This window comes from Urocitellus parryii, chromosome 6 (genome assembly GCF_045843805.1).
Source record: "Urocitellus parryii isolate mUroPar1 chromosome 6, mUroPar1.hap1, whole genome shotgun sequence".
NCBI classification, from domain to species: domain Eukaryota; kingdom Metazoa; phylum Chordata; class Mammalia; order Rodentia; family Sciuridae; genus Urocitellus; species Urocitellus parryii.
The window spans coordinates 95,788,702-95,932,880 of record NC_135536.1 but is presented as its reverse complement, the minus strand read 5'-3'; the positions used below and the strand labels follow the sequence as shown (position 1 = coordinate 95,932,880).

The window sequence follows — 144,179 nt, the reverse complement described above, 5'->3', positions numbered from 1 at the left end:
GAGAGGGGAGTTTTTAATGAAACATTAAAATCTAGGTTATACAGTACTCACTGAATCTCATGTGGTTTTAAATACACATCTTCACTTAATACATATGTACTAGTGTTACACATATGGCTTTTCTCTAAGAAGTATGATGTGGCAAGAGGTCAGGTTTGATAGGTTATTTTTAAATTATTCACCCTAACTTTCTCCTTTGAGGCAGAAAGATAGCCATTCTGAGTCCTGGAAAGAATGCCTTCAGTCAAGGAATAACAGAGCCAGTTTTAAAAATACTTGGCCCTTTTCTTGTTCTTATATTCTTATTGTTTCTTCATAATATGTGGAAGTATTCCTTTGAGAAGCATTAGATTTGTATATACTCTTTATAATTAATATTATTCTGATTATATTTTATAGGAACATCTACAGGAGTCTGCATGGAGAATCATGAACATAATACTTAACACATACAGGTACAGTGTAAGAATAATGTGGAGTAAACCACAATTCACTTATTTTATAAAAGGAGTTAAGAAACTCTTAACCTACTACCCAAAAGTAAGATCAATTACTAATTAAATATTAGTTGATCATTGGTCAAATCTGACTTAACCAGCTCATCTTAATCTCATAGAGTTTTGACTTTGACTGTAACATATGAAATAAATTCCTGCATGTGTTTACCATGTATTACACATATTGTCTGCTTTTTTGTCTCCAAAATGTACAATAGTAGACTATGAGACTCCTTATAGAAACATAGGTAAAACTTTATCCGTGTTTTAGTGACAAATCTGTGACAAGCCCTGAACTTAGTACTTATGGAGTCCATGGAGATTCTAGTGTGATAGAGAAGATAATACAGAGAGATATTTGCAGTACAATGTGCTATTAGGATGATGTGCCAAGTGCTAGGAGAGCATAGTGAAGGGAATATCTAACTCTGGGTTAGGTGAGAGGATTAGTCTAGTGGATCAAGAAAGGCTTGAATTTGTTATTGGAAACTGAATAGAGCAAGTTGTGCAGTGTTATGGTTTAGATATGAGCTCATGCGTGAGATAATGTAAGAAAGTTTAGAGGTGAAATGATTGGGTTATGAGAGTCTTAACCTAATCAGTACATGAATACCCTGATAGGGATTAACTGGGTGCTAACTATTATAAGGTAGAGTATGACTAGAGGAGGTAGGCCATGATATTCTGCCAACCTTGGCCATAATGTTCTGCCACACCTTGGGCACACAGCAATGAAGTTGGCTGTCTACAGACCGAGACCTCCGAAATTGTGATACCCAAATAAACTTTTATCCTCTAAAATTGTTCTTGTCAGGTCTTTTGATCTCAGCAGCAAAAAAGCTGACTAAAACAGGTAGGCAGATAATGCCAGAGTATCTTTTAGGAAAATGGAAAAACTTGGTCAAATCAGGTCATGGGTTATCTGAGGAGGAATAAGTGATGAAGTAGAGTTGGGACTTTACCCTATAAGCCATTAAAGAAGACTCATTGAAGGGTACCATTCTGTATGTAGTATGAAGGACAGAATGTGAAGAATAAGAATGAAGACAGAGGATAAGATATAAGCCTATTAGACAAAGACCCCAAGATATTGATGAGGCTATCAGGATGACACATATTTAAATTTATTTAATAAATATGTACATAGTCCTTATGTGTCAAGCCATGGTCTATGCACTTTTAAAATATTAACTCATCCTCTATAAATTTTAATATTTGTTTGAGGCAAGTAGTATTATCTTCCCTGCTTTATGGATAAGGAAACAATCACTGAGAAGCTAAGAATTTTGCTTAATGTCAAAGAGAAAATAAATGATAAAGACAGTATTTGAACTCAGAAAGTTTGGCTCTAGTGTTCTTCCTCTTAACCACTATACCACTTTGACCTTTTGTATTCTAGAGTATGAGCTCATTCTATGACATGGTAACTAGATGGATGATGTTATCATTTATAGAGACTGGAAATATGGAGGCACTTCTTTTGGATGAGTGTGGAGCTGATGAACTCAGTTTTGAGTTTGAGAATCTTTTCCCCCATCTTTTACTTAGACGTGAATCAAAACAGATGATTACTCACAATGCCTGGTTATTCTTAGAGCCCTAGAAACTGGAGTAAGTGTTGATATCAATGTTGGCCTAAAGCTTTTTGGGAATGTGATGTAAGCTGAAAGCAATAATATATCATAGAAGTTACTGGGATATGTGTACTTGCCTTCCCATTTGCTATTAGCTAATACCCCCTAAATCAAATCCCAAAATAGAACAAATCACTGGCAGCTATACTTCTGTATATTTTTGGAGGAAAGTTCAGTAATAGGCAGTTCTTTTCTTTTCCCTCAAATCTTTTCCACTGAAAAAAAATCTAAAAGATCACTTTGCATTTTATTGAGCATGTCTTGGGCAACAGTTACAGTCCAGAGGTCACTGAGTTAGGGTCACTGTGACAAAAACGTCAAATGACTAAACATCTAGAAGACTTCATTTTAATTGTTAGGACAAGGCAATGAAAATAATATCTGTTTAAGAGAACTAAACTCAGCCAAAATTCTGCCCAAACCCTCAGATTCCATTGCTGTCAGCTAGAATTAGCTGGAAATATTTAAAAGAGCAAACTCAGGTTTATGATGAATTATTGTGCCAGCTTTTTTGTCTGTTGCTTCTTGTGAGCCCCTCCATACCCCATTTGCCAAGGTTTAAAATTGAGTACAAGATCAAGTGAATTTTTGAAGCAGGTTTCAAATCTTTGTTGGTAGATGAATCTGATTCCTTACTATCCTTGCTCAGGAGAGGAGTGAAATAAAACATTTCTCAACAAATAAGGAAGACTTTACATTTTATCCTGTCATGCAACTATAGGGTGGCATAGGGAATGGCAAGTTGTTTTAATTTGAATAAGTGCTATTTCATATGTAAAGGTCCTCTGGAAATTTCTCTGAATTCATTTTCTGATTCCTAACTCTTCAAGATGTGTACAGATTTTCCTAGTTTCCATGATGTAAAGGCTCATTCAGTCATTTGCTCATTGTCCTAGAGTGTAGTCAGTTCTCCCTTAATTTCTCCCAGAAGTTCACAAATGAGGAAGTTGGAAAACCACTGCAGACAAACACTCCTAAATTTTTGGCTGAGTTTGTAAATTATATTAGGGGTATCTCTCTCCAAGAACTGGCTGTACCCATAACAGAATGATGGGCATGCCAAGCTCCTCCAAATAGTCCTTCCAATACCAACGCATGAATTTGTATTAAAATACTATATTATTATCTTTGGAGAGAGTTATGTGAATTTTTCTTTATTGTTTTACTATGAAAGTTATGAATAGAATAAAATTTGTAAGGTTGAAAACATAACTGTAAATTTAAGTTCATCTTTTCCTGCAGACTCATGGCTGACATGCACCCAAGGCATCTTCACCAGAATATCACAGATATTTCAAGCACAACATACCTAACCTCATCTCTGCAAGAAAACACTATAGCATCATCATATACACAAACCAGAAACTCCATTTAAAGAACAGAACTAGCCTTGAGGCAATCCTCCTGTGATTTCTGAGGTTCAAGTCACACAGGAAACACTGTTATTAAGATATTTTTCTACAAAGGCATGCTGTCTATGAATCATGGATCTAAGATCATTAGTTTATCACAAATGTGAGAACACTTCACCAAATGGGGACAACTCCTAAGATCATTGAACAACTTCACTTTCAGCAGCCCAGTGTATGAATAAATACTTCATTTACTGATGATATTATGCAAAGATAATCTGTCTTCATAAGTGTCAGTATTCTTTATCTGTTTTAGTACTTTTTATCTCCTTCATTTCTCTGATTCTCTTCATCAATCACTATGATTTTGCATATGGTCTTTTAAATATCAGATATATTTCTCTCTTTCCCATCACTGTTATCATAACCATTGCTCTATTTGAAGCCCAAATTATCTCTTCTCTGGACAATTACAATTGTCTTAAAATTAATCTCAACTATTCCCAGTCTCTTCACCTATTCTACCTATTCTCCCACCACAAAGCCACCGAATTCAAATTTCTAAATCACAATCTTATCATTCCCCTTCTTAACTACCCTCTTCCAAGTGGCTTCAAACTTCTTATATATGAAAGGCAAAGCACCTCAGTATGGCATCTAAGACCCTTTAGGTCTAGTCCTTCTTTCTAAATCATGTTCTTACCTTTTTTTTTTTAACTTCTAGCAATGAATCGCCAGTTCCGTTCCTTCAACAGCTACTATTTGGTAATACCCCAAATATCATACTTGGAAGGTTTCTTCAGTAGGTACTATTTGGGTAAACATCTTTATAGATGACCCCCAAAACATCTAAAAACTCCCGCAGTTATTCAGCTCAGTGTATTATCCAGGATTGCCTTTTATTCAGGCTTCATGATTTTCATCATGTTGTACCAACAGTTTCCCTTTCTGTCAAACCCCTTTGATCTCCACTACAGGTCTATGATCTACTTAGCTTTTTACCCAATTTCTCCTTAAAATTTTCTTCTTGTTTACTTATATCTGGTTCCAAGCATGAAAGCCTTCAGAAAAGTAATGTACCATCTTTATATCCTCTAACTGGATCCCAATATGGCTCCAGGGTTGGATGAGTCTTTGCTTTTGTATAACAATGCCCTCTCCCTTTTCTACTGATTACATATGTCTTTCAAAAGCCTCCTCAAATGTTTTCAACTCTGAGAAGCTTTTCTTGCTCTATTTGGATTAATATATCAATTTTTTTCTTATTTGCATTATACATTTTGTACACATTTCTGTATGATTGAGCACTCTTCATTGTGTAATCTTGTGTAGGACCTCTGTTTGTTGTGCCTGATCTATAAAAATGAGACAAAACAACTTCAGAGTTGCCATCATAGTAGATACTCAGTATTTACTAAAAGATAATTAAAAAGATGCCTCTAACTAGAAATAGGAAGTCATATAGAGGTTCAGGATACATTCAAATCATGGCTATTTTAGGGATCAAGAACACCATTTCTATAAGCCAGTCCCCAAAAAAGCAAAGTCCAAATGTTTTCTCTGATAAGTTGATGCTGATCTATAATGGGGTGGGGAGAGAGGCAAGGGAAGGAGGGAGGAACTTTGGATTGGGCAGAACATAGTGAGGGAAGGGGAAGAGGGTATAGGGGTGAGAAAAGATGGTGGAATGAGATGGCCATTATTACCCTATGTACATGTATGATTGCATGAAAGGTGTGGCTCTGCTTGGTGTATAACCAGAGAAATGAAAGTTGTGCTCCATTTGTGTACAAAGAGTCAAACTGCATACTGCTGTCATGTATAACTAATTGAAACAACAACCACAAAAAAGAATAGCATTTCTATAATAATAAGTTCCAGTTATTCCCATTAAAAAATCTGTGGCCCCACATATTATCATGTCTTTGATTTCATAACATTCATAGAACTAAAACAAAGAATACTGACACTTATGAAGACAGATTATCTTTGCATAATATCATCAGTAAATGAAGTATTTATTCATACACTGGGCTGCTGAAAGTGAAGTTGTTCAATGATCTTAGGAGTTGTCCCCATTTGGTGAAGTGTTCTCACATTTGTGATAAACTAATGATCTTAGATCCACGATTCATAGACAGCATGCCTTTGTAGAAAAATATCTTAATAACAGTGTTTCCTGTGTGACTTGAACCTCAGAAATCACAGGAGGATTGCCTCAAGGCTAGTTCTGTTCTTTAAACGGAAAATATTAGAAAATGTGTCTTCTACACATGAGTGAGTGTGGTCACTAATCATGGTGCACTCATCTTTTTCTGTGTTTGTGATTTTTGCCCTCTTTACACTATTCGGCATTCTTGAAACCAATCTTATTCTTCAAAATATCTTCTTCTTGGTTTGCACAATGCTCAGCTATCCTTATCTGTTTCAAACCATGCCTCTTCTTTTTTTTGTCTTTTATTTTTTAAAGGTTATATAAATCTCTATTATTTCTTTTTAAATTTTGTTCTTTTTAGTTATATGTGATAGAATATTTTGACATATTTATACCTTTTGTTTGCTTCTTTCTTCAGCATATAAATGTGGGTTTACTGCTTGCTTTGTTCCTTGAGATTCTGCATCTCCTTTTTTTTATCCTCTCTGTTTCCTTGCATGGGTAGATAATACCAAATCAGCATCTTCAGTCCTGTATCTATCCCAACTGTTTAGAATTTCTTTCTATCTTCTGTTTATTTCTACAAAGATATGTCAATCTGTGTCCAAAGCCAATAATGCAATCCTCTTAAGAATCAGCAATTCTATCTCCACTGATAATGACCCATGTTTCAGTGTTTGATTAATGAACAAAAGTTAAGAAACCATCTTCAATATTTTTGCTCTAGTCACTTAGAAGTCATAAAAGGATACAGTCAGAACTTTTTCATAGTTCTTACTTTTTTAAATTTCCATCTAGAAGAATATTCAACCTAATAGGTAATTGTAAAAACAATTTTAAAAAAATTCCTAACTTTTTTTTGTTTTAAGGGGAAAATGGGAAATTAGAAGAATAAGGCCCCTAAATTTTGTGTTCTCAGATTTATACTGTTTATACTTTTATGTTAATACACAGGAAATTTTCATTATCAATTAGGCATTCTTGGTTTTCTTGAAGTCTAATTTTTGAAAATTAGCTTCTTGAGTTTCAAGACTTTTAACCAATTCTGATTTGTAGAAGAAAGATTTCTTTTATAAAGATCTTGATAGTTCTGTTTTACAAAATTTAAAATAACAATTTCCCTTGGATCTGTCCTCACTGAAACTCTTTCATTTATTTCTCCATGGCATCTAATAATACCATATAAAGCTAGTGTAAGGAGAGAAAACTTTATTGTCCCTCCTGGTAGAGGTGAGTGTTCAGTTTTCCACTGCTCCTTAGGCCCATGGAAGTTATATGTGTAAATAAAACTTAAAATTGGCCGAGCCTTCTCATCTCATTGTTTAAGCCTCACCCATGAGATGATTCAGATTGTGTTTACTCAACTGCAAACTATTTTCTGAACTCAACTTAGAAAATCTATCAAGCCAGTTGTTGGTGCTATAAGAAAATAAGAAAATTCAGAAAGTCCATAGATAGGAAGAAGCATGTTCTCTCCAGGGTTCCAAAGACATTTGTCTTTAATTCAATGGAATAAGTCTTCAAATTATGCAAATTGATAGTTTTAGTGTTACAAATACTCAAGTTCTTAGAATGCTAAGCAAAGATGTCAGGATAACTATAGAAGGTAATTATGAGCCTGATACAATACTCTATTACCCACCCCCTTTTTTAAAAGTATTTTTCCTCCTGCTTTTCAAAATCATGCCAAAGAGTGATGAACTGAAGGTAACAATGCCATTTAGAGATCATTTAAATGTTCGTTTGGTCTTTCTGCTTTAATAATATTCAGACGCTCAACTACATTTTCTTTCTTTCTTTTTCTTTTTTTTTTTCTTTTATGTTTTAAAAATACAGCAGTAAAAGATGTGAGAAGCCACTGGGACATCTAATAGTTAGAACTTAAGACAGCTACATTTGTTTCCTCCTCTTCACTCCCTTTTATTTGGTCCCAGAATTCTTTTGATATTTGCATAAAAACAAATATTTTACAGTTCAGAGAAATTTTTACTACAGTTTTCCTGTGTAAATTGCCAGAAAACTTTGGCTAAGCAAACTGCTTAACCAAAAGTAGCACTATAGAGTGCTTTAGACTGTCAGCTACCATGAGAAAAAATCATCTATGTTAAGTCTTTGATTTCAAATCCTGGCTGATATGGAATTAGAGTTTAATTGTTTGCTTATTTACTTGTTTTTACAATTCTTAATCCATATTTTATTTTTAGTCTAGGAGAGCATTCAAAGTTGGGGATTTTCCCGCTTCTATTCAAATTACACCTCTGGCTATTTTGCCACAAACCTTTAATTTGGACCATATGAAGCAAATCTATCAACAGTCAATAACTATTTCAAGTTCAAATGTATTTCTGATAAAGATTCCCTCTACTTCATTCTGCTTCTTATTAGAACCAAATCAGGAGTATCACAGAATTACAGATTCAAGAAGCAAAATTACCTGTTTGGACACAGGTTTAGTCACAAAATTTCTAAGTCACTAGATTATTTTTTCAAACCATGAGAGAGAGAGAGAGAGAGAGAGAGAGAGAGAGAGAGAGAGAATTTTTAATATTTATTTTTTAGTTTTTAGCGGACACAACATCTTTGTTTGTATGTGGTGCTGAGGATCGAACCCGGGCCGCACGCATGCCAGGGGAGTGCGCTACCACTTGAGCCACATCCTCAGCCCAAGAGATTATTTACTTTTAATACATCAGGCTACACATTCATTGATTATTTTGTGGATCACCCCCCACATGTCTTCACCAAGCATTTGAAATTGATTAATCCTCAGGTATTTTTGGTTTCTAGGATAAAAAGTGACTAAAAGAGGCACTATGTGGAAATGTCCTTTATCCAGATAAATATCAGCTGATAGAACTGGCTTAGTAAACCATATCCAGAACTAATCAATATTTGTTATAGTCTTCAAGTATGTCTTCATTCTAATATACTAAATTGAAGAACAAAATTGCTAACTAAATCACTAAAATAAAACTACTGCTTTGTGAATTTGTTCATTTAGTGGGTAAAAATGCTTTGTACCATCAGTGCATAATTGTTAAGAATGTACAGTATATGAGAATGGCAGCTTCCAAGGTCAAGGAGTTTTTGTGACCTGGGTCCTCTGCTTGTTTGCTTTAAATTTTTTTTTGTTGTATATGTTGTTATAACTTTTTGTTCATATATAACCTCCCTCTAAATAGGATTGTCAATGAGTTTGGCAAGGCAAGAAGGGGGAGATAAATAGAGATAGTGACCTCACTTGAACTTGAAAATTTCAGAGTTTGGAGAAATGGTTAAGGGTGTTTACCATGCACTCACCCAGCAACTCTAGAAATTCTCCACATCACCACACACACACACACACACACACTCACACTCTCTCTCTCTCTCTCTCTCTCTCTCTCTCTCTCTCTCTCTGGCATTGTAGGGACTTCCAGAATTATAGAATGTACCTTAAATTTGAATTTTAAATAAATAATGAATATTTTTAACATAAGTTTACCCTCTGAAATATGTAGAACCTACTCATACCCCAAAAATGATTTGTTACTTATCTGAAATTCAGATACAATAGGGCATCATATATTTTATCTGGAATCTTAAGAAGTGGCAGGTAGAATACATAACAAAAGGCAAAGAGGTGATTGTGTGAGGGGTGACTACTGGAAAGCAGCCACATACCATGCTAAGCATCTCAGACCTCGAGTGAATGACTTCTTATCTATGTTGAGGGCGCACACACACACACACACACACACACGTCTCCTATTACTTATCATTGTATTTAATCTCATTTTGAAAAATATAAATGAAGACTAAAGACATAAGCACTACTCTAAAATAAAGTAAATCATTCTCTCTAGGGGAAAAACAGTTGAACTTATGGTACTATACCCTCTAAGCACATACTAGACTACTTTAAAAACATTATTATTATTATTACATTATAGTTACACATAGAAGTTGGGTTATCCTGACAAATTCATACACACATAGAAATTGATTTCAGTTCATGATACCTCCTTTCCCTCGTTCTCCTCCCATCCTCCTTCCCCTCTCTCATTCTCTTTGCTTTACTCACTAAACTTATTTTTGCTTGTCTGTTAATTTGTATTTGATTGATTCTTTATGAAAAAGACTTATTTTAATTGAAATATTTATTTTATATAGTTTGAGAAATCAAACAGCAGTACAATGATTCAAGGGATGAGTTGATCCCTGCCCTGCGATCCCAGCATGGAATCCCACATTCCAAAGACAACTTTCAATATGCTCTATTGTTTCTCCTGGTGTTTACTTCCTCATTTCTAAGTTGCCTGCATTAATTGCTATTACAATTTTAGATAATATCTCTTGGTTTTTGTCTATAAAATGTTAGAATGTAGCTTTATTACACAGTCCAATCTCCTTCCCCCATACACACATCCTTTCCTTTTCTGATTTTGCACCCATTTTCTCAATATTATAAAGTCTCTGGTTAAGTAAATTGTATCATTTCTAAGATATAAATATGGTTTATAGCATACTTACATAGCATGTATTATATTTTCCTCCTTGTACAACTTCTGTTTTCCCTGAAATTAATAATAGCTTCATTTTTCAATGCTTACTCTTCTAGGTAGTCTCATTTATTCCCAAATTTTTCTGAAGAATTAAAAAACCCTTTTCAATATGTAAACTACAACAAATTACAATTTCAATTTTCTTAAAGGTAGTCTTTCTGAAGGTTGTTGTCATCTTGTTTTGATCTAGACCAGTTAATATATGGGGCCGACTACCTAGAATTGTTAAAGGATTTTTGTTCACTGTCATCTTGTGACTTTCCTCATATTTCCTCTTTTGACTCACCAGTATCCTAGGTACTATATATTCCTCTTTATTTAACACCTTCTGTTGATAGAATACATTTTTTACTATTTTTGGGAAAAGGATGCATAGGTGGTACATGTAGACTCCTGAGTACCACTGAGTCATGCCATATGTCAAAAATTCTGTATCAGTTGTGATATTTTTAGAACTGGAAGAAACTTTTTAATCTACCCTTCATTTTACAAATGAGAAAACTGAGATTGAAGAATTTTAGTTATTAATTAAACCTAGTTTGCAGCTAGCAGCTATGAGCAGCTTAGAGTGCTAGGAAAACCTATACTTCTACAGGCCTGACAGGAACACCTGCAGGATGGAATGCTCTGCTCTTAGTGAGCCATCAGTGAAAACACATCCTCAGTGCTTGAGGTCAGCATTGCCAAGCTACAAAGCCAGGAAATCGAGAGTTAGATGTTTCAGGGCATGAAATCCCCCGACTCATAAAGCCCCCTCCTCTATGGACAACGATCCTTCCAGTCTGCCTTCCACCGCATAGCAATATTTAGAGCTTCCTCATAGTGCCACTACATTAGACATAAGATAATTGGTTTCTAGATGTTGTATAACCTGCTTGCTTATGTATGATTGGAAGATGCATTCTATATCAATTGTAATCACTTCCGCATTAAACAAGCTTGCCTGGAGTTCGACTGGGGTTGTCACCTGCCAGTGCTCTCACCAGCTCCCAGTTTCTGTGTGTTGACTCCAAGTCTCTATCCAACGTGGCTGAGGTAGTAGAGTGACCAGTTGACCACACCAGTGGACTGACCACTCACAGAAAAATGTAATCTTCACTAAAGTTACACATTTATAAAATGTATGAGACTATTCTTAAAAAGAATATAGAGAATTTCTTCTTTGTTTAACTTTAATAGGAAGCTTTTGATTCCCTAAACCATAAGATTAAACATGAGCAACTCCTCCTTACCCCTACTGGTACAGGGTATTGTCTTATTAATAATGATCCTGAAATGAATGTATTTACTATTTATTGCTATAATTCAGTGACCTCAACTAGGTTTAATTAATAATTAAAGATGGAAAGTAGAATTTAAGATTTCTAGTGGCTCCATCAATCTTTTAAGTCCATTAGAAAAGATTAAAAAAATTAAAATACCTTATTCTTTTGAGGATTCGCATCTCAATATTAAAACAAAACTTAAATTGTTCTCCTTTTCTAACCCCTTAACCAGCCTGATAAAAGTACAACCTTGGAATTCTAGAATTTTTCCCAACATCAGGAACATTTTAGAAAAACTGGGTCCCCGTCATTTCTGAGGATCCCTCCATGTTTAAGAAGGAATGGCCTACTCTCCATAGCAGTAAAAATGGTCTCCATCAAAATTAGGAGCATAGAATAAGATTGGTTCAGTCGAGTCTAATGGAAATAATGTTGAACAGGGCAGTGGCTTTCTAATCCTTCAAAGTATACCATTGACTTGAGGGAGGGCAATAAGATATTTCACTATTAATCAATAACACCAACTTACATAACAAATAATTCTCAAAGTTGTCTAGTTCAAAATCAACAACTGATGTGGAGGATTATGCTATGGTTTGCATGTGGATAATTAAAGCAGAACCTGCTTTAGTAATGTTAATTTTGGCACATACTGTTGTGAAATCTTTTCATCAATTCTCAAAATGTTCCTGTATCTATGGAATTTTCTCAGCTTCTGAAATCATGTGTTAAACTATTTGTAGTCTGTTGAAAACTATTTGTGACCTTTCTTTAAGCCTAAAATGAAATAACTCAATCCGTTGGCTTCATCCAAGGAATTCTGGACAAGGAGAAAGCTCAGAAGTAGAGAAGAAAGGCAGTTTTTTCTCCTGACCTTTGAAATTGTAATGTCATATTAATTGAATCTGAGTATCTTGTTAACAGCTATTTCATCAAAATGTTTCTGGGAACTCTATTAAATCAAATGTTTATAGGAAAGCAGGTGTTTCCTCTCACGTTTGTGTTTTTTCATATTTTCTAAACATCTCTTTTCCTTTATTTTCTCTGAGTAATTCATTCCCACAATGTGTTCTTGACTTTTTACATTGTAAATTTTCTTTAGTGAGAAGTTCCTTGTTTAATGAACATTTGCTGAAGAAATACGTGATAAATAGGTGAAAATGAAAACCCCCCTCCCCGCAAACACTATTTGTGGCTTTATCAGTAATCATTTGAATCACAGGATAAATAAAGCTTCTTCTCCATTTTCTCCATTTTCTAGAACAGTTTGTATAGAATTAGTATGACTTCTTTCTTAAATATTTGGTAATAACACCAGTGAAGCTATCTGGGTCTGTTATTTTATTTGTGGGAAGGTTTTTAGCTTCAAGTTCAATTTAAAAAAATAGATACAGGGTTATGAAGCATATTTATTTCTTTTTACTTAACTTTTCATTTTGAAATAATTATAGACTCAAAGAAAGTTGAAAAACTAAAATACAGATGTTCTCTAAGCCTTCACTCAATTTTCCATAATGGGTATTTTACATAACATAATTCAATATTTTTAGTACAATATTGAAATCAGAAAGGACATTGGTACAGTGTTTGTATAGTTCTATGCCATTTTATCACACATGTAGATAATAGTAACCACCTTTAAAATCATAGTGCAGAACTATTTTATTGCCACAGTTCTCTCTTATGCTACCCTTTAGAAACTGATCACCTCCCTTTGGAAACATACCTCTGTATGCCCCACTGTCTCTAATTCTTGACAATCCATTAGTTTTTCATGTTTATAATTCTGTAATTTTGAAAGTATTTTGTAAACTGGTATGTGACCTTTTGAAGTTTGTTCTTTTCACTCAGTATTATGTCCTTCAAATACATGTAAAATTTTGCAGAAAAAAGAAAGATCTCATATAAACATGGTCTTTGTATTTACATTTTATTTCATTTTAAAGACTTTTAAGTTAAACGAGGCCTATGCCTATATTTTTAAAAACTAAGAAAAATTCATTTTATGCTTATTGTTATTTTAACCATTTCTTGGGACCTTCATTTCTATGTATACTATAGAAAGAAGGTGAGAGAGAGAGAGAGAGAGAGAGAGAGAGAGAGAGAGAGAGAGAAGGGAAGGAGGAGATGTAGTAGAAGTAACAGGAGAAGGAGAAGTAGAAAAAGGAGAGGAGAGGGAGGAGCAGGGACAGAAAAGACTGTCAAGTGGTCTGTGACAGTTCTGGGACTTTTCAGCTGTCCTTGATTGTCTACTGGTGGATATTCTAAACTCCTTTATGAGGTTTTAACTTTTGTCTTCTATGAAAGAGCATTGATAATCAGATCCAATGAGTTAGTAGACCTGTCTGGGAATGAAGTAGAGTGGGATTGTGAAAGAGAATAACAATACTGTGAAGCTTTTCAGAAAGACTGATCTTGTTCTGGATCCATCAGAGAAGTTCACTATGCACAAGAGCTGGCTGGACGCCTTTAACAGTCAAAGCAGCTGATCACTCTAAAAGACAAGATGCTTAAGTTTTGGAAATCAAAACAATAGCATGTGAGCAAGGATCTAAAGTTAAATGGTAAATTGGGTATACTATTTTGAAACATAAAGAATAAGTGGAACCAACCTTCAACATCACTGAAGACTGATTGCCAGAAGTAAATCCTGTTAAATTATTCTGGGGGGAGTGCAATAGGGACCCAGACATGAAATGCTCTTCTGGAACATGTTTGGTCTGATTAATTGGGGTACTAAAGTAAAATCCAAATTCAAGCTCTTCTATAGGTTTTCCTTCTTATACTAAGCCTTTCCTGGATCTTCTTAGTCTAAAGAAGTTCAAGTAGAATCCCTTTATTTTTTTCAGAAGCCATTCCTTAAGAATTCACTGATTTTTCATGTGATTGTCTATAACACTGAGCAGTCACTGAAATCCCAAGGAAATTTGTTTTATCCCCATTATCTATACTTCAGTGATTCTCAGTGTCCACAATAACTCTTCCACTCTCCTTATTTTTATTTCCACAGACTCAATGAGGCATTAAAAATAATTATGTATACTTTAAAAGACTGCTGATGCATTGATTCTGGAATATTTTTGTAGACATAATTTTCTTAGACTGCTATGTCCTCCTGCAAAACAAATAAGATGTGATTTTTACAAAAAGATGGAATTTTTACAAAACTGAGTGTTAGACATACTGTTGTTCCATTCTGTATGATTCTAGCCTGCATTTCTTTTTTTTTTCTTTAATTTGTTATATACGACAACAGAATGCATTCAATTACACATATAGAGCACAATTTTTCATATCTCTGGTTTTACACAAAATAGAGTAACACCATTCATGTCTTCATACATGTACTTAGGGTAATGATGTCCATCTCATTCCACCGTCTTTCCTAACCCCATGCCCGCTCCTTCCCCTACCTCTCTTTGCCTTATCTAGAGTTCATCTAATCCTCCCATGCCCTGCCAACCACATTATGAATCAGCCTCCTTGTATCAGAGAAAACATTTGCCATTTGGTTTTTTGGGATTGGCTGACTTTACTTTACATTATATTCTCCAATGCCATCCATTTACCTGCAAATGCCATGATTTTATTCTCTTTTAATGCTGAGTAATATTTCATTGTATATATATACCAAAGTTTCTCTATCCATTCATCTACTGAAGGGCATCTAGTTTGCTTCCACAGTTTAGCTATTGTGAAGTGTGCTGCTATAAATAATGATATAACTGTGTCCCTGTAGTATGCTGTTTTTAGGTGCTTTGGAGTGGGATAGCTGGGTCAAATGATGGTTTCATTCCCAGTTTTCTAAGGATTCTCCATACTGCTTTCTACATTGGCTGCACCAATTTGCAGTCCCACCAGCAATGTATGAGTGTGCCTTTTTCCCCACATCCTTACCAACACTTATTTTTGTTTGTATTCTTAATAGCTGCCATTCTGACTGGAGTGAGATGAAATTATAGAGTAGCTTTGATTTGCATTTCTCTAATTACTAGAGGTGTTGAACATTTTTTCATGTATTTGTTGATTGATTGTATATCTTCTTGTATATATGTCTGTTCAGTTCCGTGGTCCATTTATTGATTGGGTTCTTTGGGGTTTTTTTTTTTGTGTGTGTGTGTGTTAAGATTTTTGAGTTCTTTATATATACTAGAAATTAGTGCTCTATCTGATATGTATGTAGTAAAAATTTGCTCCTGTTCTGTTGGCTCTCTATTCACCTCCCTGGGGTTGTTTCTTTTCCTGAGAAGCTTTTTAGTTTGAATCCATCCCATTTATTGATTCTTGATTTTAATTCTTGCCTTATAGGGGTCTTATTAAGGAAGTCGGGGGCTAATCCAACATGATGGAGATTTTGGCCTACTTTCTCTTCTAATAGGCACAGTGTCTCTGGTTTAATTCCTAGGTCCTCGATCCACTTTTTTTTTTTAAAGGAATTAAAAGATTTAATTTGTTGTTTAAAAGGAAAGTGAAAAAAAGAAAAACAAAAAGAATAAACATTAGAAGTTGGAATGGAATCAAACTCAGTTCTGATAAATGGGAATTCTCTGCAGACTGAACAGTATAATCAAGAGTTATTGTTCTTCAAGATGTTTAGATGCATCCCAATCGATAAATGCCCTTTCTCTAGGGTGTGATTTCTAATTTTTAAATTAATTAATTTTATTGGTACATTATAAATATAAATACATAGTAGTGGGATTCATTGTTACATATTTATACATGCACATAAAGTAATTTGATCAATTTATAGGGCAGGAATTTTTGTTATTCTTTTTAGATATACATGATAGTAGAGTGTGTTTTGACATATTATACATACATGGAATGTACCTTTTCCAATTAGGCTCTCATTCTTGTGGTTGTACATAATGTAGAGTTTCATAGGTTATATATTCATATATGAACATAGGAAGGTTCTTCCAGTTTCCCTACTGTCTTTCCTATTCACATTCCCCCTTCCCTTCACTCCCCTTTGTCTAATCCAATGAACTTCTATCCTTCCCTCTTTCTCCCTTATTGTGGGTCAGCACCCACATACCAGAGAAAACATTCAGTGTTTGTTTTGGGGGGATTGGCTTATTTCACTTAGTATGATAATATCCAGTTCTACCCATTTACCAGCAAATGCCATAATTTCATTCTTCTTTATGGCTGAATAATATTCCATTGTGTATATATACCACCTTTTTCTGAATCCATTTATCTGTTGAAGGGCACATAAGTTAGCTCCATGGCTTAGCTATTGTAAATTGAGTTGCTATAAACATTGATGTGGCTGTGTCACTATAGTATGCTGATTTTAAGTTCTTTGGGTTTTTACTGAGGAGTGGGATAACTGGTTCAAATTTTGGTTCCATTCCAAGTTGTCTGAGGAATCTTCATACTGCTTTCCAAAGTGGTTGCACCAATTTGCATTCCCACCAGCAATGTATGAGTGAACATTTCCCGAACATCCCTGCCAACATTTATTGTTAGTTGTATTCTTGATAATTGTAGTTCTTATTGGAGTGAGATGAAGTCTCAATGTAGTTTAATTTTGCATTTCTCTAACTTCTAAAGATGTTGAACACTTTTTCATATATTTGTTGACCATTCATATTTCTTCTGTGAAGTGCCTGTTCAGTTCTTCTGCCTATTAATTGATTGGTTTATTTCTCTTTTTTGGTGTTAAATTTTTTGAGTTCTTTTTATATACTGGAGATTAATGCTCTATCTGAGGTACAGGTGACAAAGATTTTCCCCAATTCTGTAGGCTCTCTCTTCACATTCTTGATTGTTGTCTTTGCTGTGAAGAAGCTTTTTATTTTGGTACTATCCCAATTATTGGTTCTTGATTTTACTTCTTGCATTTTAGAAATCTTATTGAGGCATTCTGTTCCCAAGCTGACATGATGGAGAGTTGGGCTTATTTTCTTCTAGTAAGTACAGGGTTGTCAGAGGACATCTTATAGCAGTATCATAGTGGAGAGTAAGAACATTAAGTCCTCTCTACTGCCCCCCCCCCAAAAAAAAGTGAGTTTACTTCTAAATGTTCTTTTTTGACCTTTCTTCAATACATATTCCAGCATGCTAAATGCCTCAAATTCTCTAGTAAATTGTAGTGAGTATGTTTGGGGACATGTATGAATTCAAAGAGACAATACCATATCTTAAGTTCCCTTGAAGCAGCACCTGAAACATAGATTCCTGATGGAGTAATTTCTTATAAGAGGGGAGTGAGAGAAGCTAGATAGTAAAGGGGAACTAAGTGACACAAGAATGAGTTCCTGGGTGAGATGGCTCTTTTTGGAGAGCAATTCTCTAGAAAAAGAAGTAGCAGTGGAGTTGAGTTATTAGCCTACAGTGGATGGCCACCATGGTTGATGAACAGCATCTAGAAGTGTACCAGCAGCATCCATTCCATTATATTGGTTTTTTATTGGTTCTTTTTAGTTATACATGACAGTATAATCCATTTTGGCATAATTATAAAAGCAAAAATATATTTTGTTCTAATTCAGTTCCCAGTACCTCTCCTTCCACTTCCCTCTCCCCACCACTTACTCCCTTTCCTATTTTGATCTTTCTGCTATTTACCCATAGTTTTTTTTTTTTTAATTAGTTTCCTGCCATTATACTCTTGGGTAAGAGAAAACTCATTTCAGGGAGCAAATGTCTTTAAAATCTGGTAGAAGTTAACAAATTGTGGTTCAAATATACAGTAAATATCCTAGAAGAATAACTGTTCAAAATTTTGTTTAAAACTTAATTAATTGGCATTGTATATCTTCAAAAGTCTGATATGGTCTATAGGTTTTACTCAATTAACAGTCAGCTTACCTAAATTATGTATATGTAATTACATATGTACAAATAGAATGTCATGCTTTACAGAGGAAGAGCGTGGAGCCCTCTTGGAATTTATTCATCAACATAATACACATAATATAGCAACATAATTATTGAGATTGAGGCTCAATTATGATAATGATCTAAAATGCTTTATAAATAGTATATTGCTTTAAAACATAATGCAGTATTATGGTGATACTGGCAGTTAATGGATGCATGGATAGATAACAAGTTACAAGGAGAAAAATGACACAGAAATGTTTCTATGTTTATATTTATATTTGTGTTGCTTAAATTTTGTATTATCTTACAAGCATTTCATTTCAATGGTTTGTACTCTGTTTTGATTTTTGGCTAAACATAGTTAAGGTAATCAGCTTCAGGCTTGTAAAAAATTATATAATTTAGGAAAAGACTTCAGCATCACTGAGGTGCCAGTATCTTAAGCCAAAAACCTTGACATCATCCTGATTGCTCTCATTTTCTTACATTCCAAATTCAATTTGTCAGAAAATTCTGTCAGCTCAACCTGTAAAATACATATTAACTCCAGCCTCTTCTACAAGTCACCTAACTTTTAACACCCAGTTCCAAGACAGTGTCATCTCTCACCCAGATTTTTGCAATAGCTTCCTTCCCTGCTTCTACTTTTGTGAACTACAGTGTGTTCTCAACAGAGTAATTCTTTTAAAACTTATCAGGCCCTGCAATTTTTCTGTTGAGAACATCCTAATAGCTGTTCATACACCTGAATATAAGGCAGCTTCCTCACAATGACTTTCAACATCTTCAGCTTCCTCCACTCTATGATAGGCATGGCATCATGACTACAATGGAAAGTCATATTTGCAATTATTACAGGTACACATATGCATATATTTATTTAAATTGGCAATGAAATGTCTTAAAAAGGGAAGAATATTTGAACAAACAATAAAGTTGATTCCATTTTAGAGTTTTGCAAATTATTTCTTTAGCCTTAGAGTCTCCCCCATTATATATCTGGGAAACTCCTTCACCTCCTTATGTCTTACTTCAAATGCCATCTTCCGAAGGCCCATCCTGGACTCCTCATTTGTTAATGCAAACTGTACTTCCTAAAACACACATACTCATTCCTAAAACTCTATAGCCTGATCTTTTCCCCCACAGCATTTATTCCCTTCTAATATACATACTTTTTACTTACTATGTTCAGTGTTCTCTCTCCACCTACTAAAACACAAGCTCCATAAGGGAAAGGATTTTAGTCTATTTTATTCGTAAATATATTCTAAGTACCTAGAATAGTGCTTGACATATAGTAATTTTTGTTTAATAAAAGAATGCATAATGACTAAGGCATTATTTTTCATAACTCTGGATCTCTCCTCATCTCTTAGGGTTAAAGTGGGATTTGGTGCTATTTGGTGTTACTTCTTAGGCAGATAGACAAAGCTCTTCTGGTGTTCTTTATTTCTTTCAGTATATATTCTCTCAGTGGTGAAAACCAGTGATGGCATCTAGAAAGAAAAGTGTCCAGAGCTTGTGTATGTCACATACCCAACTCAAGATCAATCATTGCATCCAGGAGAATTGGCCAATCTGGGTAGCTACTTACCAGTGATGTGAGAGAGGCAGGGCTATGTGATTTAACCCCTTACCAATGAGAGGAATACCTATTCCAAAAGTAAAAGATGCTAGCTAGACAAGCAAAACATTTAACAAATTATCCAAGCACTCAATGCTTGGATATGTGGACTATGTGGCACTCAATAAATGAACCTGTTTACTATGATCACTTTTTCTTGGTCATGCCTGTCTGTGGTCCATTGCTCTTTTCATGGAACTATTTCTAATTTATTAATCAACTTTCAACACTTTTTCTATTTCATTAATTTCTAATATTATCTTTATAATTCCTTCCTTCTCTCTTCTTTTGGTTTATTTTGTTATTTCTTTTTAAATTTTTCATTTGAATTCTTATTTATTTCTAACCTACTCTTTCAAAATAAATATATGTACAGCATAATATATGTTTTTAAGTATTAATTATATATTGTTTATAAAGAGACTTATAAACAATTTGGTTTGCTCTTTATCTCAAGGAAATTTATTGTTTTTGTTTTTATTTAATTTTTATTTGTTCTAATTGGTCAAACATAACACTGGGATGCATTTTGACATATTATACATAAATAGAGTATACCTTCTCATTTTTATGGTTGTACATGATGTAGAATTACAATGGTTGTATAATCAATATGTACATAGGGTAATAATGTCCAATTCATTCTACTATCTTTCCTAACCCCATACTCCTCCCCTTCCTTCACATCAATGTTTATAGCAGCTCAACTCACAACAGCTAAAGTATGAAACCAACCTAGGTATCCTTCAACAGATGAATGGGTAAAGAAAATGTGGTATATATACACAATGGACTATTACTCAGCCTTAAAGAAGAATGAAATCATGGCATTTGCCAGTAAATGGATGGAGATGAAGAATATCATGCTAAGTGAAACAAGCTAATCCCCCAAAACCAAAGTCCAAACGTTTTCTCTGATATGTGGATGCTAAGTCACAATGTGGGGGGTGGAGGAAGAGGTAGCTAGGGAAGAATAGAGGTACTTTAAAATTTGTTGTTTTTAATTTAAATTTCTAAGATAATAAATATTCTGAACTATCTTTTTATAGTAATTTCCCATTTCATTACATGTTGGTCAAAGAATGTGGTTTCTTGAGATTTCTTCTTTGAATAATTTATTATGATTTATCTCATGGCCTAACCAATCACATTTTTAAAGTGTCAAGAGAATTTGAACAGTCTATTTCGCTGTTGTATGTATATACCTACCACTGCATTTTAAAATTCATATCCTTAATAATCCTACATTTTTTGGTTCATCAATTTCTAAAACATATGTTAAAGGCTACTCTAAGCATCTGATGTTTGAATTTCTATAAACTTCTAATGTCTCTTGTAATACATATTCTATTTGTAATACATACTTGTATATTTAATGCCTAAGCATTTTTTATTTCATATTTGTCATATTTAATAGTCTTTTAAAATTCTACCTTAATGTTATCATTTTTACTTTGAGTTATCTTTTGCTAAATTCAACTCAGTCCATCTCCTATTTTCCAAAATTTTAGGCAACACTTGGGGAGTCAGTTACTAATAATAAATTTAGCATGGGGTACAAATTTGAATAGCAAAACCTCAGTACAGATACCCAGAGTCTTACTGGGAGGAGATACAATTGCTAAGCCTGGTTTCCCAACACTCTCTTCTCCTTTCTTGGCCACTGACTAGCCATAGTGATAGACTACTCTTTTTATTCCTTTGTTCTAGGACCTTACTAACTAAATTTTTTTCAATGAAATGGTAGAAAGTAGGAGGGGAGAGAGAGCTGTCTTAACCTGGTTAGATTAAAAAATAATAATAAAAGATGACTTGTGTGAGGAGAAAACGCAAAGTTATTCAACTGACTTGGGGGGCAGGCAGTAGTGGACTTGGGAGATGAGTTAAGAAGAGTACAACCTCCACAAATTCCTCTGAACCCAACCCTGCACCTAAAAGCTTTGTGTTCTTAATCAAATGCTCAAGGACCCTGGGTTCTAGTTCTGTGATGAGATGCTACAGAAAAGTTAATGAGGAAGTTACAGATGTAAAACCAGTCAGAGCATCTATAGCTACATCATCTTCCACAGACAACTGCCTTAACCCACTGGTTGTAGATACGGACAGGCCATGTCCCTCAGTGCATTGTCAATATGACATATTTGACAACTACAAGTGCTAACATTTTAAGTCAAAGTATAGGGGCTAGGGTTGTAGCTCAGTGGTAGAATGCTCACCTAGCACGTGCCAGGTCCTGAGTTCAATCCCCAGCACCACATAAAAATAAATAAGTAAAATAAAGGTATTGTGTTCAACTACAACTAAAAAATAAATACTAAAAATTAAAAAAAGTACTGCAAAGAGGTGGTGCTCAGGGGAAGTATCAGTTGCATTCCTCCTTGTTGCTCTCTGATCTGGTGAATGTTTCACCAACTTTTGGTGGTTTTATTATTATTTTAAAATTATCTATAAAAAATAATGTACTCTCTACTTGCCTGTACCCAAAGCAGATTATTCCCACATCCTCCACCATTACCACTCCTTGGGAAGCCACTACTGAGTTCTAACACAGATATCAAAAAATTCACAGAGGCAGTATCCCAGAAAACTTCCTCATCCTCTTTCATCAGAATTCTCTCACGGACCTCCCAATTTTATCTGCAATTGGAGGAAACAGGAGAAATGTCATGCTTTCTTGACTGCAAGAGACTACAAGAAAGGTATGGGTTTTATTTCCTAGGTTAGAAGGATAGGCAGGATTAGTTAGGAAGAGCTTTACCAAGAAGGCTTTGGTCAAGGTTTATTGTCAAAAAGGAATTGGACACAATGATTTTTGACTCGGATGCATCACATAGATTTGTTTGAAGTGGAAATTCTATATTGGAAACCACTAGACCTGGATCCAGGCCTTAGCATCACCACTAACTTTGAACAGACTCGGTCTCTTTGTTTTTTAGGTGGGTTAATCATATCTTCTGTCTTTCCGAAATGGTTGTTCTGTAAAAGTATGATGATTAAAATGGTTGGGCAATGTCGCAATAAGAGTTGAACAGAACCTTCCCTGCCTTACTACTCACTGAAAAACAGGCCTCTTCAGTTGGCTTCTGGGTCTCCTATTTCCAAAGTAAATAAGTGAGCTCTTATTAAAAGGCATATTCCACAATGCTTCTACTGGGTATAATCATTGATTTTGTAGTACAGACATAGAGTTACTGGTTTTTATATTCTTTGTGTGACTTGAAGATATAAAGCAGTGTTTTGAATCAACATACCTTTGACACCTTGATTTTTACAATCATTATAGTTATTATTTATTTTCATTGAGTTAAAATACACATAGAAAAAAGCAGATAAATTATAAGGATATAGCTCAACTATTTGTTATAAATTGAACACATCCATGTACTGAGATCAATAAATAGAACATGAGCAGTATCCTAGAAATCTCTTTTTGTGCCTAGCTGCCTTCTTCCTTCCCTTCTTCCCAAAGGTATCACCTATCTGATACACTACTTATATTAATTTTCTTGGTGTTACGGTTCGGATATGAGGTGTCCCCTGAAAGTTCATGTGTGAGAAAATGCAGGACTGTTCAGAAGCAAAATGAGTAGATTATGAAAGCTACAACCTAATCAGTGGATTAATCCATTTGATAGATTAATAATTTGAAAGGATTACTGTACTAGATGATAACTATAGGAAGGAAGCATGTGGCTGAAGGAAGTACATCACTAGGTGTGTGCCCCTAGTTTTGTCCCTGTTTACTTTCTCTCTCTCTCTGCTTCCTGGCTGTCATGAGCTGAGGAGCTTTCCTCTACCACCCGTTCTGTTATAATGTGCTGCCTTACCTCAGCCCAGCGTACTAGAGTTGGCTAACCATGGACTGAGACCTCTGTAATCAAGAGCCCAAATAAGCTATTTCTCCTCTAAGTTGTTCTTGTCAGTTATTTTGGTCACAGAAACAAAAAAGAGACTAACACACCTGGTAGCTCTTTAACAGGAGAGATATGCTGCTTTCATACAATTGCCACTACCTCTCAAACTTACAGATTAAGAAGCAAATATGGATTTTGGCTATTTAATAAAAGATAGAGAGAGAGGTCGAGTACAAGAGCAGACACAAAAGATCAGACTGGAAATTATCTTTTCTATAAAATATTGTCAGTTAAGACCATTGTGTCATTTTCAGCAGGCATATGATCTTCTAGAATTTTTGGAAAAGGAAAGTTTAATTAAGTTGGAACATTTGTGTTTCTTTTGTCTCTGATATATTACAAAATACCATTTATAGAAATTTTTATTTTTCAAAAATGAAAAGCATTTCTTTGTGGCTTAACTTGGTACTTGTCCATATTTGGTGAAAGTTGGAGATTTTCAATATAATGTTAACATCTTTGATTTTTTTAAGGTCATTTATGACAGTATTTCTAAGAGTACAAACAGAATCCAAATGCCAGATCTTGCCCAAATCACCAATGTATTTCTGAGGTAATGATGAGAGTTTGGGAAAAGGGAAAGTGACAAGAGAAGGGACCAGGGTCTATGAACCAACTGCCTCAGGGCAGGAAACTTGGTTTCCTTGACTTTCACCCATATTGAATCCTTAACTGCATTCCATTTTCTGCTGGGCCGCCACAGCTGTGGCTGTTTCCAAAATGAAGATGGAATTTAGCCACACTTGGATTTAGTATTTTCTGGAAATGTTGTTCCTTTGGGCATTATTTTCCAAAGTATCACATTGCATATGGGCTTGATTTTTCTAACTAGCTTGTGAAAAGGTTTGCAAATCCTCTTTTCCCAAGATATAAAAAATTCATGTAAAAGTCTTCTCTTCATTACATTTTCCCTTGGGATATCCTTATCTAAATGGAAAAGAGTGTGATTGCTTGGACCCAGCTATCTGCCTAAAAATAATTCTCCATACGCAAGATAAATCATATATCATAATAGCTACAATACAACAGGGTATCTGACATAAGAGTTTATGAAGTGAAAGACTCCACAGACTCTTCTTCTATTAGCTGTTCAATTTAGATCAATCAACATTTTCTAAGAGCCTATATTGTACTAGGTAGTGTTGGATACAGGTGACAAAATGACAAGACATTGTCCCTGCCACAAGGAGTGCATAGACTATTATGGGCTGATTTGAAAATTAGCCCTGACTTACCCCCTTTTGTTCAGATACCTCATCCTGTGTGAAATTGGCCCCCCTTCCACATGAGCCCACTCACAAAGAAGCTAATACCTCCAACCTCACCCACTTGTTTTTGCTCTTTCTGTTTTTGGGGGGAGGTACTGGGGATTGAACTCAGGGGCACACCCTGCCCGAAAAGACTCTGTACAAAAGCACAGAATTATATTAGTCTTGACCTTGAGCTCAGACACCAGCTCCCAGGAAAGAGAATTCTGAGCATGACAAGACAACCACAATGATTTTTCAGTGCTGCAACCACCAAAACTGCCTTCTTTGTAGAAACCTTGGATAATGGGCTTCCTGTGTGCCAGAGGACGCTCCTAGCACTGCAATAATAGAATACCTACAGAATGTTGCTAATCCTGTAACTTTCTTTTTTTTTTTATTGGTTGTTCACAACATTACAAAGCTCTTGACATATCATATTTCATACATTAGAATCAAGTGGGTTATGAACTCCCATTTTTACCCCAAATACAGATTGCAGAATCACATCGGATACACATCCACGTTTTTACATGATGACATATTAGTGACTGTTGCATTCTGCTACCTTTCCTATCCTCTACTATCCCCCCTCCCCTCCCCTCCCATCTTCTCTCTCTACCCCATCTACTGTAATTCATTTCCCTCCATGTTTGTTATCCCATTCCCCTCACAACCTCTTATATGTAATTTTGACATGAGGTGGGAGGGAAAGGGAGAAAAAAAGGGAAATTGCATGGAAATGGAGGGAGACCCTCATTGTTATACATAATCCTGTAACTTTCTAGTGCACAAAGAACAAGGCCTCTACAGTTTTTAACTTCCTGATTATGAAACCCTATATAATAAACATGCTATGGCAGCCCTGAGTCACTGCTTCTCCATCAGACACCAATGCCCATTTGATTCCAGCTTTCTCTCTAAATATTTTTGTGTTTTTCTTAATACCCCATCGCCCCTCAACGGCGTCTAGGGTTCGGCCATGCAGGTCATGGCACATTCCACCTTAGTCCTTCCCTCTATGAAGTATTCAGTTGACTTCAGAAATATTCTGTAAAAGTGATGGTTGGAAGGTAATGCCTTTGAAAACTGCATACACTAGGAAATATATTTAAAACCTATTTACAAAGAATTTGTCCATTTCCTGAGTAAGTTTTGACTTTTTTACTCTTTAAGCAAAAAATAAAACACACTTCATAAACTCAGGATTAAGTATTATGTTGCAAAAAAAATGTTTTCAGAGCTTTTAGAATTTTTTAATGCTTCATCGTGGCATAATGGAAAGAATATCAATTTTGCAGTCAGAAAAATTGGTTCAACTACAACTCAAACTTCCATTGCCAGCCAAGACAGAGTAAGCTCACTACAACCTATTTCCCCCACTGATGATGGAACACTTGAACAACACAATCAATCAACATGACCTAATTGACACTTAAAGGAAATTCTAAATAATAATATGATATGCATTTGTTCTAGTGCCCATGTCAATTCATGAAGATAGATCACAGCTTGGAACATAATGTAAATTAAAAATAACTGAAATCACACAAAGTATATTCCCTCAAAGAAGAATTAAATTAGGAATCAATAACAAAACTCTCCAGAAAAATCACCAAATATGTAGAAATTAAATGGAACACTTCTAAGTAACCCATGGGTCAAAGAGGAAGTTTTCAAGGAAATTGGAAATTATTTTGAACTGACTGACATGAAAATACAACATGCCAGAATTTGTGGGATTCAGCAACAGCAATTGGGTATATATCCAAAGGAAGTGAAATCAGTAACAATAGCAAAAATATGAAATCAACCTGAGTTTCCATCACTTAAGATGAAAAAAATTGAGGATGCATATATAATGGAATATTATTCAGCCTTAAAAAAAGTAAATCTTGTCATTTGTGACAAGATGGATGAATCTGGAGGACATTGTACTAAATGAAGTAAGCCAGTCATGGAAAGGCAAATGCCATAGGATATCACTGACATATAGAATCTAAAATAGTTGGAATCATAAAAGTAGAAAGTAGAATGGTGGTTATTAGAGGCCAGGGACTAGGGAGTTGGGGAAATGTTAGCCAAAGAATACAAATTTTCAGTTACATAGGAGAAATAAATTTAATTTATTGAACAATATGATGACTATAGTTAGTAACAATATACTATATTAAGGAAAATTGATAACAAGAGTAGATTTTAAGTGTCCTTACTACAAAAATAAGTATCTAAAGTGATATATATGTTTATTAGCTCAAATTAGTATTCTATAATGTATGCATACTTTAAAATAGTTGTACACCATAAGTATATACAATTTTATATGCCAGTTTAAAAAAATTAATAAGTGATAGGTGAACAATGTTTATCAACCCAAAGAGGACATTTACTTTCACTTTTTAAAATTTTTTTTGAGAGAGAGAGAATTTTTTTTAATATTTATTTTTTAGTTTTACATTCAGAAGACCTCTGTAAAATAAATATTTATACATTAAGAAGACCTCTTTAAAAATGAAAGAGATAAATAAATATTTATTTTTTAGTTTTCGGTGACACAACATCTTTATGTTATTTTTATGTGGTGCTGAGGATCGAACCCAGCACCTAGAACATGCCAGGCGAGCGCACTACCACTTGAACCACATCCCCAGCCCAACTTTATTTTTTACTTTACTGGAAACAAAAATATGGATCTTATTTACAAAAACAAACAAATAGACAAAAACTAGTAATAAATGGTAAGCACAGCCTGGTAGAGGATGGTGAAATAATAGATGCATTAAGCAGGGTAAATGTTCTTTGAAACAATCAAGTTTTTGATAAAAGGTGGAAAAGATGCTTGTGTAAAGAACATGCTAGTATTTAAACTCAGAATGACAAGGGCATGGATGAAGACCTAGAAAAAGATTTTTTTTTAATAACAACATAGTTTTGTTGCTTTCACAATGTTGAGTGAAAACCACCACATGTATAATAATTATATTCTATATTAGATGAAGTTGGAAAGTATATAAAACTAATCAGTGATTAGAAAGGTTACAAGGCCATTCACCCCTGGGAAGGTTCAGACTGAGAGGAAAAAGAGGTATTGTGCTGGCAACTGTCTATATCTTTCTTTTCTTTTTTTCTCTCTTTCTTTCTTCTTTCTCTCTTTCATTTTTAAAGAGGTCTTCTTAATGTATAAAGGTAGAAAAAGGGCAGATTTTTATCTGCATTCATCTGCCCATAAAGGACTCTGAATATCATAACTATAGTTATTCATCAACCTATAATTAAAACCTTATACACAGAATGTTATATACATTATGCCATACTTTTTAAGGAACTAAAATTTAAAATATCAAATGTTTATGATTATTACTAATGTATGACTATAAAAGGTAATTTGTAGCAGTTTGCAAACCCACTTCCAGAAGCAATATGCTACCCATTATTTTTAATATGTACATTAAATTTGAAGAACTGATGTCAGCTATATTGTGGTGGTGGTGACAAATGGCAAATCTGTATATTTCTTCTATAAAATAAATGCTGTCAAGTAAGGCTACTTTCATATAACAACAGAATTACTAATTATATAATGAAAAATTTCAACCAACCACCTGGTTGCTTGAAAACAGAGTTTATATGGTATCCAGTGTAGCTATTTTCAATAGTTGTTTCAAGTGATGATGCTAACGAGGGTTACTCTTGTGATTGCATCTACCTATTGACAAAGCAGATCTAGAGGGTTCAAGAATACTCTCTTGCTTGTCTGAAGCCTTGGTGCTAACAACTGGAATACTTCAGTTATTTCTATACAAACTGTCTTTCCTTGTAGTGACTCCAGGGTCTTGCCACCTGGTCCTTCTCTCTAGCAGGACAGCCTGGATTTCTGAGGATTCCATGTCCAGCTTTAAATACCTCTGTACATTGATTTCATTTGAGAAGTAAAATCAATTTACTTTTGGAATAGCTTCTTAACTTCCATTGTTAAAATAAATTGAGATGTCCAGACTTAAATTTGGAAAACATTTTTAACTTTACAAAACATTTTCCAAAAGTAACAAAGACTTCTATTTTTCAAATTTGAACAACATGTGTTCAGGGAAATGTGTCTTAGGGAAGAAAAAAGGAATTTGTTCCTCTAAGATTATAAAACATTAGGACACTTGGTTCTGAAATGTCCTTCCTTCCTTTCCTCCTCCCTTCCATCTTTTCTTTCCTTTGGACAAAGTGTTATGAAATTAGAACCAATTGTGCATTAAAGTGTTACATTTTTTTCTAGAGTTTCCTAAAATATTTGTAAGATATTTGCTTGAGAAACTGAAGGGAAAAATGTTATATAAAGAAAACATTTAATAATATGAAAGAGAAGAAAATATACATCACTATGAAAATCTTCTATAATAAATGATTTTTAAAAGATTAGGGAATTTTCTCTGAGAATAGAAGAAACCTAAAATCATTTTTATTTTTGTTTTAGAATCCATCACATTTAGACTTTTAAAGCCCTGAAGGTGACAAAACAATTTATCAGATTCAGGGTAATTATAAAATTCTGACATATGATCATTTAAAGAAGAAAAGGCACTCATTGAAAATTAGGAAATTTGATTTAATAGTTTAGATTCTATATGCATCATTGCCAAAGATATATACTTGTTTAAAAAAACCCAGTGATTTGATAATAATAAGATTGAAAACATTAAGTTATTGGTGCTCAAGAGTAAATAAATATTATTTCATAAGTATATGAATTTTTATTTAATTCTTAGCAGAGAACCAGATGGAATCAACATGTTCATATAGCACAAACATGAAGTATTTCTTGAACTTATAAATAGTTAACCTTCACTTTAAAAGGTAGTCAGACTTCTACTTATGTTTCTTTCTGCTTCAAAAATTAAGTTATTTGGTAAATATTCATGCTATAATTATACTATATTTGATTAAATAAATGTCTCTCATACATTTAATCACAAATCAGTTATTATCTCTAAATTACATTCATATTAGATTTTATTATAATTTTATTAATAATTTAATTAATATTATTTTATTAATTTCCAGAGCTTTTCATGATGGGTTTAGATATAAAGGTAAAATATGTAGACATCATATCTTTCTATAAACTTTTAGCACATTTAGAGAAGTCTTTGAAGTATTCCCTACTGTTTTCTATTCCCAACTTTACCAGCCAGCAAAATATTCCACTCATCATAAATGGTCTCAGGGCAAAGATAAAAGCTTAAGGAACTAACAGTCCCAGAGTTAAGATAAATCAAAGGCTGCACAATCTTTGCAAAGACTTTACAATCAGTTCAAGCAATGCTTCATTAGGCCCTGTAGAACAGAGAATCTATGGGCATTTTCTAAGCACCTGATTCTCAGCCCAAGCCAAGGGACTTATTTCAAGATTTACAGAAGTAGCTTTTTGTCCAATAGACTGGACTAATTTAATACAAAAGCTCAAAAGCTGTTTAAGAAAATGGTACCGATGAAGACACTACCAGACAGTTAAAAAATAGGTATCTACCTCCTCTCCCACCTACTACAGATCTTGTCTCCCCCCGCACTCTTAACCTACCTTCCACAAAACAAAAAGACTGCTATATAAGTTATCAATTTCTATGAGATGAACCACCCCAAAACCTATCAAATGATTTTTAAATTTTTCATAGTTCTGTGACTTAACTAGTGATTCTTTAGCTTTAAATGATGCCACTTGAGGTGCCCCATAGAGCTGTATCCAGGTGCTGGCTGAGTTAGAGGGTTCAAGACCTCTCATACTTTGCATAGTAATCTGATGGTTTCTACAGACTGAATATTTGTTTCCTCCCCAAATTCACATGTTGACATCCTAATGCTCACTGTTACAGTGTTTGGAAGTAAGGCTTTAGGAAAGATCAGGTTTTGAGAGGTCATAATGATTGAGCCCCATGATGAGACTGGTGCCCTTAATGAGATTAAAAAAGAACACTGTCCACATGTGGGGATACAGTAAGAAGATGGCTGTCTGGAAACTAGGAAGAGAGCTCTTACCAACCCCCTAAACGTGCTGGAAACCCAATCTACGACTTCCAGACTCCCAGCTCCAGAAATGTGAGAAATGAACTTCTGTTATTTAAGCCTCCCAATCTAATATTTTTGTTACAGTAAGCCAAACTGACTAAGAGTGTTGATATCCAGTCCTTCCCTATGTGGCTTTCCCTTGTATGTGGTGTCTCTGTACTCTCCACATGGCCTTCTTTCCAGCAGGATAACTTGGATTTTAATATGGTCACTCTGGAGAGTGAAAGTAAAACTATCAAAACTTACTTTCATCATATTAGCCAATTAATTTAGGAGGCCATGCCAGATTGAAGGGAAAAGGAAATGAACTTCACCCCCAGAATAGAGGGTATGTGTATCAGAGGAATGTGTATCGGAGGGTGTTTGAGAATAAAATTTGAAGACTATCACAAGTCCACCTTCTGGCCATAGTTCTCAGCCCACTCACATGCAAAAATATATTCATTCTGTATCCTAAAATTCTTACCCCCTTACAGCATAAGTTTAAGTTCAGTATCTTATTATCTAACTCAGGTACAGAAATGAATAAAATCCCTATTATTGTTCCTCAAGTGCAGATGCTGGGAGTGGCTTTTCTCAGCCAAGGTTTTCTAGGAAAGGAACACAACAGAAAAGGGGGTCAAGGAAACAGAAGGCACAAAACTAAAATTATTGTCAGTGTCCTCTACATTAAAGGCAGGGGATATTCTGCCAATCCTGGGAATAGTTTCCTTTCCATTGCTCTTCTTGCTTCTTGGCTCCTCCCTCTGGAATTTTGACTACAACCCCCAGTCATCATTTTTCCACCCCCCCCCCAAAAAAAATCACAACTAATGGGTTGGAAATATTTCCTCTAAATTCTGCTTTCAAATTGAACAATTTCTTCTTCAGTTCATTTGTATCTTCCTATACATCACCATAAGTTAATTGGTACCTTTGATATTCACTTGGAAATTTCCTGAGGAGATCTATAAGCTCATAAGGTTTATTTTCTATATTTTATGTTAAGACAAGTATTCTGTCACTGAAAAAATTATTACTCCAACATATAATAATTGCTCTGCTTTCCATCTCCTAGTGTTTGCTCATTATTCCTCAAAACTTGGTTAATAGCTCATTACTATTTTTCTCTTGCTTCTGTAACAAATTACCACAAATTTAATATGTGTAAGCAACACAATTTATTATTATATAGTTCTGTAGGTTAGAAGTCCAACACAGATCTCACTGGACTAAAATCAAAATGTTGGCTAAACTAATTCCTTTCTGGAGGCTCTAGGGAGAATCTGTTTCCCTGCTTTATCTAGCTTCTTAGAGACTGCGTGCATTCCTTGGCTTATGGTTCTTTGTCCATTTGCAAAGCCAGCAATGGTGAGTTAAAAGCTCCTTTTTCATCACTCTGACTTCCTCTTGTGTTATCTTTCTTCTAGTGTGTGTATTAGGCATAACTAAGTAATCCAGGATAATCTCTCCATTTCAAAATCCTTAACTAAATCACATCAACAAGAAGTTCCTTTACCATGTAAAATAGTATAATATTCAAGGTTCTGGGGATTTGAATGTGGACACTTGAAAGTAGTAATTATTGTGCCTACTATACTGTCTTTCCAGCATCCACTAACAGTTTGTCACTTAGCCCTTTCAACAGTCACTAAGGAAGCCCTTTGTTTTTCAGAGTGCAGAAGTGGGCCAAGGATTCTAGGCATATGGCTAATTGACCTAAAGCAGAGCAATCACATAAGTCTGCTGGTAATCTGTCACTGCATAAGGTTATAACTAAGGCAAAATGAGTGGTCAAGGGCTCAAGATATAGTGAGGCTGAAAACCTTTTCAGGTGCTTGAGATGTCCACTGATACACTATCCAATGATGAGATATTTATATATATCTACAATAATGCTGTATAATCAACAACTAAACCTCAGTGGCATAACAATAGGCATAACTTGCTCACATATCTAAAATCAGGTAGGGGTTAATTAGCTGACACTGCTGATCTTGGCAGGGAATCATTCGTATATCTGGGGGTTGGTTGGCAATCAGCCAATCTCAATAGGATTTAGCTAGGGTGATGGGGCAAGCTGGCTCTTCTATGGGACCTTATCCTCCAGTAGGCTAACAGCCATGCATGTTTATGACAACACCAGAAGTACAAGAGTAAGTAAAAATACAATAAATTTTTGGAAACACATATGGCCCAGATTCAGAGTCAAAGGGTACTTCAAAGGAACCTGAAAAAGCACCATGAATGGGAAAGAACAAAGAAGTACAGCAATTTTTTGCTGTCTATCACACCAAAGAAAAAAAAACAAAACAAGTACAGTCAATTCTTTGTTCTAACAGGTATTATCATCTTTTTTTTTGGAAAGAACTTGAGATTTTATTTGGCTTTAGTTGTGAATTAGCCTCTTTTGAAGTCTGTGGGTCATCTTTCTTATGCCAGCTGTGAGATGGGGGCAAATAAATGATAGGAATATTCTCTCTATTCTTTTCCTTCTCCCTTTCAAGTGTTATGTTTAGTTGGTTTTTAAATGGCAATAGACTTTTGGCTCAGGGAAGTCCAAACTTAGCTCAAAGAAATCCAAGTTTGGCCCTGCTTAAATCAATTGAAACATTCTTCTATTTCCAGGGCCAAGTTTTAAATGTGAAGAAATCTCTTTTAATTCCATTCTTGTAAAATAACTGCTAATAAGTAAGCCAGTTAGTTTATCCTGCTAAGATTATGGAGCTAGTAATGTTCAAATCTCATATAATCCACTGTTATGGTTTAGATGTCAGACAAAGCAAGATTCAGAGGAGAAATGATTGGGGTACAGCCTTAACCTTATCAGTGAATTAATCCCTGACAGGATTAACTGAGTGGTGACTGGAGGCAAGTGAAGTATGGCTGAAGGAAGTAGTTCACTGTGTGCATGGATATATATATATATATATATATATATATATATATATATATATATTGTATCTGGAGAGTCTGTCTCTCTACTTCCTCAACATCATGTGTGCCATGTCACTCTGCCATACATGTGTCCCTCTGCCACACTTTTCCACCATGATATTCTCCCTTAACTGGAGCCCCGAGGAATGGAGCTGGCCTTCTACAGACTAAGACCTCTAAAACCATGAGTCCTCAAATAAACTTTTCCTTCTTTACAATTATTCTGGTTCAGTCTTTTAGTCGCAGCAGTGAAAAAGCTGACTATAACATCCACATTCCTTTTTATGAATAGCAAAATATAATGGTGATCTCACTAAACAAAACCAAGTCAGAAGTCCCAGACTATCTAGACCAAGTTTTGCCACTAACTGTATGACCTATTGATAATTTCCTTATCTCTTTAGTTCTCTGTTGCTCAGGAGCTGCTCTAAACCACAATATCCTAAATATTATATTTCCATAGATGTTAAATAGGCATTATGTATTCAAGAAAGCTTAAGATATATTAAATGAAGTAAAAGTACAGAATGCTTATTTCAGGACTTTTCAGAATCTTTAATATGCTGTGACTTTTGAATTTTCAAGAAATATAAAGTGCAGCAAACTAATTTTGCCAAGAACTGTTTTATTTTTATGAATTTTGCTTTTTTATAAAACATATTATATGTCCCAATGCATAAGCTTTGAGATATGTACTATTATTCCTAGTGTCTAATGCATATTAGTCAGAGCCCCAGAAAGAAACAGAAACTTCAAGTGAACAAAAGCATCTTCAAATGAAGTCACTTTATTGGAGCATAATAAAATGAGTATTTATAAAAGTATGAGTAGGGATGAGGGAAAATAACAAAGGATAATGATCTACCCTGAGACTTAGCAACAAGTGGAACCCGTTACTACCTTTAAATGAAAATGTGCAGAGGGAAGGAGCATGGATCTGAATTTAGAGAGGAAACTGGGATAATTGCTTGGGAAGGGAAAGGATATCTGATAAAATGGCATTCTGTAAAAGGACACAATCAACCCATGAGGACCTGACAAGAAAAGGGCAGGGAAATAAATGATTTTCCCTTCAACCTCTAATTTCCTGCTGATGCATATCATTTGTTGAATCAAACCAAAAGTCAGAGAACAAGGGAACATATTTCACAGGCAGGGAGCAGAATTGAAAAGAGTTAAGGGTAGATATAGAAGGGCAAACAAAAGCTATAGAGCATGGTAGGGTTCCATTCAAAAGCACCTACATCTGTGCTTAAGTCATCAAAACTCAGTCTCTCTTTATCTCTCCACCCTGTTTTCTTCTTCTGCCTTCATTCTAACACTGGATCTTTTCACCTGGTAGCATAAGTAGTCACTAGAAGCCCTAGCTTTAAATCATTCTTAGTTCACAATGCCAAATAAATAATAAGGGCTGGGAATATGGCACTTAATATTCTAGGTGCTGCTGAAAGCCCTTAATATACATTCATTCAGTTAATCCTCATAGTAATTCTATAAGATTGCCACAGATGAAAAAATTGACATATGGCTGTTACATAAAAAAGCAAAGTTGAAATTTAGATTCAGTTGTCTAGTTCTAGAATATGTGCATTTAGCCTTTTGAAAAGTAAATCCCCCCCCATCTATCTCTCAGTATCTTACTATTAAGGATTGAATCAACCCTTTTTGTTTGTTTGTCTGTTTTGACAGTGACTCACTAAGTTGCCCAGGCTGGCTTCAAACCTGGATCATCCAGCCTCAGACTCCACAGTAACTGGGATGATAGTCCTGCACCAATGTGCCTAGTTTAAACCCCACCTTCTACAGCATCCACAGGACTCATCAAAAAGGACTCCTTTACTATTGGGTCATGTGCTCAGCCCTGGATCAATCACTGCATTTTGGATGTGCTACAACACTCATCTTCCTAGGCCACATATCCCATCTCAATGGAGGACCATATGATTATTAACAATCTTCCCTTCAAAGAGATAACAGGCAGATGCAAGAGGCAGTAAATGTTCATCACAGACAGTGAAGACTTAGAGAAATAGCACTAGAAACAAACTAGAGCTCTAATTCTAGTTGTGTCTACATTTGTCACTAACCTCAAACAAATCAGTATCAATTTTTTTTCAGCATAAACATTCTGACCTCATCTAAATCCAAAGGTAAAAAAGTATAGGTGAAAAAGAAACAAAGACCTCTAATCAAATATTTAATTATAATTACATAGATAAAACATTTTATTAAAATATAGCAATAAAACTGAGATATGCCAAAATTGAGCAAAGAACTTTCAAAATAAGGTTTTTAAATCAACTTTATCTCTGAAAAATTGCTTCAGATACAATTTTGTTTTAAAAAATATGGGTGAAAATGGAATTTTTTTCAAGTGATATTGCAGCTATTATACACAATTATTTCCCAAGAATAAACAAAGCACAACTATAAGTTTATTAATTTTAGCAAAATAAAATGATAGGTGGCTTGTTATCAACTACTGGGTATGTTTTGCTGTTTCCTTATCTCCAGAGCACTTGGCATTCTTTATCAAGTGGTACATAAAAGAGTAGAAAAATAAAAGATTGTCATATTGTCCTTTGTATTTTTCTTTTAATACATCAGTATGGTAGTCTACTAGAAAGTAGTAAATGGCTTCAATTGTGGAAAGGAAAGTATTTGGCTTTCCTTTTTGATGGCGCCAAAAGCAAGTTTTTCTTGTTTTCAATTCAACTTGTAACAACCCTGCCATAAAAAAAGAAAAAAAAGGAGAAGAAAAAAAAAGAAAAAATATAAATACTTTTAAACCAAGGGTGTGATACAATAATAATGAATTCTTTAATTATTTTAAGGACTTTAAAGAAATACATAGGTAAGTTGCTTCAATCCAAGTAAGATTATGATTTTAAATATACTGAGGTATATATAGAAGCAATATAAGACACAGAATAAAATCTTACCCATGAGTCATCCACCTTGTAGCAATGGAGGAAAAGTAGGTAACTTTTAATATACAAGTACTAGTCTTTTAAAACTTCAACCCACGACAAGACTAAATTTACCAGTGTTCAAAAGGGTTTCATTTCTCTGAAAAACTAAATTTAAAATGTCATTCTTGAAACTTAATGGTTCTTAATACTGATAAAAGTTTACTTTTAGATTGTCACTTTTAGGCTACATCTTCATGATCAGACTACATAGAGCTATTTCTTTAGATCCATCACATCCATGCTGCTTAGCCTCAATTACAGCCAGCTAGAATGACTTGGTCTTATACATTTAACGAGGCAATGATTAATGATGCAGAACTCTTTATCTTTTACAACTCAGATGTCAGCATGCAAACCCAAAATGCTTTCAGCTCATCAGATCAGTACTTAGGTTTGTGTTATATTCATTAGCCATATTTTTAGCATATTGTATTTCAAAGGGAAAAATAAAAGGGAGAAGGTAGCATCAAAATCAGTTAGTCCACTAACCAATTAGGAACCTCTGAGTCATAAATGATTTCCTACTGTCAGATTTCACTTTTACATCAAAGCTACCTCAGAAATATAAAAAATGAACAAGAAATAAATAAGAAATTTTAAGGTATTAAGAGATATGGAGGATCAAATGTCTAATAGGAGTTCAAGAAGGAAAAAGCAAATAGAGATAGCATTTAAAGAGATGATGCCTATGACTTTTTCAGGAATTATTTTTAAAAATGCAAAGCTACATATACATGAACCATAATGTATCCGAAGCAGAATAAACTCAATCTGTCTAGGACCAATACATAGTAATGTAACTGTGAAACATCAAGGAGAAGATTTTAAAAGAAGTTATTTAAAAGGGACAGATCACATGCAAAGGAATGATAAGTGACAAGAAACTTTATTCACAACAAAAGAATGTTGAAGACATTGAAATAATATTGTCAATATGTCAAAAAAGAAAAGAAAAAAAAACCTGGCAACAAATTATGTACGTAGCAGAATAATGCATCAAGGAAAAGCACAAAAACATTAAAAACATTAATAAACAAAAACTGAACCATGCCAACAAGAAACCTATTTAAAAGAGTTCCTAAAGAATATATTTCAGCAAAGTATTATATTATAAGAATGCTGAGCAAATAAAATGGTAAACATCTATGCAAATCCAAATAAAGGTTGCATGTATAAAACAAAAATGATAATATCTAATTTGTGGGCTCAAAATAAAGGACAGAACAAAAATAATGAATAGTCATAATAAGACTGTGAACCAGGAGAAGGCTGAATGAAGCATAAGTATACCAAGTCCTTACATTGTCTAAAAGGACAGGTTAAAATATTGTTTGGTTTTAAACATTTTAAAGTGACATATCCACAATCCTCTGAAAGAATTCAGAAAGGAATTTTTTAAAAATTTCATTCAATCAAAGAAAAGCCAGGAAAACATATTTTAAAATATTCAAATAGAAATAAAAATTAAGACAGTAAAAACAGATCCAAATATATCAATATTCACAGCAATTATAAATCTGCTATTTAAAAGATAGATTATCAGCCTAAAACATGAGAAATACAACCTCTACAGAGTTTTCATTCAAATTGCATGAGGTCTTAGTTAACATAGCAAAAAGAAAAATAAAATTAGTTAATGAATTGATCACATGAGAACTGGAAGGAATACAAGTGATATTACTTGCACAGAAAATGCAAAAATCCATAAAAATTTAAAATATACTAACTTAAGTTAAAGAAAGATTTAAAATAAACAAGAGACTAAAAGGTATAAACAAAGATTTATAAATTCCACACTAAAAAATTTTCCTCAAAATCTACCAAAAAGAAATTACAAAGATGAACCAGACTGCAAAGATATTTCAATACACTAGAGGATAAATAAAACACTAGAAATTTCACAGAATAGCATGTGTATAAGGCAAAATAAACAAAATGCTGCTCAATACAATGAGTAACTAGATAAATGCAAATTAATACCATAACAAGACAGCATTTATACACAACAGACTTGGAAAAAGCAGACACGTGACATACCAACATAGGAGGGATTATGAATCAATGGAAACTTTTATATATTAATGATTTGAGTATGAATTTATAAACCCACTTTGAAAAGAATCTGGCATCGTTGTACAAAGCTGAACATTTTCATATTCAACAACCAACCAAACAATTCAACTGCTAGGTATGTTTCCTAGAGGAGTTTGCATATGTACAATAATGTTTAGAGAAGCACTATTTATAATAGCAAAACCTAGAAATAACCCAAGTGCTTCATCAATAGGAGATGACACTATATGAGTATATTTATGTAGTCAGACATCAAATAAGACAACACATAACTTATGAAAACACATGCATATAACATTACAATAAAAAAAAAACCAAAAGAATGAAAAACACAGAATTCAGGAAAATAATTTACTGAGGGAAAGGGGAATGATATGGGATAGAAAAACCAATGGAAATTATTGATGTTATTCTGGTGCTGGGGCTCTTCACTGTTCATTATATCACTCTGCTCTATAACTTAATATTACATATTTTAAAAATAAACATAATAACTTACTTTAAAATGTAATATAACATCCCCACTCTCCCACATCCCCCAAAATCCCAACTCTTTGCCAATATACATAGTGATAGAACTGGGTCTGGAAGTCAACTCCCAGCTCAGTTCTTTCCATTACACTTAGAATAGAAACTAGTCACACCCCCATGGATCAAAGACCAAATTCCCAGGCATGATATTTAAGGGCATTCACAATTTGAATTTCTCTATAGTTTTTTCTGCCATTTGCATATGTATGTATTGTAGACCATATTAAATCAGTTTTTTAAGTGCTAAATTATTTTTAATATCTTTATGCATATGTCATTCTTTTGTTCTGGAATGTTCCCCCTCACCAATTTATTCCATATTTCAACAGATAGCAACTCTAAGAATCTTTCAGAGATTCCAGGCAGTCTCCTAAATAATGCTACTGCACTTCACACCCAGTGAATTTTCTTATCTGTTTACCTGTTTATCTGTTTCCTAAAATCGATTATTTAGCAGAAAATGCCTAATACTGCTCGACATCTACTCTTTTTTTCTCATGTTAACCAACTTTCAATTCTTTTCAGTGTGGAATGTGTCCAGCTAAAAAACAATTATTCAGCCTTCCTTATAGCCAAGATAATCATGTGAACCAGTTCTGGCCAAAGACAAAAAACTAACATCTATAAGGAGAACCTTCAGGAATGTAATTGTTTTCTATTTGTTTGACTTTTGTATTAATAAACACATACACACACACACACACACACACACACACACACACACACACACACATATCTTTTGCCCCTTGTCTTGCCTGGAAAAAATGTCCTACCTACATGACAAGCTACATGAGGATGGAAGAAATAGTGAATGAGGAAAAGAGAAGTATGAGCTCTTAATAACATTGTGAAGTCCCTATACCAACCCTAGGCTATATACCTCTGGACTTTTTTGTGTGACAAGTAAACCTGATACTTGTTTAAAAGGTTCTAACTAGGCTTCTGTTCCATGCAGCTGAACACAACTATAATTGATAGCTACTGTAATCACTGAGAGGGCACAGTTTGCCTGATTCTCCTTTGCTTCCCTCAAATCTAGGACACTGCCTATCCAGTAATAGGTATTCAACAAATATATGGCACAATATTCAATAAATAATGGAATAAATGGAAAAATTTTAAAAATCTGCATTTAAAGTATTCTGTTTAGGTAGTTTAAAAACATTTCAATTTAAACAATTCTGATTCAAAGACAAACAATAGTTATACCAACCAAAACTAAGACTAAGTCCTTTTAAAACATTTGTATCAATGTTAATTACCATCAAGAGGTAAACGCAGACATTTGAAAATGTTCTAAGTTCTTAACTATCCTTAAACTCTTGTTTCTCTAATATTTCTAATATATTCTAAAATATGTTAAATATAAAAATAAATGTTTAGTAGTTATCACCACTAATCCAATATGTTTTAAAAATATGCTTTAAAATATGTAGGAATCTTTAAAAATATGTTGAATTACATAAAAATTAACATTTAAAAAATTCAACATATATACTTTAAAAATTTCCTTTCTAGTATATCTAGCAATTAATAACTTTTAAAGGAGAGAATTACAAATAGTTTTTCTCTCCAAAATTGTTCCTGAATTTCTCCAACTGCAGAATGAGAAATTCTTAACCTATCTGTGGTTGTTTTAAGAAATGAACAGGGTAATTCGTACAAATAGTCTTTAACTCAGAATAGTTTGACTTATGACTTTTTTTGTTTATAATGGTACAAAAGCAATATGCTTTTTTATAGAAATTATTCTTCCAATTTTCACCTTTTCCCAGGCTAATGATATGTAATATGATATACTAGTGAGATACTGGGCAGCAGCAGCAGAGAGGTGCAGTTTCTAGTCAGCCATGTGATCTGGAGGGCAAACAACTGTTTTTTATAGTCTACAGTGTTGCTAAGCTATGATGTTTGGTAGGTTAATTATTTAATTAAATTTCAACTTAATGATATTTACAATTTATGCTAGGTTTATCAGAATGCAACCTACTATAAGTCAGTGAGCATCTCTATACAATACAACACTTATTAACACAGTGAGTATAATGTAGGCAATGCTTATAAAAAGTACCACTTTAAAGATTTTGTCAGTACAATCAGAAAGAAGGCTAATTTTCACAAGAAATTACAGTATACATAATTTTTAATAATTTGGACCACCTACTACAAAACGAAACCAATTGTCTTCCTTATTTCCCCAAAGCTTCTATGGTCAGTCTTCAAAAATGTTATGTCATCCTATTCTTGTAGTAGGTTAACCTTTTGTGATTAAATTAGGCACTCCAACTTCCTGTATGTAATGATTTAGATCTTAGCTGTCCCCCCAAAGCTCATGTTTAAAACAACTCATAGAAATTTATAAGTGAAATTATTGGGTTAGAAGAGTCTTAACCTATATCAATGAATTAACACTTGAATGGATTAATTGGGTGGTAATTATAGGCAGGTAGGTGTGGCTGGAAGAGGTGGGTCACTAGAGGCATGCTTCTGGGTTTTATATTCTGTCCTTGGTGAGCCACAGCTCTTTATGCCTACTGATTGCCATGTCCTGAACTGCCTTCCTCCACCATGCCCTTCTGTCCTGACGTTCTGCCTTACCTTGAGCCCAGAGCAACGGAGATGATCATCTACGTACTGAGATCTCTGAAACCCTGAGCCCCAAATAAATGTTTCTCCTCTAAAATTATTCTTGTCGGGTCTTTTGGTCATCAGTGGTGAAAAAACTAACAACACACTGTTGTGTTTTGACACACAGAGAAAATTACCCCCAGAAATTTATTTCATGATGTTGAAGGGATTTAGAAACCTCTTTTAAAACTTATGATCTAGGGGCTGAGGTTGTGGTTCAGTGGTAGAGTGTTTGCCTTGCATGTGTGAAGCACTAGGTTCAGCACCACATAAAAAATAAATAAATAAAGGTATTGTGTCATGTACAACTAAAAAAAAGTTTTTAAAAAATTATGATCTAGAGGGGCGGGCGGGCAGGCAGGAAAAAAATTTTTGATCTAGCACAGAATTGAAACATACACTTTCTATGTGAATTGGGAAGAAGTAACAGAAATCCTTTGTACAAATCTATTTTGGGCAAATCTAAAGTACAAGAGACTTTGAATAATCTCTTTCTTAAATAGTTTTTCCAAGGATTTTGACTTATCTTCTTTCATTTGCTCCTTGTAATTACCATGTTAAGGTAATAATTGGCAAAGCCCCAATTATTCCTTGCTCCTACTGGCTCCTTATTGTACCATGGGGAATAGTTGGGGCTTTCCAAATACAACCTCTATACATGTGAAATACCAATTTCTGGAGAAGCCAAGTTACTTCCACAAGAAACAATCCATTTTTGTTATAAATCATTGGTTTTTCATTTTAAAACATTTTATTATTTGATAGGATTAAGCTGAACAAACTAACTCTAAACCTCAGTTTAATGTATTAGAAATTATGTTTCATTATCTTATTATGAATTCTGAAATTAAGAATGCACTTAAAAATGTGAAAATATACCTTTTGCCAGACTTTACAGAGAAAATAATTCCAAATGTTTTACCAGTGTAAAGTGTTGAGAAGCCTGCAACTTAACTTTCAAATGGTTAAACACTATTACACACACACATACACACACACACACACATCTAATATAGGAAGAGAAATAAGGCAAATGTATACATATTAAATATAATTTTCCTTTTTACTATAAATCTGAAGTTTTTTGAGAATAAACATTGATTAGAGGAAGAGCAATCTAAATAAATAAATAAATAAATAAAACCAAACAGACCTTTTTTTGTCCTTACCTTGAAGTCGCTCATCAGAGAATATTTTGTTTGTTTGGTTCCAGGTGCTATCTATAAAGATAATTTTTTTCAGTATTGTGTTTTTGCACATACTATCATTCAAATCATAGTCCTCCTGATCTTCAATTTTTTTTCGTTTAAAAGATGGCTTGTCAAGGTCATCATTTTGGCCTCTACTTTTATTTTGACTCCTTTTTTGCAAGTGAAAAGAAATATCTTTTATTGAGATAGACTGAGGTCCAGGAAAAACAAGTACAACCTAAAACAAACAAACAAACAAACTGAGGTTAGTTGTATGCTATGATCAAAATAAGTTCAAAAGTGACCTAAAACTTTAGGGAGAAAATATGTTGAATATGTGAGAAACAAGTATTAGGTTAGTCCTACTGTACATGTTTCTTCAATATTCATGATAAAGTTTTTGGCTCTTCCCTAATAATCTAAAATCATAATAACCATCTTAAAGTATTACTTCAAAATAATTTATTCACTGATTGAGAGGGCAAAGTTAAATGTATCTTGAATTAAAAATCAAAAGTACACTTCAAAGATAAAAAGGCAAAGTGCATGATACTTTATAAAAGAACCACTGACTACTGCTCAATGATTAAATACTATTTTCACCTACATGATAAGCAAAGATACATATATAGTGAATGCTGGCAAGGAATTGATGTAATGGGTCTTTATAGCCATTATTAATGGCAGGGTTCAATAGTATAATGCAATGTGTTCCATTTAATCAACATAAGTGTATCTAGCTGACCAGAGAAGTAAAAAAAATATATTCCTAGATCTAAAACTCAGATATTATTTACAAACACAACTTAGTAAATAAATTCAATCAAACATATATAAATTGATAAGAAAACCAAGTTCTTTCTGAAACAAATGAATATATAAATTTTTTATTTTGTTTCTAGGTTAGCCACACTCACAATGGCCCCCAGGAAACCTAAAGAGTTTAATGCTTCTTTCAAAAGTACCCGAGGCCTAATTTCTGAGACCTATTTATTATAAGACCAGTAATATCCCACTGGTATAATAATATAAACTATGTGAAAACCAACTGAGAATCTAGACATGAACAAGGAAAACATCTGAGCAGTCAAGACACATTATAAAAGCTACGTACTAAGCTTTTATTTTAGAAAAAATTCATGAAAAACCTTCTATCTGTTTCTTTTCTTCTTACAGAGATACTCCAACAACATTTCTAATTTGGTATCCCAGTCTGCCTCAAATTAGACCAGCTACATGCTGTATTAGAGATGGGAAAATGATGAGAGAAGAAAGAAAAAGCAGGCATTGTAATACTGGCAAAGAGTAAAACCCTAAAGAAATAAGATAGAAAAACTATGAAAATTTAGCAGAAGATTCCAAAAAGCATAATAGTTTAGGATCACTTGACCTGTGAAGACACCAATGAAGTAAACTACATGTTGTTTAATGTTATATGAGCATAACACTAGATTATTAAGAAAAATATTAAATTGTGTCTAAGTTAGTTCAGAAAAGCAACTGGTGTTTAAAATTAATTTTTATATTTAATATGAAGAGTTATAAAAAATAAGCTTCCTACTTCATGGTCTTTTTCCTCATACTCTGGAATACAAGGGTATGTGTAAATGTTCACAAATTCAGGTGCTAAGAGTTTTGCATGTATAGCAGTACTTTTGCCATCTGTTTCATTTGGATGTTTAATGATGTCGATCTTCAATGGAAGCTAAAGTGAAGGGAAAAAAAGACAAATGAACAAAACAAATATAAAAATTATAATTTTTATGTTAATAAAAGTCTATAAAACATCAAGTTCACACTAAGTTTCTATAATCATATTTTTCTAAATCAGAATATTAAGAATGGTGAAAGTCAAAACAAAACAAACCCAAATTTCTTCCTCAATATTTTCAATCATATTATAGATAAAATATTTTCAACTCATTTAACATACAATCTGCTCCTAAAGCAAAGATCTAGTGTTATTTTACTTAATTTATATGGGTAATGAGTCCAATTCCTCACATTTCAGTATTTTTGCCAAGAATATTTTTTATAATTCCTATAAACTCTAGGTTTGTTTATTTTATGCTATTTTTAAAGGAAATGCAATGTTGAACAATACTTAAGATTTAAAAATCAAGCTGAAATTCTGTTCCTTACAGATCCTCTCAAGCCAAAGGTATCCTCTGTTTTGAATGTTGTGATTTTCAGCAGTACATTTCAACAGCATAAATAACTATCAATTAGAAAAAGAGTAATAGGTCTAAGAGATGTAATCTTTCTATCACAAATAACTTTCTTCAAAATCACCTTGCCCACCTTCCCCTACTATTCATTTTGTTATGGATTGCACCTGTCTTTAGACAAAAATATACTCTCTCGGATTTCTTGAGTTAGAGATTTTCATTATTTTACTTTGATTTATTTGGTTTAGCTCTCTTTATAATGCCTATACACATCATGTATTCAGCCATAACCATGAAAATGTAAGCTACATCTTCCCCATTATGTATATAAGAACCCCTCCTGAGAAGGGTTCTTTACTTCAGAATTAAATGACGTTTTAAAATGCTATTTAAAAACATATTTCCTACCATCTTCAAGTGCCCATTCCAAACTAAACAGGCAATATTCTAGGAATTTGCTCTGAAATCAAAACTATTTTTCTTGTATTTTAAACTACACATTTTAAACAAAGTTACAATTCTAATAATTTTAATGTATATTATACCCGTGAAGCAATTGCCACAATCAAGATAATGATTTGCCACTACCAAAAGTCTTCTGTTTCTCCTCCTCTTCCTCAACTACTACACTCCCAATCCTCAGGTAATCTAGATGTCACTTTAGATTGGTTTACTTTTCTATAATTTTGAAATAAATTAAATCATACAGTAAGCATTCCTCATCTTCCCTCTTTAACTGAGAATAATTATTTTGAGATTCATCCATATTGTTGTATCGTTATTTCCAAAGCTTTTTAAAAGGAGCAGTTGCTGTACACTACAAGGTAGGCCCAATTTCATACATAACTTTTTTTTCTGGACAATTATGTAAATAACATACACCAAAAAGATCTTAGCCCATAAATAAGTACTTTAAATAGTTTTCAGTTAGGGTTTCAAACACCATTATCTGCTACCCTTCCCACTTAGGCCCAGGGATCAATTATACATTAGAGTCAAATGCTTCAATCATCAAACCAACTTCTATTTATAGAAAATTTACCATTTAAGTAGGCAGTTCACAAATGATTTTACATCAGTCTACTTCTGGCTGAGCTCTAAATCAGACTTTCCTCATGAAGCTCAGTCTCAGCTGACACTATATTCCCTCTCCCCAGGATCTCTGAGTACCAGGTCAGCATTGCCTTAACCCAGGTAAAGTAGGAAGAGAATAGAAAGGAAAAAAATAGAAAGCAGATCATAACAAAGTATTTTTAATTCTATTATTAATAAAACTGACTTCATTATATGATTGATGAGTTGAATATTCCAAAAGCTATCACCAATATTTTTAACCACCTGGCTATCTTGAAGGATATAATTTATAGCAAGGATACATGACTCTCATTAATGAATTTTGAAAATCTTGTGCCTAACCTAATTTATAAATTACACAATAAAAAGGGAAAGTCTTTGGACTAAATTATCTAAATATCAGATAATATGCAAAATTTGTGACCCCAGAACCCAATCCAGGTACTGTTAGTTCTCAATGAATAAGTCTAAGATTTCTGATGCTATGAACAGCACAAAAACAGATCAAATTATAGAAATAGATGTTTTAATTCTATATTCACATATTTTATAGGATGATATGTCTTAAATAATTGAGGGGACAGTGTTAACAATAACTGTGTTTACCAGAGGGCAGTTTGAATTTTCATTAAAAAAATTTGTTTTCATAATGACATTATTTATCCAGCTTATCAATTACATTAGAACCAGCACATATGAAACATCTTTTGAAAATCTATTTTTCTACTTTCAAACAATTAAATATCTTACCAACCTTCACAAGTGGAATCTGTTCAATAGGTACATTTTCAACTGGGACATAACATGTATAGCAGTAAAACATCCTTGAACCACCACATTTGAGACACTTTGATCTCCCACTTTGCTGAGCTTTTTGAAGAACTTCTTGAGATGCTAAGCATAAGTTTTGAAGGGGATTTTCTGAAGCTATGGAAGTAGTTTTGTTTGTTTCCACAAATTTTGAATTATTTTCTTCGATTTCTTTAAGAAATACAGATGGATTGAGCGACATTCTTCCTTCAAACTGAAGTTTAACATCTACTTTTAAAACACATTATAGGTGCACTGTGAATAAAAAAGTTGAAAGGTACAAGTTAAAGCAGGAAACATTTTACAGTTTCCACAAAGAAATTTAATTCATAATTGTATGCTGGTGTTAGTACTCATCAAGAAATATTAACAAGTTTTAAAGCCACTGAATTGGCATACTTTAAAACATAAAATTAAAAAGCAATAAACTCACAATAGCAAATTACAGTTATATCTTTGGGTCCTTCCTTCCATAAAAATAGAAAGATGCTATCCTAAAAAAAAATATTTCAAATATAAAGTTTAGGCACTGACAATCAATTTTCTAGCTCCCTTTTTGTTCTAGAGATGCAAATTTTGTTTTATAAATATTAAGAATACTCTACACTGACCTTGAATTGACACTGCATAATATCATGTCCCTAAATCTCATCCTGGACTCTAATGAAAATATCAGTAAAATTTTGTTGGGTATTATAATATAATTAAGTATGTGTGTGTGTGTATATACAAATATTTCTATCCACAATTCCTGGCTCGTAACTCTTGCCTCTTCTTCCCAGCAGATCACAGAAACTCTAATCTTAAATTTTCATACCCACCTTGTCTGATTGTGAATGATAAGACTCAGGATTTCAGAAAGGATTCTAACCCATGGAGGAAGGAAGGCCAAAGAATCTAATAGAAGGACTTACTGAGTTCCCCATCCAGTCTATTAGCAATTATGCCTATACAATATAGTTTCCTTAAAAATCCAAAGACACAGGGTTTGGGAGTTTCTGGATAGCTAAACACTTGGAGGTTCCCAGAAAGGTGAATGAGGACTCATCCACAAGCCAGGAGGCCCACCTCAGCTCTTCCACATGGATAAAGATCTTGCATTCGGAACTACTCAGACCTTTCCCTGTGTATCACTTCATTGGCTGCATGTTTGTATACTTTAAAATATCCTTTATTTAAAAAACAGCAAAAGTTAGTAGAGTATTTCCATGAATTCTGTGAACTATTCTAATAAATTAATCAAGTTTGAGAAGGGGGCTGTGAGAATCTCAATTTATAGTTGGTGAGTAAGAAGTTCTGGGGCCCAAACTTGCAACTGTGTCTGAAACTGGATCTTCCTTGGAAATAGAGCCCTCACTCTGTGGAATCTGACATTATCTTCAAGTAGTGTTCAACTGAATTAAATTAGAGGATAGTCAGTTAGTATCCACTGCAGACTTGCTGGATGGGGAGAAATCTCTACACCTTTTGAGGTCACAGAAGTTTTCTGTTTTGATTATGGTGTGAGAGTAGAGGAAAAACAAGAAAGACACTTTGTATTTCCTAATACATATATGTTCTAAAAGATACATTCCTCTACAACTTAAAGCACATATAACATATCCACTATACAAAGAGACATCTATTATCAGTTATCATTTATAAAATATTCTATAAGGTGAAATAAATTATATTAAAATTTAAACTTTACAGAGTACCATTTGATTAACATTGTCCACTCAAAGAATTTCTACTGTTTTCTAAAATTATACCGCATTCAAATTCCTGAGTACCAAAGATAAAATAGTAAAATAAGTTTTCCACTTGTGTATTCTTCACAGAAGCATGATGGCTGCCAAAATTGCATACCCTGGATGCAAGATATCTTTCAAAGGAGAAGAAAGACTGGGCCTTGTTAATTTGATATGCATTCCACAGTTGTAAAATGATTCTCTTACTATAAAGCTATATGGCATTGTGGTGTTTATGAAACTCCAGGCACTGCTGAGTACAAATAGTAACAGGAGAAATGTTATAATTCCCAACAGGAAACTAGCTGTGGCCTCCTAAAGAAAATGTGAACAAGAAGTCCAGAGAAGAATAAATATACAACATAATTTGCCATCAAGAAGTATGTGACACTAATTTTAATTATTCATTAAGAGTTTCTTTTTAGATTGTAAATCCCAGTGAGCTTGAGACTCAAAGGTATGTTAAAAAAAAAAAAGAAAGAAAGAATGCTGGTAGTCACTGAAGGAAAAGGAAAACGCACTTGCCAAATTTATCCCAGGGAAAAACCAAAATATGCATAGTAGATATTTCTGCCATGTACTGATAGGCACAGATTTATATCTGAGGTTGCTCAGCAAAGGTGATTTTTAGAATGAGCAAATAGAATACATCTACTTCGAATGCCACTCCAAATCACCTTCCTAAATAAAAGTGGCTTTTTAGTGAACATGCTTTAACAACTAGTAGAATATGAGATATTTAGACACTACCCTTTTCTTTTTTGAGTCTCAGAAGAAATTAGCAATCACATGAAAATCTTGTTTATCTCTAGAAAATGTACATATGGAACTAAATATTTTCTATACATTTTCAGATGTCTTACAGAGTCCACCTACAGATTAAGGGAAGAAAACAAAACAAAACAAAAAACCCCTTAAGATAAAAAACTTTAATCTAAGGACAAAAGCAGCATTAAAAGTTTGGGGAGAGATCCTCTAAGTCCCCAGAAATGAGAACTACAGTCAGCCAACAAAGTTTCAATAATCACAAGCTATCCAGTACAGCCTTGCTGCATTCAGGATGCTAATTATGTTTTGTCTACACCCTGTCAGTCTGGGTTTGTTCTGGTGTCACCTGAGGTACCTTCTGAAAAGCATTTAAGACTAAGCATTCTGAGTTATCCAAATCAAGGCCTTACCAAAAAAAAAAAAAAAAAAAAAGGGACTGGACTAATTCTGGGTATACATGTGCACATGTGCTGTCAAACAGCTTGGCCCAGACATAGTGGGGTTGAAGAATCCAATTCCTGTGGATGCTATGAAGTTCAACATAATTGCCCCATATTCAACAAAAAATGATTTGCAGATATTCCAGAGCTCACAATGTACACTCTCTTGAGATGTCTCAGAAATATAACCCTGAATGTCACTAACTTTCCACCCACATAACCAAGTAGATATTATGGTTATCTCTACAAAATGTTTTTTTTTCTCTCTCTCTCTACAAAAATCAAACAACAGAAATATCTGAGATAGTGAAAGGAAAATATTTTTGGCTCTTTCCAGTGTCTCATCAACACACTCTCATCTGTGGCTGAAGTAGCCACATAAAAAAAAGGCTAAGAGGTTGTAAATCATGAAGAGCTTCCTCCAAAGGTCTCTGAAACCATATGATTGGAAATATACTCTGACCTAGCCAGTAGTCTACTTTAAATGTGTTCAAATAGTTTGTTGCAAACATTACTATTCAAAACCTTCAAAACAAACTTGTTAATATCAAATATATTTGGAGAAATGTAACTGGAGTTGTGGAGATTAAAGATAAAACATAATGAGTATTCCTAAGAAACTAACAAATACCTGATGGTATATCCACCATTCTGTAACTCAAGCTGAAAAAAGGAATGTTTTCACTCCTCCTTTTATTTCCCAAAAAAACTAATTAAACTCACCAAATTGCACCATTTCTACCTTTCACATAACTTTCTATTTTCAGACTCAAAGTCAGGACACTAATTCAGTTTCTTATCAAGTTATATGTGAGGTAGGGCAATCTCTTACACCTGTTTACCTCTTAAAACTTATAATTAGTTCCACATATTTGACACAGAAAAATGTACTTAATTTAGAAGCAACCTTTCAGAGAAGATTCACTCCTAACATTCAACTCTGCAAAAGCAGAATTCTTTCCTGATCTCAGATATTCCTGATTCTTATGTAACAGGAGATAATCAACAAATATTTGTTAACTCAATCAAAACCATTCTGAGAAAAAGGTATACGATATGCATCTCATCTCATTACTGAATTACCTGACAAACTACCTCTGAAAGCCATCTGCAGCTTGTACAAGCAGCAGCCTGGCAACTTTTTTCCCCACCCCCTCCCCCCCACACACAAAATAATAATGTTAAAAACTCCTCGCTTTTCCATTATTCTAAGCTGACTGGCTTCCCAACAGAACATTATCTAAAATTCTCCTGTCCTTTGTTGTGGACCATTTCCGTACTGGATAAAACTCACTTCAAAAAAAAATTTTTTTCTGGAGTATTTTCAAGAACTGGTCACATAATATGTACAAGTTCAACATTTTTTTTTTTTTAATCCAAGATACCACGTTTTTTTATACAGGACTAATGGCTCCTTACACAGCATCCAACATACAGTAGGCACACTGTTTTAAGTTTTTCAAAGTGGGGTCCAATCATAAATAGTTCTTACATGTTGCTATCTTAAGTACTGATTTTATCATTCAACTCCATAGAAATGGCACGTGAAAACAGACTTCCTTATTTGCCTTACATACCCAAAAAAGAATTTAGACAAATGAATCAAACGCCTCCCTATGCTTATTATGTAACCATAATCTTAAGATTTTAAATACACTGTATGACGTAAGTATCCCTGTGTCTGTTTTAAGCTTCTTCCACGACTACCAATTTCCCGCAAACCCCTCCAGAAACTAAAAATTAAAGGATGGGGTCCTTAGAGGACTGACTTTGCCATGATGGACATGATAGAGGGAAAGAAAGCATCGTGTTGGGGGAGGATTTTTTGTTTTGTTCTGCGGAAAAATTGGGAAGCCTTTTTTCCCAAAGGTCCCTCAAGACTCTCAAGCGCCCGCGCAGGGACCAAAGTCCTCCTCACAGGCGACACCCAGCACAACCTCTGCGAGGGTCCTGACAAGGAAGGTTCACTTCCCACGGCCGCAAGGCTCAGGCCATACCACTAGTCTCTAGACACGCACAGAGACCAGCACCGGGAGAGCAGAGGGATGCACACCTGCACAACCCGCGAGTCCTCTCACGGCTCCACGCGTCTTCCGCTCCGCCCAAGGCCGAGGCGCGCTCCGGGCAGTGATCCCGCGCGGACCCAGCGGAGGGCTTTCCAGGAGACACCAGAGGGCGGAGCCAAGCCGTTGCTGGAGCTGAGCGCCACGCAGGCCCCAGAGCGGAGGTACCTACCGCGCCGAGAGCCAGGCGGAGTTGGACGGGAAATCCCGCCCAGTCACTCAAGCCTCTCAAGGCGGCGTAACTTTTGTTCCGGGAGACTCCAGCCGAGAACTAGGCCGGGACATCCGCGGCCTGGTCTCGGAATCGCCAGACTCACACAGTTTCCTTCTGAGTCTGGGCGGTGCCACAAAACTGGAGAAGTTCTCGAAGTATACATTCAAGCCTTAGTTGCAGTGAGTTGTAAAGAAATGCTGATCCCCAAGAGCACTTTCCACTTTATCAATCCCCAGAACATTTTACTCATGAGAATTTAGTTCAATGACTTTTCTGTGACTGTATCAAGATAACATTTCGTCTGCTGAATAGTTATTAGAAAAAGTTTGTATATTGATGAATTGGCTTGCATAAAAACATGTAAACAGAGTTGGTACTACTTCGCCTTTTTCGGATTTGAAGTTAATATGTTATTAAACCATTTTTCAATGCCCCACATTAAAGAAATCCTAACTGAAGAAGTGCGTGTTGCCGATTGTAAGATTCAGAAGCACAATAGTCAAATATTGAGCAATGTATTTATTAAGTAGTATACTATGAATTGAGCAAGTCAGAGCTAAGGGACAGAGCTTTGCCCTGGATATGCTGCATATGTTTACGATGCAAAGTATGAGTTGTACAGAAAATACAATATGATAGGGATTTCAGAAAAGCTCAGGATAGGGTAGTCAATGAAGGCTCATTGATTGGATTTGGGTAAGGCTTCAAAGAATGGTTATTATTTAGAGCACTGTTTTCCAGCTGGAAAGGGGATTGTATAGGACCCATTGGTACAGGTCTTGACACATTTGTAATAAAGAAAATCTCTTTCGCTTTTTAAATAATTGAATAATAAAACAGAGTAGAAATGTCAGTGCATGGAACTTAGTAAAGTATTGCTTTATAGAGCCATATATATACACACACTAGGTTGTTTATATAAATAAAGTGTATTTCTTGTTGTATAGTATCTGAAGAGTTTGAAAGCCACTAATTTAGGGAGAAAGATAAACTTTCTGGTTAGAGAAAGCAGCAATGGTGAAAAGTCTGTAAGCCAGGAATAAATAATTCACAAGTATTTTCTTTTTGAAAACAACTCTTACCAAAGCAGTTCAGTTACACAGATTAAAAAGAAAATGATACTATTTACGAGAATACTGGGTTGCTATGTCTGTGTATAAATTACTGGAAAATATAGTAGCCTAAAACAATCATTTTATTATTTTCATAAATTACATAGTCAGTGGAGCACAGTGGATCAACTTTTCTCTGGTAACTCAACTGAGAAGTCTGCATACTAGCAGAGGTCCTGTTTATAACATGTGCTGGGCTTAATAGGCCCAGAGCTTCCTTCCTCCCACCCTTCTTACCTTACCTTACCTTACCTTACCTTACCTTACCTTACCTTACCTTACCTTCTTTTTCCTTCCTTTCCTTTCTTTCCTTCTTACCCTCAAAAAGTAACTTACCCTCAAAAAGTAACAGAAATGAGTCCTTTCCAGATTATAGGGGAGAAGACAAAACTCACTTCTCAAAAGATGGTCAAAGAATTTGTGGCCAATTTTTGTTAAACCAACATACTGAATTTACTGCTATAACAAAAGACCCCAAAATATCAGAGGCTCAATATTTAAAAAAAAAAAATGTCTAACAAAGGAGCCATTGTGAATGTCCCTAGTCAGATGAACTGTTATACTCAAGGACACAGGCTTTACTTTTTTTTTTTCTTTTCTTTTTCTTTTGGTAGAGAAGTTCTGCTGCCTCCTAGGATTTGGGGTCCATAGCTTGTTGATAAGAATGCAAGCCAGGTGTGGTAATAGGCACCTATATTCCCAGCTGCTCCCAAGGTACTTGGGAGGCTGAGGCAGGACAGTTGTAAATTCAAGGCCAGCATGGTCAACTTAGTGAGACCCTGTCTCAAAATAAAATAAAATTTTAAAGGATGGGTATGTTGCTCAGTGATACAGCATGGGCCTAGCAAGCATCCTTGGTTTAATACCCAGTATCATAAAGTCGGGGTAGGAGGAAATGAAGAAAATAAGAAAGAGGAATGATGAAAATTATCGAAGTTAGCCCTAAAAATTGGATATATCAATTTGGCCAGAATTTGATCCCACTGCCCCGACATGAAATACAAGAGAGACTGGGAAATATAGAAAAACATAAATATTGATAATTACTAATAGTTCGCCTCTGTGTTCTCAGTTATTATCTCCAAAGGAAATTGCTTTGAAATATTTTGAATAATTCTTCTGATATTACTCCACCTGTCTTAATATACTGCAGTTTCTTGTTTTTCAAATTTAGACATTATCCATTGTCTTTCTCCTGTGGAGGAAAATGATATAGTTAGTTCTTTCTTGACATCACCCCCAAGTAATGAACAGTCACTCTCTCCCTATCCACACATTCTTCCTGTCCCCTCATCTCAAAATATTGATTGATAATTTTTTGTTAAGTAAAAAGTTAGTGTTACCTCTATTATGTTTAAGTAAATATCCAATCCAATGTCACATAGTATACTGTGATCACATTGACTTTTAATATAAGATTTTACTTTCCTTAATAATTTACTTTTTATGTAATTATTAGTAATCTTTCCTCAAACACAGCCAAAATGATAAAGCACAATACATCTCTATAGCAGATATTTTTTTCCTTACATCTATTCATTGTACAGTATTACCACCACTAGTCCATTGAAGATGAGTAACTTTCACTAATCCAAAACTACTGTCCTCTGTTGGATCACTTGTACCTTTTTTTCTTTGTTTAAACATTTGTTTTTGTGAAAAACATTCTCTAGTACATTTCTGAAATAATGTAATGGGAGTGTAGGAGACAAAGTTATGTACCCACCCCCTTCCAATAAGTTCAAATCCTAGTTTTTATACCCTTGGCAAGAGGAACTTTATCAGTAATTACATTAAAGATACTGAAATAGAAAAACTACCTTGGATTACCAGGCTTTAAAGGAGGGAGAAAGATGTCAGAGATGGGAAAATATTCTACACTCTTGGCTTTAAAGTTAGAAGAAACAATTGTGAGCAAAGGAATGTAGGTAATGCCTAAAAGCTGGAAAAGAGAAGGAAACAGATTCTGCCCTAGATCCTCTAGAAGGAGCATAGCCCTGCTGACCCATTTCAGACTTCAGACCTCTGAAACTAAATTAAATTCATATTGTTTAAACTACTAAGTTTAAAGCAATTTATTATAGCAGTTATATGAAACTAATATGGGGAAAGTGATGATTTTTTTAGTACTTTGCAGATGTGAAAAATACCACAAACATAAATATTATCTGTCTATATTTAAATTTATAGGTTGAAAGTCATTTTCTTGGAATAATCATCTAAAGTCTTCTTCTTTCTGATTCTTGTTTTTCTTAACATGTTTTTTTTTTCCTGGTATCTAGATTCATTTTTTTCCACATGAAGTTTTTGTTGACTATTTAATTTATACCATTATATTCATATTTTATTTTTTTCTTATTCTTTATCCATTTTAACACGCTATTTTGGTATCAGGGTTACATTATCTGTTAGCTCTCTAATCTTAAACACCTTTTTAAAATTTACTTTGTTATCCACATTGTATTTTTCTCAGATTTTATTTTTACTTTTTTATCTTTTGCTTTTATATTTATTCCTAAATATCTAGTAATCTTTGACTTTCTAGTCATATTGAATAATAAGTATTAAAGTGTTTTAGCATTATGTTCATATTAAAGACCAAAGATTAAAGTGGTAATGGAATATTATTGTATCTAAATGGATTGTTACACCAACAACTTCATAATAGTGCAAGGTTTAGCACTGAGAGTTTCTCAAGCATCTGTAGAGGAAAACAACTCAGGAAGATAAAAGGGGAAATCAGTGCATTAAAAATAAATGTGCAGTAGAGAGAAAAGAAATAAGGCCAAAATTTGCTCTTTGAACAGATAGATAAAATTGATACAACTTAAGATAGACTGTCCAGGAAAAATAAAATTCAAACTACTGATATCAGAAATAAAAAGTGAAACATCACCAAAGAACTTACAGAGAGTAAAACATAGAATGTTAAGAAAAGAATATTTGTGACAAAATATTTGACATTTTGCTTTCATGAAAGATACTTTACCAAAACTGATATAAGAAGTAATAGACTATGTGAATTATATTGAAATTCATAAATTGTATCTGTATTTGTCTGCTCAGGTTATGAACTTTTATCATTAGCTCCAATTCTTTACTCAGACTGTCAGAATACCACAAACAAGATGCTTTAAACAATAGAAATTATTATCTTTTAAATATTTTTATTAGTTGTTGATGAATTTTTTAAAATTTATTTATATGTGGTGCTGAGAATCGAACCCAGTGCATCACACATGCTAGACAAGTGCTCTACCACTGAGCCACAACCCCAGCCTCTAGAAATCATTTTATCACATTTCTGGAGGCCAAAAAGATGAAGGTGTCTTCAGGATTGGTTTCTGTTGAGTCCTCTCTTCTTGTCTTAAAGATCACTGATTGCCTTTTCACCATGTCCTTTAATGGTCTCTTCCTTATGTATATGTGGGGTAGGGGAGAAGGAAGGAAGAGAACATGGGTAGGCTCTGGTGTGCCTTCTTATAAGGACAGCAGTTCTATTAGATTAGGGACCCACTCTTGAGAACTCATTTAACTTTATCTCGTCAAAGCCCCATCTTCAGGTTACAATCCCATTGAGGGTTAGAGCTTTAATAAGTAAGTGAATGAAAGATACATTTGAATCCACAACAATATCCTTAATTTAAAAATTTCCCATAATTTCAGGTTAGGTAACATCAACATCAAGGTCCACCAAATATTTAAGGTGGGAAGGAAAAGGTAGTACTCATCTTTCAGATTTCCATATTCTTTTAGAGAATATGGAGGCTTTTCCAATTTTGTTTCTATTTGTTCCTTTATTTTAGGCCAGGACAACCTTTATTGACAGTTCTCATGAGGACATTGTAAGAAAGAAATTTTCAGGCAAATATTTTTATAAATAATGTGGTAGCTTTTATTATTAGCCCCAATTCTCCATTCCTTTTGGATGCATGCCTTTTGTCTTATGACATTGTAGTACCTCCCACCTTCATAAGCAGAATATATTTCCCCATACTTTGGCTCTGGATTTATCCACATGACTTACTATGGCCAATGGGACATTAGCAGATAAGATGCAAAGAGGAGCTTGAAATGTGCTTACACAATGGAGCCTTTCCACTGTGCCTCTGCCATCATTATGAAAAAGAACAGCTTCTTCCAGCTAACCTGCTGCTTCCAGGAGAATCAAGAAACAGTTGGGGCAGAGCTAAAAGCAGAGCTCAGAAACCTACAAGAGAAGCACAGCCACTAGGATGAGAGGCTATTCTAGGTCAAGTAAATATAAAATCAACCTACAAACATATTTGGGAAATGTTATAAGCCATTGAGTTTAGGGTAGTTTATTACACTAACTAGTCAATGTAGAAATACTTTCAGAGACTCTAAAAAAAATAGGTGCAAATCACATTAAGCAATATACTTTAAAAAGAGAATACACTATGACCAAGTAGGGTGTATTCTGGGAATTCTACATTGGTTTTACATTTGGAAGTCTATCAATATAATTCACCATACCATTAAAGTATGATTATCTCAGTAGGTGTTGAAAAATCACTTATATCTGTAATAGCATTCATGTTAAAACTCATGAGCATTTTAGGACTAGAAGAGAATGTCCTTACTCTGCAAAAATACCTATAGTGAATAATATAATTATGTTAATATGTTAAAAATTTCCTCTAAATATTGGAAACAATAAATATAGTTATTATTGTATTGCCATTTCTATTCAGTATTATAAGAGGTCCTTATTCAGTGAAGTCTATCAAGAAAAAGAAAGAAAAGCTATAAGAAAGAAAAGCAAGAACCACCATTACTGGCAGACAATATAATTCGATTTTTACAAAGTCCAAAAGAATCTGCATACATTGTTACACTATCAAAATTAATATGTGAATTTCATTGCTGGATATAAAATCAGCATTTAAAGTAAACTATAAGAACCAATAAAACCTGACTTTAAGATTTACTATAAAATAATATTAATCAAGACAGTATTCACAAAGAAGTAGAGATCTCAGAAATAGACCTGCACTAGTAATAGTCAACTGATCCTTGACAAAGGAGCAAACATAATACAATGAAGAAAAGACAATATACTACACATAGTGTTAGAACAACTGGATACCCACATGAGGGGGGGGGAAGCAAAATCTAGACACAGACCTTACACCCTCTCAAAAATTAACTCAAATGCACAATAGACTGAAACAAAATGTAAAAGTGTAAAAATCCTATGAGATAGGAGAAAACCTAAATAACTTTGGTTTGGGTGATGATTTTTTTATTTAGTTATAACACCAAAGGCGTGATCCATGAATTGACAGAGTTCATTAAAACTTAAAACTTTTGAGCTGGGATTGTGGCTCAGCGGTAGAGCACTCACCTAGCACAGGTGGAACCCAGGTTCGATTCTCAGCACCACATAAAATTAAAAAATGCATTGTGTTGTGTCCATCTACAAAAAAGATATTCTCTCTCTCTCTCTCTCTCTCTCTCTCTCTCTCTCTCTCTCTCTCTTCTTTTAAAAAAAACTTAAAACTTTAAGCTTCTGCTCTGAGAAAGATACTGTCAAGAGAATGAGAAGAAGATTGGGTGTAAGTCAGCTCTTTACTGTGACCAAAATACCTGAAAAGAACAACTTAGAGAAGGAAAGGCTCATGGTTTCAGAAGTCTTGTCTATAATTAGCTGGGCAGAAACATCATGGCAGAAGGATGTGGTGAAAGAAAGCTGCTTAGCACATGGCAACCAAGAAGCAGGGAGAGAGATGAGAGAAAGAGAATAAGTGGTGAGGATTCAGAAACAAGATGTATTCCCCAAGAGCATGCCCCCAGTGACCCACCTGTTCCAGCCATGTCCCACTTACCTATAATTACTACTTAGAAGGCCATTCACCTATCAATGGATTAATCTACTTGCTGGAAAATTCACTTGCTGGATTAATCCAATGGTTAATCCAGTGATGATAACTAAAAGCCCCACTTCTGGCCCTTGGTGTATTGGGGATCACACTATCAAAACATGAAACTTAAAACAAAAGGTCTTGGATTCAATCCCCAGTACTAAAAGAAAATAAAGGAAAAAGAAAAGTACATGGGCTTCTAGGAGACATTCAAGATCCAAATCATATCCTGGGTAAAAATATATGCAAAAGACATATTTTATAAAGTACTGTTGTCCAAAGTATACAAAGAATTCTTAAAATTCAACAAGAAAAAGTAAAAGTTTTATTTTACAACCATAAACATTGTAGAAAATTGGAATACAGGGAACTGCTATTTAAACATATTGGATAATAAGGAACTCAGGACTAAACTTTCTAAGAGAAAAGTGAAATGAGTCCTACAATCCTTTTGATATTCTTCCTGAAATGCTTTCTAGAACATGGCACAGCAAGGCAGAAAACCAAGTAGAACACATAATTCTTGCTGAATTGAAGAGACCACTGTCAGAATTTATGGAAACCAAGAAGTTGGATTTTTAGGGAAGATATTAAGAGAATGAGGAGATACGCAGAGAAACAATGTCTGAAATTAAAACTTCATTAGCTAGACTCAGTAACAGATTAGCATTTCCTGAAGAAAAGCTCAGTGAACTTGAAGACATGATTTTGAAACTATCCAAAATGAAGCACAGAAATAATAAAAAAAAGTTGTAGGTTTATAGGCTCAAGCTATCTAAAAATAATACAACTGGAGTCCTAAAAGGAAAAAGAGAGACTGAAGAAAAAACTGAATAGAGAATATTAGATAATTATCCAAATTTGGTGAAAACCATAAATGTACATATTTAAAAGTTCAACAAACCAAAGCCAGGCTGAGGAAAGAAAGAAAGAAGGGTAGGATATAGGGAAAGAGGGATAACACAATCCCATTAACTGTTGAATATGGTAATAAAGAGAATTTTCTTAAAAGCAGCAAGAGAAAAGAGACATGTTACATATAGAAGAACAAAAAATAAAATGAGCTAGAAATTGTTCCTCCTTTCTCTATTTTCTGCAAGAATGTGTGTACAATTGCATGATTTCTTAAAATATTGATAGAATTTACTAGTAAAGCCATTTGTACTTAGTTTTCTTCATAAAATTTTTCATCACAAATTTATCTTTTAAAATTTGACTTAGGAAGGGCATGTTGGCACACACCTGTAATCCCAGCAGCTTGGGAGGCTGAGGCAGGAGAATCTGAGTTCAAAGCCAGCTTCAGCAAAAGGGAGGTGCTAAGCAAATGAGTGAGACTCTGTCTCTAAATAAAATACAAAATAGTGCTGGTGATGTGGCTCAGTGGCCGAGTGCCCCTGAGTTCAATCCCCAGTACCCAGAAAGAAAAAAAAATTGACATAGTTCAATCATGTGTCACTTAATTTGAAGAACACTTAACTATGGGGATACATTCTGGGACAAGTATCATTAGCTGTTTTGTCATGCTAATGTCAGAATGTGCATACACAAATCTAGATGGTATAGCATACCACATACCTCGCATACATTGTATGCACTGTTTTTATATGACTGGCAGCACAGAATGTTTGTAATTCATTGAACTATGATGTTACAATGCTGTCAAGCATTAGACAATAGAATTTTTCTTCAACTCCATTACAATTTTATGAGAACGACATTATGCATGTGGTCCCTTCTTGACCAAAATGTCATTATGCAGTGCAAAACTGTATTACCTTAAGTAGTTATATAAGAAAAATCAAAACATGGCCACAGAACATGTGTTTGAATTTTTATAGTTTACTTTCATAATAGCTCAACTCAAAATCTGAAAACAAACCAAATATATTTACACACACACACAAGTACTATACAGCAATAACATGCAATGAATTCCTGACAATGGACACAAGAATGACTCTCAAAAATATTATATTGATCAAAAGAAGCCAGACCTACGAAGACATACCTATAAGTTCTTTCTTATGAAATTCTAGAACAGTCAAAACTAACCTATAATGAACTAATTTTTAGTTACTGAAAGCAAATAAGTATTAGTTCTAGTAATGAGGAATAATCTCAACTACAGAGCAGCACAAAGGAATATTTTGGGGGTGATCTAAATATTATACTTTGTAACTAAAGATTACATGAATATACACATTTATAAAAATTCTTTGAACTGTCACTGAAAATTGTCACTTAAAAATGGCAATTTTACATCCATATTAAATAAGTTGCTTAATAAAGTTTATTTAGATAGGAAATTTTTTTTCTATTTCTGTTTGCTAAAAGGCAACAAAAGAAAGAGAAAAAATATTTAAAAATACCATTTGCAATCTAAATGTTTAAAAAATATCTTACCATGGAAACAAATCCCATCAAAAAGCACTGAGATAAATCTAATGAAAGGTTATATAATATTTCTATATAGAAAACTGATAAAACAGTTTCAGAAGAAAATTTAAAAGATCTAAAAGAGTGGAAAAAGTTCATAATTTTTATTGATTCTAAGATTTAATATTAGAAAGATGTTAGTTGCCAAGTTGACTACTATATATCATGTAACCCCCATCAAAATTTCATCATAGATTTTTTGCAGAATTTGACAATATGTTTTCTAAAAACATATTTTATGTTTCTTAAATATAAAAGGCTTAAAATAGTAATGACTACTTGATAAAGAAAACAAAGCTGGAAGATGTAAATTATATCAAGATTTATTAGAAAGGCACAGTGATTGAAACTAAATCTTATTGTGAAAAAGACAGACTATAAGACAAGTGTAACAGAACTGAGTGTTCAGAAAAGCTATTCAGTTGTCTCTAATCACTTAGATTTATGGATAAATGGCACTGTAATACAGCAGCAAATATAGTATTTTAACTAATAAATTATGGATCAACTAGCTATCCAAATGGAATAACAAAACAACACAACCTTGATTTATTACCTCACTGAAAACATAGCAATAGACACAATACAGATCATACACTTAAATGGAAATATAAAGGAATGTAGCATTTTAGAAGGTAAAATGCAATACCATCTTTTTTTAATTTTGGGCTAGGCAAAGATTTCTCAAGACAAAAATGAAAAATTAAAGGACTTCATAAAATTAAAAGCACTATTCATGAAAAATACCATTGAGAGAATACACATTATTTTTGTCCTGACAGTGGATCTGTATTTCATGTGTATATATATATATATATGTATATAAAAACAATATATATAAATTAAATATATATACACAAACATGCACACACACACAATAGTAAAAAATTTACATTCTTAGTATGTAGAATTACTGGAACTTTCATACACTTGTATTGAGAATGTAAACAAGTACAACAACTTTGAAAATCTATTTGGCAACACTATAGTTGACCCAGTAATCTCATTCCTAGATACATAAATATCAAGTGTCCCAAAAGACGGTAACAAGAATGTTCATATTGACTTGATTAGTAATAACACATAAATAGGAAATGATTCAAATGTCCATTAGGAGTAGAATGTATAAACAAATTTTGGTTATGTTATATAATAGAGTATTACGCAGTGATGAAAAACATAAACTACTTTTATATGAAACACCATGGATAAATCTTATAGACATAATGTCAAGTAAAAGAACCAAAGAGGAACCGTTTACATAAAGTTCATAATAGGCAAAACTTATTATCTAGAGTGGTAGAAATTAGAACTATGGTTACATTTGAGGGGAATGAATGACTGGAAAGGGGCAATAATGTACCTTGGTTTACTGGTTTTGTCTGTCTTGATTTGTGAATTGGTTATTTAGGTGCAGACATTTGTAAAAAAGTTATCCATCAATATAATTAAAGTTTGTACAATTTACTGTACATATGTTTTACTTTAATGAAAAGGTTAAGAAATCAGTTTCACAAACAAATGACTTGGAAAAATAATCAACAATAAATACAACCAACTGTGTTAATATTGGGACTGTAAAAGAAGACATAATTAAAGATTTTATTATGTTTTTGTTAGTGCATTATAATTATCCATAGTAGTGGAATTCATTTTGACTTTTTCATATATGACAAAACATAATTTTCTTCATTTAAAGGAGTTTTTAAAAAAATAAATTATGGTGATGGAATATACAGGACAATGAAAGAGAAGGAAGAGTCTAAGATAATTCATAAAATTTCAAACCTGGATGACTGAAAAATCTTTGCCATTGAAAATAATAACAAGTCTCAGAGAGTAAGGACTTCTTTCAAGATAGGATCATAAATATGTTTTGAAAATACTAGGTCTGAAATGAAAAACCCCTAATATAAAATCTTTTTCTGTATACCTTTATTTTATTTATTTATTCTTCATGTGGTGGTGAGGATTGAACCCAGTGCCTCACATGTGCTAGGTGAGCACTCCACCACTGAGCCACAACCCCAGTGCCCCTAATATAAAATCTTCATGTGCAAGTCTTCTATAAACGTTTAGAATAATGTCTCTTCAAAATTCTTATGAATAAAAATCAGTTAAAATAATTACATAGATTTAAATAAATTCATATAAGGATTACTACGTTTTGAATCATACTCCACACTGTTATATTAAATATATTATAAAATTATTATAATATAGTTTTTCATCCCCAAGATAAACCTCACTTGAGCACGATTTATTATTCTTTTTAGACCTCTCTGGATTCAATTTGCTGGTAATTTTTAAAAGATTTTTAAACTCTATTTTCTTGAGGGATATTTTAATCTATAATTTCCCTTTTTTAATATCCTTGTCAGATTGACTTCATAAAATGATTTAGAAACTGTTCCCTCTCCTATTTCTGAGTTTATATTAAATTGTTATTATTTCTTTTTTTGATTATTTTATGCCATAGCCATCTATATCTGGAATTTATGGGAATATTTTAAATTATTCATATTTTTTAAAATTTATTGTGATATTCAAATATATTATATCTGTTTCATTTGTTATTATTTTTTAAGGATTTGTCCTGTTCATTTAGGTTATTTGACTTACTGACATAAAGTTTTTAATTATATAACCTTTAACCCCCTTCATCACTTCTGATATTGGTCATTTATATTTCTCTCTCTAAGTTTACCTCTACTAAAGGTTTCTCAATTTTTTCATCTTTTCAAGGAACAACTTTTATTTTCTTGATTTTTGTTTTTACATTTTTATTTCTATTCATATCTTTATATTTTTCTTTACATTTTATTTTCATTGTTTTTCTTCTAAGCACTTTAAGCTAAATGCTTTCCTCTAAACATATCTATATGACACAAATGTTGATATGTTATATTTTCATTACCTTTATCATTCAATTCTAATTGTCCTTATTACTTATTTTTAAGCCATGCTATTTAGAAATTAAGTTCTTAATAATTAAGGATTTTCTGAATGTCTTCACAACTGCTTCTATTTTAATTCTAATATAGTCAGAGAACATACTCTGAATTCAAATGATTTCAAGTAACTTTAATTATTTGAAAATTTTTAAGACTTGTCTTATGGTATATAGTATAGGTCTATCGTGTTGCATTACTTCTTTTTAAGAGGACTGTACTACATAGAAATCACTTTTCTTTTTGTAGTTGTAGATGCATGCTTTTATTTTATTTGTTTATTTTTATGTGGTGCTGAGGATCAAACCCAGTGCTTCACACATGCTGGGCAAGTGCTCTGCCACTGAGCTACAGCCTCAGTCTCATGTTCCATTACTATTAGTTGTGGAGCAGGCTGAACAAATGTTAGCTGCAGGGTGGATTGAACATTCGACCCCCACCCATCTGGTGCAATGGAAACCCACTTCTGGCCCCTGCCGGATCTGCCTGAGGACAGAAGATGACACCCTTAGCAACTACTGTATGATCCAATCACTGTACGCCAGTCAACAAGGCAGCTTGCAGACCTAGAGACCCCATTAGATTTTGGCTATAAAAACTCTCTCCTGCTGGCCACCCCCACCACTACAACCCTTTAGCTTTGCCCTCTTTCTCTCTCATTATTCTCTCACTTTCTCTCTCTGTGCTTTGTGCTCCTCTCCTCTCCTTCTTTCCTCTCCTCTCTGCTCTCTCCCTCCCTCTTTCTCTTTCCCTGCTCTCTTTCTCTTTTCCTTCCCTGTCAATCAGACACCACCAGCTAAAGATCTCTTGGTCACTCAGAATGTCGTGGTCACTTTCCTTTCAATTACTTTAAAAGACTAATATGTTTACAGTTGTGTGATATGTTTGTTCTGTAGACATCAATTTGGTTAAGTAGCTTGATAATGTTACTCAAACTTCTTCTTTTGTTTTATGTATATGTGTATACTTGATTCATAATTCAGAGAGGTACATTAGATCTCAAACTATAAAGGTGGTTTATATTTCTCTTTAGTTTTTACCAATTTCTGCTACCTTTATCTTTAAGCTCTGTTATTAGATACAAAAACATTTAACATTATTATGACTTCTTAATTAACTGACACTATCAGTATAAAATATCCTTATTTATGTCTGATAATACTCTTAGTCTTGAAGTCCACTTTGCTTGATATTACTATAGACACAACCAGCTTTCTTAGTAGAGTATACATGGTTCTAGAATTTCTATTTGTTTCTTTTTTAGAATTTCCATTTCTCCTGAAATACCCCCATGTCTTCATTTACTATTGTCAACATACTATTGTAAAATATTTAACGTATTTATAATAGTTGCTTTAAAGTCCTTGCCTACTTATTACAATAACTGTTTTCCCAGTTAATTGGTTTATATTGGCAGTGTTTTCCCTGGACTACACATCCCATTTTCCTCCTCCTCTGTTTATCTTGTTCTATTGTGTGTTCAACATTATATAACAAACATTGTGGAGGCTGAAACTTAATTTTGTTTAGTTTTCACACAGCCTTTTCCTTTGGTATTTTGAATGGGTGGCTGATCTCTTAAAATTCTTCCAAAGTTGATTCAAACTTTGCAGGGTTAGCTGCAAATTTAATTAGATTGAGTTCACTTGTGATTAACTCAACCTCCAACCTCTCTTCCTCCATATCTACCTCTTATTTCTTGACAATATTTCATCTGAAACAAGTTGGAACTAAAGTTTTAGATATTTTTGATTCATAAATGAAGTCAATTCTGTCCAGGCCCTGGAATCTAAGAATCATGTGAATGTGTTGATCTATACAATTTTTTTTCTAGTCTCTTCCTCCATTGCTGCTTTCTTTGACAAAAATTCAAAAGTAAGATCTGAGGATAAGTGAAAAGGATTGTTTGACTAAGCCATTTGTTTTTGCATTTGATATCTTTACAGTTTGTTCTCCCAACTCACACTGATGCCTAGAGCCCACCTAATTTCTGTTCATTTCTGCAAAGTTACTGCACCATGGCAGGTCAATGGAAGCCTCAAGGGAAAAACAGAAGTGCGTTCCAGGTAAGGAAGCTATCACAGCTTTATGGTTGTTTATTAAACAGCATGTCTCTTTTGGGAATTCAAGTCATCAAAACATCCAGGGAGAGTCAGACATGGACTTGAAACCTCTTCTGTTGCCCAGGGCCTCATGTTTTAAAGGACCCTGCACTCGACTTAATGATCTAATGTCAACGTCTTTAAATTCTTAATAATTTCTGAAAAAAGGGAATTTTCATGAATTATGTAATTGGTTGTACAAACTGTAATCCACTGATTTTCATTAAGTTCTTAGAAAAGAATGATTTTTATTTCAACCATGTTTTACTTGTTACCATGGAGCATCATTTATATTCTACCAAAAGCAGAAGGCTAATTTATGCCTCATCTCCTTTTAAAATTATCCCAGAGAACTATTGAATTTTATTTTGAAATTAGTTGAAACTTTCCTGTGCAAGTTCACATCCTTAACTCATTTTACTAATTCCCTTTAATTGAAATGTATTATTTTCAATTTATTCTAGTAGTAATTTAACAGCCATTATAAGGAAAAATGTCAACATTTAAATTGTTTTACTTCTGTACATTAAAAAAAATACACTGTGCATTAGTTTAATTCTGTGCATTAAAAAATACACTGATGAATGGGGAATGGAAGGACAGCAGAATAAAATAGACATTATTATTGCTATGGGTATATACGTGACTGCATGACCAATGTGATTCTGCAACCTGTACACTCAGAAAAAAGAAATTATATCCTATCTGATTCAAATGTATGATATGTCGAGATCATTGTATTGTTACATGTAACTAATTAAAACTAATAAAAATACACTTATAGTACCTTTTAATCAAACTGTTATATGCAATATCCCTGATGATATATCATAAACAGTTTTCTGTCTCTAAATCTTTGTCTTCCATCTCGAATATCTCTTACCCTTCTCAATCTGACTAGCCCAAGTCCCATTTTTTCCATAAAATTCAAATGACAGCTCTATTCATCTTTTGTTCTATCTGAACACTTATTTTTGTAATGGTTGTCACACATGACCTTTATTATTATTTCTTATAAGTCACATATTTATTTATATTAATCATATATTTTAAAATATTAAGAGAAGTAACTACCCCCTTTAATCTTAAATGTGTAATTTTACCAAGCACATACCTATAATTTTATAATGTTGGCCATTTTATATATATGAAATATATGTTTTAGTAAATAAAATATATATTTTAGTAAATAAAAACATGATGCAATCTCTTCATCCATGTTCTCATGACCATTAGGGCATTAAACTTCTGAATTCCTCTTATTTTTGCCTTCTCATTGTTTTTTTTATTCTCTAGAAATGTTTTTATGGTTATTTTTTAAATACCTACATACTTCTCACATTCATCTACTCATTTACTTATTAATTGATGCACACAGCAAGTATTTATGTATTGACTGTGGTACTGCCACTGTGAAATTTAGATATTCAGCCATGATTACACCATTATTTCTATCCTCATAGAGCTATGAAATCTTCATGTTAACATGAAGAAACTTTTGTGGCAATAAAACCTTCCTAGAAAAATTGACTTTTAATTCAATATTTAACATAAGAGCTAAATAGTCAAGAATGGATTGGAAGGAGAGGGACAGAGAGACTTCTAAGCAGAAGAAATAATGTGTGCAAAGTTTGTAAGACAAGAGGAGCAAGGCTTGGTCTCAATTAAAATTACTTTCAACTCACAAAAACTACTAGATAATAAAAATAGGATTATTACTTATTAAACAATCAAATATTTAAATTGTTTTTGTGGATCTCACTAATGTGGCTTCTTAAAGTACTTCAGCAAGAGGATAATATTATCCGTGCTATCTACAATAGCCCAAAATGTCTTGAAATTCTTGAAGGAATTTGAGATGAGGACATTCAGCAAGAATCATGTCGAATTTTTCTATAGACTTGTGTATCAAAGGAAACTGTAGAATTTGATTTAGAGGCTCAGAATTTAAATGTTTACCTCTGTTCTTTTTTAAAGTTCAGGGGCTTGCAAGATGAATATTTAATACTTTATAGCTCTGAAATTTTAACCATATTTAAATATATAGAAGTATTCAAATATAAGTATTGTACTTATTTAAATAAATACAAGTTACAAATTATAACTTGTACCATATTTTATTAAAATAAATATAAGTACAATCTAAATTTATGTCAATAAACAGTATCTATTTTGCTTCATTAGAAAATACAAGTACCTCCAAAGAGCATTGAAGAATTCTTAAAGCTTCAAAATTGGGTGAGTAGAACATTCTACTTTATGTGCCAATGTATCTTTCTTTTATAGTTTAAATTTTAAATTTACATTTGTAATAATATTGTGTCATTTGGAAATAATTACATCATATTTTATCTGTGTTTATGTTATATATTATGCACAATTATATATATAAATTAATTATGATTGTATATAATAGTAGGCTCATTAGGATATATTCATAGCTGTGCATTGTATAATTTGGTCTGTTTCATTCCCCTGTGCCTCCCATTTCCCTTCTTTCCCCCTGGACCTAGTTCTCTACTCTACTGATCTCCCTTCTATTTTTGTGAGATCCCTTCTTTTCCCCCTTTTTCTCTCTAGCTTGCATGGATGACAGAAAACATAGGATCCTTAACTTTCTGAGTCTGGCTTACTTTACTTAGCATAATGTTATTCTCCATTTCCATCAGTTTACCAGCAAATGACATATTTTCATTATTATTTATGTCTGAATAAAACCTCATTGTGTATATATGCCACACTTTCTTTATCCATTCATCTCTTGATGAATAGCCAAATTATTCTTAATGAATAATTTGGCTATTATGAATTATACAACTATAAACATAGATATGCTTATATCACTTTAGTAGGCTGAATTTCATTCCTTTCAATAAATACTGAAGAGAAGTATAGATGGCTCATATGGTGGTTCCATTTCTAGTGTTTTGAGGAACCTCCATACTGATTTCCTTAGTGGCTGTACCAATTTACTACCCCACCATCAGTGAATAAATGTTTTCCTTCACATCCTCACCAGCATTTATTATTATTTGCATTCTTTTTTATTTGGTTCATTTTGTTATATATAACAGTAAGATTCATTCTGACATAATTATAAAATGTTTATAATTTTATAACAAAATACATATTTTGTTTTAATCCAGTCCCCAGACACTTCCCCCTTGTTATTTGTGTTTTTGATGATGACCATTCTGTGGTGAGATGAAATCTCACTGTACTTTTGATTTGCATTTCTCTTTTTTTTCATGTATGTGTTGTCCATTTGTATTTCTTCTTTTGAGAAATGTCTTTTTATTTCATTTTCCCATATATTAATTTGTAGGTGTTTTTTGTTTTGTTTTGTTTTGGGGTGTGCATGTGTGTGTGTGCACATGCTAAGTTCTTTAATTCTTTTTCAGGATATTAATCCACTGTCAGGAGAGTGGCTGGGAAAAAAATTTCTCCCATTTCCTCCACTCTTTTTATGCTCTTAATTGTTTCTATTATTGCGCTGAAGTTTTTAAATTTGACACCATTCCGTTTATTCTTTGTTTTCTTTCTTGAATTTCAGGATTCTTTTTGAGAAAGTCAGTGCTTGAACATTTATGTTGGAGTATTGATTCTATTGTGTTTTGTCTAGCAGTTATAGATTTTCTAGTCTGATTCCTAGGTCTTTGATCTACTTTCAGTTGACCTTTGTGCAGAGTTAGAGATAAGAATCTAGTTTTATATCCAGGATTCCCAGCATCATTTGCTAAAAATACTCTTTTATTCCAGATATGGTTTTGGTGGCTTTGTCAAGAATCATAACTATCTCTGTGGGTTTATCTCAGTGTCTTCTGTTCTATTTAATTGGTCTTTGGGTCTGTTTTTATGCCAGGATCATGCTTTTTCTTGTTATTACAGTTCTGTATAATTTGAAGTTGGGTATTATGATATCTCCAACATTGCCACTTTTGCTCAGAATTGCTTTGGCTATTATTTCATTCTTCCATATGAATGTTTGAACCATTTTTATTCTAGTTGTGTAATGACTGTCCCTGGGTTTTTTGATGGGAATTGCTCTGAATCTGTATATCTCTTTTGGTTCTATGGTCATTTTAACAATATTAACTCTGCCTATTCAAGAACATGGAAGTCTTTCCATCTTCTGGTGTCTTCTTCAATTTCTTTCTTCAGTGTTCTATAATTTTCATTATAGAGGTCTTTCACAACTTTGTATAGACTTATTATTAAATGTTTTTTTGAGGTTATTTTCAATGGGGTTGTTTTCCTGATTTCTTTTTCAGAAGATATTATTTTTATGATATTATTGTTTATATATTTTAGGATGTTGATTTTTTTATCTCGCTACTCTGCTGAATTTGTTTATTTGCTCTAGAAGTCTTCTGTGAAGCTTCTTTGATCTTCCAAGTATAGGAACATATTATCTACCAATAGTGGTATTTGATTTCTTCCTTTCCTATTCGTATCTCTTTTATTTCCTTCTCTTGTCTAATTGTTCTGCATAAAATTTCAAGTACTATATTGAATAAGCATGTGAAGAATAAATATCCTTCTCTTGTTGCTGATTTTAAAGGATATGCTTTCCATTTTTTTCCCATTTACTATGACATGGGCTTTGGTTTTATGGTATAGAGACTTCATGATGTTCATGTAAGTTCCTTCTATCCCTAGTTTCTTCAGTGTTTTTATCATTAATTGGTTATAAATTTTGTTGAAGGTTTTCTCTACATCTATCAAGATGATTATGTGATCTTTGTCTTAAATTCTATTTATGTGGTAAATTACATTTTTTGATCTGCATGTTGAACTGTCTTTGCATCCTGGAATGAAATCAACTTGATCATGATGTATAATCTCCTTAATGTGCTGTTTAATATGATTTTTATTGATGCATTTTAATTATACATAATAATTGGTTTCATTATACCATATTTGTGCAGGCACAAAACATAATTTGATCAGTCTCATTTTCTAATACCACCTCTTTCCTTCCTCTCTTACCTCCCTCTAATCTACTGATCTTCATTCTATTATCATTATTATTACTTTAATTAGTACATTATAGTTATATACATATGTATGTGATTAATTGTGATATATGGATATAGCATAATTTGATTTTGTACCCCAATATTTTCCAATACTCTCCTTTCCTTCCTTCTCTCAATCCTCTTCCTCTACCCTATTGGTCTGCTTCCTAATTTCGCAAGATCCCTTCCTTTTTTTTTCTCTCCATCTAACTTCCACATGTGAGAGAAAACATACAACTGTTGATTTGCAGAGTCTGGCTTTTGGCTTTTGGCTTCTTTCTCTCTTTCTTATTTATTTATTTTTTCTTGTTGTTGTTATTGTTGTTCTGCTATTGAACCCAGGGACATTTTACCACTGAACTACATTCCCAGTTATTTTTTATTATTAGACAAGCTGTCACTAATTTACTTAGAGCCTTGCTAAGTTGCTGAGGCTTGCCTCAAACATGCTATCTTCTGGTCTCAGCCTGCTGAGTCTGTGGGATTATAAGTGTGCAAAACTGCACCAGATTTCTAGCTTATTTCATTTAGCATGTTATTCTCTAGTTTCATCCATTAACCACCAAATAATATAATTTCATTCTTTTTTGTGACTGAATAAAGCTCCATTGTGTGTGTGTGTGTGTGTGTGTGTGTGTGTCTGTGTCTGTGTCCCATTTTCTTTATCCATTCATCTTTTGACCAGCACTAGGCTAATTCTATAACTTGTGATTTGTACTGCTATAAACACTAGTAGGCATGTATCACCACAGTATGCTGATTTTAGTTCTTTTGAATAAATACCAAGGAATTGGATAGGCGAGTCATAGGGTAGTTCAAGTCCTACTTTTTTGAGGGATTTACTTACTGCTTTCTAAAGTGATTGTACTAATTTTCGTCCAATGTATAAGTGTGTCTTTTCATACCACATCCCCCAAGGAATTATTATTTTTATTCTTGGTGATGACCATTCTAATAGGGGGTGAGATGAAATCTCTGGTGTAGTTTTGATTTGCATTTCTAAGGATGTTGAACATTCATATATTTGTTGGCCATTTGTATATCTTCTTTTGAGAAATGTCTTTTTATTTCATTTTCCCAATTATTGATTAGACTATTTTTATTCTTAAGTTTTATCAGTTCTTTATGTGTTCTGGATGTAAATCTGTCAGAAGAGCAGCTATCAAAGATTTTCTCCCATTGGATAGGTGCTCTCTTCACATCCTTATTTCCTTTGATGTGCAGAAGCTTTCTAATTGGATGCCATCTCAATTATTGATTATTGGTTTTGTGAATTAGCATCCACATATTGGAAAATACATTTGACCTGTGGTTCTTTAGGATTGGCTTATTTTGCTTAGCATGATATTCTCCAGCTTCATCCATTAACTAGCAAATGCCATAATTTCATTCTTTAAGGTTTGAGTAATATTTCATTGTGAGTATATACCACACATTTTCTTTTTCCATCCAACTTTTGAAGGGCACCTAGGTTGGTTCCCTGGCTTGACTATTGTGAATTGAGCTGTTATACACATTAATTGATATGGGTGCATCACTATACTACGACGATCTTAAGTCCTCTAGTTATACACTGAGGAATGGGATAACTGGGTCAATTTAAGGTTCCATTCCAAGTTTTCTAAGGAATCACTATACTGTTTTCCATAGGAGTTGTGCCAATTTGCAGTCCCACCAGCAATGTATGAGTGCACCTTTATCCCCACATCCTTACCAACATTTATTGTTGCTTGTATTCTTGATAATTGCCATTCTGAGTGGAATGAGATGAAATTTCAGTGTAGTTTTGATTTGCATTTCTCAAATTGCTAGAGATGTTGAACATTTTTCATGTATTTGTTGATTGATTGTATTTCTTTTTCTGTGGAGTGTCTGCTCATTTCCTTAGTCCATTTATTGATTGGGTTATTTGTTTTATTGGTGTTAAGTTTTTTGAGTTCTTTATATATACTGGAAATTAATGTTCTATCTGAAGTGCAGGCGGTACAGATTTTTTTCCCATTCTGTAGGCTCTGTCTTCATGTTATTGATTATTTCCTTTGCTGTAAAGCAGCTTTTAAAATACTGAATGAAAATGGTTTCAGTGCTCCAATTAAAAGATATAGACTATCAGAGTGGATTAAAAAACAAGATCCAACTATATGTTGTTTGCAAAAGACTCATTTTAAAGGTAAAAACAGCCACAGACTGAATGAGAAAAGATGGATAATGATATTACATGCAAATGGGGCCCCAACGTTGCTACTTTTATATTTTACAAAGCATATATCAAACAAAAAATAATCAGAGAATAATAATAATGTTCACATGAAAACTGAAATTGAACATTTATCTCTTGTCATATACAAAAATTAACTGAAAATGGGTTAAAAGACTTTAAAATAAGACTTGAAGCTGAAACTACTAGGGAAAAAAAAAAAACATTGGGTAAAGCTCCTTAACAGTGGTGTGGACAATGGTAATTTGGATATGACCACAAAAGCACAGATAAGAACAGCAAAAATAAACAAAAGGTATAACATCAAATTAAGAAGCTTCTGTACTGCCACAGAAATAATTAGCAACATGAAAAGACAACCTACAGAATGAGAGAAAATATTTGCAAAATATCCATCTGATAAATGATTATATAAGGAACTCAACTTAGTAGCAAGAAAACTTTATTAAAAATGGGCAAGGATATTTCTCAAAAGAAGCATACAGATAGCCAACAAGTTCATGTAGAGGTGTTCAACATTACTAATTATCAGAAATACAAATTAAAACTACAATGAGATGTCACCTCACACTTATGAGAATGACTATATCAAAACGACAAAAAAAATGTTGGCAAGGATGCGGAGAAATGGAAACTTTGGACAGTGCTGTTGGTATTGTTAATTAATAGAGGAACTGTGGGAAGAATCAATATAAAAAATTAGAACTACCATATGATCCAGCAATCCTACTTCTAGATATGTCTTCAAAGGAAATGAAATCTGTATGTCAAAGAGATACCTGCACTCCCAAGTTCATTGCAACTGTTGTTCACAACAGCCAAGATATGCAATTAACTTAAGTTTCCATCAACATATGAATGGAAAAAGAAAATGTAATGTGTATATTTTGTGTATGCATACACATATATACATATATACCCATATAATGTAATGGAATATTATTCAGCCTTACAAAAGAAATAATTCCTGTCATTTGCAATAACACAGATGAACCTAGGAGACATTATGCAAAGTGAAATATGTCAGGCCCCAAAAGACAATTACTGCATGTTTTAACTTACATGTAGAATTTTTTAAAAAAGTGGAACTCTTAGTATCAGAGAATACAGTGGTGATTGCCAGAGGCTTATAGGGGGAGTAGGAGAAATGGGTTAAAGAATAGTTTTGGTTAGACAGGATGAATAAATTCTGGAGATCTATTGGACAGCATGGTGAATCTAGTTAATGTATATTTGCTGAGAACAGGTCTTAAAATTCCTTACCACAAAACAAAGCAATATAAAACCTATATGAGGTAATGGATGTGTTAGTTAGTTTTACTTTGGTAAAACTTTCACAGTATATATATACATCAAAACATTATATTGGCACACACCTGTAATTCCAGGGGCTCAGGAAGCTGAGACAGGAGAATCATGAGTTCAAAGCCAGCCTCAGCAACAGTGAGGTGCTTAGTAGCTCAGTGAGACCCGTCTCTAAATAAAATACAAAATAAGGCTGGAGATGTGACTCAGTGGCCAAGTGCCCCTGAGTTCAATCCCTGGTACTAAAAAAAATAAATAAATAAAACCTCACATTATATTGTGTACTATAAATATGTACATTTTTGTCAGTTATACCTCAATAAAGCTGGAAAAAAATAAAATTAAGAGAACTGCCTCATATCTTTCCTCCTCCCTCTCACCAACATACTGAGAAATTACGTCAGCCCCAAGGGAACTAAAATGACTCTAAGTTTAAACATAATGTGTGATTCTGAATTTGAATATTTTCTGTAGAGCACATCATTAGTTTAAGTGAAGAAACTCGAATAGAGTGAGATTAGATAAAAACAATATATTTATGCCAATTTCCTGATTCTGGTGTTATATTGTTATTTTGTAGGAGAATGTATTTGTATTTTTTAAATATATGCTAAAGTATTCAAAGATGATGGGCCATAAACAACTTACTTTCAAATGATTCAAGAAACAAATTTCTTATAAAAGCTGTAGTAGTTTTTCTGAAGTATTTTTTCTTACTTTTCTTTAAAAATGCTGTGAAATAAATCTCAAGTTTAGCTCATTGATTTTGAACTCTATTATTTACATTTATTAAAAATGATTTAATTGTTTCCTCTCCATTGGCAGGATTATTGGCCCAAAGAAATCCACTTAATAGAAGATAAATATGTACATGATATGAACAGAATAAAAGAAGATAGTTCATTTACTTCAATTTATACACATCTATTGAAAAATGTCCCTCAAATATTTGAAGCAGACATGAACGTGGAGTTAAGATTAAGGGAATGTTCACTTCTTTTGCAAGACCATGCATCCAAAATATTTGAATGGGACAAAGTTATTTGCAAAACAAGTAAGCCTTATTTTTTTAAATAAGTAAAGTTATGGTATATGTGTCTGGGTGTCTATTAGTCTATCTGCTGCCTCTATATGTGTTCTCATAAAGAATGAAATACAAGAAGAATATCTTAAAATATAAAAGATATCTTAAAATATCTTAAAACAAGAATATATATTTTAAAACCTCTTCATTTTAAAATGATTCAGTACAGATTTTCAGCTAAACACAAACATGTAGTTTCAAAGATAGGGTTACTAGGACAACAGTTATTAACCTTGTAAAGTTAGAGTGTAGGTAGCAAAATATCAGGGAAACATGGAAACAAGATTTTATCAACTGATATTGAAAGTCACAAGCAAATCCTCAAGAGTCAGGATAAAAGAACATAAATTTCTAAAGCCAAACAGTAAAAAAGGGTAAGAGTTGATTACATGGGCTAGGTTAGGTTTTATAGGAGTATTCAGAATATGGTGAGGAATAAATGAAGGAGTAAAAAGCATTCTGCAAGTAATGATAATGATAATTTTTCCTTTTCAGGATTTGTGTACTTTTCTTAATTATGTTGATTAATACTTCCAGAATAATTTTAAGTGTTAATGGTGGTTCTTATTCTTGATTTAATGAAACTTTGCCATATAGAAGTCTTGAAAACAATGATACTGGTTATCTTCTATTTTAAATAAATAGTTATAATGTTTAGATATTTAGTATTCTTCTTTGACTTTAGGTTTTTCAAATTCTGAGAACATTTAAATATACTATTAAATTCTCTCTCTCTCTCTCTCTATATATATATATATATATATATATATATATATACTTATATGTATATGATATGCAGATTATGTGTGGGATATATATATACACACATATATGAATATACATATATACAATATCTATACACAGTATATATACAGACATACATATGAAGCTTATGTGTGTATATATATATATATTCATAAATTCTTTTCTTAAATAAAATATCTACAAGTAAAAGAAAAATAAGAACATATCTCTTCAAATATTCCTCCTGGTTTAAAAATAATAATTATAAATATATACCTATATATTCATTGTTCTCAGTATGTAAATATCAGAGTTTATATTTAAGTCTAAGTATCTAACTTCAAAGCCATAACCTTTCTATTGGTCATACACCATTGTGCATAGTGCTTTATTTAAGGTAATCATGAAATAACCAAATCTAAGTCACTGAGCTGTTTGAAAAACATGGACTTGTTCAGTAGAGATTGATTGAGATAAAAATTTAGATAGAGAAGGAAGAGCCATAGACTTGTTAGGTGGAATATGATATTTCAGAAAAACTAAAGAAAACAGAAGATATGTAATAGTTCTAGTTATTCACTAAGAGTGTAACTAGTATTATGTTTATGAAAATCATTAGTTGATCTTAGTGAATAGTTTCACATAATTTCTTTATTGAAATTTTTCATTTCTAAAGGATATATTTACATATGTTTTGAATTCTGTTTTTAAGGTTATGAAAAAATGGAAAGATATAAGGCATTTCTAGAGAAGTACCATACACACAAAAAGATAATGGTAGGATATTTATGTTTTTATCATTTTTCAAAAATTGTATTTTCACAGAAAATATAAACATTGTAATTTCACGGATAAGCACTAATAATATTTAAAAATTATTCTTTTTAGTCTTTGGTTATCTAACAATGATGTCTGTGTTTTAAGTAACTAGCTGGACTCTTCTTTTCACATTCAATTAATTAGTGTTGGCCTCTTAACATTACAAATTATTTGAAGATTCATTTAATGTATAAATATTCCATCCTTTGGTTATTTACAATTTGTAATATACTTACTAGTATATCAGCCCTCTTCCTTTAGAAAAAAATAAAAATTTTTATGACCATTATATTTGTCAAATTTAAAAGTCTCCATGAGATTTTGATTAAAATTATAATATACTTTTGAATTACTTATAGATAGTCCATAGTCCTTTTCAAAATTATGGATTAAAAGCTGGATGTGGTGACATGTGTATCGAATCCCAGGAACTCTGGAGGCTGAGGCAGGAGGATAGCAAATTCAAGGCCAGCCTCAGCAACTAAATGAGTCCCTAAGCAACTTAGTGAGACCTTGTCTGAAAATAAAACATAAAAAGGGCTGGGGATGTGGCTCTGTTGTTAAATGCCCCTGGGTTCAATCCCTGGTACAAAACAAAACAAAAGTTCTGAGATTACATAATGTTAAAGCAATAAAAAGACTTTGTCTCTCACAACCGCACACCTCATTTCATGTTATTTTTAAAATTTCAAATAAGTTTTCCTCTTACGCTTCATTATAAATTACTAAAGTAGTTAACTTAAGAAAATTTATATTTTGACAATTGAATTTGTGATTGATACATGACCCATTCCCTTTCTAATATTAAATATTTTTTTTGTATTTGGTACCCAGGATTGAACTCAGGGGTGCTTAACCACTGAGTCACATACCCAGCCCTTTTTTCTTTGTATTTTGATCAGGGTCTCCGCACATTGCTTTGGGCCTCACTACATTGCTGAAGCTGGCCTTGAATTTGCAATCCTCCTGCTTCAACTTCCTTAGTCAGAGGGATTATAGACATTTCCACTATGCCCAGTTAAATATTTTATTTTTTTAATGTTTATAAACCTGATAGGCAAAATTTTTGATCATTTATGTATATGCCATAAATTGCATGTCTTTTACTAATAGTTTTAATTAGCTTTGTGTTTCTATTATTGTGAATTGCCTGTTTATGAACTTTGATTTTTTTTAGCTTATTTTTATTTCTAAGAGCTATTTATGCTTTAAAAATATTAGCTCTTTTCAATAATATGTTATTTTTATCCTACCTTCTCTTAATCCAAAAGTGTTTTTTACTATATTAAATTTTATATTTTCAATTATATGTAATTTTTACAAAATTCCTTCAGGGTTATTATATTTTAGAAATCTTCCTTTATCACAGAGTCATAGACAAAGTCACATGTGTTCTTTTGTATTATTCTAGTAGTTTTTTAAAACTTTAATTCTTTAATCTATCTGTTATTTATTCTAGCAAGGGCATAAATTATAATCATGTTATTTTAAGTCCATCAAGAAATTTGTGTGATTTTTCTCCATAACAGTTCTACACATTCTTTGTTTTTATTTCCCCCCTAGGTATTTTCAATTTTCATCAATAATATTAATGTTTTTTAATCTGTTATTAACTGTGTTGTTCTATTGAAAATTATCATTGCTATATAGATATTATTCAATTGAAGGAGATATTACTCAGTTTATGGGTTTATCATGCTGTCTCTGACATTTATGATAAGGATATTTGTACTTTGCTATTAAGTATAACTTTTAATATTTAGATACTTACATTTTCACATTAATAATATTTATTTTTATTTCTAGTTTATTAAACTATATATGTATGGGAGTAGATGTAGATTAAATGTAAATATCACTGGGCTCAAAAACTTGAAGAAATCTCAATAGTTTGAAATTAGAGGGAATGAGTCCACTGTAGTGAAAGCAGAAGCTATTTTCATCCTTTAATCTGTGAATATGGAAGATTATATTGTCAACTTTTCAGAAGTTGAATCACCCTCACATTGTTAGGTTATACTTTTTAAATGCATTACTGATTTTATTTTGTTTTATTTAGATTTTTGCATGTATGTTTGATACATTATTATTTTTCCTGTTATCTGTAGTTAGTTTCAGTACCAAAATGATAATAACCTCAGAAAATAATGTTCTTAGTTTTAGCTCTCTTTCTAATTTAAAATAGTTTGTAAAATATAAAGATATTATTTTTCCCTTTGGATGTTTTATACATAATGCTGAGTGAAGATAGCCAACCCCAAAAACCCAAATGCCTAATGTTTTCTCTGATATAAGGAGATTGATTCGTAGTGGGGTTGGGAGGGGGAACATAGGAAGATTAGAAGAACTCTAGTTACAGCAAATAGGTGGGAGAGGAAGGGAGGGAGCATGGGGGTAGAAATGAGAATGGAATGAGATGGACATTATTACCCTATACATGTATGAAGACACAAATGGTGTGAATATACTCTGTATATAACCAGAGATATGAAAAATTGTGCTTTATATGTATAATATGAATTATAATACATTCTGCTGTCATATACAACAAATTAGAATAAAAAACTTTTTTAAAAGTAGCTTGCAAAAGTTATTAGCTAATTCATAATTTATGTTGCTCAGTGGAGTTAGGTTGCTGGAAAACTTTGTGGAAATTAACTAATTACCTAAATAGCAACTCTAGTAAATTGTCAGAACTAATATTAAGTGGGAAAAAAGCAAGTTACCAAGTAATATGTGCAATTTATATCTTTTTAAAATTTCAAAACACAAAAGTCGTCTTGGGGCGTGTGTGGGGTATGGGTGTGTGTGTGTGTGTGTGTGTGTGTGTGTGTGTGTGTGAGAGAGAGAGAGAGAGAGAGAGAGAGAGAGAGAGAGAGAGAGAAAGTATTTTTAAGTGAATGGAAGGTATATAAGCCAAAAAGGAAAAAAAAAGGGGGGGATTTTAGTGACTATCTCAAAGAAATGGGAACAAAAGAGTAGGACTAGAGATCATGGTCAAAGAGAATCTAAACTTTTATTATGTAAACTATTTTAAATCTGGAGTCTTAAAAAACAAATTCTGAATGTCAACAATAACCTATTATAGGTTGTGGGAACATTGGAACACTGGTAGTTATATTATTCATTAAATTTTATGCAAGTTTTAAAAATTCTGACCCTTGAATTTTATTAGATGACTATCAAAGTCTCTTGAAATTACCCTTAGATCAATTAAAACCAACAAAAGCATTAATAATCATTGTAATTGAATATACATGTTTTATTGGACTTCTTAATTGGAATTTTAACATGTAAAAATTCATTTACTTAGAGTTTTAAGTTTTTATTTTAAATATTTTCCAGCTTGCAGATGAAATGGGGACACAGAAGAATATAGAGGTATTCAAAATTTCTGTTTTTCTAGATTGTATGTTCGAAGTATTACATGGGGCTAAAAGAATGCTTGTAATAATATAGATGTAACTATAAATATAGATAGAGGTGCCAGAAAAGAGAATTGAGAACAGGTATAGAATCTTTCTCTTTCTACCTATTTCATATTTATGTGTAGTGTAGTTTTGATCATTTTTATACAGGCCAAAGTTAGTTCTGAATTGTGGAATATTTATTTATTGATTTATTTTTTGCTTTTGAATCTGTTATATGAATATGAAAGGGCTCTTAATTTTTCAGAAGCAAAAATATGAACATTTTTCTTAGGAGGAATATATTTTATTCTTAATAGATTAACATGAAACAAAATAATTATGTTAGAATGAGTTAAATGTATCTGTCTTATATAGTCATATGAAACTACTATACTAAGAAGAGTGAAATAATTACTATTCTATAATATTTCCCATTTTTCTAGGGTTGCAACTTCTCAGGATTCAAAGCAAATGAGCTTACTCAATTACCCAGACATTTGGATGCTAAACGAATTTATCTTTTTATTTTAAAAGCCCATGACTTTGATGTATGTAAATATTATTTTTATTGTATAATAAACTTTAAGAATATGATTTAATGAATAACACCTTTACTTAAAGCTATGATAAATTAGGTGTTAAGCAAGATACATTTACCAAAAGAGAATGTATTAGACACCATATTAGTGCCTGAGGAGTCTGAGGATGCTAGTGTTCACTGGATTGACATGTGACCATAACAGGTACTTTTTCTTCTGTTTCTGCTCCATCAGCTTAGGATAGTTTAGCCTGCTACTTTGACCTTGAAATAACTTAATAGAGCCCTTATCCATAGGCCTTTTGTATGTTCCTTTTTAAGCCTAAAAATATTCTGGGGCATTTTTTGTAGTATCCCTACAGAGTAACCAACGGAATGATGAAAAGATACTGGTATAGAAAGGTAACTAGGTTGTCAACTAGTGATTATCAGGGATGGGTTGAGGTTGGGATGTTTACAGATAAAACTGATCATTTTTTCCACTGCATTTAAATTTTCTACTTTTTATGTCTCAATATATTACATGTATTATTTTTCATTAAAAAGTACTAGATATAAGTTAAAACTCTACTGGTACGTCCATACTATACTTAGTAGCCTATTTAAAAGAAGTGCTTCACAAAATACATGATAAATAATTTTCTTGCTACAAAAGTTTGCATGATGTCATTTTTGTTGACTTTTATTTGAGGAACATGAATTGATATTTGTGGATTTTATTAAAATAGATGTTGAATTCTACTGAATGTATAAATAACCTTTTGTGAAGAACAAAAATGATCTTTGAATCTACAATTTTAAACCAAAATTGGTAAATAGATTTAACCTTGTGAACCAATTTTGATGAATTGTCTACTTAAAGGGAACACCATATTTAGACATATTGATGAAGACAGCTTATTGAAATAGATGTTTTTGATTAATTGTTGACATTTGTCTTCAGTGAAAAATAGGAAAAATTATGGCATTTTTGCTATTCTTGGTCTGTCCTAAATCACCTTTTGCATAGTTACTAGCCAAATATAGTTATTGAGCATATGAAATGTAGATGATGTCACTGAGAACCTGAATTTTTAATATATTTCTTTTAATAAATTTATATACAAATCTTAAAAATAGCATATGACTCAATTATTTAATAATGCTCAATTGTGCAATAAAATTATAAATATGTATTTTATGAAGTCTACAGATTTAATATTTCTGATGAAAATAGTATTTAAATTGAGATATGCTATGAGTATAAATATATATTATAACTCAAAGATCTAATACTAAAAAGAATGTAAAATTATTTATTAATAATTGTATATAAATTATTAATCATTAAGCATTATATTAATCATTAATCATTGTATGTTATATACAATGAAATATTATTTTAAATATATTCAGTTTAATAAATAAAATGTGCAATTAAAATTAATTTTACCTTTTACTTTGTAAATAACTATTAGAAAGTTTAATATGTACATGGCTTATGTAAATATCTATTTGGCTGTGATAGTCTATGAACATTGAAAACATACTGTTTATAAGGCATATTTACACTAACATGTTTCTTTAATATATTTTAATTTGGTTTCTATGTATCTTTTTCCCCATAGGAAAGAATATTTAAAATCTGGAAGAGTCATTTTCTCTCAGAATCTTCCATTGCTCTTTTGCATGACTCCTTTTGGTGGTGGTTTCTCCATAAATTTAAGGCAAATAAGATTTTTAAAGTTTTTTTAATAAGTTGATTTGTAGCATATAATTAATTTGTAGGTAGAGAGAACACTGGTAAAAATGTTTCTCTATCTTTTCATAGAGATTAGTTTTTGAATGAAATTATCATGTATGTAATATTTGTAGACTTTAAAAATCATGTTTAAAGTCTCCTTTTTCAAAGGAGTAAGACTTTCATATGATTTCAAAGATCCTAAATCTTTTCTAATCATAAAAATTAGTGAAATAAAACACTGTAGTGAGCAATAAAATTGAGGATTTATTTAAAATTGTAATGTGCTGATAAACACTAAACAGAAAGTCCACTGTAAATCACTGATATTGAAGAAGTTCAGTTTGAAAATATAAGTATGCGGTTATAGAGAGTCTTTATTTGATTCAGAAGCATTAGAACTTTTGATTAGGATTAAAAGGATAAAGAGGGGATATTTGGGAAACAATAAGAATGGAAATAAGTAGCACATAGACAGTGTTTGACTAGAAGTAAGTATGTTCTAATATTCTTAATATTTTAAAAAATTGTCCATGGTACCTTGGTTCCCCCCAAAAGGTGCAAAAGAGTGAAAGTGTATCACCTCCACACAACTCCATACATTAACAAAAAGCCATATGACCTACAAAGTCACAATATTTTTTAATCTATCATACAAAGTAGATTCCAAAGCACTTAATATTACCAGGGATAGAGGGAATAAATACATAATGATAAAATGGTCAGTTCATCAGTATGACATAAGAATACTAAATATTTATGCACCTAATAAAAAGTTCTTCAGAACACATTTAATAAAACTTTTAACACTTCAAGGAGAAATAGACAAACTCATAAGTATAGTTCAAGATTTCATCATCTCACTCTCAGTAATTGGTAAAACATACAGAAAATCAGAAATTATGTAGAAGACTTGAGCAACACTGACAAACAACCTGACAATTATAAAACACTCTTCTAATCTTGCTCACTTTGTGTTGCTATAACAGAACACCACAGAATAGGTGATTTGTACTGACCAGAAGTTTATTGGCTAACAGCTGTGGAGGTGGGAAAGTCCAAAATATAGGGGTCTAGGAGCCAGTATTTGGCAAGGTTCTCCTTGCTATGTCATCCCATGGCAGAGAGCCATGAGGAGATATTATGGTTTGGATGTGAGGTGTCCCAGAAAAGCTCACATGTGAAAAAATACAAGAAGGTTCACAGGAGAAATGAATGGGTTGTGAGAGTCTTAACCCAATCAGTGAATTAATCCCTGGTAGGGATTAACTGAGTGGTAACTGAAATTCGAGGGTGTGGCTGAAGGAGGTGGGAATTGGGACATGGGTTTGGGATATATATTTATATCTGGCAAGTGGAGACCTCTCTCTGCTTCCTGATCACCATATAAGCTGATTTCCTCGGCCAAACACGCTTCTGCCATCAATGAGTCTTGCCTCACCTCAAGCCTTGAGGAATGGAGCCAGCCTTCTATGTACTAAAACCTCTGAAACTGTGAGCCCTTATATAAACTTTTCCTACTATACAGTAGTTCTGGTCAGATATTTTAGTCACAGCAGCAAAAAAAAAAAAAAAAAAAAAAAAAAAAAAACTGAGCAAAACAGAAATTGGTACTGAGAAGCGGGGTCCTTGTTGTGACTAACCTGACCCTGTGGTTCAAAAGCTTTTTGAGGTTTTTGGATTTGATGGGAGAAATTTTGAAATGTGTAGCAGTGTAAGCTGGAAAAGCTTTAGTTTGTTGCAACTGGAGATTAATGGTCGATTCTGGTGGGAGTGCAGAAGACCATAATGGTGATAGGACCATTGCCAATGAAGTCTGGGCTCAAGAGGGTTTAGAGGAAAAGGAGGAGACTATTGGTAACTGGAATAGAGTCCATTTGGGTTCTGTTCTGTCTGAGAAGTTGTCTGCATTTTGCCTATGTCCTGAGATTCTCTGTGAGGCCAATTTTAAAAGCAAAGGACTTCTTAATCTGGTGGAGGAAATTTCTAGGCAGCATAGCATTCAGGTGGTGGCACAGATATTGCTGGCAAGTTTTAGCCAAGTTTATTGTGATATTCAAGAGCAGAAAGAAAGCAGGAGGGGGGAGATTTGAAAAACTTGGACTTGAAAAGTGAAAGTAAAATTAAGGCTAAGGAAATTGCAGTTGTTAAAGACATTACTGCCACTAAAGAAATGTTAAAGACTTTACACAGAGACAATAAGAAGATGGCTTGAGGGCATCTCGGGAGCTGGCAAGACCACACCCATCTCAGGCTCAAAGAAGTAAGGTGAAAATTCTTTTGAGAAGAGATCAGTGGGGCACCCTTCTTGCACAAAGGGACCTAGGAAGTTTTTTCAACATACTCAGCTACCCAGACTCTCCAAGGCTGCTGCAGCTATGGTCCCTGGAGGCTGGGCTATTGCTCAAGATGATGACAGACCTTGGTGTCAACCATGTGGTGTTGGTTCTGCAGGAATTCAGGATGCTGGAGTTAGGGGGCCATGGAAGTTTCCAACAAAATTCCTGGAAAGGCAGGCAAGGTGCAGCAAGATTGTAGTCCCTGAGGGCATCCCTTGAGAAGACAGAGTATGGAGATGTGAGGAGGAAGCTAAATAGCAATGGAGATCCCTGAGATTAAGAAATGCCAGTAACATGGGACATTGTCCTAGGAAAGCTGCAGGAATCAAACAGGGACAAGCCAACAGAAAGGCCACTTGGGCTGCAACAAACAAGACCACAGGGGCAGAGCTACACCAGCCCTTTGGAGAGGACATCATGCCATGTGCTCCAGATGGTGGACACAGACCTATGGGACCTGCTTGCCCAGCCGGATTTTGGTCTTGCTTTGGTCCTATCACTTCTTTCTATGCTTCTCTTTTTGAGAATGGAAATGTTTGTTGTGTACCATTATATATTAGATACTTGTAGATTGCTTTTAATTTTACAGGAGCTCACAATGTAAGATTGCCTTGACCCTCAGGGAAAACTTTGGACTTGAACTTTGAGCAATCTCAGAACTGTTGAGACTATGGGGACTCTTGGGAGTGGACTAAATGTATCTTGCATTGACAGATGAATGTGAGCTTTTGGGGGCCAGGGGCAGAATGTTATGATTTGGATGTGAGATGTCCCCAAAAGCTCCCATGTGAGAAAATATGAGAAGGTTCAGAGGAGAAATTATTGGGTTGTGAGAGTCTTAATCTAATCAGCGAATTAATCCCCTGATAAGGATTGAGTGATAACTAAAGTGGTAAGGTATAGCTGGAAGAGATGGGAATTGGGGCATGGCTTTGGGATATATATTTATATCTGACAAGTGGAGACCTGCTTTCTGATAGCCATTTAAACTGCTTCCCTCTGCCACGATGTCCTGCCTCATCTTGAGGCCCGAGGAATGGAATCAGCCGCCCGTGGACTTAGACCTCTGAAAGTGAGCCCCCAAATAAATAAACCTTTCCTTCTCTATAGTTGTGCAGGCTAAAACAGAAGGAGTTGAACCACTTCCATAATAGCATGCTCCCATGACACAAATGCCTGCTATTAGGTCCCACCCTCCAATACCACAAAATCAGGGATCAGGTTTCTAACATATTTACTTGGGGAGACACATTAAAACCATGGTACCTATCATCAACAGAAGAATACACATTTTTCTTGAGTGCACATTAAATATTTACAAAGATATACAATCTTCTGAAATAGGAAAAAATCCTAATAAATTTATAATAATTCAAAACATACAAAATGTTTTCATGCAAAATTGTATTATAAAATGAATAACAGTAAAGTATCTGGAAAAATCTCCAAATATTTGGAAATTAAAGAGCATACTTCTCAATAACCACAGGTCACACCAGGAATCAATATGAAAATCAGAAATTATTTTGAACAGATTAAAATTTGTAGAATATAGCTGAAGCTGTATTTAGGGAGAAACTACATTATAATGTATGTCTGTATTTGAAAAAAAAGGAGAACATTCTCAAAAACTGTGATCTCAGCTTCTTTTTTTATTTTTATTTTTTAGTTTTCAATGGACCTTTGTTTTATTCATTTATATGTGGTTCTAAGAATCAATCACACATGCTAGGCAAACAATTTGTCACTGAACTACAACCCTAGCCCTCAGCTTCTATCTTAACAAGCTAAGAAAACGAAGTATGAGTGAAACTTAAAGTAAGTGTAAGAAAAAAAAAATACTGATCAGAGTGGAAGCCAACACAATTAAAAAAAAAAGAAATTAAAGAAAAATTATCAACATTTAAAAAAGAATGAACATAAAACTTCAGACTCTTCCAAAAAATTGAATCTCATCCTAAAAGTTAGGAAGCATTACCAAGGTAGCAAATTCAGACAAGATACAACAAGAAAAACAAACCAAAAATTACAGATCAATATTTCTTATGATGAGTATGGATGTAAAAATCATCAAAATATACTAGCAAACCAAATCCAGTAGCATATTAAAAGGGTTATACACCATGACCAATAGGATTTATTCCTGAAATGCAAGGATAATTTAACATATGTTAAATAACTTGATCTAATGGATACTTTGGTAACCCAAATGTCCAACAGCTGCAAGATACATTTTCTTATCAAGCATACAGGAAACATTTACAAAATAATGATTCTACCATTTTGCTATTTAGTTTCTTAAGATACACACACTAGGTTGAATTATATTAATCAAAAACATATCCTGGAAATTTCTGTCTTGTGCAAATTTCTTTTCTCCTCTTCACAGGTGTTAACTATAGATTATGTAGTTGAAACATGCTTTCTTGAGTAAATTATATTTGTATTGTATATATATAGGTATATATCACTTCATTTAATTCTCAAATAACTGTATATGTCAGAACCATTGACATAAGTAATCAAGAATTGCTATCAGTGTTATTATTACTATGATAACAGCAAAGAAGTTAATAAACAAGTATGCAAATTATATTGGTAGTTAATAGACCTGGATTATAGTCCAATTCTTGAGTATTTAACTGGATAGCTTTATGTGTAGAAGCTAACTCACAATAAGGACGAAAATGAAGGGAAGAATAGAAATGAAGTAGATAAGACAATGAGGAATGGAGGGAAGGGACAGGCTATAGACAAAGGAAAGACAGTAGAATGAATCTGGAATCTGACATAATTTTTCCGTGTACATATATGAAAATAATACAGTGAATCCCACCTCCATGCACCTCCATAATAATGGGACTCCAACTAGAATAAGATATATTTTGTGCTTGTATAATTATATTATAAAGGATTCTGCTGTCATAGATGACTGAAAAGAACCAACAAATTTTTAAAAATAATAATTCCCCTTGACATTTCTGAGATCAGAGCAGTCACTGAAGTAGAAGGATTTAAGCTAGGTGATATGTAATTTCATTTTAGGTCTAAGATCTATTAATAAATCTATCTATAAATCCTAGGTTATTTTGTTTGATGATTTCATTACAAACTACCTTAAATTTGAAATTTGGGGGGTTTTGTTACCAAAAATCATTAATGCCAGCTTGCACTTCTACAGCCTATGTCATAAATGAGTTGGAACTGTTTAATTCACCTTTACTGTGTAATGACTTTAGATGCTAATTCACCTCTTTGTTGCTTAGTAGTGCAAGAATCAGCATGCTACATTGGCACTTTAATATTGACATTATTTTTATATATAGATGTGTTTCTTCTTAAAATATATTTCTTTTGTTTCCAATTTAGCTCTCTTATCATAATTGTATTAGTTCTGTCTCATTCCTTATTGCTTTAATTTCACTCTGTATTACTGATAATGAATGAATTAGAATTGTAGGGAACTGAAGTTAACTAAGCCATTGATTGCCTTCTACATAATAAATACTGTGCAAGAACCTTCATTAACTCCTCATGTTTGTGTTTTCTGTGTACCAGGTATCATGTTTTGGGTACAAAAATGTGATCTTTGTCCCTATTTAATTTTACTACACTTCTTTAATGCAGTGTATATCTGTCCTACACCTGTCAGATAAGAAAACTGGGGCATAATTATCTCACCAAAGGTAATGCAACTAATAAATAACAGAGCCAGTATTCAAATTCAGGTTTGCATGATGCCAAAACCTATCCTCATTCCCTTATACCAATTGACTTCCCTTTAAGAATAGAAAAACTACTGATATTATACAAATATTCCCAATTGTATTTTCCCCTTATATTTTTGTGCATTATAATTATACATAATAGTGGTATTAATTGTAATATTGATTTTAATTTCATACATATTTTAATTTTCAGCCTAACAAAAAAAATCAAGATTGCTTATTTGATAGAATTTCAGAAAGTTATGTGACACTTTTCATTAGCATACCTTTAAGACGGAAAGATGCATTTTTTCAGGTAATGGTAGAAATGAACAGTTATGTTAATTATTTTTAGAGTGAATTAAATAGAAAAAATAGTTATTTTGTTTAAACTTATGCAAGAACACATTTTGTTACTTTGAAAGAAAAATTGTCTGATATACAGTAAATAATGGCAATATTTTAAAAGTTATGCTCTTACTGTCACTCCCCACAAGAATATAGTATTCTCATGCCTCAAAGTCTTATAGAATATTTAGTATAATATTTTGTATGATATTAATAATTTGAAAAGTATTAACTTATCCTATATACATTCTTGGTTTTGTTCAATTTACCTACAAATTGATTTATTTTTTCTTTATGATGAATCATTTGATCTATTTAAAATAAATTTCCTATATTATACTTAAGAACCAATCATCTGTTACAATAAAATACAATGCATAAAATTATGACTCAAATGCTTGTTTTGATTTTTTGCTGTTATACTAATGAATAATATTAATTAAAATAATATTCTTGAGTAAAGTAAAATGAAGAATGTAGAAATGTTATTGGAAATGTTTATATTTAATAACTAGCATTTCAAAACACAAGCCATATTCAAATATTTGTTGCTTTGGCAATCTGTAAATCAGAAATACATAATTATTTTAGAATTTGTAAATGTTTTCATTGCTAATGCAGATTTAAAATACAAAGTGTCCTTTATAATGAAAATATATATAAACCTATATTCACAAAGTTTTCAAACATTTATGTTCATCCTTGACCTATCTTACTCACAAATGCATATGTAAAATGTGGTAGCGGACTTGGGGTAAAGAAATATAGCTTCATGTCTGTAATCTGATACAAATTACCTACGTAATCTGTTCAACCTCTCAGGTTCATAAGTAGGTTTTTGGTTACATTAAATGTTAAATAATTGTCATGTGGAACAACATTGTTCTGAAAGATAAAGTAGGATTTCCTTTGCTAATATTGAAATTGTTTTTTCTTATTTTCAGGAAAAAAAGTTAATGATTAAAACTTTGTTGTTAAATTAGCTGAAAATTTAAAAAATTTTTTTTCTAACCATATTCTTTCACTAATATGTCCTTTTGTGGATTTTATATTAATGTGCATTTACTAAGTGTACCTAGCCTATCTACACGGCTTGATAAAATAAAGCAACTTCATCAAAGGACTCTTTAATAAAGGATAAGGATGAAGTGGTCCCATTAGATATCACCCATTCTCTAGTTCTTGGTCCTACTTTTGTGATCTAAATGTTCTCCCCCAAGATGTGTGTGTTATTTAATAGAAGATATAATTGTAACATCTCTCAAATCATGACTTGACTTTTTCTGGGTTCCTACTTTAAGTATCTTTTTCCAAAGGAAAATTAGAAGTTGTTTAATCAGGATTCAAAGCCATATTTGAGAACAAAATGTACATACCTTAGTAATTAGACTCATTGACCTATTCTTTCAATAATTCCTCTCCCTGCTTGCATGTTTGAGAACCAGGCCACCTTCCTGTAGGTTGCATATCCCAGCAGGAATATTTAAGTATAGGTGGAGCTTCATCTCTTCTTGTCCATTTTCCATTATTTTACACTCATTTAACTAAGTGAGGGTTTCATTGCTCTTGGTTCATGTAATTTATCTTACAAAAGCCAGAGAAACTTATTAATGTTTAAGAATGAAAATATTTTCTTCAGTTCCCACTATTAAGTACATTAATATGAACCCAAACATATTTAGTGTGATATTTATTTCCCTTTCTTCCAGTGTCTCACAACAATATTCCTTCATTCCTTATTCACCTTATTCAATATTTTAATTGTTTACATAATCTTATACACTACAGATATAATATGTGATCATTTCTGGTTGTAAAGATATTTATGTTCATTCAATAAAATTAAATGCAATACATTACAGAGGTTTTTTTTTTTCTTTTTCTCATATATCCTCCCACCTCACAAAAAGATCTTGGAGGTCTTAAAAGACACACTATTTTACTAGCAAATCTGAGTACTATTGGATTAGGTAACCATATTGTTTCTTATTGCTGCTTTAATAAGTTATTATGAACTTATTAAATGTAGTTGTTTAATACAACAGAAATTCATTTTCTTAGCTATAGAGACCAGAAGTGAATCTTACAGGGTGAAAATCAAGATGTTGGCAAGATTGTTTTCTCTAGAAGCCTCCAGGAAGAATCCATTCTTTGCCTCTTCTAGTTCTGGTGGTGGCCCATAATCTTTGGTTTATGGTTATATCACTCCAGTCTTTGCCTATACTATTATCACATTACTTTCTTCTTTCTTATCTCATCAAATTTTGCTCAGCTTCACTTTTCTAATGACTTTTATGATTACATTTAAGAGCCCACAGAAGAATCCAAGATGAATTTTCAAGATCTTTAATTATACCTATAAAATCCTTTTGTCTTATAAAGTAACCTCTACAAGTTCTAGAGATTAGAACGTATGTATCTTTTGCACCATTATTCAGTGTGCCTCAGGGACCTCTAAGGACTCTTCCATTTCTAAAATTTTACAGAATTAAGGGCTTACAAGTTGATTGTAAACACTTATCTAAATGAAAATACTAAAATAGTGGTATAAATCTCTTTAATATAAAACTTTAACTTTCTGGATTTAGTCATAACCTGAGAGAAATTTAATGGTTTGGAGATTTGGAAGCTAATTGAATACTAATAGTTCTATAAATTTGATGACATATGATCATGGTTTTAATATTTAAACAATACTGGAGCTGGGATTGTGGCTCAGTGGTAGAGTGCTTGCCTAGCATGTGTGAGGCACTAAGTTCAATTCTCAGCACTGCATATAAATAAACAAAGTCCATTGACAAAAAAATATTTTAAAAAATACTGATTATATTATGTGAACACATTGAAATAAGCTCCAATTATTTAAACTTATACTTTTTATAATGATAACCTATATACATCATTTTCTAAGTGTGGATAGCAATACTAAGGTTTATGGCTAATACCAAACTGTCTTAATTATTAATTTCCTTCTTTATTTATTATTTTGTAAAATGTTAACACTTAAATTAATGTAATTTTTCAATGTTTTTTTGGTTCATGCCCCTCAATTAGAGATACAAAGAAGTAATAAAATGGCTAAATACAAGCCATAAGAAAATATATATATATCTCCCAAGCTGGTAATTTCTCTGATAGTTAAGATATGTTATATAAAACATGTTTGTATGTTATATAAAATTAACATAATATGACTCCATTTTGGTAGGTATATCCTGATTGTCTGGCACAAGCTATATATGCAACATTCCGGGAAGCATTTCCAGAATCTAGTAACCTCTTTAATGATGAATTTAAAGAAGACCTAGGGAATAACATTTTTCTTTGGATGTCAGGTATGAAAATATTATTTAAGTATTGGTTATTATTTTGGTTCCTAAAATTTGGGGATTGCAGTGTTTTATTTACTTTTCTCAAAAAAAAAAAACCTGAGAGTTCTTTGTCTTAGAAGCATCCCATTTTGAAGCCTAGTTTTAAAAATTATTTTCTTCTGAAAATTTTATCAAAATTAACTACTTATTAACTTTAGAAGCCAAATATCTTTATAAATAGTGAAGTCATTATAAAAAATGGATTGCCACAGAAATAAAATAATTTAATTTGTATATAGAAGACAACTATTTTAAGCTGCTCTGAAGAATAGAAAATTTTTCTACAGATTTGTTATAGACTGAATTATGCTTCCTTCCAAATTTATACATTGAAATTCTGTAGTTTTAACCCACATTACACCTTGTAATGTGACTATATTTGGAAATATAAAGATTTGTTAAAGTGAGATCATATATGTGGGTCCTAGTCCAAAATGATGTGTGACCTTATGAGAAGAGGGAGAGAAGAGTGATGTGAGCAAGATGACAGAATAGGAGATACCAGTCATCATTCTCCAACAACGAGAATAACAACAAAACTATTTAGTTATCCAAGAACAAGAATAGTTCCAAGGAGGGATCAGGAGTCCAACTAAGAATCTGCAGCAGGGTACCCATTCTCATGTCAGAGAAAGTGGACTTTAAGCCAGAATTAATCAGAAGACACAAAGAAGGTCACTTCACACTGGTCAAGGGAATCATCCAACAATAAGATATAATGACTATAACTATGTATGCTCCATACAATGGTGCATCTATGTACATAAAATAAACTATATTTAATATTATGAATCAAATAGACCACAGATACAATAACACTGGGTGACTTCAACACACCTCTCTTTCCTTTAGATAGAGCACCTATACATAATAGGAGTAAAGGCTCTTCAGATATATCATTAACCAAATGGATCTAACAGACATCAATAGAATATTTCATCCATTCACAATGAATTCACCTTCTCAGCAGTGCATGGAACATTTTCTAAAATAGATCATATTTTAGGTCACAAAGCAAATCTCAGCAAATTAAAAAATAGAGATGATTCCTTGCATCCTATCATATCATAGTGGTGTGAAATTAGAAATCAATGCCAGTATAAAGGTCTGGATTGGGGATGCTCAGTGAGTAGAGCACTTGCCCAGCATGCTCAAGGCTATGGTTTCAATCCCCAGCACCACCAAAAAGGAAAGGAAAGGAAGGAAGGAAGGAAGGGCGGGAGGGAGCAAAGGGAGGAAGGAAGGAAAGATGGAAGAAAGGAAGGCCAATATAAAAAACAAAACACTCTAACACCTGGATAATAAGTAAATTCACTTTTGAATGATTAATAGATTGCAGAAGAAATTAGAGGAGAAATAAAAAAATTTTACAAACAAATAAGAATACTGATACAACATATCAAAATCTCTGGGACAGTATAAAGGCAATGCTAAGAGAAAAATTTATAGCACTGAGTTCATACATTAAAAATAGATACCAAATAAATAATCTAACATTATACCTCAAAGCCCTAGAAAAAGAAGAACAAACCAACGTCATTTTAGAAGACAGGAAATAAGAGCTGAAATCAGTGAAATAGAGAATTTAAAATAATATAATGGATCAATAAAACAAATAGTTGGTCTTTTGAAAGGATAAACAAGATTGATAATCCTTAGCCAAATTAACAAAAATAAAGAGGGAGAAGACTAAAATAAATAAAATTAGAGGTGAAAAAAGAAATATCACATACTCCACTGAAATCCAGAGACTCATCAGAAACTATTTTGAAAATTTATACTTTAATAAGCTAGAAAATCTTGAATATAATAACAAATTCCTATAGATATGCCCTACCCAAATTGAACCATGAGGATATAGAAAACCTAAACATATCAATGTCAAGAAATGAAATTGAAACAGATATCAAAATCATTCCAACAAAGAAAAGTCCAGGACTGAAAAGATTCTCAGCCAAGTTCTATAGGACCTTTAAAGAACCAATACCAATCCTTTTCAAATTAGGTAATTAAATAGGAAAGGAGAAATCACTGCCAAATTCATTGTATGAAACCAGTATCACCCTAATACCAAAACCACACTTCCAATACCAAGACACATCAAAGAAAAAACTTCAGGCCAATATCCTTGATGTACCTCAATGCAAAAATTATTAATAAAATATTGTTAAACTGCATATAAAAACACATTAAAAAGATAGTGCACCATGATAAAAGGAGTTTACTTTCAGGGATCCAAAGTTGATTCAACATATGAAAATCAATAAATGTAATTCACTGTATAAATAGACTTAAGAACAAGAATTACATGATTATCTCAATGAGTATAGGAAAAGTATTTAACAAAGTGCAACACCAATTCATGTTTACAACACTATAGAAACTACGATAGATAGGATAGAAGGAAATTTTCTTAATGTTGTAAACGCTATATATGACAAACCCAAAGTCAACATCATATTGAATGGAGAAAAATTGAAAGTATTTCCTCTAAGAATAGGAACAAGACAAGGATGCCCACTCTTACCACTCCTATTCAACATAATCTTCGAAACTCTAGCCAGAGCAGTCAGACAAGAGAAGGAAATTAAAGGGATACAAATAGGAAAAGAAGAGCTCAAATTATCTCTCTTTGCTGATGATATGATCCTATATTTATAAGATCAAAAAAACTTTACCAAAAGACCTCTACAACTGACAAACAAATTTAGTTAAACTTCAGGACACAAGATCAACATATATAAATCAATCATTTTCTTATACTTCAATAGGGAGCCTGCTGAAAGAGAAACTATGAAAACTATTCCATTCACAATAACTTCAAAAAAAATAAAATACTTGGCAACTCATCTAACAAATGATGTCAAGGGCTTCTACAGTGAAAACTATAGAACACTGAAGAAATTGAAAAATATTTTTGTATATGGAAAGACCTCTTATGTTCTTGGATAGGCAGAATCAATATTATTAAAGTGGTCATACTACCAAAAACATTACACAGGCTCAATGCAATTCCCATAAAAATACCAAGGACATTCCTCACAGAACTAGGAAAAGCAATTCTAAAATTCATTTGGAAAAATAAGAGACCCAGAATAGCCAAAGCAATCCTGAGCAAAATGAGTAATGCTGAAGGCAACACAATTCCAGACTTCAAAATATACTACAGAGCTATAGTAACAAAAATTACTTGGTACTGGCACCAAAACAGATACAAAGCAATGGAATAGAATAGAAGGCACAGAAATAAACCTAAATAAATACAATTATATGATAGTAAACAGAGGTTCCAAAAACATTTGCTGGAGCAAAGGAAGTCTTTTCAACAAATGGTGCTGGGAAAACTGGAAATCCATATGTAGAAGAATGAAAACTTGACTTCTATCTCTCACCCCGAATAAAAGTAAACTCAGAGTGAATCAAAAACTTCAAAAACTGTGCAACTTCTAAAAGAAAATGTAGGCCCAATATTACAATATGTTGGCACAGGAACTGACTCCTTAACAATATTTCTAAATTGCAAGAAATAAAACAAAAAATCAATAAGTGGGATGGCATCAAATTAAAAAGCTGCACAATAAAGGAAATGAGAGTGAAGAGATAGCTTAGAGAATGGAAGATCTTCACCACCTGCTCCTCATATAGGGCATTAATATCCAGAATATATAAAGAACTCAAAAAATTGAGAAAAATAAATATATGCATATGTATATATAATCCAATTAATAAATGGACAAAAGAACTAAACAGAAACTTCTCAAAAGAAGAAATGCAAATTGCTGACAGATATATGGGAAAATGTTCAACATCTCTAGCAATTACAGAAATGCAAATCAAAGCTACATTGAAATTTTATCTCACTCCAGTCAGAATGGCAGTTTTCAAGAATACAAATCATAGTGAGTATTGGCAAGGATGTGGGGGGAAAGTTTCATTCATGCATTGTTGGTGGGACTGCCAATTAGTGCATACATTCTGAAAGTAGTATGGAGATTCCACAAAAAAATAGGAATGGAGCCACCATGTGTCTCAGCTATCCCACTCCTAGGTATGTATCCCAAAGGATTTAAAATCAGCATACTATATGGATACAGCCACATCAATATCTATAGCACCATGATTTACAATAGCCAAACTACTGAATCAACCTAGGTGCCCTTCAAGAGAAGAATGGATATAGAAAATGTGGTATATGTACACAATGGAGAATTATTCAGCCATAAAACAATGAAATTATGGCATTTGCTGGTAAATGTATGGAATTTGAGACCACTATGCTGAGTGAAATAAGCCAAACTCAAAGCCAAAGGTAAATGGTCAAGTGTTTTCACTGATATGTGGAAGCTAGTCCAAAATGGGGGGTGGCAAAAGGGAAAAGGGGGTAAATTCCATAAATCTGGGGGAAAAAAAGATGAATGGACTAGCTGAAAGGAACTAAGAAGGCAGGAGAAGGGACAAGATAAGGAAAGAACAGCAGAATGAATCTGACCTAACTTCCTATGTTCATATGCGAATATATCATAGTGTATCTCAACATAATGTGTATCCACAAGACATTAACTAAAAAGTAAAAATTTTAAAAATTGATTAGCACAAAGAGTAGAAGAAAGGGAACAAGGAAAGAGAGTAGGGAGAGAAAGGGGAAATACTGGGGACCAAATTAGAGCAAATTATATTCCATGCTTGTATAATTGTATCAAAATGAATCCTAATGTTATGTATAACTAAAAGGAACCAATTTTAAAAGCCTGCAGGGACACAGTGGAGGAAGAAATAGAATGAGCACCAGGAAATATCACTGAGGAGATCAGCATATGTGAAATATCTAGAAATGGCTAAGAACAAAGAAGGGTATAGGTTATCAGAATTCAGCATGTGGTAGGTACCAGTGTATTCCCACAGGTCTGCTCTGCAAAGTATTATGGCAGTCAAGGTCCTTGTTGCCATGGACCTCAACAGCCCCCACAGCAGGCACAGACTCCCTGAAGATTTCACATTGGCTATCCGCTTGGTGTTTATCAATACAGATCTTAGTAGCCTGCTCCATAAAGAACACTGGTAACATTTGCCATTGAAATAACCAACATCCATTGCTGTTGTGAACCTCCTAGAGCGGGAAGTGTTGCTGTGCTCTTACTTCAACAAAGACCCATTATAATGCTGCCCAAGACCACCACACCCTCAAATCTATGTATTCCCCAGATGTTGGAACTGCTGCCTCTCTGTGCATACTTGCACTCCAGGCCCAGACTCCATGGCAGCATGCCCATACCCTGCATATCAAAACTACCACCTTATTGAACTACCATGCATCCTGGACCCCAGAGCCATAGTTACTCTGCACATGCTTAAACTCAAAACTCTCACTTTACAGCCATTTCATAAATGTCTATTTCATGGACATCAGAGTCACTGCTATAGCAGGAGCATCTTCAAAGCAGACTCCAAAGCAACAGTAATCTGCCTGTGCCCATGCCCTTCACCCCAGATCAGATCTTAAGGCAGATAGCCATACACATTGGATACCACAGCTAGTCCACAATGGGAGCATCCCAACCCTAGACCTCAGACATACTATAGTTCTACACACATGCACACTCCAGAATTTATATCCTCAGCACTCCAAAAGTGCCTGCACCATCACTAATGCTATAGAAGGGTCATTTGTACCACTGTTTACCCTACACTCTGGTGCCATAGTTCCTCCATACTTCAGGTCCTGGCTCCATGACTGCCTCATTGGCACTGCATATTAAACACTGATGCCATTGCCACAATAAGGATTCCCACAAGGTAAACATGACCCCAAGTGAGATTTCCTAAAGCATAACTTCTGCCATGGGAGAAAAATATTTAAGAATGTCCCAGCAGCCTTTACCACTGAAAACCTTAACAGCCCTCAGAACTGCTGTGAAGACCAATAGACTTGGCCACTGAAAACCCCCGAAATCTTCACCAATGCTGACCTCAGCTAACATTATTGCAGAGAAAGTAAGCTGTTGAACCTTCACTTGAACCACAGCCACAATACTTATCTGGCACTTTCTACTCACTCATAGTTTAAGTTCTTTCATCACTGAAACCAGCTTGTAAAGTCTGAAAGAGATGAATGTTTCATCAATGCACAGACATCAGTGCAAGGAAACAAGAAATTAAAAAAATATATAATACAAGAGCACATTACACTATCAATGGAAGAAAATATTATCCAATAACCTACTCAAAAGAAACGGAGATATACAAATTTGCCTGACAAAGAATTCACATAATTATCTCAAGGAAGCTAATTGATCTAAAAGAGAATATAGATAAATAACTAAGCAATATCAGAAATATAATACTTGAACAAAATTAATTGTTGAATAGATAGCCATTCCAGAGTCTGAGCTTTTAAGGCCCTCAATGTTGAGTCACAGCTAGTTTAGGCTCAAGCTGTTGAGGTACACTGCAGAAACCTAGACCCTAGTTTTGTGGTTGAATGGAGGGAAAAATCAAAAAGGATTTAAAAAAAGAAAATTTAAAACAAATAAAAGTGAAAACACAACATGCCAAAGCCTATGTGATACAACAACATAAAAAGTTCTTTTCTTCTTTACTAATATGTGTTAATTGGGCATATTAATGGGGATCATGTGATATTTCAGTACATTCATACAATGTGCACTGATAAAATTAAGCTTCCCTTTAGACACCTTCTGCTCTCCTTCCAGCATTGTTATTTTGATAGGAGTTGCATTGAATCTATGCAGTTTGAAAATTTTAACAATATAAATTGTTTGAATCCATAATTATGGAATATGTCAACCTATTAAGTCTCCTGTTTTCAATTTGCAAATATTTCAATGAAATTGACACAGGTACATTAGAATAACTGGAAATAATAATTTAGAGATTATATATATTGTTATATTATACTAATTAGTGCATTATAATAAGTATATTATTATATTTTATATACTATAAGTTTTAATTGATGCTTAACATCTGAGATGATGGGAAAAAACAGGTTAATTGCTATTACTTAAAAAATGCATGAGAAATGAACTTTAAAAAGGAAAAGGTTTATTTGGGCTCACACATTTATATATTTCAGTCCATGGTTGACTTGCCCCTTTGTTTTGGGCCTATGCAACATATCATGGCAGGGAGCACATGATGGAGTAAAGATATTCACCTCATGACTGGTATGCCAAAGAAAGATAACAGAAGACATCAGGAGCCCACAGTCCCCTTAGGACACCTAAGACCTCCCAATAACCCTGCCTCTTAAATGTTTCCCCATATTCCAGTGGTGCCATGGGCTGGAGATTAAGCCTATAACATATGAGCCTTTAAAGGACATTTACAATCCAAACTATAGAAGGAGGTCTTTAAAAAAACACCTTTTCAAATGAAGTATTAATAACAGAATTTTTCTTTCACCACTTTGAATATATCAAACACTCTCACTACCCCTGTCCTACAAAGTTTCTAATGAAAACTTGCTGATGGCCTTATGAACATTTTCTTATATATGGGGAAACTTTTTTTTTTGCTTTCAAAATTTTCTTCATCTTTGACTTTTTCACAGGATAATTGTATTAATTATAGAGAAATCAAGCAAAAGAAAATTAAGAAAGGAAGCAGTCAAATTGTCCCTGCTTTTAGATGATATGATTTGATACTTAGAAGACTCTAAATACTCCACCAAAAAGCTATTAGAACTGATAAATTTAGCAAAGTAACAGCATACAAAATAAAAAGCAAAAACTATTAGCTTTTTCTATACACCAATAATGAAATAGCTGAGAAAGAAACTAGGAAAACAATTCAACTCACTATACCTTAAAAAGGAAAAACAAAGCTAGAAATAATCCTAACAAAGGAGGTAAAAGACCTCTATAATAAAAATGATAAAACAGGAGAGAAATCAAAGATGATGCAAAAGTTAGAAAAAAAATAGAACTCCCAGAACTGGAAGAATTAGCATTGTTAAAATGACCATACTTCCCAAAGATATCCATAGATATAATGCAATCAACATCAAAATACCAATGTTATTTTTCACAGAACAGGGAAAAATAAACCCTAAAATTTATTTGGAACCACAAAAGACCACAAATAGCCCAAATAATTCTGAACAAAAGAGCAATTCTGAAAGCACCACAATGCCTTATTCAAAATATACCACAGAGCCATAGTGACAAAAACAGCATGGTTTTAGAAAATAACAGACATGTAGACCAGTGAAATATAATAGAGGACCCAGAAATAAACCCACACATATACATGTATCTGATTCTAAACAAAGGTGCTAAAAGCATATGTTGGAGAAAACATAGCCTGCTGAACAAAGGGTCCTGGGAAAACTGAATATTCACCTGTAGAAGATCAAAACCAGATCTCCATTTCTTCACCTATACAAATATTGACTACAAATGGATCAAAGACCTGAAACTACTTCAAGATATAGGTACACACATCAATTTCTGGATCAAAGACCTGAAACATTGAAACTATTTCAAGACATAGGTACACACATCAATTTCCTGAATAGAACCTCCAATATCTCAGAAAATAAAAGCAAGAATTAAAAATGGAATTATAGTTAAAAAGCTTCTGCATGGCAAAGTAATCAATCAACAGACAACCCACAGAGTGGGAGAAAAGCTTTGCTAGTTATTCATCTGCAAAAAAAATTGTTATCCAGAATATATAAAGAATTCAAAAATTACACTGTGTACCTATCTGCAAATCAAAGCTATCTTGAAATTTCATCTTATTCTAGTTAGAATGCCTGTTATCAGATAACCAAAGGATAACAAATGCTGGTGAAGAGAAAAAGTAACCTTATACATTATTAGAATAGAAATTAGTACATCCACTATGGAAAAACAGTAGAGTTTTTTCAAAATTTTAAAAAACTAACATGGGATCCAACTATATGCCATTTCTGGGTGTATACCTGAAAGAAAAGAGATACCTGCATACCTTGTCTTTATTGCAGCCCTACTTACAATAGTCAAATAGGGAATCAGTCTAGATACTTGTCAGTGAATGACCAAATGTGATACCACATTTTCTTAATTTGGTCATCCACTGACAAGTATCTATAATAGAATATTATACATTAAATATAGAATTAAATAATCTCATTTGCCAGGAAATGGATGATGCTACAAGATCAGCATGTTAAGTAAAATAAGCCTGACACAGAGACAAATATTTTCTGTGTTCTTTCATATGTGGAAACTAGTACAAAACAAGGGAAAAACAATATCAGAAAGGAGAAGAGAAGGGGACTGCGGGTGGAGAGGATACAGAGACAGGGAGGATACAATTAAAACATGATATATGCATGCATGCAAATATCACAGTGAATCTTATTAATTTGGATAATTAATATAAGCTAATGTTTATAATAGAAAATAAAGGAAAACATGGAAGGAAGGAAACAATGTAATAACAAAAATAAAGCAATCAAAGCATTACCAAAGGACTTAGAAATTTTTCCAAAGAGAAATAGTCATCATGTATATGAAAAAGTACTCAATATCAATAATTATCAAGAGAAATGCAAATCAAATGCTCATTGAAATAGCACCTCAATGGCAAAAAGACTATTATCAAAAAGTCAAAATATAATAATAGTCTTTGGGGATATAGAGAAAAGGTAACTATTGTGCATTTTGTTATGCCAGACACTATTGGAGGTTACTCAAAAAATTGACAATAGCATATGATCCAGCAGTTCTATTTCTGAGTATATATCCAAAGGCAATAAAAGCACTGCCTCAAAGAGATCTGCACTTCGGTGCTCACCACAACATTATATATTCCTAAAGTGCAAGAAGTAAAAGAGCAAAGGAAATAATCAAGAACTTGGACAGAGTGCCTAAAGAATGGGAGAAAAATCTTTGCCACCTGCAACTCAGATGGAGCATTAATCTCCAGGATATACAAAGAAAAAAACCTTAACACCAAAAACCAAAAATCCAATGAATAAATGGGCAAATAAACTGAACAGGCACTTCACAGAAGAAGAAATATGAATGTTCAATAAATATATGAAAAGAATGTTGAACATCTCTAGCAATTACAGAAATGCAAATTAAAACTACACTGAGATTCCATCTCACTCCAGTCAGAATGACAATTAAAGAATACAAGTAACAATAAATATTGGTGATGAGAATACAAGTAACAATAAATATTGGTGATGATGTAGGGATATAGGTACATCCATACATTGCTGGCGGGACTGCAAATTTGTGCGACCACTACGAAAAGTAGTATGGAGATTCCAGAAAACTTGGAATGGAATGCCATTTGACCCATTTATCCCATTCCTCAGTATATGCGCAAAGGCTTAAAATCATACTATAGTGATGCAGCCACATCAATGTTTATAGCAGCTCAATTCACAATAGCTAAGCTATGGAACCACCCTAGGTGCCCTTCAACAGATGAATGGATAAAGAAAATGTAGTATATAAACACAATGGAAATTATTCAGCCGTAAGTAAGACTGAAATTATGGCATTTGCTGGTAAATGGATGGAACTGTAGAAAATGCTAAGTGAAATAATCCAATCCCAAAACCAAAGGCCAAATGTTTTCTCTGACATGTGGATGCTGACACACAATAAGGGTGATAGAAGGGAAAATGGGACGGGGGGTGAAGAAGAAAAGTTCATTTGATAATACAAAGAGGAGTGAAGGGATGGAAGGGTAAGAGAAATAGGAAAGACAGTACAATGAATTGGACATAACTTTCCTATGTTCATATATGAATACATGATCAGTGAAATTCCACATCATATACAACCACAAGAATAGGAATCTTAATTAGAATAAGTTATATTCTGTGTATGCATAATGTCAAAATATACTCTACTGTCATGAATATCTAAAAAGATCAAAAAAATAGTCAAACTGGGCAGGGTGACTCATGCTTATAATTCCAGCAGCTTGGGAGGCTGAGGTAGGAAGATCTCAAGTTCAAAGCCAGCTTCAGCAAAAGCAAGGCACTAAGCAACTCAGTGAGACCCTGTCTCTAAATAAAAAATACAAAATAGGACAGGGGATGTGGCTCAGTGGTCGAGCGCCCCTGAATTCAATCCCCAGTACCCCTCTTTCCTCCCAAAATAGTCAAGTTGTAGAAATGACAGTTTCTGTCATTGGATAATGGATAAAGAAATTGTCACACACACACACACACACACACACACACACACACCAAATTTGCTACTTGATCATAGTGAATGATTCTTTTTTTTAATTTATTTTTTTAATGTTGGTTGTTCAAAACATTACATAGTTCTTGATATATCATATTTCACATTTTGATTCAAGCGGGTTATGAACTCCCATTTTACCCCGTATACAGCTTGCAGAATCACATCAGTTACACTTCATTGCTTTACATATTGATAAACTCATGTCTGTTGTATTCTGCTGCCTTTCCTATCCTCTACTATCCCCCCTCCCCTCCCCTCCCCTCCCCTCTTCTCTCTCTACCCCCACTACTGTAATTCATTCCTCCCCCTTGTACTGTTTTTCCCTTTCCCCTCACTTCCTCTTGTATGTAATTTTGTATAACCCTGAGGGTCTCCTTCCATTTCCATGCAATTTCCCTTCTCTCCCTTTCCCTCCCACCTCTCATCCTTGTTTAATGTTGGTCTTCTTCTCCTGCTCTTCTTCCCTAGTCTGTTCTTAGTTACTCTCCTTATATCAAAGGAGACATTTGGCATTTGTTTTTTAGGGCTTGGCTAGCTTCGCTTAGCATAATCTGCTCTAATGCCATCCATTTCCCACCAAATTCTATGATTTTGTCATTTTTTACTGCAGAGTAATACTCCATTGTGTATAAATGCCACATTTTTTTTTATCCATTCGTCTATTGAAGAGCATCTAGGTTGATTCCACAGTCTTGCTATTGTGAATTGTGCTGCTATGAACATCGATGTAGCAGTGTCCCTGTAGCATGCTCTTTTTAGGTCTTTAGGGAATAGACCGAGAAGGGGAATGGCTGGGTCAAATGGTGGTTCCATTCCCAGCTTTCCAAGAAATCTCCATACCGATTTCCAAATTGGCTGCACCAATTTGAAGTCCCACCAACAATGTACAAGTGTACCCTTTTCCCTACAACCTCGCCAGCACTTATTGTTGTTCGACTTGATGTTTTTCTATATTGAGATACACACACACAGAGAACTATTTTATTCAACCTTCAAAACAAAGGAAGTTCTGCCATCTTCAACAACAACATAGATGGACCTAAAAACATTATTATGCCAAGTAAATTTAGCCTGATACAAAAATACAAATACTACATGATCTCACTAAAGTTGGAGTCAAACTCAATGAAATAGAGAATAGAAGAGTGCTTACCAAAGACCAAGGAGTAAGGAGAATGGGGAATGCTTAGTTAAAGAGTTAATTTGCATTTATAAGATAAAAAAGTTCTGGAGACCTAATGTACATGATGACTATGGTTGATGATACCATGTCACATCCTTGAAAGTTTCTAAGAGAAGTATATCTTAAGTATTCTCACACCAAAATAGAAAGGTAACTAGGAGATGATAAATGTTAATTAATTTGGTTGTAACAATAATTTCACACTGTATACATATATACAAACACATTGTACACCTTGAATATGGATAAATTTATTTGTTAATTTTACCTCAATAAAGAGGGAAAGGCAGAATGTATGTATATATAGAAAGGGTCACATGAGGACACGTTAAGAAGGTAACCCTCTGCAAGCTAAGGAGAGGCCTTGAGAGAAACCAAACCTGCTAACACTTTGATCTTGGATGCCAACTTCTACAAGTGTGAGGAAATAAATTTCTGTTGTTCAAGTCCACCCAGCCCATGGTATTTTATGCCAATCCTAAAAAACTAGTACAGATTTTTTAATTCAAAAGAAAAAATATTGCTGAAAACTAGTGAAATTTTAAATTAAACGACAAAAAAGGGAACAGAGCAGACAAAAATTATAACCCAAACTTCTAACATTGTTTTCTAAAAATAAATAAACAATCATAAGTGTTATGGGGAATAGAATTTGGAAATATAAAAACAATTCATGTATATGCTGTATATAAGAAACTCACTTTAAATATAATGATATGTGTAGTTTAAAAGTAAAAGCATTGTACACTGGTTCAAACTAGTAATTTTAAATCACAGAGAATGAACGTTAAAATAAATGAAAATTTTAAGGAATCAATGAAGAAGACAGGGTAATACTAGATGGAATGCAGAATGTAAGAAAATAATTTAATGCTGGGGTTGTGGCTCAGTGGTAGAGCATATGTGAGGCACGGGGTTCAATCCTCAGCACCACATTAAAAAATAAATAAAATAAAGGTATTGTGTCCATCTCAACTTTAAAAAGAAAAGAATTTAAATGTATAACAAATTTATAATATAACTTTACAAAAAGAATTAGGGGGGGAAGGGAGCTTACTGCAAAATGGTGTTTTGATTAGAAAAACTGAAGAGGAAATAAATTATATATGAAAACTGTACTTTAGATAGTAAAATTAAGGAAACATGAATTAACAATCTTAAACTGCTTCATTCATAAACTGGGGCTCAACAAACAAGTAAATGATTGTGGAGGCAGGTTCTTAAAATTATAAAGCAAAGTTACAGCTAAGCAAGAGACAAAGGCCAGAATTAAACATGTAAGTACTGAATTAGAGTTGAAAACATTGGTATGATCTTATTTCAGCTTGTTATAAATATGAATAGATAGATTAAAAAGTAATTATGCATATTTATTAAAAAATCACTGAAATAAAAGACTATATCTTGAAAAAATGAACTATCTGGCTCCTTGAGTAATTCTTTCTTCATCTTTAATTTCCATTAACTTAACTAATATATTAAAAGATAATATATTTTTTCAATGTTTTGGTACTGAGGATTGAATCCAGGGGCACATTACCACTGAATTACATCCCAGCACTTTTTATTTTTTATTTGAGACACAGTCTTGCTTAGTTGCTTAGGATCTTACTAAGTTGCTAAGGCTGGCCTTGAATTTGCAATCCTCCTGCCTCAACCTCCTAAGTCCCTGGGATTACAGACATGCCTCACCATACCCGGCCTGTCATTAAATTCTGTCTCAGTCTTCTTTCATGTTCATTTGCTGTTCTTTTTAAACTTTTAGAACTGAAAACTTTGTACATTATTTTCATATTTCCCTGTTTAGTAATAGAAGCTGCTAATGCTATGAATCTACCTATGAATATTTCCTGAGATTTCACTATAAAGTTCTAACTACAGGTATCCTTCATAATCTGAAGCTAATTTATTTCTGAAAATGTATCAAAAATTTTTTTCAAAAATTGGCAGCTGACATTCCAGTTTAACTAAGAAGAATAGCAGTGTGCTTCCAAACCACACAAAAATGCTGACCAACTTCCCCAAATATCATTAAAACACATGTATCTATATAATAACCCACTAATAAATTCTTCATAATATCAGTCACTTAATAAATTAAGTACCTGTTTAACCAATAATAAACTAAATACATTTGTGTGCAACATTCAACAATATAATATGGAATTGGCTATAGAGACGTGATGAAATAAAAAATGAGTAATGAAGTAATATGGTAAAACATACTGAAGATATTATCTAAATTAGGACAGCGTTGCTTATCTCTTCAGATGCTTGGCAGAAACACTGGGACACTTGGAGGACTAAATTTACAGGCTAAAAAAAGGGAATATGATAGTGATAATGCACACTTTCATACAACATGAGACATGATCCTATATAGAGAACAGCTGACATACAACTGCAGCATTGACTATATACTCTCACCCAGAGTCCCAAGCAATTTACAGATTTTCACAATGAATCAGTCATTTTTATGGCTTTTGAAGAAAGAGAATATGGATTTGCAAGTTGTTACAGAGAATATTCAAATACCAAAGAATATATGGGTAATATTTATTTGCTTACTCTTTAAAAATTGTTTTTCACTTTCTATTGTTACTTATTTAAAATTATTCTATTGAAGTCTAATATACATCAAATGCAGAACATAAGTCTCAAGTATTTAACATGATTTCATAATATGTACATATATAAGTGCAAATATATATATAAATGAAATCACTATATACATAAGGACATAGAACTTTTCCTGCAAGTACCTGCAATTTTGATTTGTTTTCACCTGAGTCATATAAAATAGTGAAAGTCTTTTGTATTTATAATACAAAAGCAAAGTCTTTTGTATTTATAATTCAGTTATTAATGTCTACTTTTTGTATTATCTTAAACACCATGGTTGGGCTCTTATTTGTATTTTGGGATTTATTGAGTTATTCTTCTTACAGAATAATACATAATAGAATATTATAAAAGGTAGCTAGCGACTTGAAAACAAAGATATGCTCTCCATAGAAAATAGAATTTTTTAATGTATAGTGTAATTCTATATAGACTGCTATATATGTGTGCTTCTATACAATTTTCTTTATATTTCCAGTGTTTCAATATGTGTTTTATCTTTGCTAAATGAAAAATTCCTTTTATCCTCTTAAAAATCATATGAGAGTCAGACGTGGTGGCACACAGCTACAATCCCAGCTATTGGAGAAGTTGAAGCAAAAGGATCACAAATTCTAGAGCAGAATGGCAACTTAGCAAGACCCTGTCTCAAAATAAAAGTTTAAAAAGGAGTTTGAGACTAGTTCAGTGCTTGAGCCTTTACCAGGAATTCATGAGACCCTGATTCAATCCCTAGTACTTCAATAAATAACCAAGTCATGTGAGACAAAAGAGAAATTTTGTCTTTTTTGTCTAACATAAATCTTCATTTGATGCAATTTAGATACACTTTTTATTTTTTTACAATAAAAAATTTTAGGTATTTTAGCCACTTATAATTAACACTGGTTAGATTTTTTTCTACCCTTTAATTATAGCTCTACTGCTGCAGAGACAAATTGATTTAACTTTACCCTTTGGGATGCCAAAGTTGATATTTTTCTTATAATCTTTTTACCCTCTTGCCATGATAATTTTGATTTCTTTGTATTACCTTTTCCAGTTGTAGTCTTATAAAACTTCCTGAAACAAGAAACGCTTTGTTTACTTTAGTTGAAACAGCTTTTTCTGTTATTTATGAAACATTAGTTTTGTACATTAGTGTTCTTGCTTTGCTCTTGGCAGTCTGCTGAGGAATGAGGAGTATAATTTGAAGACTTATAGGAATGACCAAAAGTAAACATTCGCAACTGGATTTACCAGAGGGTCTCAGAGTCTTTCCTTATGAAATTCCTGGCTACTTGCTTTTGCTTCATCTTAATCTGTTCTGTACCTTCTTCCCTAATTATATAATAGAAACCAATTAAAAGATGAATTGCACAAGAAGTATTAAAATATATTTGTGGATATAATGATATATAGATATAAAATCCTATCTATATATTGATATAACAATTTTGAAATGACAGAAACTAAGAACAGATTAGTAGCTATCAAGTGTTCCAGGTGGGGGATAACAGAAAAAAGGAAGGGAAGAGATTAAGGATGGCAATTCAAGGGATCCTTGTGATAGACCTATTCTGTTTTTTTTTTGTTTTTTTTTTGTTTTTTTTTTTTTTTTTGAGATGGGGCCCCATCAAGTTTCTTAGGGCCTCACTTGTTAGGGTCTGTAAACAAGTCAGGATGGCGCCTGGCATTTTGCCAGAGGGAGTGGTTTGTGAAGTAACACCAGTGTGGAGATTCCTTATTGGTTGACTGCTGTATCTAGTTTATGTTAATTAAGATAAGCTGTGTGTAATGTATATATACCCCTCCTGTCCTACAATAAACGGCTCCCACTCCTGCTGTATCAATGTACACAAGTTGTTCGTTACCCCCCCCCCCTTACTTTGCTGCAACTGGACTGCAGCACTCACTAAGTTGGCTTTGAATTCTTTGCCCTCCTGCCTCAGGCTTGCAAGCATAAATGATAAAGCAAACTGATACAAAAGTATTCAGTAAAATAGCAGTATTTAAAGTTTACATGAAAAGATCAGTAGTCTTTATATACACAAAGAATAACCAGTTAGCATAATTGTAAAGGAAACCCCACTTATAAGTAAAATACTTGAGAAGATTAAATTCTTGGCAATAAACTTAACACTATTTATGCAAAATCTATATGAACAAAATATTAAAACACTACTGAAGGACACTAAAATAGACTTAAGGGTAGGTGATTAAAAAAAATAAACGGGTACATCAATGCCATGGAATACATACTACTCAGAAATTTTTAAAAAATGGACTTTTGACCAATGCAACAACTTGAGTGAATCTACAGAGAATTATGCTGAGTGAATAAAGTCAATCTTAAAAGGTTACATATCATTTGACTTTATTGATATAACAATTTTGAAATGACAGAAACTACGAACAGATTAGAAATTAAGAACAGATTAGTAGCTATCAAGTTTTCCAGGTAGGGGATAACAGGAAAAGGAAGGGAAGAGGTTAAGGATGATAATTCAAGGGATCCTCGTTATATTTATTTATTTGTTTTTATTTATTTATTTATCTTGAAATAGGGTCCCGCTAAGTTTCTTAGGCCCTCACTAAATTGTAGACTTTGGCTTTGAATTCTCTGCTCTCCTGCCTCAGGATCCCAAGTCTCTGGGATTACAGGTGTATGCCACCATGCTCAGTTGTTTTGTATTTTTAGTTTATCAATATCTATATCCTGGTTGTGATATTACACTATAGTTATGCAAAGTGTTACCATTCTAGGAAGCTACAAAGAGTACAGAGCTCTCTCTGCAGTATTTCTTTCAGCTATGTGTTAATCTATAATTATCTCAAAGAACTAGTTAAATTTTAAAAAATTTCAAAACAACATTTTCTTAAGATAAACGGCAATGATGCCTGTGGGAGCATAAGTCAATACAATGATTTTGATCAACTGCCAGTATCTACTAAAGCTAAATTTATGCATATGTTTGACCCAGCACATTTATGACTCCCAGGTACATGCCCCACAGAAATGTGCATATGTCTATACACCAAAGAAAAGTAAAAAATGATCATAGCATACCTATCTATAATAATAATGATAGAAACTATCCAAATTCCCATCAATAATATGAAGTTTAAATGAATTGTGAAATATTTATATAGTGAAATATTATAAACAATAAGAATTAACAAACTATAACTATATGCAACACTGAGTAAACTACACAAACACAGTCTGTGCAAGTCAGACAAAATATAGTAAATCCTGTATGACTTTATTTACATAAAGTTTAAAACTTGATAGAACTAATCTATTGTGTAAGAATAATGGATACCCTTGAGAATTGATAACAACTAGGAAGGAGGGATTTTAGGAGCTTTGTTACATAGGCTCCATGCATTAAATTTGTAAAATTTCATTGAGCTGTACATTGTTAATTCATTTTTAATATTCATATGCATCAATAAAAAGATAAGTAGCAACTACATTGTAGCCTCTATGATTTATTTACTCATGAATGTATTTATATGTATTTTTCTTACATTGCTTTCCACAGTGCAAATCCATCAATCATTACATGTTTTTTGAGTCTGTTTTCATAAATAATCTTTTTAACTTTTACTGTTTTTATCCCTCATTTGTGACTAATTATTTTGGATTGGTTGGAACACTTGTTGGAAAAAAAATCTAAAAACATGTTTTTCTTATTTTTTTATTGAGGAAATGTTTACATTATTGCTCTAAAATACTGAATTCAATGTTCTCTTTAATATATCACACTCCCTTTTTCAGAATGAAGTAATCACTTTCTAAGTCTTTTTACATTATACTGAGTTACATTACTTACATTATCAATTGACTTTATTTTTTGGATAATTTTTTTCACAAGCAAAGTTTTCATTACCAAAGTTATTTGTACATAATAAGGGAAAGAAGAGCATCAAAGATTGTATTAGTTTTCTTTCTTTTTTTTTTTTTGAAGGATTTAAAAAATTTTTTTAGTCATACATGACAGCAGAATGTATTTTGACATATAATACATACATGGAATGTACATATATCAATCATATTGTCTGTTCTATTAAAGATTGTATTAGTTTTCTATTGCTGCTATAGCAAATTACTGTTTAGGGATTTTAAAAAATCCAAATTTATTATCTTACACTTGTGGAGTAAGAAGTCCAAAATGAGTCTCAGCAAACTAAAATCAAAATGTTGATAAGATTGTGTTCCTTTTAGAAGTTTTAGGGAAGGGTCTGCTTCTTTGAGGCTTCTTAAAGCTGTCTGCATTCTTTGTCTCATAGCTCTCATCCATCTCAAAGCTAGCAGTCTGATTAAATCTTTTTTTTACCTCACAACACTCTGACACTGACTGCTCTGCTTCCCTCTTCTACATGTAAGAGCCCTTTTGACTACACTCTTCCCTTCCACCAAAACAAAACAAAGAAAAATCACCACCCTAATCTGCAAATACAAAACTATTCTTAAACCCATCAGGATTTCAGGGCAACCAACCCAAAATCTAAGGATACAAACAATCGTTCCTTTAAGTCTTGCTTACCTGAGGGAGATGAAAAAAGACATTTGTAAAAATATGCCTTTAATGCATATTCTTAAAAAATAATAAGGTCTGAAGATCGGTGATCTAAACATCAATCTCAGATGAGAGAAACGGATCCTTCAATTTTTCCATTTTTAGATCTCAGTTTTCTATATTATTTCTAAAAAATCAGTCAAAGAATTAATCAAAGAAGTATTTAATTATGGTATTTTCTAGTAAATGGATAGACCTGAAGACTATCATGCTAAGTGAAATAAGCCAATCTCCAAAAACCAAAGGCCAAATGTTCTCTCTGATATATGGATGCTAACACACAATAATGGAGCCGGGGAGTGAAGAAGAGAAGTTCATTGGATTAGACAAAGGGGAATGAAGGGAAGGGAAGAGGTATGGAAATAGGAAAGACAGTAGAATGAATTGTATATAACTTTCCTATGTTCATTTTGAATACACCATCAGTGAAATTCCACATCTTGTTCAACCACAAAAATGGGATCCAGATTAGAATAAATTATGCTCTGTGTATGTATGTCAAAATACACTCTACTGTTATATATATCTATAAAGAACAAATAATTTTTAAAAATTTCCAAAATTTTTTCATACTAGAAAACACATGAGTTTCCAGTTTAAAAAAGATTAAGAGAATGAATAAAATAGCTGATATCACAGTGTGTAATAGTGAATTCTTACAACCCTGAGCACAAAAAAAAGAATAAAGTCCAATACTTCCAAACAACAGAAAAATTAGGAGACAGATGATTTAAACCATCTCATTAGCACCTCTGAAAACTTAGATGACAATGGAACAATGTCTTAATAGTTCTAAGTGAATATTATTAATAAGTTAGAATCCACCTAACCAAATCTTCAGGATGACCTGAAGACATTTTCAGATGTATATGTCCTTAAATAATTTCCTTACATACATCTTTTCTTATGAAGCTTTTGGAGAGACATTCACAATCATAGAGAATGAACAAAGAAAGAAAAAATGGGATTCAAGAAATGGAGGTCAATGGAGCACAAAATAATGATGATTTGAGTTCCCAATATGGGAGTTGTGAAACAGTCTTTATGAAAAAAAATTTCAGATTGGAATCAACAGAAGGCTTTAGGAGTGTTATGGTTTGGATGTGATGTGTCCCCCAAAATCTCATGTGTGAGACAATGCAAGAAGGTTTAGCAGTAAAATGATTGGGGTATGAGAGCCTTACCCCAATAGGTGAATTAATCTCCTGATAGTAATTAATCCCCTAAGGTTACTGAAGGCACATAGCGTGTGGCTGGAGGAGGTGGGTCACTGGGGGCATGGCTTTGTACCATTTTGTATCTGGCAAGTGGAGATATGATCTGATCATCATGTGAGCCACATCCCTTTGCCACACTCTTCCACCATGATGTTCTGCATCACCTTGAGCCCCGAGGAATAGAGTCAACTGTCTATGGACTGAGACCTCTGAAACCATGAGCTCTAAAATAAAATAAAATTCCTCCTCTAAAATTGTGCTTGTGAGGTCTTTTAGTCACAGAATGAATAACTGACTAAAACAAAGAGAGGTTCCAGTATGAGAATTGAGTACCAGGCCTAGTGAAAATAAAAGTTCTTATGGAACACAATAGAAGTTGATGATTAGTTCATAGAAAAATAATTTAAACATAAAATTATTAACTTTAGAGAAAACAAATTTTCTCAAGAAAATAAAGGTAAACACAGTGTACCACATGGCTCAGCTGTGAAGAAGATTTTTATATCATTAATATAATGAATACTGATATTCATATAATAAAAATGTATGAATACTAATATTCATACAATAAAAATTATAACAATTGATATTAAAATTGTAACATATTTGACATTTGATGTAAAGTGTATAAAGTGAGTTTGTATATGGTGATTATGGGATAAGAGTGTGAAAGATGGCAAAATCTTCTTTCTTAGTTGGAAGTCAATAGATAATGCCTAAAATTAAAATACCAATATCACTCTTTTTTGGTAGAATATGGATATGAACCAAATAAAAGTGTTTGATTTTATGAAGCAGAATATGGTGTTGGTGATGTGTGAGGAATTATTGGGGTTTAGTAATATTTGATTCTTTAAACTATATGTCTTTATAAGTTAAGGAAATAAAAGCTAAAATTTTAAATATATGTAAACTATCAGTTAATTGCAAAGATAATTTGGGGATTTCACTCTTTTATTTGTACTTCACTTGTTTCTAAACCCTGCATGATGATAATTTCCTATGAAATTGATCTTACTAAAGTATAATTTTAAAAAATAACATACTTCATCTGGGTCTCATGGCCCTATGTTAATGTTATTCTTTGGAGCAGTCCATGTTTAGAAATTAATTTGAAATTTTTATTTGTAAATAATGCAAGATGTTGTCATAATTCAACCAGTGGTTAATTTGGAAAAGAGTGAGAGAAGTTAATTGATATTAAGAACTTATTGTGGACCAGGCAATGTGCTAAATAATTTCACATCTGACTTGATAGAAAAATGGGGACTAAATTGAATAGAATTTTATATCTCATGTCAAGCACATAGAAAGCCTTCAAAAATATTTGAAACAATATGTTATCTCCCTTTTTATATCAGTTCCCAGAAGGTTTTAGCCCAGAAAGGAAAGTGTTGTTCAACATTATATTATATTAACCATGTCTTTTATTTTCTGTATATTGGCATTTTTCATATTATGGAACTTTCTGACCCTTGGGTTTTGCCCTTCTGGGGTTAACCAGTTTCTAGAAATAGTGTCATAGTTTAGATGTGATGTATCCCCCAAAAGCTTACATGAGACAATGCAAGAAGGTTTTGAGGAGAAATTATTGGGTTTTAGCCTTAATGAATTAATCCCTGATGGGATTAACTAAATGGGAACTAGAGGTAGGTGGGGTGTGGCTGGAAGAAGTGGTTAATTGGGGCGTGGCTATGAGGTATATATTTGGGGTTTTTTTTTGCTATTTATTTTATTTTACATTTTAATCAGATGGGGTATAATTTCTCATTTTTCTGAGTGTATGGGTTGCAGAATCACATTGGTCATGCAGTCACGTATATACATACAGCAATAATAATGTCTATTTTATTCTGGCTGGAGGAAGTGGTTCATTTGGGCGTGGCTATGAGGTATATATTTTGTAACTGGAGAGTAGAGTCTCTCTCTCTGCTTCCTGATCATCCTGTGAGCTGGTTTCCTCTGCCACATTCTTCTGCCATGAATGGAGCCAGTCTTCTATGGATTGAGACCTCTAAAACCATGAGCCCTCATATAAACTTTTCCTCCCCTACAATTGTTCTGGTTGGGTCCTTTAGTCACAGTGGCAAAAAACTGACTAAAACAAATAGTAAACAATTTCCTATGAACATATTTCTCAAATACAAACCAATCAATCCAAAGGCCACCCTACAACCACCTCTTATTGGCTCTCATATCCCAAGCACTATCTGCCCTAATCATCCTAGGACCAGGTACCAGACAATTAGATAGCACCAGTCCCTATACCTAGAGCCTGTTGAAATAATTCAAACTAGCTATCATAACTATCATAAGCCTGGTTACCTGACCTTGCCCATTGCTTCCTAAGGAAAATGATTCTTGCCCATAGTTTCCTTCTCTTCCTCTGTTTCCTAACTGGTCCCAGTGCTTCCCCTGTGGTATACCCCTCTCCTCCTGGGAGTTACATATAATAAACCATCCTTTCAATGGCATCTGTTGACTTTATTATGCATCAAAGTTTTTATTAATACCCAAAATTTTAAACACAGGAAATCTATCACAAAGCACTCAAGTGAATCAAACTGAAGGCTTTTGTATATTTTATCTAGTAGCAAAATGCTGCTAATAATGCTAAAAATGTGATAACTGTAGCTGAAAACTCTTAGAAAATTCTAATTTGATAATGAATCTGGTAAATAATCCTAAATGAAAAACCACTACTGAGAAAATATTGGCTGTATTTACGAGCATGGTATATATAAGTATATATGTATGATAATAATAATAGTGATAATAATAACATTACATCATGTTTGTAGAGTGTGTTTCTATTTACTGCACACTTTATTACAGTTCAATTAATCCTGAAGTGCCCAAAGGGATTTTATTATTTTCAATTATAAATACAGATGTTTAGAGTAGTTAAATGGCTTATATAATTCTACACAGCTTAAAAGGAACAAAAGCAGAAATTTTTGTTGTGAGGATGAAATATATAAGTCAAAATTATTTGACAAATTAAGAGGTATTTTTCAAAATCCTAATTTCTTTGGCTAAATATACACTCCATATTAACAGGACTAAAACCACGAAAAGGCTTTTGGGTTCACTGGAAACTGAAAGACCTCTCCACAACAACCATACATGGTAGCAAGAGAGCAACTGAAAAATCAATAAAGGAAAGAATTGCAAGTAGTCAAGAACACATAATATCTAGTAAGTAAAATTCTGGTAACTGCAGAATGGAAAAGGTAGCCAAAATCAAGCATATTAGATTATGTATCAGTCTAGTTTTTCTAATAAGTTATTTTTATGAAGGTCTTTAAATATTTGATGCATAGATTGTTTTTATAATAGTAATGTATCTCAGTCTTTTTTCCATTTACCTGTTATGATATTTTTATATTGTTTTTTAGGAACTTTGTGTCTTTATGTACATTATATATATTCTCACTTTTAGCTATATTACTAATTGGAAGATAATGTCTTTCTAATAGATTTGTGTATTTCTTGTAAAAAAATACTATGATTAAGACTTGTTTTTTATTTAGTCTGATGCTATCATAATTTTTAATAGAAATGATACTTAATTTATCTTTAATATAATTATTGATAGAGTTAGTTTTATTTCTATTATGTTCCTATTTGTTTTCAATTTTATCTAATCCATTCTTTGTTTTTCAATTCCCCTTTTCTTGCTTCTTTTGGTTTATTGAATATTTTTAGTATTCCATCTTAATTCCTCTATTGGCTATTTACCTTTACCACTTTGTATTTTTTAAGATGGTTTAATAATTACAAAATGCATCCTTAAATTATCAAAATGCTACCTGAAGTTAATATTATATTGCTTCACTTAAAATGTGGAAACTTGGAGCATTATGGTCTACATGTGCACTTTCCTTGTTTTTTGCGCTACTGTTGTCCTCTCTATAGTAGATGTAAACAAATAACAGCCTTCTATTAGTGTTATGAGTTTTGTTTCAAATAATTAATTTTTTCACTTTTTGAGGCCTATTGATGTATAATATACTTCATATATTCAAAGTATGGAACTTTAAGAGTTTTGACATACATATAAAGAAACTGAAAACCCATCACAACTCTTCGGATAGGAAACGTATCTATCACTCCCAAAGTTCCTCATGCTTTTAAAAAATTCCTTCCTCCCACCTAGTCTCTAGGCAATCTAATATGTTATTTTTGCCACTATAATTTTATAATGGCAAATATATATATATTATACTATATATATAATATAACAGAATCATAGAATGTTTGCTATATTGGGATGACATTTTTTAATCTGCATATTGTTCATTGTTCTAAGGTTCATTTGTGATGTTTCATGTCTTAATAGCTTATTTTTTCACAATGCTGATAAGAGTCCAGAGTAAGGATAGAATAGTTTATTAATTCATCTATTGATAGACCTTTGCATTATTTCTAGTATTTAACTATTACAAAATAAAGCTGCAGTGAACATACATATACAAACCTTGTAAGGACATGGAATTTTACTTCTCTTTGTCAGAAATCCGGTAGTGGAATGCTTCCATAGTATGCTAGGCAGATGTATCATATTTTAGGAAATTGTAAAACACTTATCCAAAGCTTTACATTCCTACCAGCGTACAAGTTATACTTACACTACTTCCTCACTAACAGATCTGTAAACAATCTATGATTGAGTCTTGTTTTTAATGATGTAAATTTTTATTTTTATACTATTTAGTTAGGTTTTATTTTAGTTTCTCTAACAACTAGTGATGATGAGCTTTTCAAGGCTGGGGCTGTAGCTCAGTGGTAGAGCACTTACCTAACCTGAGCATGGTCCTAGGCTCAATCACCCCACACTGAAAAGAAGAAAATATTCTTTTCATGTCCTTATTTATCATTGCATGTTCTCTTTTATGAAGAAGTGTCTGTTCAATTTTTTGGCCATTTTTATTTGCATTGTTTATCTTATTATTGAGTTATAAGAGTTATTTTTATATTCTAGATAAAAATCTCTCCAAACCTGCAGCTTTCTTCATTTTATAACAGGAATTTTTGAATGTCAAGGTTCGTTATTTGGCAAAATCAAATTTATCATTTTTTTCTGATATACTTTGAACTCTATTTAAGAATTTTGTTCTGAAACCAGTTTCAGCTCAGATTATCTTCCATATTTTCTTTGAAAAATATTATAGTCTATGGTTTTATAATTTATGCATGCAGCTGTTAACTTTAGATCTTCAGTTCATTTTTAGTAATTTTTGTTTATATGAAGTAAGCATCAAAGATAATTTATTTACATATTGTTTTAGCACCATTGGTTGAAAATATTACCCTTTCCCCTTTTAATTGTGTTGGGACATTAGTTAAAACAGCAATTGACCATATATATATCTAAATCTATACTCTATTCTGTGCTAATGATGCCAATACCAAACTATCTTGATAACTGTAGCTCTATAATTTATCTTGAAGTCAAGCAGTGTACCCCAACTTTACTTTGTTTTTACAAAATCATTCTGGATATTATTATTCATTTAATTTTCATAAAAATTTTTTCATCTTTTTGTCAGTTTCTAAAATATATACTATGGAATTTTGATTGCAAATACATTGAATCTATAGATCAATTTGGGGAGACTTGATATCTTAACAAATTTATTTTCTATCCCATGAACATAGAATATATCTACATTTATTTAGAATTTCTTTAATTTCTCTCAGCAGTTTTTCTAGTTTTTACTCTAACAACACACCTTTGTCAATAATATTAAACATTATATTTTTAAATTTTTAATTTCAGATTTTCACTGCTAGCATATAGAAATTATCATTTTTATATTAATCTTATATCCTATAATTTTACTAAACTTGATTATTAGTTCTAATAGTCATTTCATGTTTCTTAGCATTTCCTGCAAGATATAGGCAAGTATGCTCTCTGAGTATAAAGATCATTTTACCTCCTCGTTTCTTATCTCTGTTTTCTTTCCTGTCTCTGTTCTTTAGTAGCCGTATAACACTAAGAATCTTTTTAAATTTTTAAAAATTGACACATAATACTTATACATATATATAGTATATATGCTTTATGTCTATTTTTCTTGCCAATGTCTAGAACTTCCAAAAAAAAATGCTGACTTAAAAATGGTATCCCTATGTAATTCTTGATTTTACAGGGAAAATGTTACATCATTTATCTTTAAGTTTGTTTTAGGCTATATAGGTTTCTCTAGATGACCTTCATAAGATTGTGGTAGTTCTATTCCTACTTTGCTATATTTTTTAAAAATCATGAATAGATTAGGATTTTGATCAATCCTTTTTTATCATATATTATGATGAACATACGTTTTTATTATGTTGTCTTTTAACATAATGAATTATGTTGATTTTTTAATGTTTAGCCTAACATTGCAATCCCATTTGTCAAGATATATTAACATGATGTATTTTAATAGTTTTAATATATTATTTATATTCAATTTGCTAAAATTTAATTTTCTTTTCCTGTAATATTCTGTTTCATTTAGTAATTTGTGTAATGTCCCCAAACTTCTCATTTCAAAAAGAGTTAGTGTAAAATTGGTGTTATTTCCTCTTTACATATTTGTAGAATTTACCAGTGAAGCTTCTGGGCCTGGAATTTTCTTTGTGGGAAGGTTTATTACTACAACATCAATTTTTACAATAGATATAAAGTACTCAGACTATTGATTCCTTCTTGAGCAAACTTTGTAATTTTGGGTGAATATTTTATTCCTTTAAATATGTTTGATTTTTTTCTGAGAAGTAGTAACTCAGAAACCTAAAAATATTTGTAATCCATTTGAGACTTTCTTTTAAGCTTTATTAGATGAGCTAGAAGTTATTCATCTATGCCTAATTTGCTTCCCCTACTAAGGATATCCTTAAGTACTTCAAATTCTATGTATAGGTTTGCCACTCTGGCTTCTGGAGCAACAGATTTCTGTGAACCCAAAGTATTGTTTTGCCACTCTGTCATGTGCTGTCTATCAGCTTTAGACAAATGTTTAAGGATAATCTTCTTCTGGTGTCCAGAATATCTTTCTCCTCTATAGAATGTTAACCTGTGACCTTAACTTTCCCTGACCTTTCTGAATGTTAAACTTTATTTTCTTAACTCTGTGAGATCATTGGGTTCTATCTGAATTTCCACCCCTTGTGCTATACATTGAAAAGTCATTTTAGATACATTGAATCAATTTGGGGACACTTGATATCAAATTTATTTTCCATCCCGTGAGCTTAGAATATATCTACATTTATCTACAATTTCTTTAATTTCTCACATCAATGTTTTCAAGTTTTTACTCTAACAACACACCTTTGTCAAATAATAATATTAAACAACTATAACAACTGAAGGTTCCCTTACTTGTTTCTCTTTTCTTTAGAGTCGCTGTCCTGTACTGTCTGTTGTCTAACACATGGTAACCACTGTATCATATTTTGTCCAATTTTTTCAGTTAAGATAAAACAGAAAATTCAGTCCTGTTACTCTGTCATAGCTAGATGTGGAAGTGACGATATGTGTTCTTAAAAAAAAAGAAGAGAAATTTTTTTCAATAATCTACATTCATTCACATATTTATCATTCCTGGCTTTCTATTCCTAACCATAAATCTGAGTTTCCATCTAGTGTCATTTTTCTTAAACCTGGATAGATTGCCTTTTGACAGTTCTTATAGTTCAGGTCTGCTAGAAATGAATATTCTCAAGTCTATTTATCTAAAAATATCTACATTTTCCCTTGTTTTTGAAGGTTATTTCACTGGATGTAGAACTCTAGATTTCCTTTTTATTTTATTTTCTTTGTTTAATTTCCAGTAAATTATTGGTCCATTATCTTCTGTATTATTTCTAATGAGAAGTCAAGACATTATTTGTATCATTGTTTCCACTATGCTTGGGGTCAGCAAACTTTACATGTAAAAAGTCAGATTGGTTTCTGTCACAGAATATTATTTTCAACTCTCAAAAAATATTAAAACTATTCTTAGCTTGCAAACTACATGAAAAATAAAGACTGGATTGACCTGGAAGCTATAATTTGCTGATCCCCTATTCTATGTAATACATCTTTTTATCCCTGTCATTACTATTAAGATTTTTTTTCTTTATCTTGGTCTTATTTGGAGTTTATTGGTTTTCTTAAATCTGTGATTTGATGGTTTTCATCAGTCGTGAAAAAAATCTCCTATTATTCTGTTCTATTTCTCTTCTCCTCTGGGAATCCAGTTTAACCTGCATTATATTGCTTAATATTGTCACAACTTACTAGGTCTTTTTTTCACTTTTTTTTCCTCTGTTTCACAGATTTGATACTATATTTCTTGTTAAGTGATCGTTTTCATTTAAAAACAATAAATTCAATATGCTTCAAACTACCTGAAAGTGAGAAATCCTGTAAATGTATTGTACATTTTATTTACCCCTAAATATACAGAAAAATACTTTATACATTTGACTCTAAACCATGACATGATTTTTGTGTTTCTGGATGAGATCATCTAAATCTGTGGGAATGGGAAATGAGCAGAGAGGGGAAAGGGATTAGAGGTTTAATGTGTGCTTCTTTTTATATTGCTCAAAATTAAAATATAATAGTTTATGTTCAACCTGGAAAAATCTTTCACTTGAGGTATGTACTTGATAATGTGTATTAATTTAGTAGAGACTTATTAATAATCTTATTTTGCAGGTGGCTTTTATTATCATCCTTGTAAATGAGAAAACTTAAACATAAGGAGATTAAACAACTTGCTCAAGGTCACATAACTGATAAATGCTAGAATGTGAATTTCAACCCAGGAAATTTTGGCCTTTGGAGTTTGAATCCATGACTTCACATATTGCCTCTTAGTCATTGATATTATATTAAGATTTAAAATCATCATCATAAGAGATAACTTTTGATTTACTATATAGACTTAATCTCTCATTTGTGAAAAATGTGAATGAGGTTTTAGATCCCTTCCTGAATTAAATTTTAATAGATGAGAAGAAAGAAGGACATATGTTGGTAGAAAGACCAGAAAAGGGGCAGAAGAGGGGATGTAGGGGAGAAAGGTACTTGTTTCCTAATTATATTTGCAGATTCCTTTAGAAATAGTAAGTAATGGTTTGGTGTCAATGTGGTGCAGAGGCTAAATTATGACAGCTAAATTATGATCTCAAAGTTCTAAACCTCTAAAAAGAATAGCACTTTCATTGGCAAAGCACATATCTGCTACATAACCATTTTTTTATAGGGGAACTGAAAGCAAAACTGTACCAACTTAAAAACATAAAGGATTAAAGAGATTTTAAAAATTTTTTGCTTTTGTTTTCTGCAAACTTCTGATTAGGTTGTGACTTCTAGGAAATCTGTTTAAGGAAGAAGTATGTTAAAATCTGTGTGTTTCATGATATGAACTTTGATGATTTCTTCAGAGTTCTATCTGCTTTTAATTCTGCTTTCTGAGTTTTTATATTAGTTGGTGTAGGTGAATACCCCTTCTCACACAATGATTTAGGATTCTAGGTTAATTTTGTCTTCTGGATTCACCATACTATTGAATTCAGTAGTTATTGTAATTTATCTGTGTCAGAAAGTAAAAAGAAGTAGGTTAAAAGTCTTGGTTCAGAAGTGGCCCACATCACTTTCAATCCATGCCATTAGTGCCAACAAGTTATGGTTATAAATAGATGTAAGGATGTCTAGAAATAGAAACCCTGGCTGGTAAACTGTTACATAGGGATTATACTATGGAAAGGTGAGAATAATTTTGGAGGACAGCTGATTGTCTCTGCCACAAGCATTCAATTAAAAGAATAGTGAATAATCCTTACTTAATACCATGCTTTTGCTATGGCCAGTAATATAACTTTAACTAGCTATAATGCAAAAATTTTGAGAAGTTGTATTCACCACCATGGGGTCTTAATAATTTCCAATATTAAAAGATTTTTTATGAGTGTAGGCTGATATTAATGAATGTGGATTTTTGATGTTATATAAAGAAATGTATAACATTAAACCAGTATTTTCTAAAAGACCAATACATGATGTTTAAAAAAATATCACACATGGATTTCTTTTAAAGTGCTAGACCAACAGGCTTGTAACAGAGTTCACATGGCATGGTAATAAGGTTTCAGAGTCCACACTGCAACTCACAATTAAGAAGCTACATCTCCTTGGGCTGGGGTTGTGGCTCAGTGGTAGAGCACTTGCCTAGCAGTGTAAGGCACTGGGTTTGATTCTCAGTACCACATATAAATAAATTAACAAATAACAAATAATAAAATAAAGGTCCATCAACAATTTTTAAAATATTTTTCTTTTAAAAAGAAGCTACACCTTCTTAAGTTTGGGTGTAGAATCAAAGAACCAGTAATAAAGAAAAGGTCTTAAAATGTTTCTATTTCTAAATAATTCTGGTGTTCTATGACACAGCCAAGTGAATATAATTAACAATAATGCATTACTGTATCTCAAAATAATTTTTTGGGGGGGGACTTGTTTTTTTGTTTCTCTTTTTCTTTTTTGGGGGGGAACCAGGGATTGAATTCAGGGATACTCAGCCCTATTTTGTATTTTATTTAGAAAAAAAGGTCTCACTGAGTTGTACAGTACCTCACTGTTATTGAGGCTGGCTTTGATCTCATGACCCTCCTGCCTCAGCCTCCCGGACCACTGGGATTACAAGTGTGGGCCACCGCACCTATTTTTTTTTTTTCATTTTTTGGTATCAGGAATTGAACCCAGGTGTGCTTAATCACTGAACCACATCTCCAGTCCTTTTTATGTTGTGTTTTTGTTTTTGTTTGTTTGTTGCTTAATTTTGAGACAGGGTATAGCTAAATTGCTTAGCCTCATTAAATTGCTGAGGCTAGATTTGAACTTAAAATCCTCCTGCCTCAGCCACCTAAACCCGTAGGATTACAGGTGTGCTGTCCTATATCTGGCCCTTACAATAATTTGAAGAGAGAAATTTGAATATAGTCACTATAAAGAAATGATAAAATTTTAAAGTGACACATATGCTAATTACTCTGAGTTGATCACTACCCAATGTATACATACATAAATCAAAATATCATACCACATAAATATGTACAAATGTGTCAATTATATTTTTTATTTTTAAAATAAAAAATTCCTTCTTCTAACTTATCTATATAAAGCTATATTTCTGTTATATACTTTAATACATAAATATTTCATAAAAATCACAACAGAATCAATTGTGACATAGATACGAGTTTTAGTCAGCTTTTTTGCTACTGTGATCAAAAGACCTGACAAAGACAATTTTAGAGGAGGGAAGTTTGTGTTTTCAGAAGTTTCAGTCCATAGAGAACTCCATTGTTCTGGACCCAAAGTGAAGCAGGACATCATGGCAGAAGGGTGTGGAGGAGGAAAGCAGCTCCATGAAATCAGGAATCAGAGAGAGCTTGGCTCACCAGAAACAAAATATAAACACCAAAGGTATATCAGTGATCTACTTCCTCCAGCCACAGCCTATCTGCCTACAGTTACCTCCCAGTTAATCTATATCAGTGGATTAATTCACTAATTAAGTTAAGGCTGTCATAACCCAATCATTTCAACTCTAAACTTTCTTCTGTTATCTCACACATGAGTTTTTGGGAGACTCTCATATTCAAGCCATAATAATATGAGAATCTAGCTGTATTCTTTCAAGCCAGGTTTTAAAGAATGTGAAACAATCTTACTATTCCCAAAATTTTTCTTGAAAGTATAATTTTTTCATAGAAGATGTTTTTATATTAACATGAAATGAATTTATTGCTATGCTTAGTGAATTAAACAATTTTAACATTTTGTGCTTTTTAATTTTTAATATAGCAAATATTAGTACAGTGAAAAACCTACCAAAAACAAAAGTTCCAGTTCTTCTCAAGAATACACAGGACTCTAAGGCAAAAAACTGAAGGCTACTATCCTATTGGCCCATGGCACATCCTGCTTGTATTTTAATAGCATCTGTGTTACATATCTTCAAGCTGGACTTAGTTATCTCCTATAAAGAATCCCTGAAAATAATGATCAGATAACTTATTTATTGGTGCCATAAATATGATTTTTTACTTGGAGACCTTCCTATAGTCTCTAACGTTTCTTTGGCTTTACTATATTTAGCTTGTACATTGAAGATTTAAGTGTATTTGATCAAGTCATATAGCTCCTTGAGTCTTACGTTTCTAATTGAAAAATTAATTAATTAGAATAGATTATTTCTGTTTTCTGTTATTCCATGACTTCTAGCCACAGGTGCTAAATAATCTTACAAAGTAGCTGCTGACTGTTGAGGTGGGGTTAGCAATAGAGATGGTGAGATAGGATTCTTGATTGTAGAGCCCTTTTCCCCTTCATAGTGTATGGTAGTGGGTGGAGGAGTTGTGTATACTAAAACTTAATATTTGTGCTGGAGAAAGGCATGTCAAAAGTGAATCAGGGTAAAACATGAGTACACATATAGATGCATGCTTAAGTATGACTTTCAAGGAATAGAGTAATCTGTGCTCCATGCTATTTCAAAATTTCTTTTCCTAATCCAAAACACATTTTAAACATTTTTTTCTTGACCCTTGAGATGCTTATTGTCATGTGGACTTATTTCCAGAATTTTAATGAAAATAATTTTCTGTTTTAGTTCTTAATGAAATAAACAGACAGTGAATAGTTAAACTTTGCCTTCCAAACAAACTGGCATAATATCTCCATTTTTAGGACTGTAATGTAAGCAATTATAGAATTTCAGTATCTGAAATGACTAGATTTACAAGCCAGCTCTCCTTAAACAATGTATTTGTCAGATTATTTATAATCCTAAAGTTTGAATGTTTATTTCTTTTATTGTGGTGCAATACCATTTAAGCTTTTAAACTCAAATATTATTTTTTTAAAATGTTTTCATGCTTCTCCCCAGTATTTTGGGGTGGGGGTACCAGGGATTGAACTCGGAGGCACTTGACCACTGGAGTCATATCCCCAGGGTCTCACTGAGTTGCTTAGTGCTCAGGATGGCTTTGAACTCTCTATTCTCCTGCCTCAGCCTACTGAGCTGCTGGGATTACAGGCATGCACCACCACACCCGGCTTCTCTCCAATTTTAAACCCAAGTTTTCCTCTTTATCTGGACTTCGGGGTTAAAACATGAATGAGCCTCATGATTCTTATAAACTATAGTTTAAACTAAAGCTATAAGAAAAAATCCTTATGTTCAATTAGTATATAACTTTAAAGTAACTAGTACACATAGCTCTACTTGGTGCTATGCAGAAATAAAGCATAGTAGTTATTGATCTCCAAGTATCATTTGATATTTAGCAAGAAACATGTTGCAGAAATACTTTAAGTAATAGCCAAATGGGTTAGGACTCCATGTAATAAAGAACTACTTGAATTTTAATTTGTACCTCTCTTTTTGCTACCTTTTAATTGCTAGCATTGCTCAGGGACAATAAAAAAAGAATCCTTAAACTAGGATATAAGGTAGTACTTTGAGATTTAAGCCTGTAAAATCTCCACATTGTGATTTTCATCACATATCATTGAAATAAAACCAGAAAGTGTATGCAGCATACAAGTGAGGAAATCCCCAAACTTCCAGTGTGATAGCAGTCTAATTAAGTTGTATTGTATTATTATTAGTTAAATTTTATACTGTGTGAAGAAAGACTTGTGAACAGAGGTGTTGTGTAAAACATAAGGCATAAAATAGAGGTAAACTTAAAAAAAGAAACAGTAGAAATTGGCAGTGTTTTATAGGACTATCCAGATTTGATCATTATGATCAAAAAAGTTTTCATAATAATTTAGATAATATATGCTTATATATAAAATCATTTTTACTTCTCTTTGAGTTTGTACTCACCAAAAATCTTTTAATTACTAATTTAGCTTCAAAGATCAAAACCCATGCTACTTTAAGAAACAGAAGCCTCTGGGCTCCACAGACATTTCCCCATACTTGCACAAAGGTTGAAACATTACAATGCTGAATAAATCCAGATGCTCAATTGTGACCCCAGCACCCAAAACCACACAGATCTCTTCACTAAAGGTCATTTAGTACAGCAGGGGTTGCCACCAGAGAATCACGGGCCACCAAATGCTGCACTCTTGCTAAGGCACAAATCACGACCCACTCAAGCAGGAACAAACTTTATTTCCGAACTCCCCCGGACACCACCCACTGGGCCCTCTCAGGAACCACACCCACCAGAACTGCCTCCACTGGAACTTCACCAACCAACCCGAACTCCCCAGGAATCCCCAGGAGAACTCCAAACTAGTGGGCACCAGAAGCAGACAGCAGGGGTCTATATACAACTGAATATACAGCTTAACATAACCATCATCATCTCAATGGCTCTCTGGCATCACCTCTCAACCACTCCCTTCTGGCAAATTGCCATGCATCATTCTGACTCCGCTGTAGCTCTCAGCAGTCTTCTCTGCAGCATATTATCATCAAGCAGTCAAAAAGTCCAAGACAAAGAAAGAATTCTAAAAAGATCAATAAAAAAGCACCAAGTCACATTTAAGGTTATCACCACTACAGTGTCAGCAGTTTTCTCATCAGAAACCTCACAGGCCAGGGGAGAATGAGATAACAGTGTCAAATTTCTGAACAGAAAAAAATAAAACAAAAAACTACAAAGAATATTGTACCCAGCAAAGCTGTCCTTCAGAAATGAAGAAATACTTTTCTAGAGAGGCAAAACCTGAGGGACTTTATCATTACTATTCTGCTCCTACAAAAAAGCAAGGCCGACAGGAGTCCTGCATCTAAAATTGACAAGATGATAACTACCGTCATAAAAACACATGAAAGAATAAAATTTAATGATAAGCAGATACACAAATGAAAAAGAGAAAGGAATCAAATTTTATCACTTAAGAAAAACCACCAAACAACAAAAATAAGAAGCTAATCAAATGGACTAAAATATTTTTTTATTGGTTGTTCAAAACATTACAAAACTCATGACATATCTATCATCTTTCATACATTTGACCCAACTGGATTATGAACTCCCATTTTTACCCCAAATACAAATTGCAGAATCACATCAGTTACACATTCACATTTTTACATAATGGCATATTAGTGACTGTTGTATTCTGCTACCTTTCCTATCCCCTACTATCCCCCCGCCCCTCCCCTCCCATCTTCCCTCTCTACCTCATCTGCTGTTGTTCAATTCTCTCCCTAGTTTTCCCCCACCCTTTCCATTCACAACCTCTTATATGTAATTTTGTGTAACATTGAGGGTCTCCTACCATTTCCGTACGATTTTCCTTTTCTCTCCCTTTCTCTCCCCCCACTCCTCTCTGTTTAATGTTTATCTTTTCCTCATGCTCTTCCTCCCTGTTCTGTTCTTAGTTGATCTCTTTATATCAAAGAAAACATTAGGCATTTGTTTTTAAGGGATTGGCTAGCTTCGCTTAGCATAATCTGCTCTAATGCCATCCATTTCCCTGCAAATGCCATGATTTTGTCATTTTTTAGTGCTGCCTAATACTCCATTGTGTATAAATGCCACATTTTTTTTATCCACTCATCTATTGAAGGGCATCTAGGTTGGTTCCACAGTCTAGCTATTGTGAATTGTGCTGCTATGAACATTGATGTGCCAGTATCCCTATAGTACTCTCTTTTAAGATCCTCAGGGAATAGTCCAAGAAGGGCGATAGCTGGGTCAAATAGTGGATCCATTCCCAGCTTTCCAAGGAATCTCCATACTGCTTTCCAAATTGGCCTCACCAATTTGCAGTCCCACCAGCAGTATACAAGTGTACCCTTTTCCCCACATCCTCTCCAGCACTTGTTGTTGTTTGACTTCATAATGGCTGCCAATCTTACTGGAGTAAGATGGTATCTTAGGGTGGTTTTGATTTGCATTTCTCTGACTGCTAGAGATGGTGAGCATTTTTTCATTTACTTGTTGATTGATTGTATGTCCTCCTCTGAGAAGTGTCTGTTCAGGTCCTTGGCCCATTTGTTGATTGGGTTATTTGTTATCTTATTGTTTAATTTTTTGAGTTCTTTGTATATTCTGGATATTAGGGCTCTATCTGATGTGTGAGGGGTAAAAATTTGTTCCCAGGATGTAGGCTCTCTATTTACCTCTCTTATTGTTTCTCTTGCTGAGAAAAAACTTTTTAGTTTAAGTAAGTGCCATTTGTTGATTCTTGTTATTAACTCTTGAGCTATGGGTGTCCTATTAAGGAATTTGAAGCCCGACCCCACAATATGTAGATCGGAGCCAAATTTTTCTTCCATCAGTCACAGAGTCTCTGATTTGATATCAAGCTCTTTGATCCATTTTGAGTTAACTTTTGTGCACGGCGAGAGAAAGGGGTTCAGCTTCATTTTGTTGCATATGGATTTCCAGTTTTCCCAGCACCATTTGTTGAAGATGCTATCCTTCCTCCATTGCATGCTTTTAGCCCCTTTATCAAATATAAGAAAGTTGTAATTTTGTGGATTGGTCTCTGTGTCCTCTATTCTGTACCATTGGTCCACCTGCCTGTTTTGGTACCAGTACCATGCTGTTTTTGTTACTATTGCTCTGTAGTACAATTTGAAATCTGATATCACTATATCTCCAGATTCACACTTCCTGCTTAGAATTGCTTTTGCTATTCTCAGTCTTTTGTTTTTCCATATGAATTTCATGATTGCTTTAACTATTTCTACAAGAAATGCCATTGGGATTTTGATTGGCATCGCATTAAACTTGTAGAGAACTTTTGGTAATATCGCCATTTTGATGATGTTAGTTCTGCCTATCCATGAACAGGATATATTTTTTCCATCTTCTAAGATCTTCTTCTATCTCTCTCTTTAGGGTTCTGTAGTTTTCATTGTATAAATCTTTCACCTCTTTTGTTAGGCTGATTCCCAAGTATCTTATTTTCTTTGAGGATATTGTGAATGGAGTGGTTTTCCTCATTTCCATTTCAGAAGTTTTGTTGCTGATATACAGGAATGCCTTTGATTTATGCGTGTTGATTTTATATCCTGCCACTTTGCTGAATTCATTTATTAACTCTAGCAGTTTTTTGTAGACCCTTTTGGGTCTGTTAGATATATTATCATATCATCTGCAAATAGTGATAATTTAAGTTCTTCTTTTCCTATTTTTATGCCTTTAATTTCTTTTGTCTAATTGCTCTGGCTAGTATTTCAAGAACTAAATTGAATAGAAGTGGTGATGGAGGGCATCCGTGTCTTGTTCCAGATTTTAGAGGGAATGCCTTCAGTTTTTCTCCGTTTAGGATGATGCTAGCCTGAGGTTTAGCATGTATAGCTTTTACAATGTTGAGGTAAGTTCCTGTTATCCCTAGTTTTTCTAGTGTTTTGAACATAAAGGGATGCTGTACTTTGTCGAATGCTTTTTCTGCGTCTATTGATATGATCATATGGTTCTTATCTTTAAGTCTTTTGATGTGGTGAATAGCATTTATTGATTTCCGTATATTGAACCAGCCTTGCATCCCAGGGATGAATCCTACCTGATCATGGTGCACAATTTTTTTGTTATGCTTTTGTATTCAATTCACCAGGATTTTATTGAGAATTTTTGCATCCACGTTCATTAGAGATATTGGTCTATAGTTTTCTTTCTTTGAAGTGTCTTTGGTTTCGGGACCAGGGTGATGTTGGCCTCATAGAATGAATTTAGAAGAGCTCCTTCTTTTTCTATTTCTTGAAATAGCTTCAAAAGTATTGGTATTAATTCTTCTTTGAAGGTTTTGTAAAACTGTGCTGTATACCCATCCGGTCCAGGGCTTTTCTTGGTTGATAGTCTTTTGATGGCTTCTTCTATTTCTTCCTTTGTTGTTGGTCTGTTTAAATTGTGTGTGTCTTCCTGACTCAATCTGGGCAGATCGTATGACTTAAGAAATTTATCGATATCTTCACTATCTTCTATTTTATTGGAATATAGGGTTTCAAAATACTTTCTAATTATCTTCTGTATTTCTGTAGTGTCTGTTGTGATATTGCCTTTTTCATCCCGTATGTTAGTAATTTGAGTTCTCTCTCTTCTTCTCTTCGTTAGCATGGCTAAGGGCCTGTGGATCTTATTTATTTTTTCAAAGAACCAACTTTTAGTTTTATCAATTTTTTCAATTTTTTTGTTTCAATTTCGTTGATTTCTGCTCTGATTTTAATTATTTCTTGTCTTCTACTACATTTGCTGTTGTTTTGCTCTTCCTTTTCTAGGGTTTTAAGATGTAGTGTGAGTTCATTTATTTGTTGTTTTTTTCTTTTTTTGAGGAAAGAACTCCAGGAAATGAATTTCACTCTTAAAACTGCTTTCATTGTGTCCCATAGATTCCGGTATTTAGTGTCTGTATTGTCATTTACCTCTAAAAATTTTTGTATTTCCTCCTTTATGTCTTCTGTAACCCATTGATCATTCAGTAACATATTGTTCATTTTCTAGGTGATGCAGGATTTTTCCTTTTTTCTTTTATCATTGATTTCCAGTTTCATTCCATTATGATCAGATATGGTGCATGGTATTATCTCCACACCTTTATATTTACTAAGAGTTGCCCTATGGCATAATATATGGTCTATCTTTGAGTAGGATCCATGTGCTGCTGAGAAGAACGTGTATCCACTTGACAATGGTTGATATATTCTATATATGTCGGTTAAGTCTAGGTTATTGATTGTATTATTGAGTTCTATAGTTTCTTTATTCAGCTTTTGTCTAGAGGATCTGTCTAATGGTGAGAGCGGTTTGTTGAAGTCACCCATAATTATTGTGTTGTGGTCTATTTGACTCTTGAACTTGAGGAGAGTTTGTTTTATGAATGTTGCAGCACCATTGTTTGGTACATACAAATTGATAATTGTTATGTCTTGTTGGTGGATGGCTCCTTTTAACAGTATATAGTGTCCTTCTTTATCCCTTTTGATTAACTTAGGTTTGCCGTTGATTTTATTCGATATGAGTATGGCCACTCCTGTTTGCTTCCGAGGACCATGTGAGTGGTATGATTTTTCCCAACCTTTCATCTTCAGCCTGTGTATGTCTTTTCCTATCATATGAGTCTCCTGAAGGCAGCATATTGTTGGATTTGTTTTTTTAATCCAGGTTACTAGCCTATGTCTCTTCATTGGTGAATTTAAGCCATTAACATTTAAGGTTACAATTGAAATATGGTTTGTACTTCCAGTCATGTTTATTTATTTATTTAGTTTAGTTTGGCTAGTTTTTCCTCTTTGGTTATTTTTCCCCCTTTACTGAGATACCTCCCACTGTTAGTTTTGGGTGCTATTTTTTAATTCCTCTTCTTGTAGTATTTTGCTCAAAATGCTTTGCAGTGCTGGTTTTCTGGCTGCGAATTCTTTTAGTTTTTGTTTATCGTGAAATATTTTAATTTCATTGTCAAATCTGAAGCTTAATTTTGCTGGATACAGTATTCTTGGTTGTAATCCATTATTTTTTAACATTTGAAATACATTGCTCCAGGATCTTCTGGCTCTCAAAGTCTGTGATGAAAAATCACTTGTTAACCTAATTGGTTTACCCCTGAATGTAATCTGCCTCCTTTCTCTTGTATCTTTTAATATTCTCTCCTTGTTCTGTATGTTGACTATCTTCATAATTATATGTCTTGGAGTTGGTCTATTATGGTTTTGAATGTTTGGGGTCCTGTAGGCTTCCAGGATTTGGCAATCCATTCCATCTTTCATCTCTGGGAAGTTTTCTAGAATTATTTCATTTAATAGGTTGTCCATTCCTTTGGTTTGAACCTCTATACCTTCTTTTATCCCGATGACTCTCAAGTTTGGTTTTTTTATGACATCCCATATGTCTTGAATAGATTGCTCATGAGATTTAAGCATCCTTTCTGTGTTGACTATATTCTTTTCAAGTTGATAAACTTTGTCTTCATTATCTGATGTTCTGACTTCTACTTGATCTAGACTATTTGTAATATTCTCGTTTGAGTTTTTAATTTGGTTTATAGTTTCCTGCATTTCTAGGATTACTGTTTGATTTTTTTTAAAATCTCTATCTCCTGGTAAAGCTTGTTCTTTGCCATTTGAATTTGTTTGTTTAATTCGTTTTCAAAATATACTTTCATTGCTTGGACTTGCTGTCTCATGTCTTCTCTAATATTCCATTCCATCTGAATTAGGTATGCCTTGAGTTCTTTCCCTATCCATGTTTCTGATGCTTCTAGGTCCTCCTGTAGATTTAAGTTGTCCTGCATTGTTTGTAATCCTTTTTTCCCTTGTTTGTTCATGTTGTTCACGTTACTTTCCAGCTCTGTTTGATTGCTGTGTTTCTGCTCTCTCATGCTAAAGTGGATTCCGCTGGGAAGGAATACCGTAGGCCGAACTCCAGTGACATCACCTCTCTGCTATGGCGGGCCCCAGGCTCTTTGCCGTGGTGTCCGAAGGGAGGGGTGGGACTGGTCTGTCTCTGGTTGGTTTCAGCTCCAAGTTGGCTACTTTATGAAGGCCTAGCTATAGACCTCTTCCTAGAGTCTCTGCGCCGTACCTGCTGGGCCGCACCTCGGAGTCTAGCCAAGCAGTCGCAGCGGGCAGGCGGTCTCCAGCCGCCCAGTTGTGTGGGCTGCGGGCGGTCACCTGTGGGCGGGCAGTCTCTAGCCGCCCAGTCGCCAGGGCCTGGCCTCTTGTCCCCTGGCTTCTCCTGCTAGCCCTGGCTTCTCTTGCTAGCCTGGCCTTCCCCTGTGTGATGCCTCTCGGCAGTTCAAACTGTACTCTGGGCCTGCAGTTTGCTGGGTGTGGAGGGTGGCTATTGGGAACTAGCACCCTATTGTTTTGATTTTTTCCGCTTGTCCCTCCCCCAGAGCTGGCAAGACAGGTTTCGTTTTCACTGCTGATGGGAAGGGGAGTTGGAGGTCAGATGTCTCTACCTTTCCTCGCGTCTCTATGCAGGCTCGTTCTGATAATCCCTCCCCCAGAAAGCCTGGGAGAGATTTTATGCAAATTACCCGCTGTATGGTAGATGGGCTGAGTAACACACACCTGTTTTATTGTTGCAATCTGTCGGAAACTGGCGGTGGTGACGTCAGCTCTCCAAGATGGTGGCTGCTGGCTTCCTTGGTGGACTTTCCATTGTGGGGGATAGAACTGGACCGCTTCCTTCCCCGTCTCAAACCCCGGAGCTCAGTGAGGGCCCAGCCAGCAGGACTCCACAGAATCCGTAGCACTGTTTCTCTCTGCTTGCTGGTTACTTCTTGGCAGCACCCCCGCCATCTGTAGCCGAGGGGTGGGCCGCATGGCAGGCGACGTGATGATCGGCAGATCAGTCAGCCTGGTTCTCCGGTCGCACAGTTGGCTCACGTTTGAAACTCAATAATCAGTCCTCGGTGATGGAAATCTTTGCTCTAGGTTTCGGTGCACCCCAATTTTGCTGTAAATTCCTAACAAGATAGCTTTTTGTCATTCTAACTCGTTATTCACCTGTGCAGTGACGCGATACATGGGGTGTGATGCACTCTATTCATGGCCATCTTGTTCCTATCTGAAATGGACTAAAATATATAGAGCAATTAGAAAATAAAATGAAAGGGTTAAATTCTGACTTATCAATGATAACCTTGAATGCATAAACAAATTAAATTTCCTAGTCAAGAATATAGAGTGGCTGAATGGGTTAAAAAAAAACAAGAGCCAAATATATGCTGCCTATAAGAAACTCACTTCATCAAATAATACATAATTAAAAGTGAGAGGCTGGACAAAAGATATTTCACACAAGTGAAAACCAAAAGGGAGCTGGAGTAGCTACATTTATATAAGATAAAATGGACTTGAAACCAACACTATAAAAAGAGATAAACAAGGCAATGATAAAGGGATCAATTCAACAGAGTAAATAAGAACTAAAATATATATGCACTTAATACTGGGATATCCAATTATATAAAGCAAATATTATTAAATCTAAAAAATAAAGTGACAGACTTCCATACAATAATAGCTGAGGACTTCAGCACCCCACTTCCATCAACGAACAGATCATCCAGACAAAAATAATCAACAGAGAAATGTTAAAGTCAACCTAATAGACATTTGCAAACCATTTTATCCAACAGCTGCAGAATTTACATTATTCTCATTAGCACATGGAACATTTTCCAGGATACATAATATACTATCCCACAAAACAAGTCTCAATAACTTCAAAAAATTAAAATCATAGCATGTATCTTCTCTGATTACAATGGAATAATGATAAGTCAACAAGAGGAACTTTAGAAGTTATACAAATACATGAAAACTAACATGCTGTTGAAGTATCAATGGATCAATGAAGGAATCAAAAAATAAACTGAAGTTTCTTAAAACAAATGAAAGTGAATATAAAACCTACCATAGGGCTGGGGATGTGGCTTAAGCGGTAGCGCGCTCGCCTGGCATGCGTGCGGCCTGGGTTCGATCCTCAGCACCACATACAAACAAAGACGTTGTGTCCGCTGAAAACTAAATATTAAAAAAATTCTCTCTCTCTCTCTCTCTCCCTCTATCTCTCTTTTTCTCTTAAAAAAAAAACCTACCATAGCCTGTGGATTACAGAAAAGCAATATTAAGAGGAAAGTTTATAGTAATAAGCACCTAAAGCAAAGAGAGAGAGAGAGAGATTTCAAATAAACAAACTAAACATGCAACTCAAGAACTAGAAAAGCAAGGAAAAACCAAATCCAAAATTAGTAGAAGGAAAGAAATTATAAAGATCAGAGGGGAAATAAATAGAGACTAAAAAAAAATACTCAAGATTTGGGTTTTTGAGAGGGTAAACAAAATCAACAAACCTTTAGCCAGAATACCTAAGAAGAAAACAAAGAATACCAAATAAATACAATCAGAGATTCAAAGGGAGAGGTTACAACTGATACCACAGAAATATAAAGGAATATTAAGACTATTATGAACAACTATATGCCAACACTTTGGAAAACATAGAAGAAATAAATGAATTTTGGGCCACATATAACCTACCAAAATTGTACCATGAAGACATAGGAAATCTGAACATAAAAGTAGCAAGCTTCTGGATTAAACCAACCAGTAAAAGTATACCAACAAAGAAAAGCCCAGGAGCTGATGGCTTCACTGCTACTGCTAAATTATCCAAACTATTTTTTAAAAAGCTAATGCTAATTATTCTCAATTATTCAAAAAAAAATGAAAAGCGGGGAACTCTACCAATCACTTTCTATGATGTCAGCATTACACTGTTCATAAAACCATACAAAGACAAAAAAAAAAACTACAGATCAATATCCATGATAAATACAGCAAAAATCCTCAACAAGATATTAGCAAGCCAAATCCAACAGCATACCAAAAACATACATCATGATGAAAGTGGGATTATTCCAGGGATGGAAGAATGGCTCAGCATATGCATATCAATAAATGAATGAATATTCAAATTTTCATTCTCATACTTTAGTTAGCTTTTATTCTCTTATTGATTTTATTTTAAATTGATATAAAATATTTGTACTTATTTTGAAGTCCATAATTATAATTTGATGTATATATAAAATATGTAATTATCAACTAAGGATAATTAAACATTTCCATCTCCTCAAATATTATCATTTATATGTGTTGGAACATTCAAACTCATCACTTATAATTCTTTGAAAATGAATAATTAATTCTTATAGACTATAGTTACTCTACTGTGTAATAGGACATTAGAACTATTTTCCTCTCCAACTATATCCCTTCCAATTTGTTCTCTACCCTTTCTATATCTCCCCTTCCTATCTCCAGTGACCTCTGTGCTACCCTCTAGTTCTATGTGATCAACATTTTTAGCTTCTATTGAGTGAGATCATGCAGAGTTTGTCATTCTGTGCCTTTCTTATTTTATGTAAGATAATATTTTCTAGCAGTGTTGATTGGAACATATTTTGGAAAAAACACTTTATGAAAATCAATTTTTCAATTCTATTTCTTGTAAATATCCTAAGAAAAAAATTAGAAGTATAAAGAAGTTTAGACAAAAATATTCATATGTATATTAGTGAAAATTTGGAAACAATCAAAATAACAACAATATCAAATGACTTATATAAAAAATAGTAAAATAGAAGCCCTCTTATTTAGCCTAGTCAAATCCATTAATTGATTGATTAATAGAAAAAATTTTGAGAGGGAACACGGACAGGACCCACAGTAGGACAGGGCCGGCAGCTTGCTGAAGGGCAGGCCCGTCCCCTCCCCCAGTGTCTGCAAGGTAGGCGGGACCCTGACCAGCGGCGGATGGCCCCAGCGGCCTGCTGAGGGGTGGAACCGGCCCCTCCCCCAGTGCCTGCAAGCTAGGCGAACCTGCAACCCACAGGCGGGTCAGGTCCAGCAACCTGCCGAGTGAGAGAACAGCTACGCGCGCCTGTAGGGAACGCGGTCAGGACCCACAAGTAGGACAGGGCCGGCGGCTTGCTGAAGGGCAGGCCCGTCCCCTCCTCCAGTGTCTGCAAGGTAGGCGGGGCTGTGACCACTGGCAGATCGGGCCGAGCGGCCTACTGAGGGGTGGAACTGGCCCCTCCCCCAGTGCCTGCAAGCTAAGCGAACCTTCGACCCATCGGGAGGTCAGGCCCAGCAACCTGCGGAGAGACAGAGGTGCCCCTCGTGCCTGCTGGGTAGGCGGACCTTTGACAGACCAGCAGAGCAGACCTAGGGCCTGCCAGCGTAACAGACGGATCACACAAATTGGAGGAGGATCACAGCCACTACCTGCCCTGCAAGGTGATCTTTCAACCATACAAGAGCAATATAAATAAATAGAGGGAAAATTTCAAAAACACAACAGTTTCACCAAGCAGAAAGAAACGCCAGCAGTATGAAAAGACAAGGAAAGAAAGGACCACGGGCAATGCAGGTCAACTCAACTTTAGAAGAGGTAATAGCTGCAACAGATGGAATGTCAGATAGAGAGGTCAGGATATACATGCTTCAGATGATCTGGAGTCTCAAGGAAGACATGAGACAGCAAAATCAGATAATGAAAGACCACATTGACAAACAAATCCAGGAAGTAAAAGATCAATTTCACAGGGAGATAGAGGTAATAAAAAACAAACAAATAGAAATCCTAGAAATGCAGGAAACAATAAACCAACTTAAAAACTCAATTGAGAATACTACCAGCAGAGTAGATCACCTAGAAGAGAGAACATCAGACAATGAAGACAAAGTATTTCAACTGGAAAAGAACATAGACAGCTCAGCAAGTCTGCTAAGAAACCATGAGCAGAACATCCAAGAATTATGGGACAATATCAAAGACCAAATTTAAGAGTCATTGGGATACAGGAAGGCACAGAGCTCCATACCAAAGGAATAAACAGTCTATTCAGTGAAATAATACGAGAAAACTTCCCAGACCTGAAGAATGAGACAGAATCCCAAATCCTAGAAGCCTACAGGACGCCGAATGTGCAAAATCATAAGAGATCCACACCTAGACACATTATAATGAAGATGTCCAACATACAGAATAAGGAGAGAATTTTAAAAGCTGCAAGAGAAAGAAAGCAGATTACATTTAGGGGTAAACCAATCAGGATAACAGCTGATCTCTCAACACAGACTCTGAAAGCTAGAAGATCCTGGAATAACATATTTCAAACACTGAAAGAAAATGGGTTCCAACCAAGAATCGTGTATCTGGCGAAATTATGCTTCAGGATAGAAGATGAAATTAAAACCTTCCACGATAAACGAAAGTTAAAAGAATTCGCAGCTAGAAAACCATCTCTTCAAAAAATCAATGGCAAAACATTACAGGAAGAGGAAATGGAAAATAACATTGAAAACCAACAATGGGAGGTAGGACAGTAAAGGGGGGAAAGTAGTCAAAGAGGATAACAAATCAGGTTTAGTAACATCAATAAACAAATATGGATAGAAGAACAAACCATATCTCAATAATAACCCTAAATGTTAATGGCTTAAACTCACCAATTAAGAGACACAGGCTAGTAGAATGGATCACAAAACAAGACCCAACAATATGCTGCCTACAGGAGATGCATCTGATAGGAAAAGATATTCATATACTGAAGGTGAAAGGTTGGGAAAAATCATACCACTCATATGGACTGCGGAAACAAGCAGGAGTGTCCATACTCATATCCAATAAAATAGATTTCAAGCCACAGTTAATCAAAAGGGATAAAGAAGGACACTTCATACTGCTCAAGGGAACCATACACCAACAAGACATAACAATCATAAATATATATGCCCCAAATAATGGTGCAGCTGTGTTCATCAAGCAAACTCTTCTCAAGTTCAAGAGTCTAATAGACCACCATACAATAATCATGGGAGACTTCAACTCACCTCTCTCACCACTCGACAGATCTACCAAACAAAAGTTAAATAAGGAAACTATAGAACTCAACAACACAATCAACAACCTAGACTTAATTGACATATATAGACTATACCACCCAACATCAAGTAGTTACACTTTTTTCTCAGCAGCACATGGAACCTTCTCAAAAATAGACCATATATTATGTCACAGGGCAACTCTTAGACAATATAAAGGGGTAGAGATAATACCATGCATCTTATCTGATCATAATGGAATGAAACTGAAAATCAATGATAAAAGAAGGAAGGAAAAATCAAGCATCACTTGGAGAATGAACAATAGGTTGCTGAATGATCAATGGGTTTTAGAAGACATCAAGGAGGAAATTAAAAACTTCCTAGAGTCAAATGAAAACACAGACACAACATATCGGAATCTATGGGACACATTGAAAGCAGTTCTAAGAGGAAAATTCATTGCTTGGAGTTCATTCCTCAAAAAAAGAAAAAACCAACAAATAAATGATCTCATACTTCATCTCAAAATCCTAGAAAAAGAAGAGCAAAACAATAGCAAAAGAAGTAGAAGGCAAGAAATAATTAAAATTAGAGCTGAAATTAATGAAATTGAAACAAAAGAAACAATTGAAAAAATTGACAAAACTAAAAGTTGGTTCTTTGAAAAAATAAATAAAATTGACAGACCCTTAGCCATGCTAACGAAGAGAAGAAGAGAGAGAACCCAAATTACTAGAATACAGGATGAAAAAGGCAATATCACAACAGACACTTCAGAAATACAGAAGATAATTAGAAATTATTTTGAATCCTTATACTCCAATAAAATAGAAGATAGTGAAGGCATAGATAAATTCCTTGAGTCTTATGATCTGCCCAGATTGAGCCAGGAGGATATAGACAACCTAAACAGACCAATAACAATAGAGGAAATAGAAGAAACCATCAAAAGATTACCAACTAAGAAAAGCCCAGGACCGGATGGGTATACAGCAGAGTTTTACAAAACCTTTAAAGAGGAACTAACACCAATACTTTTCAAGCTATTTCAGGAAATAGAAAAAGAGGGAGAACTTCCAAATTCATTCTACGAGGCCAACATCACCCTGATTCCGAAACCAGACAAAGACACTTCAAAGAAAGAAAACTACAGACCAATATCTCTAATGAACCTTGACGCAAAAATCCTCAATAAAATTCTGGCAAATCGGATTCAAATACATATCAAAAAAATTATACACCATGATCAAGTAGGATTCATCCATGGGATGCAAGGCTGGTTCAATATACGGAAATCAATAAATGTTATTCACCACATCAATAGACTTAAAAATAAGAACCATATGATCATCTCGATAGATGCAGAAAAAGCATTCGACAAAGTACAGCATCCCTTTATCTTCAAAACGCTAGAAAAATTAGGGATAACTGGATCATACCTCAACATTGTAAAAGCAATCTATGATAAGCCACAGGCCAGCATCATTCTGAATGGAGAAAAATTGAAGGCATTCCCTCTAAGATCTGGTACAAGACAGGGATGCCCTCTCTCACCACTTCTGTTCAACATAGTCCTCGAAACACTGGCCAGAGCAATTAGACAGACGAAAGAAATTAAATGCATAAAAATAGGAAAAGAAGAACTTAAATTATCACTATTTGCAGATGATATGATTCTATACCTAGCAGACCCAAAAGGGTCTACAAAGAAGCTATTAGAGCTAATAAATGAATTCAGCAAAGTGGCAGGATATAAGATCAACACGCATAAATCAAAGGCATTCCTGTATATCAGCGACAAATCCTCTGAAACGGAAATGAGGACAACTACTCCATTCACAATATCCCCCCAAAAAATAAAATACTTGGGAATTAACCTAACAAAAGAGATGAAAGATTTATACAAGGAAAATTACAGAACCCTAAAGAAAGATATAGAAGAAGACCTTAGAAGATGGAAAAATATACCCTGCTCATGGATAGGCAGAACTAACATCATCAAAATGGCAATATTACCAAAAGTTCTCTATAAGTTCAATGCAATGCCAATCAAAATCCCAACAGCATTTCTTGTAGAAATAGATAAAAGGATCATGAAATTCATATGGAATAATAAAAGACCCAGAATAGCAAAAACAATACTAAGCAGGAAGTGTGAATCAGGCGGTATAGCGATACCAGACTTCAAACTATACTACAGAGCAATAGTAACAAAAACAGCATGGTACTGGTACCAAAACAGGCGGGTGGACCAATGGTACAGAATAGAGGACACAGTAACCAATCCACAAAACTACAACTATCTTATATTTGATAAAGGGGCTAAAAGCATGCAATGGAGGAAGGATAGCATCTTCAACAAATGGTGCTGGGAAAACTGGAAATCCATCTGCATCAAAATGAATCTGAATCCCTATCTCTCGCCATGCACAAAAGTTAACTCAAAATGGATCAAGGAGCTTGATATCAAATCAGAGACATGGCATCTGATAGAAGAAAAAGTTGGCTATGATCTACATACTGTGGGATCAGGCTCCAAATTCCTCAATAGGACACCCATAGCGCAAGAGTTAACAACTAGAATCAACAAATGGGACTTACTCAAACTAAAAAGTTTTTTCTCAGCAAAAGAAACAATAAGAGAGATAAACAGGGAGCCTACATCCTGGGAACAAATCTTTACTCCACACACTTCAGATAGAGCCCTAATAACCAGAATATATAAAGAACTCAAAAAATTAGACAATAAGATAACAAATAACCCAATCAATAAATGGGCAAAGGACCTGAACAGACACTTCTCAGAGGAGGACATACAATCAATCAACAAGTATATGAAAAAATGCTCACCCTCGCTAGCAGTCAGAGAAATGCAAATCAAAACCACCCTAAGATACCATCTCACTCCAGTAAGATTGGCAGCCATTAGGAAGTCAAACAACAATAAGTGCTGGAGAGGATGCAGGGAAAAGGGCACTCTTGTTCATTGCTGGTGGGACTGCAAATTGGTGCAGCCAATTTGGAAAGAAGTATGGAGATTTCTTGGAAAGCTGGGAATGGAACCACCATTTGACCCAGCTATTCCCCTTCTCGGTCTATTCCCCAAAGACCTAATAAGAGCATGCTACAGGGACACTGCTACATCGATGTTCATAGCAGCACAATTCATGATAGCAAGATTGTGGAATCAG

The 144,179-nt window shown here is 33.5% G+C and overlaps 2 protein-coding genes across 2 annotated transcripts; one reads left to right on the top strand and one right to left on the bottom strand.

The window, feature by feature from the left end:
* Nucleotides 1-36,313: 36,313 nt before the first annotated feature.
* On the bottom strand, nucleotides 36,314-52,613 carry Dtwd1 (DTW motif tRNA-uridine aminocarboxypropyltransferase 1). The gene is made up of 5 exons (XM_026392462.2): nucleotides 52,480-52,613; nucleotides 47,433-47,743; nucleotides 44,998-45,141; nucleotides 43,416-43,674; nucleotides 36,314-36,769 (listed from the first exon to the last, which is right to left on the bottom strand). The coding sequence occupies exons 2-5, from the start codon at nucleotides 47,688-47,690 to the stop codon at nucleotides 36,522-36,524; spliced, it is 909 nt and encodes a 302-aa protein (XP_026248247.2). The 5' UTR covers nucleotides 47,691-47,743; nucleotides 52,480-52,613; the 3' UTR covers nucleotides 36,314-36,521.
* Fam227b (family with sequence similarity 227 member B) lies at nucleotides 52,472-135,326 on the top strand. Its single transcript, XM_026390064.2, has 10 exons — nucleotides 52,472-52,882; nucleotides 69,374-69,427; nucleotides 76,556-76,784; nucleotides 78,271-78,335; nucleotides 81,723-81,758; nucleotides 82,231-82,335; nucleotides 83,933-84,031; nucleotides 93,648-93,774; nucleotides 117,677-117,814; nucleotides 135,103-135,326. Exons 1-10 carry the CDS (start codon nucleotides 52,472-52,474, stop codon nucleotides 135,324-135,326), a joined length of 1,488 nt encoding a protein of 495 aa, XP_026245849.1.
* Nucleotides 135,327-144,179: the final 8,853 nt, after the last annotated feature.

Coding starts and splice junctions, on each gene's coding strand:
- Fam227b (XM_026390064.2), top strand. CDS start 52,472: ATGCACACCTGCACAACCCGCGAGTCCTCTCACGGCTCCACGCGTCTT. Junction 69,428..76,555: donor TCTTAAAGCTTCAAAATTGG/GTGAGTAGAACA, acceptor CTCCATTGGCAG/GATTATTGGCCCAAAGAAAT. Junction 84,032..93,647: donor GGTTTCTCCATAAATTTAAG/GCAAATAAGATT, acceptor CCATTTTGGTAG/GTATATCCTGATTGTCTGGC.
- Dtwd1 (XM_026392462.2), bottom strand. CDS start 47,690: ATGTCGCTCAATCCATCTGTATTTCTTAAAGAAATCGAAGAAAATAAT. Junction 45,142..47,432: donor AACAGATTCCACTTGTGAAG/GTTGGTAAGATA, acceptor CCTTCACTTTAG/CTTCCATTGAAGATCGACAT. Junction 43,675..44,997: donor ATGAGGAAAAAGACCATGAA/GTAGGAAGCTTA, acceptor TGTTTGTTTTAG/GTTGTACTTGTTTTTCCTGG.